Source organism: Cyprinodon tularosa, unplaced genomic scaffold, assembly GCF_016077235.1.
Source record: "Cyprinodon tularosa strain WSP-4 unplaced genomic scaffold, ASM1607723v1 ctg25, whole genome shotgun sequence".
Classification (NCBI taxonomy): domain Eukaryota; kingdom Metazoa; phylum Chordata; class Actinopteri; order Cyprinodontiformes; family Cyprinodontidae; genus Cyprinodon; species Cyprinodon tularosa.
In genome coordinates, this window is record NW_024038928.1 from 2112731 (window position 1) to 2216119 (window position 103389).

A 103389-nucleotide genomic window follows, 5' to 3' on the forward strand; every position below is an offset into this window, starting at 1 on the left:
CAAAACAGCAAGCAACCTAGTGAGAGACTTGAAGAAGTAATTATTGCACTGTTTTTCCCAGTGTTACGTCCGTCCGCGGATCTACTTTTTTCGTCTGTCTGGCTGCGCATGCGCACTGATCTATTTTTTCAAAGAAAAACGTCAAAAACGTACGAAATACTGTGCATAACTTTTCGTACGATTTCATACGAACTGATAATGAGAATATGTTGCCCTGTAATTTATTAATGTTTTAAATCAGGTTGAGTCCGAATTAGCCAGCAGGTGGGTCCGCAGTCCTAAACGTGACCTCTGAACCAGATCATAGAGTATCATACATAAGGCAAACCAGCTGATTACATCAACTCATTGACTCAAATGCAATCCCTCACACTAAGCACGCTTGTAGCAACAGTGGAGAAGAAAACTCTTTTTTAACATGAAGAAACTTCCAGTAGAACCAGGCTCAGTGTGAGCGGCCATCTGCCAAGGCCGACTGGGGTTCAAGGAGACAGAAGCAGAGGTACAAAAGGTAACTGTCAACCACCTCCACAGGCAGCTCCATCCAGAAAACACACAGCCAGGCAGACAAGCTCCCAGTCAATTCTTTGAGGGTAAAAGAAAGAGCACTACACTGGAAACAGGCCAATAATTAACATTTATAAACAGAGATGTTAATGGCACCATCACAGCTGATTTTTCAATCCAGGACTCTCACATCGGTACAGAAACAGACCAAATGAAGCTACTATGATTAGGAGAGGGTAAATCTTTATCTGCCAATTGCATCAATTTCAATGTCTGGCAATTTCAGCTGTCATATATTTGTGGAACACTGTATTTACTGTATATACACCCATGCACGTTTTCTTCCCTTGGCACCATCTTCTATAGCAGCACCTCCTAAACATATAGCAGCACAAATGCAGAAAATAGTTCAGGATAACAAACTATTTTGGATGAAGTATAGAAAATGTAGAGCCACAATAGGGCCAAAATTGTAACTATTGTTGCTGCTACTCCTCACCCAGAATTTCTGGGTATGTGAAAATTTAAATAACTAGTGGGAGTTGCCTCATTATGCTCACATATTCCTCTTTCTGCAGCCACGTTTCTGTAAGACAACATAAATGAATTTGATTATCACATCAAATAATTAACACACTTTTTGAAAAATATATCTTATGTTAAATAAACCACATTTAATAGTATAACTTGTGCCTTGATTTGGTGTAATTTGTTTAATTAAATATTGTGATTTACTCAGGATACTTCTCTAATTTATTTGACTTTGGTTGTGGGCAAGACACCGTCTGGATGGAGAAAAGACGTGGCTGAGCAAACATTGCTACTACAGTCTGTCAATTTTACAGACAGAACTGCATTTTACAAAAAGGAAAGTCATGCCAAATGAGTCTAATAAAGGGTAATAATAAAGGGAAATGTAAAAAAGAGGTGGGTACACTTCTCCATGCACTATGCCATAGTGCATGGAGAAGTGTACCCACCTCTTATCCTCTTATCCTCCATAGTGACTATGGGATTGATAATGCCCTTTTGGAAGGCAGTTTTGAAAAATATTTAGGACTGGCTCGGTCAACCTTTACCAGAGTCTGCACAATTCCGCCTCTTAGGAGATAAGTCATTGATGCCAGAGTGCATTCCAAAAGCTGAAGGTAGACTAAATGCATGTGACAGGGCGTCAACACATCCGCAGCGACATCTGCTGGACTGGAAGTTGTATTCCAATTGATTTAGCTGATGTGCGCCAACCATTAATGTATTTTATTTGTTCCTTTTTTTTTTTTTATAATCGATTCTTGCCTTCAAGAATCGATGCAGTAGATCACAAAAATTAGAATCACGATGCATCGTCATGACGATTATTTTGCACACCCTTAATGCAGGGTGAGCAGATCTCGAATTATGTCGTTTTTTTTTTATTCTCTCTGTGCCACACAAATTTGAACACTGCTATATACATAGCCGCACTATGACCAAAATGCTGCACAGCATCAAGAAAAATACAGCAATAAAGGCTGGGGGACATTTTATAGTTACTGGAATAGGAAGTACACAGAGAGATCTGTGAAGTTAGTTCAAGTTTTTTTTTTTTTTTTTTTCATAATAAGGGAAGTGAAACAGGCAGCGCTTACCTGCACTGTCTGCCCCTCATTCTTTTTTTTTGTGAGGCTCAAAAAGGATTGCTATTTTATATCTATTTTCCGTCCTCCTGAAGTGTTTTTTTTTCGTGGAGAGTGATAAGCTGTGCTTTCTACTGTTCCTGTGATTTTTGCAAGAATTTTCTTTAAAAACGACTTTTCACTGTTACTTGAGTAAAAATATGATGAAGTAGTGCTACTCTTACTTAAGTGCAACTCTACCCACCTCTGATCAGAAACAAATAGACTTAAGAAAAGATTCCTTCCCAGAGCTGCAAAGCCGATCATCTCTCTGCTGGCAGTAGCTAAACATCCTTCCTAAAAATCCACTACACTTCCAGACCATTTCAGCACAAGCTGCACTTTTTTTAAATACTAAATGCTATAATCCATGAATATCTGTCCTTGTGTTACATTTTAAGGCTACTCTAAGGATTGTAGTCGTTTTTTTTTACTATATGTGTAAATAACTTTTGATTATGTATTACATGTGTATTTAGACCTGCTGTCTCAGGAAACTGTCCTTCTGTGGACAGCCACCAAATTTGAACACAGCATATGTCCTCCAGCAGTCTAAGCCTATCGCAAAATAACCATGGAGATAGATCAGGATAACCTGAGCCACTCTATTAGCTTTATAATAAGGAATGTATTGAGCCTAGTCTTAAAAGTAGACAGGATGTCTGTCTCTCAGACTAAAACTGCTAGTTTGTTCCACGGGAGAGGAGCCTGAAAAATAAAAGTTCTGCCTCCCATTCTACATTTAGAAATTCTAGGAACCACTGCAGATTGAGAGAGAAGTGAGTGTTTGTGACAACAAAAACAATCAGATCTCTAATATCAGATGGAGCTTGGTTGTTTAGGGCTTTATAGGTGAGAAGGAGGATTTTGAATTCTATTCTTGTCATGATTCCTGTCATGAGTGCTGGTTTGATTCAGGATTCAACACACCTGTCAGCTCTGCCCTGTTTCCACTCAGCCTGCATCAGATTTCCCCTCTTACCTAACTGTATAACCAGCTGTCAGACCAGTGACTAGTTTCAGATTATTACGAGTATTTCTGTAAACCTGCCTGCCTGACCCCTATCGGACCTGTCTTAGTGTCTTTTGGATCTCTGACCTGTATTCAAGTCTAGTTGCTGATTGTGGTGAATCTCTCCCAACCAGCGCCAGTTTCATTCCAATAAACTGTTTAAACGTCTCTTGCTCCGGTTGAATCTGGGTCTTCCATTATCTACTCATTATAATTCTGGATTTAACAGGAAACCATTAAAAGGAAGCTAAAAATAAAGGAATATGTACTAATTTTTAAGTTTTTATCAGAACTAAGGCTGCAAAGGGAAGAAATATAAAAATCTTTGAATGCAAGTGAATTTTATTACAGACGTGAAGCTTTGGTCTCAGATAAGGAGAAGCAGGAGAACCAAACAGTCAATTTCCAGATGATGTGGCACAGATTTCAATGGTCTGAAGCTTTTTCCACACCTCCTGCACATGTAGGGACTCTGGTGTGGATATGTAGATGGGTTTTCAGAGAAGATTTACGACCAAAGCTTTTCCCACACTGATGGCAAACGAAAGGCTTTTCGCCGGTGTGGATGGACATATGCTGATTCAAATCTCCTTTCAGAAGAAATTTCCTCCCGCATATATGGCAAACGAAAGGCTTTTCGCCGGTGTGGATGGACAGATGGCGATTCAAATCACCTTTCAGGCGGAATTGCTTCCCACACTGATGGCAGACGAAAGGCTTTTCGCCACTGTGGATGGACAGATGCGTATCCAAATGTCCACTCTGCCTGAATCGCTTTCCACACTCATAGCAGAGGAAAGGCTTCTCGCCGGTGTGGCTGAGCAGGTGTATTTTCAGACCGCAAGAGCTCGTAAAACGCTTTCCACAGTGGTCACAGCGATGTGATTTCTCAGAGATATTCCGCTGATCCAGGTCTATATTTTCCACATGCTGCTGACCTTCACAAAGTTGTTCATCCACATTACTGATCTCCATCTGTATGAGAACAAAAACGAAAAATCCATCAATTATTTGGCACCACTGAATATAGTGTAAACCCCTTTTGATGGCTAATGTGGACCAAAATTATGGTTCCTCATAAGAAAAGCTTCAACTCAGAATGACTTACTGGAGCTTGAGACATTGCTTGGATGTGTATGTCAATGTTGTCTCTTTCTTTTTTGACTATCCTGCTTAAAGAAGAACAGTTTAGTTATTGATTACCTTTTACATGATAAAGTCAACACATTATCCTCAAATTATAACTGTACCAATACACAAAAAACAGTCAAATAAGTTATTACACAAATAAACATATCATGAAAACCAACAGTTAGTTGCTCTTCATAATAAATGTTTTTAATTAGTTTCATTTCCTCTACCTTGTGGTTCCCTAATTAAATCTTTATAGCATCAGCCTCAAAAGAGAGAGTTTTCTTACCTTTAACGCTGTAAAGTTGACTGCTTGCCTGCTATCTGTCTTTCTGCAAATCAATGATCTACACTTTTAAAAAATGCTTCTTTTTTTTTACTGTAACCAAGGGTTAAAAACATTCTGAAAAGTCCAGTATTTATTCAAAAGAAAATAAAATAGATAGCATTACGTCACCTTATACATTCTGGATATCCCACCTCATGACAGCGCGCTGACATTACAGAAGAGATAAACAACTGCATAGTAACGACCAGTGGTGGGCTGTGATGGCCTTCAAAGCCTTCTCTGCTGGCCTAAAATCAATCAGAAACACTAACATACATTCTCAACCTAAACTTTAATTTTCAACAATATGCAAGAGAAAAATCTTTGCTGCAATCAACTTTCCTAACCAATTTAACAGTATTGTCTCTGTAAAGTGCCTTAGGATGAATTATGTCATTAAAATTTGCACTATATAAATAAACTGAATTGAATTGCAATTCAGTAATTAACAGTCTCAATGTCACATTATACATATATGTATTTTTTATACAGTTAGATATGTCAATATTCATTAGTTTTATTTTGGGCATTGTCCCTTTCATATAGGAAACCACTAAGGTGTGTTTGCCCCCACAACTACAGATATATACGGTTTATTTTTGATTTCACGCAGCCATGGTTGCCAGGCGACAGTTTTTTTTGTTTTGTTGTGGTAAAGGAAATAAAGGATAGTAAAGTGCACACAACTGCGACCCTCCAGGGATTGAACCTCGGTGGAGTCCAGTCAGCCCCTGAGGACACCGAGATGAAAAAGTCTGGGTTCAAACGTTTCCTACAGAGCAACCAGGCCATGAATGCAGCAAAGACAAGGCTACAGAGTTTGGTACGGACAGCTTCCAGAGATTATGTTGATGGTTTTAGTTCCTTGTCCTGTTTATCTGGCCAAAATTTTCAGTTTCTCTACCGTTCGGCTAGTTTACGTTTCTCCTAAAACCCGAAACATTAAATGGAACATATTCCTCAATCTCTGACTGCGTGTTCAACGCCCCCTGGGGGGCAACGAAGATTTTTAAAGCTATTTTAAAAAGGTATTAAACAAATTTGTAGTAGATCATTACTAAAAAAATAAGTTTATTGAAAAAAAACCCGAAATAAAATAAGCTACGTTTAAAGGCAAAACATGTAACTACATCAACCAAGATTCGCAGTCATTTTTATGACTTTTTTGTAGTTCTTGAATGCATCGCCGAAAGGAACTATGGGAAAGAGAAAACATGGCGGGCTGTTCAAACTCTGCGGAATATTTTAAACTAAAATTTATTTGAGTGACTGAACGTAGTTTTATCCGCAGTTTACGTTTGGTTCGGTGATGAACGGAGGCCGAAGGAGGTTCCAGCCTCCGGCAGGCGAGGAGTCTCCGGCGGCCACACCTCTGAGAAGAAGCCGCCTTAGCCGGAGCTTCAGGCAGAGCCAGGCGGATCCTGCCCGGAGCCCAGGAGAACCAGGTCCGGCCCAGACCTACAAACGGAACCAGACTGCTCCGTTGGAGGTCCCAGAGTCTACCGGGAACCAGAAAGAACCAGGTCTGAGTCACATGTTTGGTTCGGGTCCCAGTTCAGCGGGTCTGTTTCAGGCTCCACTCAGAAATGTTTTGGTTTGGAGTTTAGTCCAAATTTCTCCAGTCATGAACTGGTTCTGATACAGAAAGCGGTGTTTTTACAACCAGGGATGCTTCGACTGCCATTCGGCATCAGACTGATTCCGATGGAGCGGAAATTAATAATATAATATAATTTAAGACCTCAGATTGGTCCAGTTAATGCCAGCTCATGAAGGTGAGATGATGATGTGTTTAATGAAAGCAGGACATCATCTGCAGATGACAGCAGTGATGAGACGGTTCTGGGTTCTGCTGAGCAGCCGGACTTCGGGTTCAGGTTGATGTTTTGGATCAAACTTTGTGCATCTCCTCTCTTCCAGAGTTTAAGACCCCCACCAGAATCTCCAGATCCAAAACGGCCCCTGTTCCCAGCGCAGAGTCTCCCCACAATGACTCGGACTTCCAGCAGGACATCATCTGGGACGCCACTTCTCCATCGCCCCACAAACCCGGTAAACCTCTAACAGACCCCTCATGCTGCTTTCTTCAGATCTGTATCATGTAATATTCTCCTTGTGGTGTGTTCAGGTAAAAGAGGAAAAAAGACAGCTGCTGGAGCAGTTACCATCTCTGAGATTGTCAGGAGGATCGCTCCGAAGGTCAGAGGCTCTCTGCTCGGGTCGGGTGGAACCAGCTGCTGAACTCCAGCTGATGTTCTGTTTGTCTTTATGCAGCACGGCAGGCCGCAGGTCACAGAGCCCACCTTACAGCAGTGGATCGGAGACAGCGCCGCCATTCCCTGCACTCCAGATGTTCAGGGTCCGAAACCCAAAAAGAAATCCCCGAGGTGGGTACAGTTTGGACCAGAAGGTCGGGTTCTGATTGCTTTATTTTTTAAGCTTTTTTATTGTCATTACACTGTCACAACGAACACAGAGCAAGGAACAAAATTAACACTGCATTTAACCCATTCCCTTGGGAAGCAGTTGGGCTGCCATTGTGTGGCGCCCGGGGAGCAGTGTGGGGTTAAGGGTCTTGCTCAGGGACCCAGAGTGCAGCTTGTGGAGATCAGAGTATTTGCAACCTTCTCATAACACAAGCCCACTGCTATAATCAGCATTGGGCTGCAACTTTCAGCAATCCCTGATTGCTGAAAGTTGTTTTATCTGTTCCAAATAAATGACTTTTTCCAAAACAGGACTCTGAAAACCGCCTCAACAAAAATAAAGGTTTTGAGAGTGATTGATTAATATGTGTGCAAGATCCAAGCTATTTTTAGTTTGCTTTTTTTTTTTTTTTTTTTGTGGATTTTACCTTTATTTTTATTTTTCTTTGAATGAGTTTCATTTCAAATGTATGTTGACATCAATTTTTTATTTCTCTTTTTCCTGAATACATTTTTCAGATTTTATTTTTCAAAGTTCTTTTCAGATTTTTTTTTTGGGGGGGCGAGGGTGTTTACGAATTACATTCTTTTCGAATTTCAATTTTCAGATTTCACCCTGTCCGGGTGGTCTGTGTTTGGACCAATAGAAATGCTGTTGCTAGCATCCGAGCAGAGCAGCTTTTTTCTGTTGGTCCACTTACAGACCGCCGTGAAGTATAGAGGGCGAAATATTTACCCATACCAAAAAAAATGGAGACTCCAAAAACAGAAAAGATTAAGTCGAAGAAAAAAAATCTGGAGGAAAACAAAATGAATAAAATTAAAATATACCAAAAACAAAACATGAAAAAGCTGAAAAATCATAAAAAAAGAAAAAAAATTGTCAAAAGAAAAAAACATAGAATCTAAAAAATAAAAACTGAAAAAAATAATATCAATAAATTAAAAAGGCAGGCTGTAAAAATGTTTATACAATTTATTCACTCAAAACGTTTCTTTTTTCTTCTTCTTTTTTTTTTGGAGAATTTTTCAAGTTTGATTTTTGAAATGCATTTTCTTCAAATGTAGTTTTTTTTAAATGTGTCTTTGCTTCACTAATATTGGAACAAATTTCTCTCCATAGATTGTTAGGTGTTGCTTTGTATGGAAATTGACCCGCAGGAGAAAAAGTTTGACGTTTCACAGAATCTTTTATCCGATTGTAACATGAGTCTTTTTTTCTGCAGAACCAACGGGGTGGAGGACCTGCTGCGACTCGCCAGGCAGTTTGATCTAAATATGTTCCACCAGGATGAAGAGGAGGAGGATGAAGATGAGGGCATCCTAGAGAGCAGCAGGCAAGATGAAAGTTGTTTCCCTGGGAACCTTCAGCCGGCCACGAACATGGCGGCTGGATCAGAACCCCAGCCTCCACCGGATCGGCTGCTGGTAGACGACTTGGACTTCCTGTTTGACGGTCCGACCCAGAGGCTGAGCGGAGACCTGAGTCAGGCTCCGTCTCAGACCCGATCTGCTTCGGCTTCCGTGGAGGTCAACAGGAAACCATCCGTGTCTGGTTCTGGTTCTGCTCCTGGCAAAAACAAACAGGACTCTGTCCCGATCGAGTTTGAGGACGACTGGGATAACGACGACTTGCTAAATGACTCACTGGTTCTGGAGATGACCCAGAATCCTTTGAGCTTCATGGTTCCGGAGCTCTGTTCTACCCAGAAACCGGCAGGTTCTGCCAGAGCTCCAGAAAGAGTCGCCCCGGGTCAGAGTTCATTGGGCCGGGTCACTCCCAGGCTGGTCTCCCTGGATAAGAGCTCAGCGGGTCGGGTCGGCCCACCAGCTGGATCCCGAGTTGAGAAGGAAAATCTGAGACCAGCCGCGTCTTTTAAACCTAACCGGACCTTCGGTTCTCCAAGGAAGAGCATAGAAACGAACACGTCATCAGCCCAGCAGGTGGGTTCTGGTTCTAAAAACCAGAACTGGTTCCGGTCTCTCTCTGGACCTCAGCTCACGGGTCCAACAAGCAGCTTTAAACAAGAACCACAAAGAACCCAGAACAATCTGAGGACCCCTGCAGGAACCGCAGAAACTCTGGGGTCCAACCAGGTGGACTTCCTGGACGACGACCTGGACTCTCTGTTCTCATCCGAGCCGGTCTGGGACGACCCGGCTGACGACGACCTGCTGTGTGAAATGTGTGACGACCTGGAGAACCAGATCCTGATCCAGGTCCAGCTTAAAACCGAGCCCAGCACCAGACAGGCTCCAGTACCGGCGCTGCAGCCGACCCACAGAACCTGGGAGAACCGGGACCGTTTGGACACGGCTGGCAGAGCAGCTGGCGGCTCCTTGGCTGCTGGAGTGAAGCAGCCAATCAGATTCTCCCAACCTAAACCTGCTGCCGACACTGCGTTCAGGAGCGTCCGATCAGAACCACCTGGGGCGGGGCCACCCCCCAACACCCAGCACTACACCTTCAAGAAGCCCAGCAACCTGGTTTCCATAGCAACAGTAAAAGGTGAGATCACTCTTTTCCACCTGGAAGTCTGTGCTTGATGCAAACGCATGGCAGTGTGCAACCACTGGTGAACTGGGACAGAACCGGGTCAGTACGTACAGGTTCTGCAATGTCACTGTTTCTGGTTCCATCCAGAGTTTCTCTGGCAGGTCGCTACATCCTATAATGGGTTGTTTCTTTGGTTCACTTTAGTTTTGCTCAGGTTGTTGGAAATTTAAATTCTTCTGTGACTTTGCTTTTGTTTTTTGTTTTTACGACAAAAACGCATCATGACCGGCACACCTGTTGAACGAAGCAAAGGTATTTTGTTGGGATTTTCCAGATATTTGGACCAAACTAGCCGCTACTTAAAGTGGTTAGGGAAGCGGCTGTTCCAACCGTTGCATTTCTGAATTCTCCCGAGTGGTGCACGACTTTACACGAGTGAGTAAAGTGGATGTGATTCGTCGTTTATCAAGGGGGCGAGATTATTGTGGCGGAAGGGTCGCAAGCAAGTTTGGTTGTGGCCGGTTTGTTGGAAGCATCTTGCTAACCAGTTAGCAACTTAGTGCTAGTAGATTCCCAATGGGAAATTCCATTGGGACCAAGTAGCACTAAATTGGTGACTTAGAAACGACACTGTCAAGGAACGCTATGGACAGAGGAAACATGCAAGAGGAGGAGAGTTTAGTGTCGGAGGTCGTGGATGAGTCTCCTCCGTCATTCATTTTTTATTTAGAGGAAGAAAGCGGGGACGAAGATGTTGTGGAAGAGGACGCCAGGGTGGCAGAAGCTTGGTTTGGTGTAGAAGGCTTCCAGCCGTACATGTTTGAGCCCTTGCCTCGCAACGCTGCCAGTTCTGTTAGCTCTATGCCTGCTGAAGACACAGACATCCATCCCCGTGAACACTGGGACGGAACTCAATGGGAAAGTACAAAATTCTTATTTCAACTGTTGCGTATTTTAGCTGCGACATATGAATCAAGATGCCGATGAAACAAATTTGATTGACAGATGACCGTTGATATATGATTGACCGAATTTAGGTGTACAATCTGATGTATAACTAACTGGCCTGCATAAGATAATGAAAATGTTTTTTAAATAGAAAATTTCTAAAATTTTGAGAGAATATGGTCTGATAAATCATCCTCGGATCACAATCATCGGGATGTGATCTCCAGTTATATGGAAGGCAAAATATATCATGAATAAACTAAAGAAATAAATGTAATATTTCTGTATTTTTCTGATACAAGATGAATCTATTAAATATACCATTAAATTGTAAAGTACACAATTAAATGACCCATTAAAGAATTTAGAAATTGTCATTTTGAAAAACAATTAATTTAAAATTGCTTCTCTAATAAGTATGAGCAAATCTAGAGCAGAATAACTTTACTTTTAGGGGTCTCCTCCAGTTTGATGATTTATGTTTGGGCTCACAAGCGGAAATGTTTGGGTTTCAGAGTCCAGGTTAGAACCGGGTTTGTTTCATTTGGTTCATCCTGGTTTAACAGAGAAGGAACAAAAACTTTATCACAGTCGCATTAAAGTTCAATAAGGCATTATTTCATTACAAAACACAGAGTTAATGATGTCACTTTCTGTTCTCTTCAAAGGCAAATGCTCTGCAGCTGAAATCGAGATGAAGAAGCAGCAGGCGCTGGAGAGGAGACGACAGAGGCTGCAGGCTGTAGGGAACCGACCCGGAAACAGCTGAGCGGTGAAACGGGCGCCGATCCGAATGGACTTCAGTTACGGGGAACAGAGACGGAACCGGCCGCCGCATTTCTGCCTTGGCTCGGTTCGAAAATCAACATAAGGATGCGTTTAGGTACCGCAGAAACCGCTGCTATGGTCCTACGGTAGCCCAGAGAGGACAAACTAAACTATGGAATATCTGTGTCATTGTTAATCTGTTGTGACTTTGGGGTAAAAAGTGCTCATGGATCTGAATGAAAAACTTTGCATTTTAAAAGTTTTTTTTTGTTTAGGAAACCTTAACAAACACCCTGAGTCGGGATATATGCTTAATTTACAGAATCAGTGTGACGATATCTGAATGGTTCCTGGCATCACTGTTGGAGGAAACGTTTTTTTTTAGGTCTCTGCAGTGTATAACTAGCATTGGAGATGTATGGGAAGAAATTCGATCCAATATAATTGGAACAAAAACACATTTTGCATAAAATCAATTTGCGGAACATTTGTTTCAAAGATGGGATTTGTACTTCAAGTTTATGATACGTTTGCAGAAGTAAAACCCATATTTTTAGTTTGCTTTTTCTTCAGATTTTTACTTTATTCATTTTATTTTCCAAATATTTCTTCAAATTTTATGTTTTTTTCAAAGTTCTTTTTAGATTTTTTTAGGGGAGGGATGAGTTTTACAAATTGGATTCTTTTTAAATCCCGATTTGCAGATGGATGGATCTGAATTTTTGTCTTTACACTGAACCATGGAAGTTAGAAATAGCTCTTCTATTGGTCACTGACCGCCCAAAAGTGCAGTGGGTGGGATGTTTAAATCAGGATTTAGTAGAGCGCAATTTGCAAAACTTAGACTCCCCTTAAAAAAAAATCTTAAAATGAAAAAGAAAAAAAAATCTGAGAAATTATACTTTGGGGTAAAAAAAACTCTGGAATAGTTTTTCTTTTATATTTAAGCAATTTAAAATTGGGAAAAAAAATTGAAAAAATATTACAAACTAAAAATAATGAACTTTTACTTAAATCACTCTAAAAAAAACTTTTTTTGATTGAGAGGTTTTTAAAGGTTCCATTTTTGAAACACTTCTTTTTAATAAACTGTTTTGAAACCAGTTGGTTTAATTAATCTGTTAATCAAAACCATGTTGGTCCAGCTGAGAGCATCTGTCCCCCTCCTTCATTTCCAGCGCTCCTTTACTCACATTTTTGGACTCTAAGACTGTTTATCCTCACTGAGCATGCCCAGTTAATGTTGATGATTTGCACCTTCATGAATCTGCTTTTGAATAAAAGGAATTTAACCAACCTATGTTGATGAATCATTGTTTAAAAAAAAACTGTTGCTAGGGGAATCTGAAAAGTTGCAAAATATAGCAGCAAAGTCACAAAATTGAAAACGGTGTTTAAAAGAACAACAATTAGCCTAAGGATGCATTGTTAGTGGAAGAAACGGTACAGTTTCAAGAGGTGTGATTTCCTGGAAAGTAGCCAATAAAAGGCAGGTTATTTTCTCCAGTGGTTACTGACCTCAAAGTGACAAAAGGTTGAATTTATTGTCCGTCGGTTCTCATTTGTGTAGAATCGATTTTCATTCATCTGCTTTGTTCATTTAATTCTCTGTGGCTCTCACTTTTATTTCTCTATTTACATTCAGGGTCAGAAAAAACTTGACTAAGAAATTGCTAATGGGAAGACTGATTGTTTTGAGAATTTTACTTTCAACCCAGAAGATAAATAAGAATTAATTAGGGTTAATTTATATTAACCCTAATTTCTCCCTTAAAGGAGAAAAGGAAAAAAAAATAAAAGTGAATAAGTTGGTTCACAATTTAACCTGCCCTACCATCATACTTCCTACTTCCTGTCTTCTTTGTCTTTTTATGCCACTAGTAATGTACAGTTGACTCTTGTGATGCAACAAAAAGTGTTCCTTGTCGTCATGTGAAATAGACCAACTTCATTACAAATACAACAACAAATGATCCAATGGTATGGATCTGGTAGTGACAGAATGTCCTACTGGATTTTTAGACATATTCAACTGATAGAATAACATTAATTATGACAGGGAGATATGAAGTGAATAAATTTCCAATAATGTTTTAAGCAAACATGTCTTTTCTAGGAATCTTGCAAAATTAATTAGTCCTCCAAACCCCTGACACCCCAGGGTGCAGACCAGGAAGCAGTAGTAGTTTAACACACGTCTCTGCACCTTCTCTACTGTTGCCCACTCATTACTCCATCCAGTGTCTTGCCCATGACCAAAATCTAATAAATTAGAAAAGAATCCTAAAGAAATAAGTAATGATAATCTAAAAATAGAATACCTGAAACTCTAAACTATTAAAACAATTAAATGTGGTTTATTTAAAATAAGATCTCTTTCTTCAAAAAGTCTGTTGGTTAATGAGGATTATGTGAGCATAAATGAGGCAACTCCTTTTAGTTATTTAAATTTTCACATACCCAGAAATTCTGGGTAAGGAGGGAGGAGTAGCAGCAATCTTTCAGTCTGACTTATTGATTACTCCAAAGGCAGTTAATAATTACAACTCTTTTGAACATTTAACCCTTAGTTTCCCTCATCCTAATTGCAAAGCCAGAAAACCTCTTGTTTTTGTAACTTTGTATCGTCCATCAGGTCTAAATTTTTTCTCAGAATTTTTGGAAATTTTCATATTTCCTATCTGATTTGAATACTGTCAGGGTCATCATAGTGGGGGATTTTAACATCCATGCTGACATTGAAGGTGATAGCTTAAGAGCAGCCTTTAATGCTATCTTAGACGCTATTGGCTTTGTTCAAAATGTGAATAGTCCCACACATTATCATCTTCATACTTTTGACCTTGTGCTGACATATGGCAATAAATGAGCAGAAATAACAGTATTTCCTCACAACCCTGTCCTCTCTGACCACTTTTTAATAACCTTCAGGATTACTTTAACAGATCCCCCCCCAAAAGAAGGTTTCACTTTAGCCGATTATCAGATAGTGCAGTTATAAATTTTAAAAAATACGTTCGAATTTCTATCTCCTGCATCACTGAGCAGTACTGTAGAGGGCAACCATTTAATGTATTTCTTTTCACAAATTGATGGTTTTGTTGATGGGGTTGCTAGTTCTTTGCGTACCGCCTTAGACAGCACAGCCCCTCCAAAAAAGAAATACTTCAAAAATAGAAAGCTGGCTCCTTGGTTTAATGCAGAGCTACGCACTTAAAAGTAAAATGCTTGGAGAATATAAGATTGCTGTATAACCCTTTGTAAAGCAAGAGCAGCATATTTCTCCAAACTAATAGAGGAGAATAAGAATAATAATCCTTATTGGTTCTTGAGCCCTCTTTATGGTCTGACCAAACCGCTTGCAGACACAATAAGGACAATAAGAAAATCCACATAACACTGATCAGATCCACCCTAAAAAAACTGAAACTCACCGGATACATTTATCTAAGTAATGATATTAAAGAATCATAATATTCAGCAATGTTTTTTTTTTTTTTATTAATGTCCAGACGTGAGTGGTTGAATCGTTCGTCATGTATGTGATAACATTTCTGTCTTAGGTCAATGATCTCCTGAGCACCGTTTCATCTGTTGTCCGCTCATCTCCAGCCATCCGCCTTCAGAAATTAGGCTTCTTCTATTCTACAAAACATAATCAGTAGATCAGGTCCAGATACCAACACTTCCCTCTGAAGCACCTGTCCGCCGCTGGATCTGAGCTCAGCTCATGGAAAGCAGGAACACCAGGTTCCCTCAGAGTTCTGGTGCTTGAAGTGATTGTTTGTGGTTCCCGTCCAATCGGAGAGCTCAGAGAGAAGTGATGAAGACACAAGCAGCTGCTGTCAGACATCCACCACCATCTTCCTGTGGAAGTCCAACCCACCAACCATCTACAGAAGAAACAGGAAGTGAGGTCAGAGGACAGAATTCAGGTACATTACAGGTATTCTGTTAGTTTCTGCCACACTTCAACCTGAGTGAGAGAACCTGGATGGGAACCTCTGAACACTCACTGCGCAGAACTCCTCAAAGGACACCCTGCCGTCTCCGTCTTTGTCAGCGCGGATGATAGTCTTGTCAACAACCTGCTGCAGCTCCGTGTCCTGCAGGTTTTTGCCCACCATCATCTTCAGCACCTGGAAGAGCTCTCCATTGGAAATGAATCCGTCTTTGTCCATGTCATAAACCCTGAAGGCGACTGAGCTCAGGGACAGAAACACAGCAGGTTCAGAGAGACGAAGTCTGGTCGGTACGACTCAAAGACAGATGAAGGAACATCTGGACTCACAGTGGAGCTTCTGCAGTTTGTCTCCTCTGATGCTGAACTGAGAAACTCCTTTAATGAACTCTGAGAAACAAAAACAGGCTCGTTCATAAGGGGTACTACCTCTGCCGTATTTAAAAATACATAATGAAATAAATAAAATACAATCAACGAATAAATGTAAGTAGAAATTTAATTATACAGTGAGACATAAATGTATATAACTCTTTTAATTAGCTTCTTTATTTTTATTATTATTATTACAGTGGTGTAATGACAATAAAGTTGAATTCTATTCTTATCTTCTGGCATCATTCTGTTTTACTGGATGTGTATAAAATCCTTCGAAATGACAAATGGTGGGCATGTAGGTGGCGCAGTGGTTAGTGTGCATGACCCATGTACGGAGGCCTTGGTCCATGATGCGGCTGACCCAGGTTTGAACCCGACCTGTGGCCCTTTGCCGTATATCCCTCCCCTTCTTTTATACTCCCTTTCCTGTCGGCCTAGTGTCAGAAAAACTCAAAAAAAAAAAAATACAATAACAAATAGTGAACAGAGTAATTCAAAAAGACAAGAAATATAACAGTTTACAATTTGAAAAAGGACATATACTGAAGGATTTTTATTGCTTTTCCTAGCATCCCTCCATCCCTATCCGATCAAAACAACAAAAACATGCTATGGGGCTCTCTACATCTACATAAATATGGAGAATTTAGATTCAACTTTCTATCTGAGTTAAGAGTGGCTCTCATACACTTTTAAACCTCTATGATTGTCCATTTGTTCATATCACGTTAAGGTAAATCCACCTGTATATAAGCCACCCGGATTGTACATATGTCACCTCAAACCTCTGTGCTACTACCTTGTATTTTTTTATTTTCTTATTTTCATTTTGTTTTTCATTGTGTGCAATACATGTACACTTGCACCTTAATTCTTATTTATATTGATATACTATATATATATATATGTATTGTTTATTCTTCTTAATGCACCTTTTTCCTCCTTGTTTGCACCTTCGTCTTTAATTACTATGCCAATATGTGACGAGTGAATTTCTCCGCTGTGAGATCAATAAAGCTCATCTAATCTAATTTAATCTAATATCAGATGGATTATTATACCATTCCCTGTAGGTAGGGTTGTTGTATTGTGCTTTCTACTGTCTAAGTATGACTATCTTTGAAATTATTTAAATTTTAAGCCACTCTGTTTTTTTATTCCTATTTTGGAATTATTCTCTAAGGATAAAATGGAATTTAAAATGCCGTTGATCATTCCCATCACATTATGCCAGTACTAAGTCAGACGGGCAGAGATGAAACATAAGGAAAACATCTCAAGGCCTATGTTTGCATCCCCAGCATTTATTAGTGTTTTTTACGTTCCTGCTCTTAAATTTTAACTGGCACCCAATATAATTTGCTGGACATTTTAAACTTCCTTTTTTTCCAGGAGAACAGCAATTCTTCCTTCAGCATCAATGTTTTTTTCTGCACTAAGACCTCCATATCTCCTTCTGTTGTTTCCGTTGTGAAGATGCAGCCCTCAGGTTCTGTTAAGACTGAACCCAGGACCGGTCTGGTACCAGAGTCTCCTGTACATCTGGGTCTCCATAGGGATCACAGGTCGTTAAAACTGGTCCTGAGGTCTAAACCCCGAAAGTTCTAAAGGATTATTCCTGCCTGAGTGTAACCAGCTCCCACTGTCCTACTGGAACCCAGAACTGTTCATATTTACCAAGGAAGTCAACTTCCCCATTTCCATCGGTGTCGAAGATGTCAATGACTCTCCTGACCAGTGGGTTCTGCTGGAGTTCTGGCAGAGACGTGAACTCGTCCACGCTCAGGGAACCGGATTTATCCAGGTCCAGTTTCCTGAACCTTTTCCCCAGCCTCCTGATCTCCTCCCCCTCGTCTGCAATGAAACACACGGACAAACGGGTCTCCTGCTGCTCTCTGATCAGGTCAACCTGCTGCTCGCCTCTCCTTCCAGCAGACTCACCTGCTTTCTTCTTGGTGTTTGCCATGTTGGTCCACTGCTGCCGTGCCTGGGTCTGAGCACTAACACCGGGTCATGTGACCATTTGACCCGCCTCTCAGAGCTAATCACCCCCCTGATCAGCATAACTCAGCTGTAAGCCGCCCGCTCATGGCTCATAAGTCCATAAAGGTCTGGATCCAGCTCTCAGTTCTGTCTCAGAACTATCAGCTGGTCTGGATCAGAACGTTTTCAGGATGTTGAACCCAGTTTGAGTCCAGTACCAGACCGACATCAGAGGGATTTTTTTAAAACGCCTTAGTTTTGATCTTTCCAACAAATTCAGCTTTGTCCTCCAATCATGGAGTATTCAGCCCCCCGCCCCCGTGTTTCCTGCCCCACAGAACTTTTAAAAATCTGTTTAGAGCTGCCTCTGGCTTATTCAAACTTCTTTTTCCTCATGTTTTCACCGTGTGAGACACTTTGAATCCTTACTTTCAGGGCCCTTCATGGACAGGCGCCTGGCTACATGACAGGTCTGATCCAGCCGTATACGTCGGTCCGTAGCCTACGGTCTTCAGGTCAAAACCTGCTTATGGTTCCTCGGACCCGTTTTAAAACCCGAGGAGACCGGTCTTTTAAAGCGGTAGCACCCCGTCTCTGGAATGAACTCCCCCTGTCCCTGCGCTCTCTGGACTCGGTGGATATCTTTAAAAAGCAGCTAAAAACACACCTGTTTTCACTAGCTTTCCAAAGCACATAGCGTGTTGTTTTATTCCCTTATTTATTATAGCTTTTATTGCATTTTATCTGTTTTTACTTGTGTTGTTTTTATGTTATCATATGAAGCACTTTGTGACTTTGTCTGTGAAAAGTGCTATACAAATAAAGTTTACTTACTTACTTACTTACTTACTTACTTACTTACTTACTTACTATACAAATAAAGTTTACTTACTTACTTACTTACTTACTTACTTACTTACTATACAAATAAAGTTTACTTACTTACTTACTTACTTACTTACTATACAAATAAAGTTTACTTACTTACTTACTTACTTACTTACTTACTTACTATACAAATAAAGTTTACTTACTTACTTACTTACTTACTTACTTACTTACTTACTATACAAATAAAGTTTACTTACTTACTTACTTACTTACTTACTTACTTACTTACTTACTATACAAATAAAGTTTACTTACTTACTTACTTACTTACTTACTTACTATACAAATAAAGTTTACTTACTTACTTACTTACTTACTTACTTTCTTACTTTCTTAGTTACTTACTTACTTACTTACTATACAAATAAAGTTTACTTACTTTACTTACTTACTTACTTACTTTACTTACTTACTTACTTACTATACAAATAAAGTTTACTTACTTTACTTACTTACTTACTTACTATACAAATAAAGTTTACTTACTTTACTTACTTACTTACTTTACTTACTTACTATACAAATAAAGTTTACTTACTTTACTTGCTTACTTTACTTACTTACTTATTTACTATACAAATAAAGTTTACTTACTTACTTACTTTACTTACTTACCATACAAATAAAGTTTACTTACTTACTTACTATACAAATAAAGTTTACTTACTTTACTTACTTACTTACTTACTTACTTTACTTACTAGCTTACTTACTTACTTACTTACTTACTATACAAATAAAGTTTACTTACTTACTTACTTACTTACTTACTTACTTACTTACTATACAAATAAAGTTTACTTACTTACTTACTTACTTACTTACTTACTTACTTACTTACTTACTTACTTACTTACTTACTTACTTACTTACTTACTTACTTACTTACTTACTTACTTACTTACTTACTTACTATACAAATAAAGTTTACTTACTTACTTACTTACTTACTATACAAATAAAGTTTACTTACTTACTTACTTACTTACTTACTTACTTACTTACTTTCTTACTTTCTTAGTTACTTACTTACTTACTATACAAATAAAGTTTACTTACTTTACTTACTTACTTACTTACTTTACTTACTTACTTACTTACTATACAAATAAAGTTTACTTACTTTACTTACTTACTTACTTACTATACAAATAAAGTTTACTTACTTTACTTACTTACTTACTTACTTACTTTACTTACTTACTTACTTACTATACAAATAAAGTTTACTTACTTTACTTACTTACTTTACTTACTTACTTATTTACTATACAAATAAAGTTTACTTACTTACTTACTTTACTTACTTACTTACTATACAAATAAAGTTTACTTACTTACTTACTATACAAATAAAGTTTACTTACTTTACTTACTTACTTACTTTACTTACTTACTTACTTACTTACTTACTTACTTACTTACTATACAAATAAAGTTTATTTACTTTACTTACTTACTTACTTACTTACTTACTTTACTTACTTACTATACAAATAAAGTTTATTTACTTTACTTACTTACTTACTTACTTTACTTACTTACTTACTTACTTACTATACAAATAAAGTTTACTTACTTTACTTACTTACTTACTTTACTTACTTACTTACTTACTTACTATACAAATAAAGTTTACTTACTTACTTACTCACAAATAAACAAGATTTGCCTCAAAAGCAAACTACAAAAATATAGAGGGAAATTCTTTCAGATATTATTGAAAGCAAAAAAGACATTTTAAAACATTAAATTTAAAGAAAATGTGTTGCAAAAATGAAACTTTGAGAACTTTCTCAATAAAAAAGTGGGTTAGAGATTAATTTATGTGAATGCAAAGCTTCAACTAATATTTTTGCAGTTTGCTATTTTTTTTAAGACTTTATTTTCTAACTTGTATTTTTTCTAATATTTGTTTTAGATTTCATTTTTTAAAGATTTTATTGTTTCACGTTGTGTTTTTTATTTTTATGAGGGCAAGTTTTAAGTATTGCTTTATTTTCTAATCTCATCTTGCAGGTTTCACCCTTTTCTGTGATTTGTGGGCTGACCAGTAGAAATGAGTCTGCTCTACATGGACGTTACCTACAGCGTTTCTCTTAATTTATTTCTATTTGAATAAAATATAATCAACAACTAGCTTATTTGAAGAAATATCAGCAAGCTGTACCAAAGTGCTGTAAAATTCTCCACCTGGTAACCGCTCCAACCAATGGAATGACTCTGTGCCTGTGATGGTTAGAAGGCTTGTGTGAAAAAAGGAGGATCTTTTCATTTACTGTCAGATTAGATTAGATTAGATTAGATTCAACTTTATTGTTATTACACAGGTACAGGTACAAGGCAACGAAATACAGTTTAGGTCTAACCAGGGTTTCTACTGAATGTATAGAGATGAATACTATTACAAATAATGAACATAATATATAGATCACTAGAGTTATGAACTAAATTAACAGCTGGATATGTACCGAATATAATATACAGATGGATATTACAATAAAAAGGGTTTTTACAGTTATGTACAATAGCATATATACAGATGGGTTTTACAATAGTTTACTCCATTACTTATTTTTGTTCATATTTCTGACTTCTACTCATTACATTTTCACACAAGTATCTGTACTTTCTATTCCTTACATTTTTAAAACAAACGTTACTCGTTACTCTTGGCTTCGGTTTAATGTTTATAAATATTTAGTTCACGTCATGTGCTCCATCCAATGCAGATCATTTGCTCCATCCACATCTAGTGAAAACTAGTGGAATTGGATGAGTCATATAACGCAAATACTCATTGGTTAGCTAAAGGAAATCATCAGAAGCAAGCAGGTGTTCTTAAAAATGCAAACGTGAATTGTCTATGCCATGCTACAATGATGGATTCAGAAAAAGATGTTGAAATGTCTGAAAGGTGGAACACAGGCGAGAGCGTATCGGGAGACGGAGACCAACAAGACCTCCCTCATCCTTGGCCCTATCTCTAAGAAATTTTCAAATAGTTGTAAAGTTGAGCTTTCAATTCATATGGTGGCATCTGGCTGTTTTTATTTTTTTTAAGGTTACTTTATACTTTTATACTTTAAGTAGTTTTGGATTACATACTTTTTCACTTTTACTTGAGTAAAGAGGTCAAGCTGATACGTCAACTTTTACCAGGGTGTTTTTCAACTGCAGTATTTATGCTTCTACTTAAGTGACACATGTTTATACTTTTGACACCACTGTGAAACAGTCGGTCAACAGACCAAGTATAGACAAATTATTTTGTTTAACTTCAGCACTGAACTTAAATATTATTTTTATTTCTTTTCTGACAACCTTCCTTCTCACAACTCTTTCTTCATCTGAACCATAGGTGTTTTTAGACCATTTTTCGGCCTTAAATTTAACCATAGCATCCCTAAAATTTAGGTTGGGATTTTTAAAAAATATTTTATGCCCTTTTTAAAATGAAAAAGTAAAACAAAAGTAAAATAAATATATAACAGTCTAAAAACTACATAGTGCTTGAAAAAAAAAAAATTATATAAAAAGTATACATACTTTCCCATTAAAGATGGAGAACAATCAGCTGCCAGTGAAATAGCAAATATTCAGTGAAAATAGTGCCATTAATTTTTAATTGTGGTTCAATAGAAATATTAATAATAAACAAACAAAAATTCAGGTAAACCAGCAAGATGGAGATCTTAAACTAAAATGTTTCTTAAATGTTCAGTCAGATTTCTACTCCTGTTGATGGTTTGTTGGGACTGTTTTTGTAAATCATTATTATTCTTAAAATCACAATTTAAAATCAATATTTCAAATTATAAAATCATAATTTTGTATGTTTTTATTTATTTATCTTTTTCAGTTTCTTGTTATTAGAATTATTGTTGTGAATTTATCCTTTTCTTCAGAGGCGTGCACAGACATTTTGCGGGGCAGGTGCTCAAGGGGGGGGGGGGGGGGGCACTTTTTAGTGCACGTGGAACACTTAATAATAAAAAAAAATACACGCATGTTGAATGAATTTTGACTTTTATTTTTAACATTCTCTAAACGTGAGTTTTCAATGGAAAAAAGTCACATCGCCAACAGAACAGACTAAAGCGTACTTCTTTCATCTGGCTCATCTCCCTTTTTTCCCTCACCCATCTGTTCTCCCTCATCCTGGTCTTTTTCTGTCTCTGTGTCTTCCCTGAACTCTTCCTCATCTCCTGTCCTGTTATATGTTGATGGTATAGAGCTTCCCTGCTGTGACTGGCTACAATATATTAATAATAACCATCATGACAATAATAATAATAATAATAATAATTATATTAATAGCTTTAACAAATATGCCACATTAGTTTAAATAATGGGCTATTAGGGCAACATGACTGGAAGTCTTGTCACGTGGATCTGACTTATGGTAGCCTACAAAATAAAAGCTATTTTAATACCTGCTGATTTTGTACAAACCACTTAAAAATAAAATGTGAACAGCTTTTAAGAGTTTTCAATACGATTAACCCTCCTTTCTTGGTATTGTGCTGCAATTACTAAATCAATATACAATTAAGACAATAAAGAGACCAAAATGTGTTAATTTATGTTGCCTAACAAAACCTATACAACAGAAAATGTTTGTCTTAACACATAGATTTGTACCGAAGAGGATTAGGGCCACTGAAAAAAAAAAAGTTAACTGATTTTTAAATTTTATTTCAGTTTAACATGGGAAAAAAGTCAGAATTCTAACTTTTTTCTCAGAATTCTGACTTTAATCATTTTTATTGTCAGAATTTAGTCAGAATACTGAGCAAAAAGTCCGAATTCTCAGCAAAAAGTCAGAATTATGAGATTAAAGTCAGAATTCTGAGATTAAATTTAGAATTCTGACTTTTTTCCCATACTAAACTGAAATAAAATGTAAAAATCAGTTAACCTATTTTTATTTTTTTTTTCAGTGGCCCTAATCCTCTTCCGTAGATTTACAATTGCAAACTCTACCAACATTATTTGTAGCCTATGTGGTATGTGGTGTGGTATGTGGTTATCTGTCACTGACTTGGGCTACAGTGTAAAACTTTCAGAATCAGAATCAGGTTTATTGCCATTGTTAGTGAAGGAGTTCACAAACTAGAAATTTTTTGTGGTACAATCGTGCAACATGAAACATATAATATGGAATAGGTAAATAAAATTATAAAATATCTAAAAACTGTGGGTATACGTCATGCAATAAAATAGACTAATATATACACACTTAAGATAAAAATATGGATATAAAATATAAAAAGTAAAATAGAATCTTACAAGGAGACAACTAGTTTATCTGGTGACCAGTCGGCAAAAATGCTTGTTTGGTGCTGCTGAATGAGACATTTTAATGCACAACAAAATGATTCTGCTTGATCTGTATATTACCTGGCTAATGGGGCACGGGAGAAGCAGCCTGTCAGCGACCGTTCCTGCTATCTGAAGACGCTACTGAACTGCTATGATGCTGCGCATCTGGCATGCCCTGCGGGTGACCGCGCGAGTTCACGTGACAAAGGAAGAGAGATAGGCTGGTCGGGTGTGCGCAAGGAAGTGGCTCATTTCGGGGCATTGTTTCAGTCGTTTTTAATGGCTCAGGTTTTCAAAAGATCATTTCAAAACCGACCTCAGTAAAATCTTTATAATATTAATAATAAAAAAATAAATAAAAAACGAGTTTCAAAAGGGCATTTTCTTTGATAAAGGGCAAACTTCCTAGTGCTTTAGCACCACCTAGTGTCTATGTATGCACGCCCCTGCTTTTCTTTATAGTGTGGAGTGTGCCTAAACTTTCAAGCACAACTGTATATATTTACCGTGTTAAATACAATCCATTTTAGGAATGTAAGTCCAAAGAGGGAGAGGTTCAAAAGGGGAAGGAAAGGAGCAAGGTGAGAGGTCAGGAAAAGCCAGGTAAGTTTCAGTACAGTAGAAGACAAAAACACTGGAAGACAAAACACAAAAGTCTCAGATATGATGTGTTGAAAATGTTTGTAGAAAACATTGAAATGTAGCCTATCTTGCCTGTTCAGGCAGCTCCCAGGGTGCTCAGCACCCTTAAACCTCTGACCCTAGAATCACCCTGATGCTACCTGGACATTTAAAAAGCCCCTGACATTTGAGAGTGTGTAAAAAAAGGGTGGGGAAGAAACATCTGCAATATTATTTCCTCAAAAATGTAAATTTAATTTACTGCAAACATAATAAACAGAGATGAATCACTGTGAGTTCAACATATTTGACTTTGAGCTTCACTTTTTTAACTGATATACTGAAATACTTTTTTGATTATATTCTAATTTAGTGAGATGCAGGTATCTCTTGGTGAATCGACCCTGAATGATGGAAGGATGGAGCAGGAGATGATCAGCTGGATCAGAGCTTCCTCTGCCATTCTGGGACTGTAGCTCCAGGCTGTTATGGAAAAGAAAGACTTGAGCTTTAGATTTTTTATAAATCAAAGTGCTTTCTATTCTCTTTTTAAACTGCAGAAAACTGCTCATCTGAAACACTTCACTGCTAAGGCCGATCATTTCAGTATGTAAGCAGTTTAAAAGTTTGAAAATGACGGAAAAACTGAAGCTTACTGCTACACAACGGGACAAATGGCACCACAGCGACATCAAGTGGCCGTTTTAGGAAACTGCTTTATAGAGAATCACTTGTTTCAGTTTACAGGGACGGGAAAATAACATTATTATGAACATTATTATGAAAATTAATATCCAGAGCAGTAAAGCTTTAAGATCCATTATGTAGACATCTTTTGCCTCTTGGGAATCTGCTAAAGTGTCACACTCTCCTGATTTTAATTTGTATCCTATTTAATCTGATCATAACAATATAAACATGAAATCAGGTCTGGGACCCTCAGGCTGATTGTCTGGAGCAGCAAAGCCTCTGTTCCAGATGCCTAGTCAAGCTCTTGGTGTGTTGGAGAAAGGAAACATCTAAAAGCTGCAGGATATCGGCCCTCAGTTTCAGGAACTGGCCCCCTGTTTTAGAGAGCCACTGACTGCAACAGACTAAAGACATTTCTTTTTTATTGAGTCATTAAAACTGATCACAGATCTGCTCTACAGCAGAATATGGGTGTAAAGAAAAAGAGGATTAAGACAAAAAAAGAAAGAATAAAATAATGAATTCTTCCTTGCTTGATAAATGTGTCTTTACTAGACTGTCTTCTTTATTTACATCAATACCTTAATAGAAAACAAATATATTTTTTTAGAATTTTATTCCAGATTTTTGTGAATTTGCTAAGTATTACCAAACTAATGAGATGTTAAACGTCTGTTGTTGTTTTTTTACACAGTCTCATCATATAGAATGACTGAAAGATAATATAGAATATGTAACTAATCTATCTAATCACACTGTAATGGGGACCAGGAGTCCCATTACTCCATGAAATATGATTATTGATTTTGTGTTAAGTAATATTAAGTTGGAGCAAATAGTTGGGTTGTTTGAGTTCTTTATTGCAGTTATTTTTTGCATGCTTTTTTGTGATGCAGAAGGATTGGCCATCCTGCCTGTGGAAAGAAGGTGTAAACATTAATGTCAATTATTCTTCCTTATTTTCTCTTTATGTTAAATGAAAGTACCTTCCTTTTCCTGGTTTGGCTCCACAGAAGGGCATGGCTGAAAAGGTAAATCAAAATTATCAGAAGGGTAGTTTGGGATGAGTTTTATTAAGTTTGATGGGTTTTTGTGATTGACTTTAGATTTGTTTATTTGTATTGATTTCCATGTGTATAAATATTACTTCTGGTGTATAGTTTATTGTTTTGGTGTAGGTTTTGTATTTATATTAATTTTGCATCTTTTTCTTAAAGGAATAGTACACCCAAAACATGATTAGCCTTCATTTTCTACTCATCCCCATGCTGAACAACACTCTGGAGTACTTTTTTGATATCTCAAATGCATCTGGAGATCTGGGAGGCTTCTTGCTGTCTGCTGACATTCAAATAATGGAGGTCTACGGTGCCCGAGGCAGAAAGGTCCATAAAAGTCCACAAAAAACGTGTCAATATTCCTCCATACTGCTCGTCCAATGTATTCCAAGTGTCCTGAGTGGGTAGCATCCAGAATTTACTCGAAACGAAGTCATTTAGAATGTTTTTAGAGCATAAACAGTAGTGTATAGGATTTCCTAAAAGCGCGTTCACGAGTCTACGGAAACCGCGGCAGACCAAACCAGATGAAAGTGCGCATTAAGCTCGGCAAAGAACTCATGCTCTTCCTCAACACTTAAGTCCTCAGACATTTTTCTTTCGTTGTTTCTTTCTTTGCACAGGTAAACAGCACATTTCTTCTTCTGCGCTTGCATTATCGGCAGAGCAGACGCTGAATGCGCACTTTCATCTGGTTTGGTCTGCCGGCTTCCGTAGCGTCGTGAACGCGCTTTTAGGAAATCCTATACACTACTGTTTATGCTCTAAAAACATTCTAAATGACTTTGTTTCGAGTAAATTATGGACGCTACCCACTCAGGACACTTGGAATACATTGGACGAGCAGTATGGAGGAATATTGACACGTTTTTTGTGGACTTTTATGGACCTTTCTGCCGCGGGCGCCATAGACCTCCATTATTTGAATGTCAGTAGACAGCAAGAAGCCTCCCAGATCTCCAGATGCATTTGAGATATCAAAAAAGTACTCCAGAGTGTTGTTCAGCATGGGGGTGAGTAGAAAATGAAGGCTAATCATGTTTTGGGTGTACTATTCCTTTAATAATCCCTTTTCATGGTTCCTTCCTTCATGTCACCTGAGTTGAATTTGGTATAACAAGCTGTTTGTTCTTTTTAATGTAAGAAGGTGTTGGTGTGCACAAGCTGGAGATCAATAAAGCACCATCGCAGGTTCAGGTGTTTTTACTACTTTACTGTATTATCAGTCAGGTAGTGATGGAGAAAGCATGATTGAAACTAACCCCTAGAACCCTACGGACCCACCGGTGGGTCCAGCTGCTACGTGACCTCGTAATTTTAACAAACCCCCAGTATTGATGTAAAAAACACATTTGGCACAGTTTGGTGACATTTATGGATAAATGTGCCAAAATGGCCTCTCCGCCTAAGAAATTTCTCACTAATACCATTCTAAAATAAATATGATTCATCTGATTGAGTCCAAATTTGGTATATTTTTACACAACATTTAGATTTAAAAGTCTGTACTACTTTTTTGTGCTATAAATAATATTTTGGTAGTGTTTTGCAATGTTTATTTCAAAAAATCTTTTGGCGAGGTTCAAAAAATGCAAAATATTTTGTATTTTGTCCCTAATATTTCAGGCAGGGTCAAAGCTACAATGGTGCTGACACCAGAAAACCATTCTATGACATCTTACCTTTACAGAGGTACCAAAAGTTTCTTCTTAAATCTAATAGCTGTGAGGCTATAAGTTATTTGCTGTTGTGTGTTTTTGTCAGGCAGAAATTTATTTATACCCCCTGAGGGTGTAAGAGGCTAAGGAGATGTTCCCTCGTGGAGGTAAATACCTGGAACCAGCTGCAGAGGGAGGTGGAGCTGCACAGGTATCAGGAAGGGCTTCACATGCTGCTTTCACTTTCACTTTTCTACTCTGCAGCTACTGTTGCTCAGACATCTTTGTTTAGTCCTGTAAAATCAGACTCATCAGCACCATCAGGAGGATCTAACAAACACTCTCTGCTGAACGAAGGTGAGCAAAGATCTAACATCTCTGTCACCCAGATCAAAACTTTCCTTCAGATTTCTATCTGTTGTTTTCAGATATCCACAAAGGTTGTTTCTGCCTGGACATGTCTAAGTGGTTCTGGATGTTATCATCAGTGTTATACAAAGAAGACGATAAATTACATGTAGAAGATCTTTTTGTACAAGTTTTTAAGAGATGAACGTCGTTGAAGCTCCCCGTCTTCTGATTGGCTGATTCCTACACAGTCTTCCTTTGTTCCTAAATGTTCTGCCTTTATAACCATTTAATATAGAACAACTAAGATATGATGTTAAACTTCTCAGTAAAATCAGTAGCCAGATTACTGCATTTTCAGCAGGTTTGTTCTGTAAAAATATAAGAAGAACAGAGTACTAAAGCAGCTTCACACTTCCTGTCTTTGGATCTGTTTCAACATGTGGACCTTTCTGCCTCAAAGATGACTTTACCAGTTAACAAACGTGTGGATCCTGTTTTCTTTCACAATAAAAGGTAGCTTGACTTTGTCTTTTGTTTTCCCTGCTTATAGACAAGACGCCGCTAAACTGTTGTTTTTGGGTGGTTTTGAAGAACTGCATTCAGTTGTTATTGGCTAAACAAAGAGCTAACATGTGCTCACATGTATTGATGAAGGGCGTTTATCTGTTTCTGCAAAGAAAATACCACTCTGACTGTCTCTGGTTTGGAGATGAGTTAGCAGAGTATGAATGAGCTCAGTGATTATTTTTCTGCTCAATGATCAGGCTCATTAGTTTAGTCATAGATGCTGATACCAAAAGACTAATAAAATGATGCTGAACGATGTGAAACTTATAGGTTCAGGTCCAGCAGCTCTCGCCATGTTTTAATAGTGAAGACAGACATGTGGGAACCAAAACTTTCTTAATCAGAGTTCTGACTTTAGGGGATGCAAATCGGAACTTGGTTAAAATGAACTTTTTTCTGGATGCTTCTAGAAAGCCTTGCTTTGGTTTTGGGTTCAGTAAAACATCTGAAACAAGCCCAAAGGGTTTGACTGTACTATCAAGGCTGCAGCTGTTAATATTGTTGCCTTGCACCAACTGTAACTGTTTTTCTGGTCTCCCTGTGAATGCCCAGGTTGTCCTCCTGTTTTCTTCTAAAAACATGGCTACTAGGTCCTCAGGACGCTGAAAATAGCCCTCAGGTGTCGCCATGCATGGCTTGTCCTGTGTGTCTCTGCACTCATGTGACATTAGCTGTTAAACATTTTGCCTTCTTGCCTCAGGTCTCAGCTTGCAGACATGACCACAGCCAGCTGTCTCCTATCTGAAGACCAGTTCCGGTGCTTTGTATGTCAGAATGTCTTCACGGATCCGGTCAGCACACCATGTGGGCACAACTTCTGTAAGAACTGCGTCACAGAAACCTCCCATGCTGATGTCCCCTTTCAGTGTCCAATCTGTCAAAGGATGTTCTTCCCAAAACCAGAGCTGCAGGTCAACACTCTGATCGCTGAGCTGCTGGACATGTTCAGACGGTCAGCTCAGCGCCAGAATCGAGAGCCAGTTAGAGGAGATTTCTTCTGTAGAACTAGAAGTAATGCCTTTAAAATATTTTTATTTTGTCTTTTCTTGATTGTATCCTCCCAAGTAAAATATGGCCCTCATCTGAAAGAGGAAGCAAAGGGAAAGAAACCAGAATCACCAGAAGAAAACAAGCTTTCTGCCGTTCACCTGGAGCAGCTTTTCACTGAGGTGATGAAGAAAGAAATCCCCAGACTGTTGATCCGAGCCGAGCTGATGAAGGCTCAACGCTACGCGGTGGATGTGACTCTGGATCCGGACACTCTGCATCCCAAACTTGTCCTGTCGGCTGACAGGAAACAAGTGAGATGTTGTGATCCACAGAAGAATCTCCCACACGACCTAAAGAGGTTTTTATATTATAAATACGTTTTAGGGGAGCAGAGTTTCTCCTCAGGTAGGTTCTACTTCGAGGTCCAGGTGAAAGGAAAGACTAACTGGACTTTAGGGGTGGCCAAAGAGTCGGTCAAAAGGGTAGGACTCATCAGACTCAGGCCCCAGTTTGGTTACTGGTCCTTAACTGTGAGGAATGGAAAGGAGTACAGTGGTCTGTCTGAGCCTCCAGTCCATTTCTCTCTTCAGTCTCGTCCTGAAAAGGTGGGGGTGTTTGTGGATTACGGGGAGGGTCTGGTCTTCTTTTATGATGTAGATGCTGCTGCTCTCATCTACTCCTTCACTGGCTGCTTCTTCACAGAGAGACTCCATCCGTTCTTCGGTACGGGTCACAATAACAATGGTACAAACGGAGAGCCTCTGATCATCACAGCTGTCCGCCTCCCAGAGTAACTCCTTATTAACAGGATGTTCCTTTAAAAGTGCCTTCCTTACAGTTTTCTAAATGCTCTTTGACTTTGATGAACTGTTGTAAGTCTTCATTCAGAGTCTGATTAATTAAATGTATCTTACTGATCTTTAAATGCTGAAGATAGATTGAAAGACAAGGTAAAAAGCAAAAAAGTTATGAAAATCATTGACACATTTTGATGAAATAGATAAATAAGTGTACTTTACTGGTAGCACAATCTGTACCATCAGCTCATTTGCGCACTGGCAACCAGATATACAACCAGCAGATTTATAGTGACCCAGGTCCATCCACCCATGTGCAGAAACACCCTCAAAGCATGATGCTACCACCCCCATGCTTCACAGTAGGGAAGGTGTTCTTGGGATGGTACTCATCGTTCTTCTTCCTCCAAACACTGTTAGTGGAATTATGACCAAAAAGTTTTTTTTTGGTCTCTGACCACATGAATTTCTCCCATGACTCCTCTGGATCATCCAAATGATCAATGGCAAACTTAAGATGGGCCTTGACATGTGCTGGTTTCAGCTAGTGAAGGCAAGTCTGAAGCCTCTGAATCAATGAACCAATTTGACACAATTGGCCAAAACTCCCCATGCTTGATATATTTGGAACAGTTTAAAAATGCGACTTCTGCTGGATGCTTTCAGAACTACAATTAAACAAGTCCTCTAATGTCTGCATTTCATGCTTGACATGGTTTGTTCCATCATGATAGTATTGATAATAATAATAATCAAATAAATAATAAAAATAATTGCTCTCTGACCTTGGAAATTGCAATATGATAAACAGCCCCTCTGATGCACAGCAGTTATATCATGCAGGGCTCCTGTAACAATGGTTCTGAGGTTTCCAAGGTACATCTATATATCTGTAGACCTAAATATAAAATTTCTTTCTCTCTCTTTGAATAAAACTGTAAATGGGGAAAATCCGCTATTTGAGACGTGATTCTGATGTATTTAAATACCCAGATTACTTCAATTTACTGTGAAGCTCCACACAAAGATGACGTAACGAGTAGGGCTGTAAATAATAATCGTTTTGTATCGATACATTGATCCAACAGCCGACGATGCGATGCATTGACACGTCCGCAGGAGAAGCGACTAATTTTTTTTTTCTTCCGGTCTATTTTTATCCATATGCTCCTGTGTGTAATTCTGACTCCTGCGCTGCGGTCGCGCTAAACCTATTTTGCTATACGCTGTGGGTCTAGATGCGTCCGAGGCAATGAGGAAATTGGGGCGAGTTTGTCCGACAACGGAGGGACATAATGGCGAAAAATAGCGGGGATCCAGGTGGAAAAAGGGTCCCAGCGTTCTCGCACACCTCGCTATTCTTGCTGGTCAAACTTCACAAGTTGTTTTCCGCAATTGCGGTCATAAAAACAAAACAAGCCGACCTCATGTCTGCGGCACTGTCTGCGGTCAGTTACAATTTGGGAGAGGTGCAGCAGAGAGTCTGCGGAGGGGGCGTGGACGTCGACACTCTGGAGCCGAGGTATTGCATTGCACTCATTGCACTGATTTTGTGCACTATTTCTTGTTCCAAGGCCTTTCAGAATCTATTACGCAGGGGTATTATTATTTTTCAGTGAATGAGGTTTTAATAGGCCTAGGTGGAGTACAACTTTTCTTTATATTGTTTTTTTTTTCAAATAAAATGATTAAGGATGTTACAGCTTTCATTGATATATTTCAAATTTTAAACATTGTGTAGCCTGTGAGGTAAAAAAAAAAACACACAAAAAAACAACAAATTAATCGAATCAAATCGAATCGAATTGTGGTGTATTCTTGAGTATCGAAAATAATCGAACAGTTGGGTCAGGAAATTGATACTAAATGGAATCGTCATGATGGGTGTGATTTACACCCGTAGTAACGAGGCATCGCTGCCAGCGGTCACTTGACTGGAGGTGCGCTCTACACACTTCTCAATAAAACTTTGACTTCAATAAGGTTGAAGCAGAAGAAGTCAGAATTCAGACTTTAATCTCAGAATTCTGACTTTTTTCTCAGAATTCTGACTGATTTCTGACAGCTAACAAACATGTTAGCATCAAGCCGTAGCCATGTCTGCTTTAAAGACCAGTGATGGGAGTAACGGCGTTGAAAGTAACGGCGTTACTAACGCCGCTACCTTTTTTAGTAACGAGTAATCAAAATTATTACTCTTACTGTAACTATAAAGCATACAGAAAAAAAAGTATTGGTCTAATAGATTTACAGTTTATTTTGGATTTTATTTTATGCGCTGCATAGATTTTATTGTGCGCCGAGAACGCCCCAGCAGTGCGCAATTGCACAAGTGTGCAGCTTTGAGTGAGCATTGGTGCTCATAGTCAACCAATGTTACCATACCAGTTATAACTGCAACTGCTTGGTTTTCTTGCCTTTGTGCAACAGGCCTGAATAGGGCTGAAATGGACAGGCAAAATTATTTTACCTCCGTTGCACTCAAATTTCCTTACGGTACGAAAATAAGATGGGCTATTACAGGTAATGCGTTAGTCCAACTAAAGATAATACCATCATCGGTTGTTAAGTTTCAACCTTTTAATCTCTAAAGCACTGGAAACCATGTGACCACTAGTGACGCTCCCTCAGATAGATGGAAGGTTTTCGGAAATGATGGTTGTCAAGCAATGTCAGGGAGGACACTTTTTGGAAATGGAATTTCTTGATTGGCTGTGAATATCAGCTCTAAGGAGAAAGATGGACGTACTATTCAATTCAGTTTATTTATATAGCACCAATTCAAAACACAAGTCATCTCAAGGCACTTTACAGTTTAATCAGATCATACAGTCAAATTGATTTAAAGTTTTCTATCTAAAGAAAACCAGTTGATTGCATCGACTCATTGACTCAAATACAATCCCTCACACTAAGCATGCTTGTAGCGACAGTGGAGAGGAAAAACTACCTTTTAACAGGAAGAAACCTCCAGCAGAACCAGGCTCAGTGTGAGCGGCCATCTGCCGAAGCCGACTGGGGTTCAAGGGGACAGAAGCAGAGATATAAAAAGCAGCTGTAAAAGGCGGCCCCATCCATGAAACACACAGCCAGGCAGACGAGCTCCAGCCAGCTCCCATGTCAGAGGATGAAGAGAGCACATCTAGCCAGTCACGGTCAGAGAAACAGGACTACACTAGAAAACAGGCCGATCTCCAGCATCTATAAACAAAGGTGTTGATGGCAGCAGCACAGCTGATATTTCTCTCCAGGATGGAGTCACAGGCAAACAAGATCAGTTAAGGCAAAGCTACGCTGAGAAAAAGTAGAGAGAGCAGAACGTTAGGGATTGAACAGATTCTGCAGAGTAGGAGAATAGAGAGAGAATGATGCAGAATGATGAAACGGGGGTCCCTATGTCCTCCAGCAGTCTAAGCCTATAGCAGCATAACTACAGAGATAGCTCAGGATAACCTGAGCCACCCTAACTATAAGTTTTTTTAAAAAGGAAAGTTTTAAGCCTAGCCTTAAAAGTAGACAGGGTGTCTGCCTCACGGACTTAAACTGGTAGTTGGCTCCACAGGAGAGGAGCCTGATAACTAAAAGATCTGCCTCCCATTCTACTTTTAGAAATTCTAGGAACCACTAGTAAACCTGCAGATTGAGAGCAAAGTGCTCTGTTAGGAACATAAGGAACAATCAGATCTCTGATATCAGATGGAGTTTGGCCATTTAAGGCTTTATATGTGAGAAGGAGGATTTTAAATTCTATTCTGGATTTAACAGGAAGCCAATGAAGAGAAGCCAGGATAGGAGAGATGTGATCTCTCTTTTTAATTTTCATCAGAACTCTGGCTGCAGCATTTTGGATCAGCTGAAGGCTTTTAACTGCAGTTTGTGGACTTCCTGATAGTAAAGAATTACAATAGTCCAGCCTTGAAGTAACAAATGCATGGACTAATTTCTCAGCATCACCCCTGGACAGGATATTTCAAATTTTTGCAACATTCTACAGATGAAAGAAGGAAATTCTAGAAACCTCTTTGATATGGGATTTAAATGACAGGTCCTGATCAAAAACAACACCAAGATTTTTTACTTTATTATCTGAAATCAGTTTAATCCCATCCAAATAAAGTGACTGGCTAATTGTTACACGTCTCAACTGGGTTGAAACAATTGCAACAAATGATATTTCGTTGACGTCTTCACTTCTCTTCCTCTCAGAGTGCAAAGCCTGTGAACATAGAGCTTCAGTGAATGAAGGGACGACCGCTGTGTTCTTCCCCAAGCTCTGTATGAGGGGGGAAGGGGCAGTGCTCCTCACTCTAGAGCCCCTGGTGAAATGCTGTCTACATTTTGGTTCTCTTTTTCCTTTTTTCTTCTTTGACAGTGTTTCGGTCAAATTTCAGTTTAACACGGAAACCCTTGTGTATATATTACATTGACATTCACGTAGTTTAAATGGTGGCTTATACTCTAAAACAGATTTCCTCAACTCTTTATATATAAAAAAAAAAGTGAATTTCCCACTTTATGGTGTATCACATCATTAGGTTATTTTTCAAAGACTATGGTCCAGAGATTATAACTTCTGTTTTGTCTGCATTTAGAAGGAGAAAGTTAAGAGTCATCCAGGTTTTATGTCTTCAAGCAATGCCTGTAATTTATGTAATAGGTTAGCTTCATCTGGATTTATAGACAGATATAGCTGGGTATCATCAGAATAAGAGTGAAAATTAATCCACGTTGCATTGTGGGACGTCGCGGTCATATTGACGGCTACGCAAACGTAAACATAGCTCTGATACAACGTTGTTGTTGAAAGAAGAGACGCAGAAGTAGAGAGAAAAAAGATGTCAAAATCCCGAAAAAGATCTGGAATTTACCAGGACACATTAAATAGAGATTGGGAAGCATATATAAAACGAAGAGAAGTGATCCCACTAGAACGTTTTCGGGAAAATAAACATCCGTTGGCGAACGTCCTCAAGCTCCCTGGTGGTCTAGTGGTTAGGATTCGGCGCTCTCACCGCCGCGGCCCGGGTTCGATTCCCGGTCAGGGAACACTTTTTTTCCCCCTATGCAAGCGATGGAACGCTGGTCGTTTCTGACCATTTTATCGGAGTTTATCGTGAAACGCATTAGTGGTTGACGAATCTCTTATTTTTCCGTCGCCATTATCGCACAATGATAATCACATATCGCAGGTCATTCTTATGGACGCTATCATCATATCATGTAGCGATATATATATGTGCGTGTAAAGAAAACTTTATTCTTGGACACGAGTCTTAACTTGGCAAAGCAAAAAAAGTTCACCTCCTTCGAGCCGGATTCGAACCAGCGACCTAAGGATCTCTGAGTTCACACACTACAGTCCTCCGCTCTACCAACTGAGCTATCGAAGGGGCCACGAAAATCAGAGCGGGCTGTGATGTTTTTAATAGGGGACAGCGATTGGTTCTACGCGTTTGTTTCATCTTTACAATACAATACAAATAAAAAACAGAGAACAGAGGTTAAAATTCCAATCGTTCTTTATTTTTTCTCTCGTATTAATCATTCATACTCCAGCATTATTTTTTTTGTTGCTATATTTACACTTTTTATGTAATCATGTTTTCATGCTTTCGAACCAGCAACAGTGGTCACGTCTCTCGTCCCACCTTCCCACGCCTCAATAGGCCAATAACCCACACACTTACTGCTGAGCAGAGCAACCTCAGTGGGGATGAGACAACAAGGTGGTTTAAAAGAAAAAGAAATCCCATAAAGAATCACACCGATCCTTAGATGCTGCATACAGAGCCGTCACATCTGGCAAGAAACCCAGTGATTAAAACTAACCATTAACAGCAAGAAAACCTGCTGAAATCACAACGTCATCCTTTCCAAGTCTGTGTGCAGCACCTAAATCAAAGAGTCGAACAAAATGGAGCATTAAAAGCAGATGTCTGTTCACATGTGCTTCCAGCATCAGGACAGGTGATATGTAGACACTATGAGCATCCTTAAACTCACAGAGGAGCATTAACACACAGCTCCGATTTTTACTTAGAAAAAAAAACGTATTACAAGTCACGCAGATAAAAGTCTACCATGAAATTCCTTTTCCAAAGAAAAGATTCAAATAGGTTTCATTTCTGTACACAGAGAACAAAAGACGCCGTATTCAGCAATACTGTCTTCGTAAACAAAAAGTAACATAAATCCAGGTTTAATTAATACATAAGATAAATGTACAAAATAAGAAAAAAGGCATTTCTATAATGTCAATAAAATGCTATTCAAAATAAATGTGTAGCTACTGTTGATAAAAAACTAAAGACATTAGAGTGGAGGGAGTACCATCATTAGGACAATCAGCATCAGGTATAAGACCCAGATAAAAACCCCAATAAACCCCGATCTCAGACGCTGCGGTGGCAGAGATCCGAGTCACCAACAGAACCTCAGACCCAAACAGATCAGATGAGAGGAATCTTTATATGAGGAAAAAAAGTGCTTCTACTTCTTCATCTGCAGGCATTCTCATTGGATGAGCTCCAAATATGGCAGCCAATCAGAGGCAGTAGAGTGGAAAATAAAGACTGTAGCTAAGATAATGCTGCATTCAATGTATCTCAGAGAAATTGTATAATTTTCTACCTTTTTAAAATTAAGCTGAGATGAAAATAATAATAGAATAATTCACATTCCCCGAGAAATATTAGTCAAACTTCCAGAAAACTTTTTTTTTCTGACATCTTTACAGGAAAACAGATCGACTTTACCGTGTCAGAAGTTTCTTATCTCCTGGATGTTTTTAATGCTGTGTCAGGGAGAAAAACAGGTTGCATTTGAGAAACTCTTAATTCATTAAGCTTGGTTCAAAAAACAGAAAAGCCACTATTAAGGGGTCAAAATTCTGACACACTGTGTTCATTGAATGCAGGACTGACAGGATAATTGTTGCTTATAGAACCATTTGGCTCAGCAGAAACCTCTGCAGTTTGTCTCCGGCTAACCCAACACTGTTCACCCTGAGGGGTTTTATTGGCTGTGAATGCACCGTCAGGTGTGGTTAAATCCAAGCACTCAATAAAAAAACAAAAACAGGAGCATCTAGACGCCTGTCTGATTTGACTAAAGAATGATAAGAACATAAATGTGCCTGCGTATCTAAGGTTATCTTCTACAGACGGCCCAATAGCTCCCAGAAGTTGCAGTCTGGTCTTCAGGTTTTTTTCACAATCTTCAGCTCCAGAAGGAGCCTCCAAATCAAAGAGGTAAAGAACGAAATGACGCAAAATGAGGATGAGAGTGAAAACTGGTTTGTTGCAGCAGCTCACTGGCTGAGCTGCAGGACATGTGAGAGCCCACCAGGGGGCGCCCCTCACCACAGGGTGGAATGAACAAAGCCAGTCTTGTCTGTTGGTCCCTCAAGTACCTGAAAGTACCACAAGTTAATTCTACTGCTATCCTAAACTACATTCATACACCATCTTCACTCCTCCTGCTGACCTTTTCCAACTCCTCCTCCCTTTTCTCCTCCTCCTCCATCCTCTTCCCATCCTTTCCTTTCGATTTTTGCTGCTTTTTACCTTCTTTTTATTTCCTTTCATTCAGTAAAGTTAACTTGTTTTCTCCTTGATGTTAGTACCCATTCATTCTCACTCTTATTATTTAGTACCTAAACCTTTTATTTCAACGGCCTCCTCTTCCTTCTGCCCCCCCATCCTCCTCTCTCTCTGTGCTGGTTTAAAAAACGAACATTGGAGAAAGTTGCATTGAAAGGCTAAGCCAGCACTGACAGCTCTCCTCTCTCTGGAGAATGAGGTCGCCTTCCTCCTCCTTAGTCCTGGGAAAGAGTCTTCCTCAGTCCTCCTGATATTTTTCCATCAGGCCATGTGTCCATCATCACTGCCTCCTCCTCTTCTTCGACTCCTTTAGCTCTTTCACTTTTCTACCAGTGCATCTTCCTCTGTGATGCCCTGAGCACGGAGCTCCTCTAAGACGTTATCCAGGTGACCCGGGTCGGGGAAGCCGTGACCCGTCAGGTTGGAGCCAAACTCAGTCTTATGGTGGACCTTAGAGAGAAGAAGCACGTCCTGCGTTTAGGTTTCTAGGATCAGCAGTTGGACATTTCAGAGGAATCAGAGGGAGACGTTACCTCGTTCCAGATGACGGTGTCTGATTCTCCTGTGGTGCTTGAAGTACCGACAGAGAAGATGAGCCGGCGGTCCCACGCCACCAGGAGCAGCCTTAGAACCTGCAGACAGGTTGTAGCAAAGCTTTAGCAGAACGAACCAGTTCCAACCAGTTTATCGGTCAATAACCAACACTGAACCAAAACTGGTGGTGCACCGCAGCGGAGGAACCTCATTGTTTTTTGTTTTTGTTTTTTTAGTTCATCCAAATAATTCAATTTATTCCATTCTGGCTAAATGGAAATAAAATAAAAAATCACCAGTGAAACAGTAAAAAATTTAAGCTGTTTTCTCAATCTTTTTTTTTTTATAACATTATCTTCTTAGATTTTTTTTTTTTGACAGATTTCATATTTTCATAATTTGCCCCTAAATTTCTGTTTTTCGGGTTTAAGTTTTCACAACCTCTCAGCGGACCAATAGAAATGCTTCTTTGCTCCTCATTCCAGAGGAAAGGCCCCCCAAGAATAAACAGAATGAAAGCTAAAACACAATTTAAAAAGAATAGAATTCATTAAACTAAAATTTAAAAAGAGTAATAAAAAAAAAAGGTTTGAAAAACTTAAATCTAAGAAAATATCAAAAGTTCTCTCATGAAATTTTTTTCATAATTAAATTTCTATTTATTGCACTTGTTCTTTTCACCAATAAAGGATTAATTTTCCTCCACAGATGATCTGCTGGTTGTTTCTTTCTCCCTCATTGCTCTGTTGCAGCTGAGGTCCAGATGGACTCATTTGGACTCTAGCTTCTTTAAGTCGCCGTCACACCTCAACAATTTAGACCAACGGATGCCTGCCATACGGAAAAATCAAGCAAAAACGCAGGCATATGTTGGATAAGTTATGGCTACCTTTTGTTTAAGTTATGGGCACGATGAAGCCCACTGGCACACGTCGACATACGGCGAGTACGTTAGGAAGTTTTGAGCATGCTCAAAATATCCTGAGGTATGCCAGCGTATGCTCATACATGGGGCATAAGTTACAGCTAAGTTATCTGATGTTTACATACGTTCAGTATCAGTTCCTCATCAGTCGTAGCGTCTAGCTTATCCTAAACCTCTGAGTAACTTCTGCGTAACTTCTGCGTAACTTATCAAGAACTTTTCTCCAACTCTATCAACGTATCTGACGTGTTCCAGATGACAGCTGAACGTGTTTCTAACTTCCAGCCACTGTATAATTAGCCTCGTGAGACCATCCTAATCTTGCGAGCTTTCAAGCTTTCACTCGCAGATCAGTCTGGAGACTCTCTGTTAAAGAAAATTTGGAGCCGTTCACCAAATGAACGTCCAATCAGCGTTGGCTTTGAGGCGGGTTGAGGTGTGACGCAACGAGAAGCGCGACAGTTCAGTCTAAAGAACATGGCGGCTTCAGCCGATGATACTAGCGTTAGCGTGGCTATCGAGCAAGTTTTATGGGAATTACAGAGTATTTCTTCACTGAAAGAATAGCAAAACACTGCTCTGGAGGCTTTTCTCAAAAGGAAAAGATGTTTTTGCTCTTCTCCCGACTGGTTTCGGCAAGAGTAGCAAGAGTAGCCTGGCTTGTGTTTGTGTATTCGCCGTCGCTCTGTTAGTACGTCATATGCTTCGTTGATCTGATTGGTTTATTTGGCCCGTCTATCACCAACATAGGCCAATCAACTAACCAGTATTTTCGCCCCTTCCCAAAATTACTTCAACGGAAGGTTTCCAGTTGGATATGCGGAGCAAATCCATCTGGCGGAGTCAGGTTACTGTATAATGGCGTATTGGCAGCGTTTTGGTATAAAGGGGATTTTTGGATTTAGCTTCATCCACACAGCGTGATGCTGCCACCACCACTGGATCTACTCTATGACCGAAGGACCCCATGTCCTCTGAGGAGACTTTTCCTCACCTTGCGTCCTCTCTCGCTGTCTGGGAGGTAGCAGTGTCGGGGGAAGCCTCTGGCAGTGAAGGGCTTCCCTGGGTTGGGATGCTCTGGTCCCTGGAGGAGAAGAAGCAGCAGTTAGCCGTTAGCTCCTCCTGAGAGCAGACGTCTCAGAGCAGGCTGTAGCACGGCCTACCTGAATCCCTGGCGGGATGTTGTAGATGATGCGGATGGTTTTGCAGTCAGGATGACCCGGGAGGGAGTGAGGGATGACGTGGTACTCCATCTTCCCCGCCGGCTGGTTGCCCGTCTTTACGCCGTAGATGGTTTTGCAGGTGGGACACTGCAGGCTGAGACGGAAGCTTTGATTACTGCTCTGTTCGAGCAGGAAGGGAGGAGGAGCTTCAATCCGGGTGTAAACCCACCTGCCGTCCTTGTTGCCGTTGTTGTACATCGCCACCAGACACTGGAAGTGGTACTGGTGTCCGCACTGGGCCAGCCGCCCCACCGACTCCGCCTTGGAGACGGGGCCCACGCCCGGACCTTTGTATCCAGACGGGCCTCCCAGCGGCTCCATGCAGATGGTGCAGTCCTGGAGGAGAACACCAGTTATCTCTGTATCCTTTCCACATATTTGGACCAATAATGAACGGCTCTCACCTCCTCTGGAGGACTCTTTACTTTCTGCAGGTACTTCTTCACAACCTCGTCTGGAGTTTTTCCTGCAGGCAGAGAAAAAAAAATGGAGGCAGAAGCTGAAGGTCACTGAACAAAGTCATTGTTGAAGTTCCTGAAAGGGCAGTAAAGCTGAAGGGTTTGGCCAAAAATCTAAAGTGTGATTATTTTTGACTAATATTGCGACGTTATTTAGATTTTCCTTTGCACTAACCACAAGTTTGTATGTTGTATGTTTCGGATGGTTTTAACTTCAACGTGAGGGCAGCTACACTGGCTTCACCCAGAAATACTAAAACATGTCACTACGTCACACAACAGATGATAAATCTATTTATTTCACTTATTAAAGTAATAATTATATAACAAAACACTAATATATAAAAACATTTGGATGCTTTTTACACATGCTAATATAGGTTACATGGTTACAACTATTGAAGGCCGGACCAAATGTTTTCCTTCCACTCAACTTTCCAATGATTGGGTCGACTCCCCCATGATTACAGCACATATAGTGCTTTAATAGACAACACATGAAATGTGAAATAATAGTTATATATATAATATATAATATAATAATATAATTATATAATATAATAATGCAAAACAACTAATAATAACAATAATAAGTATTATTAATAGAAATAATTACAGTTACAGGGTCCTAGAGACGGATGGCGTTGTTACCTTTGCGGACCTGCTTCTTGGTGGTCTTCCTGCAGCAGTGGTTGAAGCCCGGTACGGGTTTGATGTCGCTCTTGCTGACAGGTGGGGGGTGCAGCACTAGTTTGGGCGGCCGGGTCAGGCAGACGGGTAGCGCCGCAGCGCTCATCAGGATCCCTGTGATCCCTGGAACACAGAGAACAGGCGTTTGATTCCGTCATCTAATCGCCGCCGCCTCTCTGCGATCGATGCCTTGGCTCTTACCTGCCAGCGCTGGGTGGATCGGACTGGACCCGTTCAGGTTTTTCACCGGGACGGTGGGAACGCTGAGGAGAAAAAAAACACACCGGTTAGTCTGCAGCTTTCCCTCCATCCTCTCAGGCAGCGGCTGAGGGATACTCACTGGCAGAGGCGGATGACGGTCATTCCCAACATAAACAACTGACTGAACACAGAGGCAGAACCGAGTCCTCACAGAACCAACAGAACCAAACGTCTGTTCCTCCTCCTCTGACGGGGAGGACTTCCTGAGCTGTTTATTAGAGCTAATCCCGCAGGTTTCCATCTGCTCACAGACGGACGTCACTCAGGGGATTACCCGCTTCGTCACAGAGCCGTCATCATCCTCAGACAGCTCACCCAGCTCATGGGAACTCTCTGATCACTACTTTACAGCTCCTACCTGTCACCATTTCCACCATCTGATCACTTTCTAGATCACTCCCTGACGACCTTGTGATGTCAGCCCCTTTAAGATAACTGAGACAACATCTGATCACTAACACGACTCTTTCAATCTCGCTCAGACGATCACTCTCTATCTACTCTCATGTTTCTTTGAACTATCGCTGAAACAATCAGATCAATTAATTATGTAAATAATCGTCAACTAATTTAGTAATCAGGACTCAAAAATATGCCTTTAAAAGACAAAGAGATTCACTGAGAGCAGGAATTACACAAAGATTGAGAAAAGAAAAGAAAAAACTTATTATGTACACTGGAAAAACTATCTAAAAATGAGCAAAAATGTCTTAAATTAATGGATTTGCCAATGGAATGAGTATTTTTACTCTTAAAATTAGATACCGTATTTGGATAAAATGCACTTGAAATAAGACAATGCAATAGTGTTTTCTTATTTTAAATGTAAATTGTCTTATTCCGTTGGCAACGTATCTCACTTACCTCCTCAATTCAAGAACAAATGCACTTTTTTAAAGAAAAAATGACTAGATTTTGATTTTTTCCAGTGTATCTAAAGTCGTAGGGAAGCGGCTGTTCCAAACGTTGCATTTCCGAATTCTCCCGAGTGGTGCCCGACTTTACATGAAGAATAAAGTGAATGTGATTGGTCGTTTATCAAGGGGGCGGGTTTTTTGTGGCAGAAGGTTCGTAAGCAAGTTGTTGGTTTTGGCGGGTTCCTTGGAAGCATCTTGCTAACCAGTTAGCAACTTAGTGCTAGTAGGTTCCCAATGGGAAATTCCATTGGGACCAAGTAGCACTAAATTGCTGACTTAGAAACGACGCTATGGACAGAGGAAACATGCAAGAGGAGGAGAGTTTAGTGTTGAAGTTCATGGATGAGTCTCTTCCGTCATACGTTTTTTATTTAGAGGAGGAAAGCGGGGACGAAGATGTTGTGGAAGAGGACGCCAGGGCGGCAGAAGCTTGGTTTGGTGTAGAAGGCTTCCAGCCGTACATGTTTGAGCCCTTGCCTCGCAACGCTGCCAGTTCTGTTAGCTCTACGCCTGCTGAAGACACAGACGTCCATCCCTGTGAACACTGGGACGGAACTCAATTGGAAAGTAAACGATTCTCTTTTCTTATTCCACCCTTTGCGTATATTTGCTGCGACATATAAATCAAGATGCTATGACCGAAAACATTTGACTGACAGATGACCGTTGATATATGGTTGGCTGAATTTAGGTGTACAGGCTGACGTATAACTAACTGGCCTGCATAAGATAACGGAAAAAAACACAGATTTTAAGACAGGATTTTTTTTTAAATAGAAAGTTTTTAAATTTTTGGACAATATGGTCTGATTTATATACGGTACATGTTTAAGCCAGGATGATTTGACATTTAAATATGACTTCCCTACAACTTTAAGAGTCCATTAATATGCTCCACCCAGAACTCCTGAAGTGGAAAATATTTAGTTTCACCTTTTTCACCTAATTCTGTATAAAATCTTCTTTAAGGAACCTTTTGCAATCCGATTAATCAATGAAATAAAAAAAAAAAAATTTGACAGATTGGTTGATTAGCCAAATAATCATTAGTTGCAGCTCTACTTTGAACTGGTTCTCCGTTCACTCTTACGGGTCACTCTCTGATGTTATATTTCAGGGATGTTTCCTAAATGCAGCAGCTAAGATTCAAGGTGAACATCTTTGACCTCCGAACTGTCAGGATATCAACACAGAAACCAAAACAGTTTGAGACGTATTTGAACCAACAGATACGAAAACCTCCGAGGTAAAATACAAAAAAAATAAATCAAGCTGAATAGATAAAAAATAAATGTTCAAATAAAAATCAATGTCTGATCAGAAGGATTGTAGAAGCTGAGCTCAGAAGTGGTCGGATGTTGGATGTAGATCTGACTGAGTTTCCTTCTGTTGGTCCAGATGTTTTAACATTTTGATACAAAGCTTATGACTTTATTAGTTTATTATGATCTTATTATTATTGTCTTGCTCTTTGAAGATCCGATAATAAGAAATAAAAGTCTGTGAATGAAGCTTTGAAGAAGCTGCTCTAGTCCAGATTAGGAGCTCAAACCCAAACCTAACTGGACCCAATAATATATCTTGATTTGATAAAGAAAAATAATCTTTTTCCTGTTAAACTCTTTAGGTTTGGCAGGAAGTGGCAGCATGGGGAGGAATCAGAGGAAATGCTCACAGCTTTGCTTTCCTTCTGGGCAGTGAGGATGAAAATAATCCAGGAGCAGGTTCTTAATTCAGGTCAGAGCGGCAATGATGAATCGTTTCCTGATTTAGCGCTAAGCTGCTTTCAAGCATGACAGCAGTGGATGGGATGAGTCACAGAGTGGATCGTAAACAAGGTGTTTCACAGGTAAACACTGAACACACCATGAGGGAGGAATGGACACCACAGTGTCTTTTTGAAGGTCAAGATTTTAATAGCATAGCTGACCGCCCCACAGGTACCAGGAGGTTCTGTAACACAACCCATATGCCCCCCCCCCGATGACGATGGGGAAATCCTAGATCAGATCTGTTCTAGATCAGCCAGTGACATCAGAGCTGATCTCACTCACTGCTGAGCGGCCGCCTGTCCACGGCTGGGTTCTGTTTAACCCTCTGCTGCGTTAGCATGGAAAGCTTTACAGCGCGAGCGCCGAGTCACGTCTCATCCTGCGTAATCCCGCTGCGGCTCCTTTTAACCCCGCCGCTGCTGGAGGTTCTGTCTGCAAGAGGAAGCGTCCAGAACCGCCCCAAATATGGAAGAAGTACAGAACCCAGTTCATTCTGGTCAATGCCCAGGAGCTGGGAACTACTTTTTCTTTTAACTGATGGGCTGAGGGGGGACTGGGGGAAGGGGAACTATGTCCCCCTGATTTAAAATTTCCATTACTTTGAAACTAATGGATGCATTTTTATCCATTGCCTCAGTCCTCACTGCATGCATGTAGTTTTAGGTGAGAGGCAGAAATGAGAGGCAGCATTGGGTAATCAGCCGTGTGGTAATCAGGTGAAACTATTTCAGAGAAAGAATAAATACTTTATTATATTTATGTAACCGGGTGGTTTGTTGGGTGTAAATTCCCACCCGTTTCAGGCCCTTGAACGCATCAATGCCCCGTTTCTCCACCTTCACGTCCGTTTTACAGCATTGATGGGCCCCATTAGTGTATATCGGCAGCAGGTGTTCACAGCAAGTTATGAGAGTCGGCTCTGTTTGGCGTGCAGTAGGGATGCACGATATTGGGATTTTGGCTGATATCCGATATGCCGGTATTTCAATGTAGCCGATAACCGCTATCGATACTGACGTTAAAGCTGGACAAAAATAAGTAGTCATTGAAAATAGCAGTTTTGTTCTCCATTTCTGACACTTTGAAAAATAATATACTCAAATATATTTTCATATGCTGATATCAAATTGATTTTTAAATACGCGGTATCGATCTATTTCACATTCAAAATCTCGTGAAATTTCATCGTTCTGTTACAAACTCTCGTGATATTTTGCAAATTCTTGTGAGATTTTGTTAGTAAAATAGATCGATACCACGTCAATATATCAACATATAAAAATATGGCAAAATTTCATGAATTTTCGGGGGATTTTGTAGCATAACGATGACATACAGCAATATTTCATTAATCATCCGCGCAAAACTGGGTCCGTAAGGTGCTGGAAAAAGTTAAAATGGATCTTGAAAGTGCTTGAAAAGTGCTTGATTTTGACTTTGGAAAAGGTGTACGAGCCCTGAAAAGCCGACTCTGTCAAGTAAATTTACCAAAGGCTGCCTTCTTCGCCTGACTCTGCGCAAACTTCCTGAATGTTACTGGCGCCGCCATGTTGATGTGCTTGTTTCCCTCTAGAGGGCAGCAGTACCGTAGATCGTCACCAGGAGGTGAGGCGCTAGCTCTGTGTGTTAACGGTCGTAAGGAACCAAGCTCAGCGCGGTTAACTGATCCAAGCTCGGCATGGATCTGTTTTCAGAGGATAGTGGAAACGGTGCCAAGGTCTTCATTGACAAAAACATCTTATTTGATGCAAGGATAAACTAAAGTGATTCAACCAATGTTCTCTTTCTCCGTTTCCTGGTTGAAAAAAAAAAAGATTTTCTTTAGCCTTCAACATAAACCAAATTCAGTCTAAAAACTTCCTAATGAAAAACAAATGCTGCATTCAATGTTCTGAAAGAAAAAACAAAACATGTACTGGACGATAAATCTGCCATCGTTCTACAACGTCTGCTGTTATAGAACAGTAGGACGGGATTTAATCAAACCCTGGAAAGTGTTTCTCTCTCTGTTTCTTCTGTGATAAAGTCAAATCAGGTGGTAAAGTAACAGCAGTTCACTGAGCATGGCTTTAACTCTGCAGGAAGAGGAGCCCGACCAGGGGCCCTGTGCCTGGGGGGACGGGGACATGAATGGGACTCCTGACCTCCCCCAGCAGTTCACACACCTCCTCCTAGTCCAGATGGACGTCTGCACACACCCTCTCTCACGATTCAGCCTCACATTCTTTCACAGAGCCAGGATTCCTCTGAAGGGGAAGCAGAGTTTGGACCCACGTCTGATTAAATAAACAGTCCGGGTTCTCTCAGAGGTGCAGAAGCAGCCAGGTGACCTCGGAGCTTCTGAGAGATCCATCCAGAACCATCCTGGAAGGTTTTGAATAGATCAAACCATCCTGATGCCGTCAGACACTCGCTCCCACCGTCTGGGTTCTGCCGGCGTTTTGTCAGACCAGTACAGTCAATACTAGGGATGCACGATATAATCGGCCCCCTATCGGTATCGGCCTGTATCGGCCTTAAAACTGAATATCGGACATCGGCCACCCCACCCATATTTAACCCGATATTTGATCAGCTTCTGAGTTTCTAAAGTCTAAAAAATAAAATAAAATACTACTTATTCTTCTTCCTCAAAAACTTCTTTACGGACTTAAAAACTTCTAAAGACGAGGGAAAAAATATTGATACATTAAAATATCACAATATCTTCATATGCTGATATATTGCCATTTAAAAACACCATATCAATCTCTTTTACTAATGAAATATAGCTATATGTCATCGTTATGCTACGAAATCCCCCGAAAATTCATGAAATTTTGCCATATTTTTATATGTTGATATATTGACGCGGTATCGATCTATTTTACTAACAAAATCTCACAAGAATTTGCAAAATATCACGAGAGTTTGTAACAGAACGATGAAATTTCACGAGATTTTGAAAGTAAAATAGATCGATACCGCGTTTTTAAAAATCTATCTGATATCAGCATATGAAAATATTTTTGAGTATATTATTTTTCAAAGTGTCAGAAATGGATAACAAAACTGCTATTTTCAATGACTACTTATTTTTGTCCAGCTTTAACATCGGTATCGATTATCGGCTACATGAGTTTTAAAATATCGGCATATCGGATATCGGCCAAAATCCCAATATTGTGCATCCCTAGTCAATACTCATGCTGAAGACGTCAGATTTGCGTTTATCCCTTTAGTTTTGTACGAAAAATAGACTTTAAACTACCTCAACAGGCATGTATCCCTTTGTTCATGTCCCAAAACAAAACAATTTAAGGTCAGCTCGCCATACGCTTAAAAAAACACCAAAAAGTAAGTAATTAAATTGTTTTTTTTTTGTACATAACTAAAGGGATATAGGCCTGTGAGGTATTTTAAAGTTTATTTTTCATAAAAACTAAAGGGATAAATGGATATTGACTATGGGTATGTTCATCTGACAGAACTCCAGCAACAGCTCCCCCTACAGGCCTCACACAGAAATCTGTTGCTGAACTAACAGGTGTTGCTGCGTTCTCACGGCACATTGCCGCTGCTCGCAGACTCAAGGACCCCCTCCCCCCACCACTCCCCCCCTACTCCTGCACCCCTCCCTCCACCTCCTCATCTCTTTGTCTCGTTCTCAGCATCCCCCTCAAATCTCACATCCTTCACTTCACGTCCCCTCTGCCAATATTTACTTCTAGCGTGTGTGAGGGGAGGACAATGTGTGCTACATGCCTTCACAGTCATGTGTGTGTTGGGGTGTGTGGGGGGGTGTCTCCGTCTGTGTGCAGTTGGCCTGATTTCTTGCACCAAGTCGTGATCAATGTATGACAGTCTGCTGACTCGTTTCTTTGTCCTCTGCCCCCCCTGCCCCACTCTAAGGCTCTGAGTCGGAGGTCGTCTCCTACGTTTATTTATATCCATGTATTTGACCCCCCGCCCCACTGCCAGGAGGAATTGCTGCACAGCAGAGCAGGAACACTGTCTGCTCTCTAACTCTGGAATGATTCACCTCCATGCTGAAGGCTGCGGGACGCCTGGGTTAATCTGGGTCAGCAGCAGAGCCTAAACAAAGTGGACCTTTAAATCTGATGGTTCTGGACCAAACTATGACATAAGAGACCCAGTCGCTATGAAGCCAACAACCAGAGAACCGCTCATTGGCGTAGATACAGACGCCGGTCTGGACATGTTTTATCTGGACCCCGGAGCAGTTGGCTTACGGCGTGAATGCGTGTCCGGGCCTGACAGCAGCACGCACTGAATAGTAGAAGAAGAGGAGTTGGAACATGTCGACATGGAGGAGTCAGACAACAGCTGCAACAGAAACGGCAGCAGAGGTCTGCATGGGTTCACTGGAGGTTTGCTGTGAACAGGAAGCAGACGGGAGCAGATGATCCCATTTTGGTTGCAAGATTATCCAAAACGTATTTCAATTTTAACAAACGTTGAAGGTTATAAAACCGAAAAAAGACTAATTTTCCTTTAGATTATATAAAAACTATTTTATTTTGAAGGGTCGTGTTTTTTGCGGCTCTGAATAAATACGTTTTAGAGCTCAGCGATACCCGGCTCTGACCCCCACCCAAAGAAAAACTGGACTAAAGGAACTCCACCAATTCTGCCAAGTTCTGTGCAGCAAAGTGATAACGAGCTCCACCACGACCTTTAACTCCGAATAGTGAGGTGTGTGATTCTATCTGATCAGGAGAAATCCTCCATTAATTCGAACTGTCCACCTGGTTCACAGAGGAGGCGAAACCAGTGAATGAGGATCAATAAACACATGTTTGAACAACGGCAGATGGGAAAAGGAGGAATACGGAGAGAAAATGAAGCAGGCTGAGAGGAGGAGGAGGGGGAGGGGGAGCAGAGGAACGCGGAAAGACGTGAAGAGCAGCCGAGCCTCAGCATTGTGCTGCTAATGTGTCCCAGGCTTGGCCGACCCAACAAAGGTTACTGTGGAGACCAACAATGGGGCTCTGAGGGGCTCTGAGGGGCCCTGGCAGGAGGAGGAGGCCCCCTGATAGAAAATAAAATCTACACCCAGCGACAATCTGAGAGAACTTTCAGTTGGTTCTGACCCGACCACAGTGGCATTTCTCTAGAAAGGGGAAAACCACCCACTCACTGAGTGGGTGGGGGGCAAAGGAAGTAGAGCCGATGATAAGATCTGAGGTGAACCTGCAGAACCAGAGATAAACTGATCCAGATTATTTTCCTCTCTGATCCAATTAATTTAGAAAGCTTCTCCAAACTGTTTTAAATTCATTTTATTGTAATATCCATCGGTATATTATATTCTGTACATATCCAGCTGTAAATTTAGTTGATAACACTAGTGATCTATATATTATATTCATTATTTATAAAGTATTCATTCAGTAGAAACCCATGTCCTGTATTTATGGAACCAGTATTTATCCTGCACTTGCTGCTATTGCACTTCTGGTTTGACCTAAACTGCATTTCATTACCTTGTACCTGTACATGTGTAATAACAAAGTTGAATCTAATGTAATAGTTGAATCTCTGCTGATTTTGATATGTTTCTGCTAGCAAAGCTCAGTTTGCTTTAATGTTCTCATCATTATCTCCACCAGCAGTTATATCTGTGAACATTTACACAGTGGAAGATCAGAACATAGTCATAAACTAGGGGTAGGTATTGCCAAAGTCACGATTCGATTCGAATCATGATTCATAGTAGGGGTGTGCAAAATAATCGTCATATCGATGCATCGCGATTCTAATTGTTGTGATCTACTGCATCGATTCTTGAAGGCAAGAATCGATTATTAAAAAAAAAAAAAAAAAAATTTTTTTTTTTTTTTTTTTATCATTTCAGTTTTCAAGTTGAAACATTTTAATGTTTTCGTTTCATTGGTTTGAAGGACCACTGAGGCCATGTAAACGGCACTGATTATCCTTATTTTGTTATTTTAAGTTTGATGAATCCTAAGATCTTTTTGTCAGTGTGTCCACGCCGGTAATAGTAATATTTCTGTCCAGTAATGGCAACACCTCCAAAAGTCATTTCAATAAATACAGCTATGTATGAATTCGGTTGCTTTCAGTTATGTATCAATTGAAGACACTATCCAGATCATACCCAGCCAGTCAGCCACTGGTAAGGGCTGTATCCTTTTACTACAGTGTTCAGTGAAAATATTGCAATGCATCGCAATATTTCAAGTATCGTGATGCATCGTGATAGAATCGCATCGTGGCATGTGAATCGTGATTCGAATCGAATCGTGACTTCTTTGCCAATACCCACCCCTAATTCATAGGCCACGATGCGATTCTATCACGGTGCATCACGATACTTGAAATAATGCGATGCATTGCAATATTTTCTCCTCTATGTTTTGTTTTTGAATGACTCGGCGCAGTATCCCGCGGCCGGAAATGCTTGTGACACAAGGCAGCGTGCGTCAACACATCCGCAGCGACATCTACTGGACTGGAAGTTGTATTACACATGTTTTTGGCTGATGTTCGCCAACCATTCATGCAATTTTATTTATTAATTTTTTTAAATTAATAATCGATACTTGGCATCAAGAATCGATGCAGTAGATCACGAAAATTAGAATCACGATGCATCATCATGACGATTATTTTGCACACCCCTATCATAAACACAGGAAAAAACAGGACAGATTCAACCTCCAGCTGTCAGGATTCTGATATCACAGTCAGATAAAAAGGAAGCTCAGTTGATCTTCATTTACCGTTCCAAAAAAGTTAACAACAATTTACTGGACTTTGTTTCCAAGTTTGAAGATGTTTCTCTTCCCACAAAGGAAGCTTTGACAACTTAAAATGTCAGGAATGGCGTTGAGTTCAAGGCTTTATACAGTAGCCCAACAAAGCCTTAATTTAACATAGAATCAGACTGAATAGATCTTCCCTTTGCATCAGGACCGATCAATGATGTTCTTTCATATCAGGACATACACAGATTTACTATTAGATCTGTTTCTAAACTACACTGCAAACAGAACCTAAAGTCGATTCAGAAGCCAAATCATCACAGTACCCTGTGGGGCCCTCAGTGGAGCAGGAAACCTAACTGGTCTTTAAGTCCTCCGAGACCAGCGGTTCTGTAGAACCAACCTCTCAGCCTGCGGTGAGATCTAACAACTGCTGTTACTCTGAACATATCTAGACCCACAGCTAGCTCCTGATTGTCCCTCTTGGTTTGTGGCGTGGAATAACATAGCACAGACCACGCTTCAATATCTGCAACAAGCTGCTGCAGGAGGAAAACCAGCCCTTAGTGGTTAAGGCATTGCTCCTCTGAGTTCTGAGTTCAAGCCCGTCATGAAACTCCACCCACTGACGCAGAGAGCGATCCGGTAAATCAGTGACGTATATTCAGCAACCAACCTGCAGCTGTTTACAGACTAAACTGGAGCTTTTCCAGGACGCTAACTGACAGCTTTAACCAGCCTGTCTGGACCCGCCCTGTTCTGCAGAGCGGATCTACATGTTAGAACCTGCAGCGTTGTGGGTTCTGCACTCACCCTGATGCTATGAGCGATCTGGACTGGGCCATGGCGATCCTCTGCAGCGCCGGCCTGCTCAACCCGGCCAGACTGGACCGCTGCGGTAAGGGGGCGTGGCACACTGTTGTGGATGCGGAACGCTGCGGCTTCATCACCACGGGCGACGGAGACGGCACCGGGGAGGGGGGCGTGGTCACGCTGCTGGCAGGGGTGATCAATGTGGCGGTCGGCACTGAGTCGTTGGCGTTGGATGAAGAGGTGGAGGCGGAGAGCTTGGGCGGGATGGACGGTGGGTTCTGGTTGCAGGGAGGCTGCGGCGGCGGCAGAGACGGAGGGGGGGGTCTGCTGGAAGACACGGAGAGGCCCATGGAGGAGGTACCGGCAGTGAGAGCGGCCAGCGACTGGGCGAAGAGCTGGGCGTTCCTCCGAGGCGAGGCGGTGTTTTTGGTGATGGCGAGGCCGTGCGGCAGCGTCTGGTAGTAGGCGGGGTTCTGCTGGAGGCCCCGCCCCAGCGTGGCAGATTTGGACGGGCTCAGGGATCTGACCGCGGGAGCCGCAGAGTTCTTGGGCCGCTGCATGGTTAAAGCTCGCCGGCTCAGAGTCTGAATGGCTGCGGCGCCGCCCCCCGCCCCGCCCGCATTGCTCTTCACGCTCAGGACCAGCATGCACTGCTGGCAGGAACAGGGCTGGCCCAGGCCCAGGACCTGCAGGCCTCCGTTGGAGGTGACGGAGCTGCCCACCCCCATGCTGGCTCCGGACACCCCGACCCCCAGCAACGCTCCGGTTAGGCCCCCCCCTCCACCGACGCCTCCTCCTTTGGGGACAGGAAGTGGACCGGACACCAGCGGGTACGCTATGTCTGCACGCCGCTGGATCCTACGGCACCTCTGGCTCTGCCTGTTCACCTGCGGGTCGAACCAAACGGGATCAGTCAGAATGTGGATCAAAACAGAATTTTCATCATGAAACAAGGTCAAATTATTTATAGAATAATTTAGTTAAATAATTACAGCTGATTAAAACAGTGAGGCTCTAAAAGAACCAGAAACTTTGGAGGTTCTGGTCCAACAGTAAGTATCACTGGTTGAGCCGCTAATGGAACGGATGTCCAGAACACAGGTCAGTAGTAAGAGGCTGAGTGTCCACCCAGCTTTCTATCCTATAATACATCTATGGAAAATTTGGTGGAAGGAAAAGTGACGGTAATAATTCTGGTCTATTAGCGACCTCTAGAACTTGGGTCCAAACAGAGATCTGGGCCTGTTTCCCACACCGCTTTTAGAACCTTTTAGACCCCAGAACTCCTCTGTTAAACAGACCTGCGTCATGTTCTTGAAGTCGATGAGGTAGCAGAACCCGAGCGGCGTCAGGTCCAGCCAGGTCTGCTGGCGGCTGTGTGCGCTCTCGATGGCGATGGCCACCTCCACGTCGTACGGCGTCCACGTTCCCGCGTCGTTCTCCCACTCCCACTGCCAGCCCTGACCCGGGGCGGAGGCCGGGTCATAAAAAGTCCTCCGGACGGGACGGATGGTTCCTGAAACGCAGGGAGTGTTAAGTGGTTAGGAACAACATGACATTTATTAACTTCACGGGAAACTTTTCATCAGATCCATTTTTCTGCTACTAAAGGATGTTTTCAGCATTTCTGTCCGGAGACAGAAAAACTGAGGAGAATGAAAAAGCTGATATTAGTCACAGTATGTCCTCTGAGGCTGCATGCATGATTCCCATTACCAGTCTGGGACTGGGTGGATAACACAGTTATACTGGAATCCTATTCTGACTGCCGCCTCTCATCTGTTTTCACCCATTCAGTTTTATTCTCTCTCACATTCAGGCCCAATAAAAAACTGACAAACTGATCAATAATGCAAACACAGATATCCAAAATCCTAGTAAACACAGAACAATGGCCCTCTGTGCTGCACTGAGGCAGAGGAGGCGGCTCAACCAGCCAACCAGGAGCCAACACCATCTCCAAGGGAACCGGTCCGTTCTGTCGGCTGTGACATAAGTCTGTACCAGAACCACAGATCCAGCTGAACCAGCAGAACATCGGGTCTGATGAGGAGGCAGGAGAGCAAAGGTTTGGTGACCCGATGACCAGCATGAGAGAGGATGTTTATTCAAGTGCCGCACAGAGGTGTTCATGGCATTTAATACTGAAACCGTTACTCCCATAAGTACCGGGCTGGAGTCAGAGATGGGAAGTAACGAAGTACAAATACTTCGTTACTGTACTCAAGTAGATTTTTCTGATATTTTTACTTTACTACTTATTTTTATGGCGACTTTTTACTTCTACTCCTTACATTTTTACACAAATATCTGTACTTTCTACTCCTTACATTTTAAAAAATTGGCTCGTTACTTTAGTTTTGAATCATTTCAATGGAGTTACCGTTATTATTTTTCACGTCATCAATACCAAATTCAATCTAATGGGATGGGAATCTACGTTGCATTAGACGCACCACTACAAGATGAATCGACAGATTCGGCGGTATTCATTCGCGGCAAATCATTGCAGCTTGGTGGCAGTGGCGTTAGCATAGTAGTATGGACGACGAGATGATTGAAAATGAACACAACGGAGATCTAGTCCTATTGGCAGACATTAGGGATGCACGATATTGTAGAGATACAGTGGCGTTGGATGTGGGAGTTTGCCCTGTAATCGAAGGGTTGACGGTTCAAGCCCCGACTCCGACTTTCATTGTCGTTGTGTCCTTGGGCAAGACACTTCACCTGCATTGTCTACTGATGGTGGTCAGAGGGCCCGGTGGCGCCAGTGTACGGCAGCCTCGCTTCTGTCAGTGAGCCCCAGGGCAGCTGTGGCTACAATGTAGCTTGCCACCATCAGTGTGTGAGTGTGTGTGTGAATGGGTGAATGAATGTAGTGTAAAGCGCTTTGGTCAGGTCTCCTAACTTGAATAAAGGCGCTATATAAGTACATACCATTTACCATTTACCATGCACGATATTGGGATTTTGGCCGATATCCGATATTTTAAAATTCATGTAGCCGATAACCAATATCGATGTGATGCAAGGAAACACTTAAAACATGCAGGAAAGGGGTCCCTGTGGACCAGGGCCTTTAAACGACCATCACCAGGTGGACAGTAAAGAACAAGCGGCGTTCAGGGTAAACGCAGCTCCACAGGTTTTCCTCCAGGACTGTCCTGGATTCACCTTCATCAACCTTCCCAGCCCCTAAATCCTTGCTGAAGAATAGTATCCCCCGTATGATGGCATACGTTGGATACGTTTTATGTAAGTTATGATTGCACACATCGACATAGGGCGAGTACATCAAGAATTTTGTAGCTAATTTCTTGGCGTATGCCGGCGTATGCTCATACGTGGGCCATAAGTTACAGGCAAGTTATCTGAGTCAGAAGTTGAGTGTGACGGATCCTCCCTGCGTTCACGCCCACAGCCAACAAACTTCCTAGCAGACATGATGCTGAATCTGCTGCAACTGCAAACCTTCTTTCTTTTTTTTTGGGCTGGAGGTAGACAGCAGTTAGGTTAATGCCACGATTAAAGACATCTTTTTATGCAGGCTGGGCGCCTCCAGGCGCATCGCTGCTCCCCTCAGGACACTGGCTTGTGCATCATTTCATGGGCATTATGCTGCTGTGTATTATGCATGAGTTAGGCATCAGTTGGACATAAGTTCTGGACTCGTTATGAATACTCTATGTTAGGGATGGGAATCAAAAACTGGTTGCTGTTCTGAACCGGTTCCGTGTGTTTCAATTCCATGGCACCGTCTGGCAGCTTGCTTAACGATTCCATGCAGCACCAGAGCCTAGCGCTGGGCGGCATGACTTACGAAACGTTTTTTTTTTTACGCAAGTTACGCACATGGCATTCAGTAAGCAAGTACGACGTGACAATCATTGCAAAGTGGCGATTACATCCGCGAGAAGAAATACATCCAACATGCAGAAACACCTGCGCACACAACATGGCATACATTTTAATGAATGCTGTGTTTTTGATGCTTCCAGACAGAAGCTAAAGTTACGACCAGCATGGAAGGCAACTCTGGTGGTAAGTAGCTAGTTTTATCAGTGGCTGTGCTTAATGTGGTTACTTGTTAATCTCAGAATTCTGACTTTAATCTCTGAGAAAAAAGTCAGAATTCTGAGAAAAAAGTCAGAATTCTGAGATTAAAGTCAGAATTCTGACTTTTTTCCCTATGTTAAACTGAAATAAAATTTAAAAATCATTTTTTATTTTTTTTTTCCAGTGGCCCTAATCCTCTTCCGTAAGAGAGCCTGAGGGGAGGGGCTTAAACTATTTAATGAGGGCTGTTGGAAGAGGAGCGGCCATTTTTGTTTTCTATTTCTTTGTTACATTGCTGGTAACTGGAGGGAGGCTGAGGCCCAGAGTATCTTTCATATGTTTAGTTTCTTTTGCACCCTGTTTTGAGTTTTTGAGCACAATAAATCACCTACACCAGTAACCCGACTGAGCCTGGGTTCTTGGAGGCCAAAGAACCCCGTCACAGTGACCCAAATCATCACTGTTACTGTTATTATATAGTAAATTAAATCATTACTGTTAAATTGTATTTATTGTCCAATTGTTTATTTGAATTCTTATTCTGGATTAGTTGGAGACATATACTAGGCTATATCAGCCCCACCAAAAATATTTTTCACCAGCCGCCACTGTTCCTACCTCTCTTTGAAGTTATTAAGGGATTTTTCCTTTCTCGTTAATCCAGCCCTTCATTGCTAGTATGTTTAATTAGAACTACTGGTAGCTGGAATCGTTTCACAGAATCGATAAGAGAATCGGAATCGTGTAAATCTTATCGATTCCCAATCCTACTCTAAGTATACGGCTAAAATTGAAAAAGTACATAGAACTTTCAGCGTCTGCCAGCGTTTTAGAAGATTCTGGGGCGTCAGGCATATGCCGGATAGATCAGCAATGTGTGACAGGGGCTTTTGTACTTGTGAGAGTGTAATGACTGAGCTTCTGACATGGTTTCTCACTTCATTACTAAACATATGAAAGTAGATTTTTATTCTTCAATAAATGCGTAGAATTAAAACATCCTGCAGAAAATTGGAGACTTAACCAGGATGTAGTTCTATGATGAGAATCTTTAATGTTTGTGGTTAGAGGGGTAAAGAGAAGGTTGAGTGAGGCGCTCAGGCCGCTCTGCCGTCTCCTCCACAAAAAGCCATTTAATGTGAGGAAAGCAGCAGGAAACCGCCGTCCACTCCAAGGGAACCAAACCACACAGGTTCTCTTTCATATTCTCTCCATTATGCCAACAATAAAGAGGAATGATGTGCCGCTTTATTGATCCCTGTGGGGGTTTTCTCTTTGTGCTCGCATGAATACCAGAGAGGCCTTTATGGGAACGGGAGTATCTGTGTGTTTAGTGTGCAGTTAAAGCTCTATCTGTGGGACTCCTGCTAACCAGGCCAAGGTCTTCTCAGCAGAGAAGCTCTCTTTGTCTCTGGAGACAACATCAGTCCCTGACTGCCGGTGTTTTCAAATACTGTCAGTGTGCTGCGCTAAGGCAGGCTCACTTCCACGGATAGAAAACAGGAATTCAAAGCATCTATGTTTGGGAAGCAAAGGCTGTAACCGTCCCCAACCCTGAATTTACGTCTGTGACGGTTACAACGACCTTGTTGAGAAAGAATGTGAGAAGAATTAAAAGCTGGTTAGGTTCAGGATGAGCAGTGAGTTTAAAATCAAGTCGGAAGATAAAACCAGACAAACTTAATGAAAAGAAGCGAGATTTCCATCAGACGGTGCTGCTAAGGCTGCGTTCGTCTGTCCGGTCCTTCGGTTACACTCAATGACGGATCTGGAAATGTTCTGTGAGCTGATCCACAATTCAAAAAAAGCCTCAAAGATCCCCCACTAATAATGCTAACTACGTTAGCTCACTATAAACAGATGAAGGAGGTCAAACAAGTATTTTTGGCCTAATATAATTGTTTTTTCTTGCCTTGTATCGGCCGATTTGTGCATCTGTTTACCAATTCTGTAGCCTTGTGAGACCATCCTGATCTCGCGAGCTTTCAAGGTTTCACTCGCAGATCAGTCTGGAGACTCTCTGGAGAAAATTTGGAGCCGTTCACCAAACGAACGTCCAATCAGCGTTGGCTTTGAGGCGGGTTGTGTGTGACGCAACGAGAAGCGCGACAGTTCAGTCTAAAGAACATGGCGGCTTCAGCCGATGAAACTAGCGTTAGCGTGGCTATCGAGCAAGTTTTATCGGAATTACAGAGTATTTCTTCACTGAAAGAAGAGCAAAACACTGCTCTGGAGGCTTTTCTCAGAGGAAAAGATGTTTTTGCTCTTCTCCCGACTGGCTTCGGCAAGAGTAGCCTGGCTTGTGGTTGTGTTTTCGTCGTAGCTCTGTTAGTACGTCATATGCTTCGTTGATCTGATTGGTTTATTTGGCCCGTCTATCACCAACATAGGCCAATCAGCTAACCAGTATTTTCGCCCCTTCCCAAAATTACTTCAAGGGTTTCCAGATGGATATGCGGCGCAAATCCATCTGGCGGAGTCAGGTTACAGATTCTGTAGTGAATTTTGTTCCATTATTTTCTCAAACTAAGGACGCGTATTGTAAATAGAACGACGAGGGACCAAACCCAGCCATGAAAGGGACCAAAAAAAAGAGACCAACCCACAGTCAACAGGAACCACAGCCCCCAGCGTCGCATTCAACTTCTGGGACAACAACGGACCCAACAAAGGTGGAAACAGAACCAGGGAGGACAGATCACCACAGACCAACCGAGACCACTTCAAGCGTCCTGGGCAGGCCACTCTAGTGCTGTTAATGGACAGACTGTTCTTGAAAAAATGAAATCCAGAATTCAACCTTGAAAATTTTTTTATTCAAAGTTTGTAACTTGGCTATTTTCTCCTTTTATATATATATATATATATATATATATATATATATATATATATATATATATATATATATATATATATATATATATATATATATATATATATATTTTTTTTTTTTTTTGTGCTTTATGCTGAATATAAGCAGATTAAATTGCATTAAAATCAGAAGAGATGTTTTTAACAACTAAACATCACTGAAGGAAATCAACATAATATTGAATAGATATAAAAAAAAAAGAAAGTATTATGGTCAGACTAGGGCTGCAACCAACAATTATTTTCCATTATTTCCCATAATCTGTTGATTATATTCGATTAATAATTGGGTAGCCTAAGGTTCGTTAAAGAAAACGTTTCACGAAACTAAACCAGGTGAAAATACAACTTTTCCTCTTGAGGAACTCTGGATATATATGCGTTTTTTTTTTTTTCAGTGGCCCTAATCCTCCTCTGTACTTCTCTAAGTGGGTCGTTTTATCATTTTAAGTCATGTTTTACAGTCCAAGTAATGATTAACTAAATTAGTTGATGATTATTTAAATAATCAATTAATCACAATTAATTGCTTCAGCTGTAGGTAGGACTGATAATTAAATGAAATTTTATGCTGAACATTGGAAGGTTTGCTTGTATAGATTTTAACTCGGCTAAAGAAAACCAAAGTAATTCAGCATAATCACCTGAAAATGTTTCCTTAAAAATAAAATTTAAACAATAGTATCAATATATCATAACTATTAGTTTCATAAAAGCAGAAATAATGTTAATATTTACTTAAAAACATGCTCATTAAATGTTAAGCAGTGCCTAAAGTAACTGATTGTATTGATGAAAAAATGCTAATTTTTTAAAGCCTTTTAAAGAGCAGTGTTTGTGTTTGTAGGGCTGTGATGGCACTGATATCTGATTATCGTATCAATCCCACCAAACAGCCGGAAAATACTCCTCCTCCACTCAGCCAGGTGATCCTGACTGCATTTAAACAACTGGCCTCATTTCCACAAAGCTGGAGCTGACAGGTCCATCTGCCTCGAAGGGGACAGCCTGATGTTAGAGAGAGGAGTGTGAGGAGCGATGAAGAGCAGAGGGAGGCCTGAAGGAGGCGACCATCTGCTCCTCTTTGTTCTCTGCTTCACACGCACATCTGCAGAGTGACCAGCGGGCAAACACATGGCAGGGTCAAGCATGGAGGCGGTTCCTCTGGACGTCAGTGATGCTGTGGGACGGTCATCTCCAAGGGAGGAGCTGCTTCTTCTGCCCCGCCCACTTTCTCTGCCTTCCATCACACTGATCACTAGTTTCACCAACATCTCAGCGCTGCGGCGTTTCACCTACAGGCTCTGACTCCTGGAGCCGCACGCCGCTGAGGGATCCAGGAGAGAAATGCCAACACCCATCAGCTAACCCAACCATGAGGAAGGCTCAGAGGCTAAAATTAGAGCAACCCAGGAGGTCAAAGGTCAATCTGTGGCACATTTTTACTGAACAGCAGCAGAACGAGAAGTGATACAGAGTTAGAGGCAGAGAAGCAAAGAGAGAAACCCTTTGAGACACAGACGCTTAAACTGACCAGACATCTCAGCCTTCCTCATCTTCATCTTCCTCTGCTGACTGATTTCAAGTTTTCCTCTTTCCTTTAATCTTTGTTCCTCCTCTATGAGACAACTTTACATAAAATCGCATGCTTCAGTGTGTGAATAAATAAATGTTAAATGTGTATAACTTTAAATTCGAATTTGTTCTTGTTGTTAAGTAATAAAGAAACGTGACAAAAGATCTTATATTTGTGGAAATACAAGTTTGGAAGCTAAAGCTTTGAAAAAAACAAAAGTGCAAACCATGATATACACATAAGGATCACCAGTCCCTTAGTTCTATGTGTATTTTTGCAAAGTTGGAACTTTTAAACTTGAAATTATTTACTGAAATTAAATATTTTAAAGATCTACAAGTGATTCAGACACCTGTGCATAGGTTTTATTGACAGTTATCTGACCCCATACTCCTCCTCATTCTTTCACAACATGAGCAGAAACTCTCAGAAGCAAAGAAGGAAATGAATCAGAGTTTTGTTTTGATGGTCTGGTGAGGAAATAAATACCTGAATGGTTAAAATCTGAAGATGAACCACAGAATGTTTAATTAGAGTTTAATGCAGAGGAAAGTGAGAGGAGGACAGGCTGGACATGAGGCTTCAGGGACCACAGGTGGCTGAAGACGATCCAAGATTTCCACCAGAAACGTTTACATGAAAATAAAACCAACAGGAAGGTTTCCTGGATGTAAATCTGAGCATTTTATCAAACTCTGAAGTCTAGTCTAAACCGGTTGCATCTTTGATTTTATCTGAAAGCAATCTCAACAAATTTACCAATTAATTCCCTTCTTAAGTAAATGTGTGTTTTATTCAGCAATTAATCCAGAAATGATGAACACGAAGGCTCATATCATCGAGTATGGACCAGAACCCTGAGTCTAGTCCAGGTGTTTATAACTCCTGTCTAAAACTGTTTATGAATACAGATAAGAAACAGACAGATTGCCAGCAGTGTACCAACAAAACGATTCATCTAAAAAATCTGATTCCATTCCCTAAAATTCAGAACTGATCTAAAATGGCTGACAATCGGTTATGGCTGAGAACGCCGCCAATACGCTCTTAGAAACGGAATCAAAACCAGTAATGAATGATGAGACAGTGAAAGATTTCAGCGCTACACATCCAGCCCTGCTCAGATTTCATCTCCCTCGCCTGGTTCTGAGGTTCCAGCCATACTGGATCAGAACCATGAGGAGATTATGGCTGGAACATTTATTTTGTCTGCAATATAATCGAAGATTAACAAAAAGCTATTTTCAAATCGCAGAAACCCAATTTTAATCATCCAATAATTGACTAGAGTAAGCGCTACATTTCTCCCTCCAGTCCTTTAGGTGGCAGTCAAACGCTTCAAGTGGGTTTGTCACCAAACAGAAAGTAGCAGACAGCAGCAAATCCATGCATGGAAGTAGAAGTAAAGATTTTTTCTCACTAAGGTTACAGTAAGTCCTGCAGCAAGCAAGCTTTTAAAAACTGAAAGCCTGGAGGTGAAACATCTACTAGGGATGCACGATACTGGGATACCGATGTTAAAGCTGGACAAAAATAAGTAGTCATTGAAAACAGCAGTTTTGTTATCCATTTCTGACACTTTGAAAAATAATATACTCAAATATATTATGGTATGCTTCTGCACCGTCCACCTGGAATTTCTAGTGATGCAAAGCAGTTTCCTGCCAAAGCACAAGGACTCGCAAGAACTTCGGCGGATTTTCACGAGAACTTCGGCGGATTGTCACGAGAACTTCGGCGGATTGTCACGAGAACTTCGTTTTGGCGGAGACCTTGGCATCTTTATATAATTTGTCTGAGGCATCGTGGTTGTACTTCAGAACCTCCTCGATTAACCTTTCGTCATAGTTGTCCATTGGAGTTATTCCTCGGTTTTTAAAAAATGGCGCGCCCCGGCACCGAACAGAGAAGGACGACCACAGAGAGCCGGAAAGGCATACCAAGGACCAATCACAGCTGCTTTTTCTCTGCGCACTTCTGCTTGAGTTCTGCGTGGGTTTGTGGCCGTCCGACGCGTAGTCAGGATTTTTTTTGAGGTGCGCGACGACGGTTGCAGAATCTCTGCGTTGGAGCCGTGGTCGAGCACAGAGACAGATTAGACGGGTGCAGAGGCTATACGTCAGAAGAATAAATTGGTCTTTATTCCTTTCTAGAATCAACATACCCAATAATCTGACCCAACCCCCTGAGATAAACGAGCAGGAAAGACCAGATGTGGACTCTGAGGGAGTCCTCAGGCAGGAGGCAGTAGCCTCAGCAAAGCAGTGTTAGTGAGACCATCATGTTGTTGAAGCTCAGAGCAGGGGGCCGGCTCCGGTTCTGCTTCTCCTGCTGCGTTCATCGACTTTACTGATGGGAACTGAAAGCGGTGAGGACCATTTGGAGGGAAAATAATCATTATGTTTCTAAATGTTAGAGTCTGAGCACCCAGAGATCCAGAGGGATCAACGACCTGCAGGGTTTCTGTCTGTTGTGAGAAAAAGTCCAGAAGGTTCCCATCATGAACAGTTAAGTTTTACTGAAAATCAGAGAAATGATGCAATGACTGAAGTATTTTCTGACAGCTGGTTGTGTTCATGTGGCCCCCCCACCCACCTAGTAACCCGATACTGAGTCTCAGAACAGAACCAGTGTGACCTCTCCCACTTCCACACTCAGAGAAAGGAACAACCTTTCTGCTGTTTTGATGCTCGGCTTTAATCTGATAAGCTTTTATCTCTTCCCACCATCTCTCTACAGTAGCCTGACATCCTGTTACCCTTTCGCTCACATCTTCACCCTCCTCTGCTCTCCGCTTTGCTTCCACTCCCTCCGTCTTTGTCCCGCCTCGAAAACTTTCGGTCCCTTGAGTTTCAGGTTGAGACTCAATTTTCAGCTTCAGAGAGTGAGAATGAAAAACAGAGCAAACCACCCTGTAGTGGGAGAGAGATCGGGTGAACCAAAGGAGGCGCAGCATGAAAGAGAACCCAGATCCATTCGAGTTAAACGGAATCACTTCATTTAGAGGAAAAGCTGCTTTATAGAAGCCGATCAGGTCGTTATTTAACCACATCAGCATCACAGATGCTTTTCTTTCTTACTGACTGGCTTTCAGCTAAACTAAACCCGTTTCAGATCAGTTTCAACTAAAAATAAATAGAAACTTTTAATTCAAACGCAGATTATAATAATCTTTTAGCAGCCTGGGAAAGTACAAAAGTGTCATGGCTTTCCAAGCTTCTGATAGGTTCATTCATATAAGCTAAGATGACTATCAATGAAAATCTGCTTCTGCTGGAGGTTTTTTCCTGTTAATACGGAGTTTTTCCTCTCCACTGTCGCTGCTAGCATGCTTAGTGTGAGTGATTGCTGAAGAGTCAATGAGTCGATGCAATCGACTTAGATAGAATCAATTTGACTGTATGATCTGGTGAAGTGGTGCCATAGAAATAAACTGAGTTGAATTGAAAACGTATGAGGTGTTAATTTGGAAATCTATTAAAAGGTTTCAATTGTTAGAATAAAATATTTGGAAGTAATGAAATCAAATTTAAAATGAGTATGAATCACTTATGAATGACTTTGTTTTTCTGATCTGTACTTGTTGTTTTATTCTTACAGATGAAACATCTGGTTTCATGTTTATCTAAACGTTAAAAAGGAACAAATATGAAGATAAGTTTATATATTAACTGAATTAATGTGTTCATTCAAGAGCTTAAACATAAGCTGCTATGAAAATATTCTTCCTCCATCCATTTACACCTGGATTTAAAGCAGGCTTGACTCTGGGTCTATTTACTAACCTCAAAATAGAAGATATAACCAAAGATATGAGGAGGAATTCAGCATCTTCAGATGTTTTAAGAGCTACGATTGTCTGTTCAAACCAAAATAATAATAAAGTGTTAACAGCATGAGAACGTCCAGCCGTTAAAACCTTCAGGAAGAAGACGGGTTCTGGAGCTCTGAAGAAGGACTGAAGAACTAAACAACTCCTGTACTTACACGGACTTAAAGGCTAAAAGCAGAAGGAAAGCTTTTCTCTACAAACAATATAAATAGTTAGGCTTCAGGGACAGAGAATCTTATTATATGGCACATGTTCCATTAGGAGAACAAAGAGCATCGTCTCTGTGAATTATGGGGATTACAGCATCATGCTGTTGATGCTCCTGCAGGAGGGACTGGTGCGCTTCACAAATCAACGTTATGAGGAAAGAAGATCTGAAAACATCAGTCAGGTTGAAGCTCAGATAAAGGCAAACGTGTCTTCCTGAGAGACAACCGTCCTCCACTTACTATCAGATTAGATAAAGGATTAAAGACGATGTCACTGTTTGAAAGTCATCATCACAGCGGCGGGCTACAACCCTGACGCAGCTAGACCGCTGCTGTCTGGAGAGCTGAGCTAAATTAGAAGCTGATGGAAGAAATCCCAAAAACATTTCATCCCATCTTAACCCTTTATAGTAGGGATGCACGATATTGGGATTTTGGCCGATATCCGATATGCTGATATTTTAAAACTCATGTAGCCGATAACCGATATCGATACTGATGTTAAAGCTGGAATAAAATACGTAGTCATTGAAAATAGCAGTTTTGTTATCCATTTCTGACACTTTGAAAAATAATATACTCAAATATATTTTCATATGCTGATATAAAATTGATTTTTTAAAAAGTGGTATCGATCTATTTTACTTTCAAAATCTCGTGAAATTTCATCGTTCTGTTACTAACTCTCGTGATATTTTGCAAATTCTTGTGAGATTTTGTTAGTAAAATAGATCGATACCGCGTCAATATTTCAACATATAAAAATATGGCAACATTTCGTGAATTTTCGGGGGATTTCGTAGCATAACGATGACATATAGCTATATTTCATTAGTAAAAGAGATTGATATGGTGTTTTAAATGGCAATATATCAGCATATGAAGATATTGTGATATTTTAATGTATCAATATTTTTCCCTCGTCTTTAGAAGTTTTTAAGTCTGTAAAAAAGAGGTTTTTGAGGAAAAAGAAGAAGTAGTATTTATTTTTTTTTTTTTTTAGACTTTAGAAACTCAGAAGCTGATCAAATATCGGGTTAAATATCGGTGGGGTGGCCGATGTCCGATATTCAGTTTTAAGGCCGATACAGGCCGATACCGATAGGGGGCCGATTATATCGTGCATCCCTACTTTATAGCGCATTCAGTAAAATACTGAGGGCCAATAATGTTATTGGAATCCAGGATGAGACCTTATTACCTTTGTAACATTCAATAAATCTGGATATTTTGGTGGCAAAAATGAATGTCAGTGTAATAACAGGAAACACCAACTTGTCCGAATATATTAAGAAAAATAACTTCTAGAAGAAATTCATGAAAAACACTGAAAGGGAGAACATATCCTGAGAGACATTAATGCTGACACTGGCACTTACATTTTTTATTTTATAAACCTAAATATAATTGTTAACCTGGCTTATTAACTTTTAAACTTTACTTTTTAACTTTTCAATTAACTTTTTTACCTTCTTGTCTTTAAGCTGGGGAGAAACTTAGTTTCCAGTAGGTAATATATCATTCAAGGGCTCATCTAATTGGTCAAATGTCAAAACAAGATGCACAGCCATGTAGCAGCATCTTTGCTGAATGGTTGGATATAGATCTAGTGTTTCTAGACCTCAATGGGGGGGGGGGGTGGACTTTAAACCCCCTATAAAGGGTTTAAAGTCCAAATAACGAAGAAGAAATGAAGGCAAACTTCTGACACAGAGGGAAATAGTTTAAGCATTTTTATCGCAGCTCTCAGAGTCTTAGATGGTGCGAAGAATCAATGTTTTTTTTTTAAAAAACACTGTTTCAAATGTATCTGGTTGTAGTATTCTACTATCAAAGTTTACCAAACCTCATTGATAAATATGAGGTCAAGAAATAGTGGTTAGAAAAGGAAAAGAAATAGTTAGGGTTATTTCAACTTATTTACCAGAAAATATGAGTAATCTAAACTACAGCCTGAAAATCTCATAGTTTCTATTAGTCCCCATTTTGTTCATGCTAACAGCAACACGACCAACACGTCAGGCAGGCTAACAATCAACATATACCGAACCGAACCTTAAAAACCGTGAACCGAACCATGGATTTTGTGAACCTTTCCACCCCTAGTCCCCATGGTAACCAGTGAAGCCAAGAAGGGAGCAATTTGGAGGCGTGTGCGCTTCATCCTATATGACATAACTGAGGATACACTGAGGGCACATGTATCCATAAATGTGCTCAAATACTACCATGATCTAACAGCCATTGTTAGTTTATGATCCAGTTTAACAGCATTGCACCAGAAAATTAAGTCAAGGCCCCAGAACTAGAAGAAGCATCGTTAGCTAAGCTGAACGACAGCGTGACTTTAAACAGCCGGACTGCTGAGCAGCTACAATATGTCAGCAGTGAGTATTTAGAAGTGAACCAAGGCGATAGAAGGAGCAGGGGATTGCAGCTTCATGTCAGACCGGTCTGTAAGTGGATCTGGTTCTAATGAAGTCTTAGCTTATCTGAGGACACAATCAAAACAGTTTTTTAAGTTAGAGTTTGGATCACATCGCCATCATTGAGTACTTAGATGTAAGAATTGTTTCCTCATACTTGATGAGAAAGATCTGGTTTGTTTGGATGCCTAATCCTTATAAAAACAGAAACCTGAGCGACTCACTTGTTCCTCTTTAACAGTGATGCTAATAGAAGCATTTATTGTCTGGAATAAAAGGTTAATTATAGAGAACCTACAGGTAATAAATGAGCTGCCAGCTTATCTCCGCAGAGCCGCTCACTGCTGTCTTTAACATGCTGCTGACGGGCGTGCTGCTCGGCCATCGCAGCATCGCAGGAAGCCAGCTGATCGTTCTTAGCGTTTCTATTCCTTCCTACGTTTGTTTGCAGACAGGAATGGAAATCCAAATAAACACGGACCCATTTCCTCTGGGTGTTTCAGACAGGAAGTGTAGGAGCTTTAATAACTTCCTGTGGTCACACCAGCAGAACCCACTCAGAATCCTCACTGCCTGCAAGTTTCTGATGGAAATCCATCGTCAAAAATCGACATAGAACAATAAAGCATATAGAGCTGCAGCTGTTGGTGTAGTGGCCGTCCTCCGTAGCAGTTAGTGAGACTGTCTGATGGCGCTCCGTCCTCCTTTGTTTGTCACCACAATCAACCCAAACCCCCTGGTCTCTGGTGAGCGTCCCCCGTCCGCCCCGCCCCGCCCCGCATGGTGACCCCGGCCCTTACAGCTTTGTGTGGCTCTGGGAATGTCTCCTTCAGCAGACCCAGCTGGAACTGGAGCTCCAGGAATGAAAAGCACCCCCCCCCCTTCAGTCTGAGAGCGACCTGTAGGAATAATGCTGTGCTGCAAATGAGTTCTGGAAGACATGGCGACCTGCAGCGTTCTGAGGTCTAAAGGCTGATTTATACTCAGAAATCAGGTCGTCTGCGTGTGTGTCGCAGTTAACGCAGATATGCCCCGCCCCTTCAGCAGACACTCTGCTGCACCTCTCCCAAATGGTAGGTGACTGCAGACAGGAGGCCTCTGATTGGTCAGATTGATTTCCTGTTTGGTACCTTACAGGCTTGTTTTGTTTGTGGAAAACGACTCGGGAAGATGGAGCAGCTAGAAGAGCGAGATGCTCGAGGAAGCTGGGACCCTTTTTACACCTGGATCCCCTTTTTTTCGCCCTCATGTCCCTCTGTTGTCGCACAAACTCGCCCCCACTTCCTCGCCGCCTCGGCCGTATCTAGACCCATAGCTAGTTCCTGTTGTCCCTCTTGCGTTGTGGCGTGGAATAACAGCGCAAAAATATCTGCGAAAAGCTCACTGCGACACGCTGCAGGAGGATAAACAAGCCTTAAGGTGGCCGGAGACGCCTCAGTCTGATTGCTGACGGCGCCACGCAACAGGAACTCAACAACTGTTACTTTGATCAAAGACAAAACGTCTCAAACCGAATCCCAGATTTAGAGCCAAAGGTTTAGAGTCACTGTTTGATTTTCCTTCACCTTCTAAACCCCTGAACACACCGAACCTGATTTTCCGTCCGATCCAACAGAAAATCCTGTGAGACGTGGTTGTAGCTTTTAGCGCTCATTGCAGGTCAACAGGGCTGATCACACAGACATGATTTTTTTGCAGGGTGCAGCGCAGCTCTGACTAGGGGTGTAAATCACATCCATCATGGCGATTCGATTCAGTATCGATTTCCTGACCCTAAGATTCGATTATTTTCGATACTCAAGAATACACCACGATGCGATTCGATTAATTATTTTTTTTTTAACCCTACAGGCTAAACAAAGTTTCAAGTTTGAAATAAATCAATGAAAGCTGTAATAGCGTTATGCATTGTTTTTAGAAACAACAGCAAATAACAGAAGTAGAAAAGTTGCATCAAAAAAATACTGCACAAAATCAGTGCAATGAGTGCAATGAAATACCTCGGCTCCAGACGTCCCGCCCCCTCCACAGACGCTCCACTGCACCTCTCCCAAATTGTAGCTGACCGCAGACAGGAGGCCGGCTTGTTTTGTTTTTCCACCTGGATCTCCGCTCTTTTTGGCCCTCATGTCCCTCTGTCGCTGGACTAAACTCGCCCCCACTTCCTCGCCGCCTCGGCCGTATGTAGACCCACAGCGTGTAACAAAGACCATGCTTCAATATTGAGCATAATTTAAAAATGTCTGTGTCAAGCTTAATGCAACACACTGCTGTAAGAGTATAACCGGGAAGCGAAGTAGGAGGGCAAAATAGGTTTAGCGCCACCGCAGCACGGGAGGGAGAATTACGCCCAGGAGAAAATGGATAAAAATAGACCGGAGGAAAAAAACAAAACATGAATTGATTATCTTGCGGATCGTCGGCTGTTGGATCGATGCATCGATACAAAACGATTATTATTTACACTCCTAGATATGACTGAGATAAAACCCAGGTCTGTTTTGTTTGGACTATGCAGAAATTCAAAGGTAATATTATGGGTCTGACTGGAAGAAAGACGCGGTTACAAAGTAATACACATTCGCTTTGGAGGGAATAGGAAATAAAATCTGTTAATCGTGTGGAGAAACAGTCAGTTTGGAGTCGCATAAACAATCAATTAAACTTTTTTAAAACAGAAAATGATTTCAAGAGGACAGAAAATGGATAAAATAGTGGATCCTCTCTGAGCCCTAAAAAACAAAACGTCTTTCTTAATCCCCTCTCACTGCCTCATCCAGCATTTAAACCTTCCTCGGCCTTTATTGGAGCGTTTTTCTTTTCTTTAAACATTGTTCACCTTATTTTTCTAATACAGACCTATGAAAATTATCTGTTCTGGTTTAAGAGATGCTCACAGACACAAGCTTGGCCTTGCTTTAAAGCTGTGCTGGCTGTTTTTATTTATTTATTTTGATTAAATTTCATCATATGTTCCAGTCAGATGTTGGAAAAAGTTTGAATTTGTGTGGCACAGAGAGAAGTGTAATAGATCTGCTCACTCTGCGCAGTCAGAGCCTCTCTATTCAGTCACTGTGAAAAAATAAATAAATAAAATCGTATCAAAGAATATAAAAGTTGTAGACAACAGTTGTGAGCCAGCGTTTCCATCTACATACAGACATTTTCTCCCTTCTTCCACCAGCTGAGTCAGACTAAGATTAAATCAGATTTCTTGACTTTGACTAGGCCGTTCTAACTCCTGATCTGCTCTGATCTAATCCACCAGAGGCTCTGGGTGGTTCAGCTGCAGGGAGGCGAACCTCCACCCAGCAAACAGAGAAACTGATGATTACAATGTGAGATTGTACTCATTCATTAACAGTCAGAGATGTTACAGGTTTATATCCTTAACAATGAGATCAAAGGTGGTTTCCTCTTCGTCGTTTTACATAAATGTTGCCTAAAACAGAATTAAGTTGATGAGAAATCCTGTTTTGGATGTGGAGCGCAGCTGGTTTTCTTCCAAGAAGGGTGTGAATACTTTCGCAAAGCATCGCGGAGACCAAATAAAGTAAAATAAGGCTTTATAGAGGTGATAAACACACAGATCTGCTGTTTAATAACAGACTGAGACCCCGCGACGCCCTCGATGACGGATTCATCACGACTTCACTCAGAGTTTCTCTGGAAGGTTTTTGTCCAAAACGAAACAAACTAACCGCAAGTCCAACTTTAAAGGGTAAAGAACCGAAACTGAAAAACAAACCAGCAAAGTGTGAAAGGATGGAGAGAATTTAAAGAAGGAGAGTTGGTCCATGTCAACAGAAAACCCAGAGGCCCTCAGGAAGTCTGCCTGTTGAAAGAAGGACTGGTGGGGGGGGGGGGGGGGGGGGGGGGGGGGGGGTTCTCTGTGCTCATCAGACCATGAAATGCTTCATTCTTCCCACAGAATCAAGGTCTCTGTCTTTTCCTATGCAGGAGCAGCTGTTGGCCTGCTTGTGATGCTGCGTAAGAGCTGAGAAATGCAGCCAACTGAGCAGAGGGACTCATTTCCAGCTGCTCCAGACCGTCTCCAGACCGCCAGGCTGCTGCATCTCCATCCACAGACCAGCGGTTAAAAACAGCTGCATGTTTCCCTTTTAGAAACCCAGAGGGCAAACTAGCAGAACGACTCTGAGGCTTATGAACCCAAAGAGGACTGACTGACTTATCATTTAAATCGAAAATAACAACAATAACTTCCAAACAGCTCTGAGAAACTTATGTTTTGACTCATGCTAACATCTGGATCAGTTTGCATGAGTTTGAATGCAAACATCTGGATCAGATTGCTTAAGTTGCAATGCAAACACCTGGATCAGATTTCATAAAGGCTGATTTATACTTCGAAACTAGGTCGTCTGCGTAGGTGTCACAGTGAACAAAAAGACGCCCCCGCCCCCTCCTCAGACACTCTGCTGCACCTGTCCCAAACTGTAGTTGACCGCAGACAGGAGGCCATCTTGTTTTGTTTGTATGACCGCAATTGTGGAAAACAACTTGAGAAGTTGGACCAGCTAGAAGAGTGAGGTGCGCGAGACCGCTTAACCCTTTTCCCACCTGGATCCCCGCTATTTTTCGCCGTCATGTCTCTCAGTTATCAGACAGACTCGCCCCCACTTCCTCACCGCCTCGGCCGTGTCTAGACCCACAGTGTATAGCTCAGACCCGGCTTCAATACTGAGCATAAATCAAAAATATCTGCATCAAGCTCCCTGCAACGCACTGCTGCTGGGGTATAACCAGACCTTAAGTTGCTATGCAAACCTCTGGATCAAATTGCTTAAGTTGCAATGCAAACCTCTGAATCAGATTGCTTAAGTTGCAATGCAAACCTCTGAATCAGATTGCTTAAGTTGCAATGCAAACCTCTGAATCAGATTGCTTAAGTTGCAATGCAAACCTCTGAATCAGATTGCTTAAGTTGCAATGCAAACCTCTGGATCAAATTGCTTAAGTTGCAATGCAAACCTCTGAATCAGATTGCTTAAGTTGCAATGCAAACCTCTGAATCAGATTGCTTAAGTTGCAATGCAAACCTCTGAATCAGATTGCTTAAGTTGCAATGCAAACATCTGGATCACATTGCATAAGTTGCAATGTAAACATCTGGATGTGTGTGCTGATGCTCAGCCTCCTGATTTAACATCCAGAAATTCAAAGTTTGATGCCATGAAAAACAAACATGTTGTCATTTTTAGGTTCCACCTCAAACATCTGGCTGACTGCTGCTGGGAAACAGCTGGATCAGAACCACCGGCCTGATGCTCCATCAACCAGCATCAGCAACACTCCCCCCCTCTCACCTGTGTCCTGTCTGAACTGGTGCATGGACTGGAGGTCGATGATGTAGGGCGACAGCCTGCTGTCCACCTGGCCGAGAACCACGCTCCCTCCGCGGGGGTCGCTGCTCCGGATGGCGGCCTCGATCTGGTGGGAGACAGCGGGGCTGTAGGGCCTCCAGCGGCCGTGCTCGTTCAGCCATTCCCACACCACCACCGCGGAGGCCAGGAGCATGTTGTTACCGGTGGCCCTGTGGAGGAATGAGGCGGTCAGTCTGATAGCTGGAGCTACAGGCTAGCCACGGAGACACACAGCGCTGATTTCTGTCTCTTTTATTTCCTCCTTTCTGCGTTTATAAACACATTTCTACCTCATGGTGGATTAACCAGAGCAGATGGGGCCCGGAAGCTGCGGCTTTCTGGGAGGGAGGCTTACATGGAGCCGCGGAACAGCTAACACCAGGAGGCCCCGCATTCTCCCACTAAGCTCCGGGCTTTTCTCATGGCCGCCGGCTGGTCCGGTTCTCCCTCCGTCTCACCGCGGAATCAGCAGCCGGATAACCGGGCCTAGGTTCGGTCTTCGGTGCTGCTTCGGTCCTCAGCCCGTTCCGGAGGCCTTCCGAGGGGAGCACAGTGATGCACCGCCTCCGTGCCGTGGGTCCCCCACGCAGCGGGATTATTCAGATCCAGCAGGACAGAGATCCCCGTGGCTCCCAGCTTTTCATTCCCTTAGTTTTTAATTTTAACATCGACTCATTTCGGAGTTGATGAAAGACTCCGCGGCGGAGCTGGAGAGGAGGAACCGGCTGAGCCTGTTGGATCAACCCAAAGCAGAGCCTTTGTTCTCCGGCCGCTCGATCAGTGAGTCCAGCAGCTCCACCTCACAGAGAAACAATAAAAACTCACCTGCTGCTCTGCTGCGTCCCTCCGATTCCAAGACTCCTGGAACAAAGTTGAACCAACTCCTTCATGAATTAAATCTACCCTTTAGGCTCCAGCATGGTTCCGTCTTTCTCTCCCCTTCACTTCACACAAAGAATAAATCCTTCTAACCTTTACCTTTCAAAATAAAATAAACATCAAGTCAAGCAGAGAGAAAAATAAAACATATCTGCAGTTAGGAAGAACAATGTAGGCTCTCCATATTGTGTCCTTCCATCTTCACCTCACTGTGAGAAAACCTCCCTGATGAGGCAGCAGCAGCTCCCAATCACTCAGCTCCTCCACTCACCACGCCTAGAAAATCCAACCCGTGGGGAAAACAAGGAGAGCGGAATCACTAAAAACAAACTAACCGCAATTTGTGTCGCAGTATCATATTCATCGGGGTTTCATGCCAATTAAAAAATATATAAACAAATATATATTTGGAATAAACCTTATGTTTTCATATTTTCCATGGTGCAGTTTATCGTAACCTTTAGAAGGGGCAACATGGCGCCACCTGGTGGAGAAGGAATATAATAATAAATGCATATCTGAATGGTTTGGTCCGAGGTCTGTGGTAAAGAATAATTGTTGCCGCAGCTGGATTCCCATGAACGGAACACATTGTGTGAGCAGAATAGTAACTAACAAAAAACAACCACAACCAAGGCGACAACCTGCATGATTAATGTATTTATTCAAACTGTCATTTGGTGTATAGCATCTCCGGCTCCATAGCTCAGGGGTTAGAGCACTGGTCTTGTAAACCAGGGGTCGCGAGTTCAAATCTCGCTGGGGCCTGTGATACTTTTTTTTTTTTTTCTTAGTATTTCTAGTACCTAGAAATACTAATACTAGAAGTTATACTAGAAGTTAAAATGAGTAACTGACGGGACAATCAGAGCATACACAATCTGTCTACAATAGAAATGAAGAAGCAATGTATACAGAATAAAATAAAACCAATATGTTAAATGAATGATTGAGAAATATCACAGTCTATTAAGCCATAGGCTGAAGCCTGTATCGTTCAGGTTCGCTCCACCTATTTAGGGACTACTAAATGACAACTACAATAAAATCCTAAGTGCATTTTGAGCCCATAACCAAAAGTTCTCCAATCGCTTTGCGCCAGTATTTTTACAGTAATTACTTAAAAGTGTAACTATATCGGTAGCCTGGTCACACCGTTAATCTATGCTCGAATCAATCCGCCTAGCCGTTAGCCAATCAGAGGCGGAAAGAGAAGTACAACAACAAACATGGCGGCCCCCATGGAGCAGAGCGTTCCCGTTGGATCAGACAGAAAACGCAAGAAAAATGTGGATTATATATGCATCACACACATATCATCGATGGACAAAGAACGGACACAGCCACTGACAGTTGTTCGTTGGAAGAAGCTGGTTGTATGTGCCCGTAAGCGGCTAGAAATTGACGGAATCGACCGCACCTTGGCGGAGGCTGTATGTGTACACGATGAGTCCGCCAGAAATAACAATGACGATTCCACGTCAACTCTGGCTTGTTCAGAAGACTCTTTCTGGCTTCTTGGGGGGAAAAAAACTTGGTTTTCATCCAACTTGTTATAGGCGTTTCATCGATAAGAAACGAATTGCCAGTGCTGAAAAACTAGCAGAAAAACGGGGAGCATATGGTGGTGACAACAGTGATTCTGATTCTGATCACGAGTCTTCCACAACCACGTCCACGACTAGCCGGCCACCATCTCCAAAGCAGTTGAGATCCACGACTAAATCATTGAGGTCTGGCAATGTACTTCCTACTGTCTGTATAATTTGCAAGAGGGCTGACCGCTTTGTGAAAGAAGGACACAAGACAAAGAAAGAAAAAATGGTCCAAGCAGAAACTATAAATGCTGGTGAGTAGATAATTTGCAGATTGCATCTTTGTTTGTGGCTTATAACCAAAAGCAAAAGTAATACATATGTTGATTTAAAAAAATGCATGCGTAATTGGTGGCAGCCCAAGCCTGCTCTTTTCATTGTGAAGTAAGCATATGAAGGCTATGTGTAGGGCCTCAAAAATAATAAAAGGCATTATTATGAACTGGAAGTGATGATAGGCAATTAATTCATTTGTCAAATAATGGTTAGATTTTAAATTTGTCACCCAACTACCAGTTCAGTCTCGTAAAACAGAGAAAACGTATTTGATATTACGGTATTTGTTGGCAGCTGGTTTATGATTGAACTTTTTTAACTCTCTCTTTGCTAGGGAGTTTGGTTAAAGCAACTGAACTGCAAATGGACGAATCCATCCTCAAGGATGTAAGTGGAAAAGATGCTACAAAGAATATACAAGATTTCTGGGGGCTACAACAAGTGATGAAAGGTAAATTTCAGATAATTCAAGTAGAATATTTGTGAAATACAAATACTTGAGAGTGAACCATATATTGATGGTAGGGTTACATTCTGGGGTTAAACATTTTTGAAAGTTGATTATTCTTACAAATGAAGCCCAGTTTATAGAGAAATTATATTGTTGTAAAAAATGTAGAATAAAAATTTGGATGCAGTTTTAAATAAAACATTTTAACCATAAATTTGTATGAAATGAGATATTCTATCATTGTTAATTTTAAGATTGAGTAAGCATTTTAACTCATCTGTATTTTGCATTGTTTCACACAGGATGCCAGAAGCCTGGGAGTATGCCACTGTGTACACAGAATTAATTTTGTGACAAAATAATTTGGGCACAGTCGATTAAAAAACAAGAAATCTTCAGGATGAAAAAGCTCTCTTCCCTGTTCCAGAAAATGATACGAGAACACCATGGTCAAGGAAGTGACAGGTAATTATGATTCATTAATAGATTTTGATATTATTCACATCAGGGCTGCACAATGGTGCAGTGGGTAGCAGTGTTGCCTTGCAGCAAGAAGGTCCTGTGTTCAAATCCAACCCTGTGTCCTTCTGCATGGAGTTTGCATGTTCTCCCTGAGCATGTGTGGGTTCTCTCCGGGTACTCCAGTTTCCTCCCACAGTCCAAAAACATGTCTGTTAGGATAATTGGCTTCTCTAAGGCTGCGTCTCAATTCGCAGGCTGCGTACTTCCGAGGACCCAGACTCGGTAGGCTGCTCCGGAGGATCCTCAGCCGTTGGTAAATGGGACGGTCTAGCCTTTGGAGCACTTCCTGGTTGCGACACAACGTCATCACGTTTACCCCAAACACAGCGCGAAACAAATTCCGACAGCTCGAGAAATACGGAAAGAACCAACAAAAAAATAGATATGGACATTTTTATTTTTTTTATTTACTTGTTATTGGAGGAGGAGAGTCGGCTTTGACGGCTTCGGCAGCAGCAAAACCTGCGACGGATTTTTCTCAGGCTGGCAGAGCGCAGTGGAGAGGTAAGATCTACCTGCTATTATTCTAACCCACAGGGGCCTGCTAATGATCAGAATATACCAGCTATTAAATAAACGCTTGTCAGCAGATTGATGAATAGGTTTAAATATCAAATTTTATATTTATTTGTAAGTTTGTGATTTATTTGTTTGTAACTTTAGTAATTTGAATTGAATAGTTAAATGTGTACAAACCCTGTAAATAACTGACTTAAATCACTGCTTTCACTATCACTAATGTTGTGTTGAGAATAGGGCTGCAACTAACGATTATTTTAAAAATCGATGAATCGGCCGATTATTTTTTCGATTAATCGATGAATCGGACAAAAAATTTTTTTTATATTAACCTCTTTATTCCAAAATAAACATTTTAGACAGAACAAACAAGCCCACAAGTACAGGTTGCTCATTAACTGTACTGGTGCAATATGAAAAATAAATGTTTGTGTAAAAACTACGCAAACTTACATGAGAAATGTAGCTGTACATCCACAAAATATAGGCTACTTTGTTTCATAAAGCGCAAAAAGAGACAGGCATTTTTGTTTTTTAAAGCCCCTAAGGGGTTCAAACAGTAGGTCCCCCCATTTCAACAAATGAGTTTTTTTAGACTAGAAGAGTTCTGCCTTTTAAGACAGGAAAGTATAGCAGTTAAAGTTGCTGCTTGAGAAAATACTGAACCATAGAGATAAAAATAGCCCTGTGATTCAAATTATAAATTGTATTTGGAATAAAAATGACACATCCTCCAAAGACAGATATTTACATGGGAATGTGGCAGATAATTAATTGACATATTACTGATCTTGCTGGATTTTGTTCTGCTTTACTTCCATAAATTGCAGGATCTTCTTTTCTTTATCTTTGCCAGAAGATTTAAACTTTAAAAGCCTTGCCCTCATAATTTGCAAGTTAATTTATTTATAAAGAAAATATAAACGCTGCTTAAACAAATTTAAATGAAATTAAAAGTAAAATAAGTAGCCAACCTTATCACTGTCTGTAACCTACTAACAAGGTAAGGAAAGCATCAGATGAGCTACCTGAGAAACTAACGTTACGTTTCCCCACTTTAAAATGAAACAAACATGGTTACTCATCCTGCTGATCAGCTCTCTTCACTGCCATTGAAGGCTCCAACGTGTTTTCTTTTCAGGTGCTGCGTCATAACAGTGGTGCTTCCGTGCCATGTTCATTTGTTTTTACAAAAGTTGCATGTTACGACTTTTTTCACTTTACAAAGCGCCGGCTATTTTAATTATTGTGATCAATTTGCGCCGTCAATCCCGGCGCATGCGCGCTTCATTTGCAGTCTGGACGCTGAGGGTTAACTCCTCACTAAAATCCTGCGGCTCTGACTGAGAGGGATTCCTGTGGGAGAGGGAAAAAGGCGTTGGGATGGGGGAGGCGCCCCAAGGCAGGCAAAAGCCGCCAGTGACACCGTAAAAAGTCGCCAGATTTTTCGCTAGTCGCTTTTTTGAAAAATAGTCGCTGGAGGGGTCTGAAAAGTCGCTGAGTTGGCAACACTGCAACTGCGGCGCTGACTCGCTCCGCCATATTTTTTTTTCTTCCCCCGGTTGACGGCGGCGGCGGATGACGCATTAATCGCGCGACACAACTAATCGATGATTAAATTCGTTGCCAACGCTTTTAAAAGTCGATTTTTATCGATTTTATCGATTCGTTGTTGCAGCCCTAGTTGAGAAGCCAAACTGTTGAGAAATAAATCCTTTTTGTCTAAATTATTATCCCCTTACTGCCTGATTTTATTTGCAATTTTATATATATATATATATATATATATATATATATATATATGTATATATATATATATATATATATATATATATATATATATATATATATAAACATAATACAGGAAAAAAAAATCAAAATATAAAAACATAAAAAATAAGTTAAATAGTGGATCTAGATGAAGTAAAATTTAATTTCTAATAAATCATGTAATAAAGATAAGGAAAAAAGATAGATGACTGAATAAAAATAAATATTTTTGTCTTTTTTTTTCTACAGGTCATAACAGCGGATGAAGAGCAGGATGACATGCCAGAGGATGAGGAGGGGGAGAACGTGTAGGAGGCAGTCAGTGGTGCTCACTGGAGGGACCAGCTGTCTGCCGAGGTTTCTGCCCTGGAGGAGGGTCTACCCGACCACCGTTACATTTAGATGGCAAGTAGAATCACTTCTTAGCTGTTCTTATTTCAGGGTTATAAAAACAGTTTTAGTAAAGTCATTATTTTCTGCGTCTTCTTGAACATTTTTAGTAACATGGCAGCCATCGATTGGATCAGCAGTGGAGAGAGGCAACCCCCACCCACCAGATGATGTCCCACTCGCAGTCAGAAGACTCCAAACTCATCTGTGTGGCATCCCATCCAGTCCAGCAGCCCCACCAGGGACTCCTGCTCAGTCACAATTATATATATATATGTTCTCTAGTAATATTTACTGTATATCTTTTGTAAATAGTTGTAGTAGTTAATTTTAAAATCTAATGTCAATAGTTAAAAATGTTTAATAGTTTATTGTAAATACTTGCTTCTCTAAAAATAAACTGATGTCACTGAGAAGTTGTTCTAAGTTTACTTAAATTACAAAGAAGTGATGAAACAGATCATGTAAAAAGGTTAAAAGACTTTAAGAACACACCGACAGCAATAACTTTTATAAACAATTTAATAATTTAATTTAACCATAACAGCAACACAGAACTTCAACTTGTTAAAAAAAAACACCAAAAAAATAATAACATCTGTCCACCATCCTCTCCAATAAATGAAATAATCTGTCCATCCTTTCCGGCCTCCCTCTGCCATCTCATCTCCTCCCTGATTAAATCCACCAACTCGTCACTCCTTCTTCTCTTCCTCCTTTCCCTCCTCTCTCATCCTCATTCTCTTCCTCATCTTCACCCTGATGCCGCTCAGCCTCTGCAGCATCTAGCCCTGGTGTTTCCTCAGGGATGGAGGCAATTAGGACAGGTGGGGCAACAGAGGGCCTCTGTCCTAATACCTCATCCAAGAGGAAAAACCAGGGCCAGGTGGCAGCAGTAGGATTCCCACTGACCCCCTGCCCTGTCCAAGAATCTTTGCATTCCTATAGTAGAGGAAAACAATGTGTGTCAACAGATGCTATTTTCTGTAGTGTTTCATTTAAAGCTAGAAAAAAGGAAGGTTTCATGATTTGGATGGATTAATGAAATTCTACAGAAAAAAACTTAAACGTCTTTTTTTCCCCTCAAAATGTGCAGTGCGCCCTATGGTGCGGTGCGCCTTATGTGTGTTGTAACTGCGACTTTTGAGACCACCTCATTGAGGAGATGATGAAAGAGTGGCTGAATGTAAGGAGACCAGGTGTTTTTTTCCACTCATCACCATCGCTGTTAATATGTAACTCCATGCGTGCCCATCTCACAGCTGATGTGAAAAACATGGGGAAACAAATTAACCCTGTGCTCGCTGTTCAACCGCTCGACATCGGTGTGAACCGGACCCAGCAGGTGCAGCAGAAGCAGCGAGTTTACATGCAAAGTCAATGGTTGACGCGCGTATAGGTGCAGCAAAAGGTCCTGCAGCGCGTTTTGAGCTGCAGGTGCAGCGCGTCAGGAGCGCGCCGCAGTTTTGCTGCTGGACGCGCCGCATCAACCAATCAGAGAAGCTGATCTGGGAGCTGACAGCGAGACAGACACAGCGCTCTGATGACATATGATATTAACGCAAATGAAACGGCTGGGGAGATGATGAAAGGCAGGTGTATGTGAGGAGACCAGGTGCTTTTTTTCACGCATCACCATCGCTGCGTGCCCATCTCACAGCCGATGTGAAAAAAAAAGATGAATCAAATGAACGCTGTGCTCGCCGTTATCCCGGGGGTCTGACAAAGGAACTTCAACCGCTCGACATCGGTGTGAAAGCGGCCGTTCAAAGTAAGGCTGCGAGCGGCGGATGACAGACGGAGAGCACAGTTTCAGGATAAGTGGAAGGCAGCGCCGGGCAAGTTACGCCACCGTTTGCGGATGGATTGTAGATGCTTGGACTAACGTGTCTGCTGGCTCTGTTGTTCAAGCTTTCGCAAAAGCCGGCATTATTTCTGAGGAGCCGCGCTGCACGGAAAGTGACTCTGACAGCGAAGAAGGGGAAATTGGCATATCTGATTTAGCGCAGCTGTTTAATTCAGAAACAGAGGATGATGACTTTGATGGGTTTGATTAATACTTTGTAATAAATACATGAATAAAGCACAAACATACTCAGTTTTGCTCCCGCTCTATTTTTCTACCTGAAAACTTAATTCAACAGCAGCCTCTGGGCCGGGTCTCCTCCGGTTTCACCGCGGCGGCTGGCAGGTGTTTTTTCATCTAAATAATCTAAATCTTGCAGCTATATTTGCTGTGATCAGTGGGAATAAAGTAGTTTTAATATGTTTTTAAGTGAGAAAGGCCACCTGAAAACTTAATTGCAGTCAGTTCATCCAGATTATCTATTTCTGTCGGAGGCGCTCAGACCCCCACATACCAGCGCAGGGCCGTGCAGAGACCACTAAAGGGGCAGGTGCTCAAAAAAAAAAGGGCACATCTTATCGCATTTTAGGACAGAATATTAACAAAGTCACATAGCTTTCAGAGTTTAATGAACAATGATAAATTACAAAATTGTGAGACATACAATCAAAGCTAAGGGAAATCTCTACATAGAACATAGAACTATGCATATGTAAAATATTTTATTAGTAATTTCTTTCTGCAGGTCTATTTTGTTATAGGAAAGTATTACAATATTCAAACCTGCAATTTAGCCAAAGATGTAAATCAGAGCTGGACCACCAGACATATTTTGTCTTTACAGAATTAAACTGTTAAAAATGCATACAAGGGCACAATGCAACCTTTTAGTGTACTGTAATCTATAAAAAAGAATGTCTGCCTGGTTTGCTGTACTGATAGTGGAGATGGAGACAGTCCATTCAGAAAAGCAGAGCTGCTGCATCAAACTTTAACTAGAACTGCAGAAAAAAAAGAACAAAACAAACATTTTATTAATGCATGTCACCATGAGAAAAGCCTACTCTGTTTGTGTCTTAGTGTATTTTGTAAGTACCTATATACGTTTTCTTCAATCTTTCCTCTTCGTTTTTTCTTGTCAGTTGCTCTTTTCTTTTTTTCCTCATTGTCTCATCTTTTCTGTGTTGAGTGAAGGTCAATGTCTTATTTATTTCAGTCTCTTGCCTTTCTTTTTCCCCCAAACTAAATCCAAGATTATGATCCAAAAACTTATTTTCCGTCATGGTGATTTAACTGTTTAAAAACAAATTCCCATCTTTTAAGCATTTTTGCTATTTTTGTTCTCTTTTGTTCACAGCAGCAGTTTTCTGTTAGCCATGTCTTTAAAAATGTTAATAACCTCACTGTGAATGATTGGCACATCCTTCTCGATTGCCAACAAAAAGGTCTGACAACCGATCCTCCTTGCATAAGCTGCGCAGTTTTGTTTTCACCAGCTTCATACATTATATCTATCATATATCTATCATAGTAGTTCTGGATGAGTTCTCCTTTAAGATACATTTACCTAACGCTAGAATAAATGAAATGTACATCATGCAGCAAAGGAAATTAGAAAATCAGACATATATCCATTATGGAGATGATAGGTTTTTGACGGGCGATGTGCCCCTATTGCATAAGTAATACTGCAGAATGTCCTACTATCATTAACGACACAGGGAAGCTTTTTAGTTATCTTGCTTTGCTAGCAAAGTCATTAGCTAGCAGCTAGCTCATAGCACAAGAACAACAGCCTAATGTCTGTATGATACAAATACTGAATCGATAGATAAGAACAGCTTTTCCTCACCTGGCTGTCTCCTCCCGCTCAGTAGTTCTTCAGAGAAAGAACTACTTTCCTCCGTTTAAACCGCTACTCTTTGCTAAAGTAGAGAAATTATACAACGTTCAAAGTTTTCCGTTGTCTGACAAGTAGGAAGCCTACTCCAGTATTTTCACCAAAAATTATGTTTTTTAATTCACAAAAAAAACTGTTCTGTAATCATTACAAAACAGTTTTTTGTGAATTAAAAAACATAATTTTCAATGTAAAAGACTAAAAGCACAGAGTAAACAGTGTTTTAGATCAAACAATACTGCATCATCCATGGGGCTCATTTGGTTTCACTTACATCTCTATTCAGGTTGACATTGGAGAGGCGGTGCAGACTGAAGACATAGCCATCCGTCCGATCATGGTTGATCTTGCTTAGGGCCAAATGAGCAGCGGCCACAGTGTAATGTGGAATATCCGCTACCTTTAGCTCCGCAGTTAGCCGCCTTATCTGACTGTGCGAGAGGCAAGTGCGTCGTCACCGGCAAAAGGTCAAAGGTAACAATGTGATCGGAGGGCTTATTGTATTGTTTATCTTTCCAAAAAAGAAAAGATAATAATAATAATTTAAGTACATGTGTCAAATAAATAATAAATTATAATAAAAAAAAAAAAAAAAAAAAAGGGACCAAAAGGGCACATTGGGATCATGGAGCAAAAGGGGCAGGTGCTCAAGCCCCCTTAGCCCCCCCCTCTGCACGTGCCTGTACCAGCGGTACACCGACAGTAAATCCCTTCAACAGCAGCCTCACACGGCGGCTGGCAGGTATTTTTCATCTAAATAATTTACAGTGCAGGCATCAGGATACCGGCAATAAAAGCGAACATATTCCGTCGGCAGGTTTCAGGATTTTAAGTTAATTTAGGAGTAATCACAGCGCTGTGTCATCTGCGATGTGTCTGTCTCACGGCCAGCACGCAGGTTTGATTAATTTGTAATAAATACATGAATAAAGCACAGTCATACTCAGTTTTGGGCCCGCTGTATTTTTAAAATACGCAGTAGAGCTATTTAAAGGTAGTAGAGGACATGTACTTGTATATAAAAAATGCGCCCTATAGTCCGGTGCGCCTTATGTGTGTGTTAAATACAGAAATGGGACACATAACTGAGACTGCGCCTTTTAGTACGGTGCGCCTTATGGTCGTGAAAATACGGTAAGTTGTCCCACACAAGGATCACTTCTATCACAAATATGAGATTTACAAAAAGTGTCATCTGAGCATCATTTGATGTGATCAAAAGATTATATTTGTACGTTGGTGTTTGAACAGGACTTCTTTTAACTTGTGTGACTTTTACATAGAAATGCAACATGTAGATGGAATTCTGCCTCTTCCCTCCATCCGCCTGCAGCAGTATTTTTGGCCCCGATGATAAGGTGGTCATTTTATCCACTTCTCTGTCTGCTCCCTGGAACAAAATGACATGTAAAGCATATTTCTGTTAAGTCAACAGGCAAAATGACTGTTCTGTATAATTAGGCCTGTATTGTTCTTCAAGCGAATTATACTTTAAACCTTATTATACTGTACTGTAAATAAACTATACATTATTGAGTATTAAAACAAAACGTTTGCAGTATTGACAGCCCAGTACAGCTGGACTAATGTTATTTCTTCAGCTGCATTAAGCTTTAACAGCTCTAATACTTTGTAATAAACTGTATGAGAATAAATAGATCTGATTTGTGAGGGCTACGGCTATCAGTACAGTAAGATGTAGGTTAAAATAAAAAATAGTGACATTTGTATGAAGGCTTTTAATTGTTGATGAGCATCACGTATCAACAGGTTAGCTCTAAGCTTTAGCTTTAGCTGCTCCTACACATCCCGGTGGCTCCGTTACCGTCATGTATTTTAATAGATGTTCATAAAAAAAAATAAATAAAAAAAAACTACTTACATTTAAAGGTGTTCTCCGCACTACTGTCGGCGCTGCTGCTGCTTTCGGTTGTCCGTAATTTGAAGAAAATCCGACTTTCTTCTTCTTCTTTTTCTTCAACTAAAAAAAAAAAAATAGCGCGCAAAGCACCTCGGGAAATCTAGCGGGAGGCGAGGCCACTAAGGACGGTAGCGATGCATCCTCAGAATTCGGGGAAAAGGAGGACGCATTTTGAGGCTGCATTTTAAGCGTCCTCAGAATTTTTGCCAAATGGGACGGCCTCCGCGCAGCGTTGTGACGTCACCGGCCTCAAAATGCGTACTACCAAGTACGCAGCCTGCGAATTGAGACGCACCCTAAATTGTCCTTAGGTGTGAATGATTGTTTGTCCTGTATGCCTCTGTGTTGCACTGTGACAGACTGGCGACCTGTCAGGGTGTACCCCGCCTCTCGCCCAGTGAACGCTGGAGATAGGCACCAGAAACCCCCGCGACCCCATGAAGGATAAAGTGGGTTGGATAATGGATGGATGGATTATTCACATCAGCATATATTTATTATTCCTTGTCAATTTTTCACAGATCAGATCTTCTGAAGAAAAGACTGAGGCAAGACTTTTCCCAAATAAATTTCTACAAGCCTCCGAGGAAAAACCTGAGTGAAATGGTATTTACAGAAGCTACAGAACTTCTCAACAAGGGTTCATCAACTGAACCTGAGTCATCAGGATCGCAAGAGACTTTGTCGAGTGGTGGAGAGACAGTTCAGGAAAGTGGTACATATGCAGCACAATGAGACTGTACCAGAACCATTTATAGTGCAGGTATAATTCTTAAACAAGCAGTTAAGAGTGCCCCTAACATGAGTGCCAATTGGCCTCCTACATCTGAGGATCTAAATATTTCCTCAGCTAGAAAGATTGTGCCAATTGAACTGTATAATTCACTTGCTTGGTGCATATGTGTAAGTGATGAGTTGACATTATCTAACATGGTTAATGTTAATTTTAATAAAAGTCATTGTTTAAAAACAGAAATGTCTTTGTGCCTAGTTTTCATTGTTCAAATTTTAGCTGTGTTTCAGTAATTTCCTGAAATTTTCCGCCCAATATTGTAACTGGTCTGCTAGGTGATAAAATTCACACCACTTTTCATAATAATTAGTTAACCAGACACAAAAGGGTATCTTGCTATTAGAGTTTTTCAATTGAAAATTCAAAGAATTGCAGTTTTCATGTGCAATAAAGATATATTTTGGGAGATTGTGAAATTGTTAAAAAGTGTATTTTTTCATTTAGAATAACTCCTTACTTAAAGCACGCAGAACATTGCCGCTATATAAGCTCTGAGTAAGTATGAATCTCTGTGGGAATCTAAATTCTGAGTCTGATAGCCTTAATAATAAAAAAGTTACAAGGGTTTGAAAATGGTAGAAGACCCAAATTTGTCACTTTTTTGGGTAAACTGCCACCTTTGGCACCCATTTTCTCAAATACTGGCAGGTATCCCATGGAGAACTTTTTTCCCCAGCTCGAGTACATATTTAAGATTGGAAAACTGCTATCGAAAAGTAGTCCCCAGGTTAGTGGAGCGAAATCCTATTTCTAGCCTCATTTTGAGCTTCAGCATATGGCCTATATGAGGAAAACGGTTATTTGTCAGTTCTCGCAAAATACAACATATTCCAACTGCACTTAAACGCCCCATTGCATATAATGGGAAAATACGGGAAAATTTGAGCTTTGCAATGGTCTATAAATGCGTCATTAGCAAAGCTGACGTGACACAAAGCGGACAAATTAGAAGCAATTAAGCCACATTAACACATTTTAATGATAAATATGATGAAAATATTAACTATTATGTCAAAAACAAACAAATTAAACAGTTCAATTCAGTAAAATACCAAATTATTTAGAACAGGGAACTCAATAACTCGCTATATTTCCTCAATTAACCAGACAATAAAAGAGGAAACCTTACAGTCACATCTGGACGCATAAAGTCCACACTTTGAGAGAGAAAAGGGTGGCTGTCGTCTGCTGACCGTTACCTGGCTGTGAACTAACGAGGACTGATAATTGAACCTTAGAGAAAAGTCAGCTCTGATTGATTGTCGCCTGATAACCAGGTTTCATAAACTATTATAGGATGCTGATGCGTTCAAAGTGTTTAGAAACAAAAAAACACCAGAACCTGGGCACGAGGTTGGTGGATGGAGAGAGAAAGACGCGTGTCTCTAAGCCTTAATCAGGGAGACTCTGCAGATTGGAATTCAATTCAGTTATTGAAAACCGTAAACCAACTAGTAGGAGAAGTCTGAATTGCCTCCATTTAATAACAGTGTAATCTGTTAACCAACTGCAGAGACAGCACAGTTAAGTGCAGCTTGGTGGAGAACAAAATGATTAGCAGGGTAGTGATTGGAGGAGAACCTCTTCAAGTAACTGACAAAGAAATTCTAGAAAATATCAGTGGTGCAAAAGTAAAAGGTGAAATGGTTCAAAACGACAAGAAATGCAGAAAGGTGTGACAGCCTATCAGTGCAAAGTAAGCTTTTCAAGAGCTGATTATCGCGGCATTTAAAATGCATTATTTTCGTCAGATATTTCAGATATAAATGGTTCTGCATATTTGCGCAGAACTGATTCTGGTTGATCGTAAAGCCGTATGCTCGGAAAAGAAGCTTGAGGTGGAGAAAAAGCTAGAGAATGCGAAAATGCACATTTTTTCAAAGTTTTATAACAGGCTGCTAACATATTTAGTTAGCTTGAAAAATGCTTTACGTAATGTTAGAAATACCGGAAACATTTATACGCTTTTGAGCATATTTTCGACATGGGTCTGTGTGCACATTCAGAGCCCGGATAGCTCAGTCGGTAGAGCATCAGACTTTTAATCTGAGGGTCCAGGGTTCAAGTCCCTGTTCGGGCGAACATTCTTTTCTGAAAGTGACTACATAAAGGTAGAAAACGCACTGAAGTGGAAAATAGTCTTTTCTCCCTTCCCTCAATCGAAGTCAACAGAGCTGACGATGCGCTCTTAGCTATGAGAAGAAAGGACCCTTTTAACAGTTTCCATTCAGATAATCACTGGGGATCGCCAACTTGTGTTTTTCCTTTTTTTTTTTTTTTTTTTTTTTTTTTTTTTACAAGTTATGCAGTACCTTGATTGACCGACTTCCATTGTGAGCTCAGACATTGATTGGCTCGTAAGGCGATAAGCCGAGTTCCAATGTGAGCTTGTCCATGAGTTATGAGTTAAAATGAAAAACAAATGAGTGTGCCTCATCTGCAGAGACTAGTAGAACAATTTCATGCTGATTTTGGGTCAACAGGTCACATGACCTGGGAGCTATTGACGAAAAAAAAAATCAATTTTACAAAAACAAATTGATAAAAAAAAAAAAGTTAGAATGAAAATCAAATGCGTGTGCCTCGTCTACAGAGACTAGTAGAACAATTTCAAAGTGATTTTGGGTCAATAGGTCACATGACTTTTGAGCTATTGACGAAAAATACTAAATTTTACACAAAAAATTGCTAAAAAAATGAGTTAGAATGAAAATCAAATGAGTGTGCCTCATCTACACAGACTAGTAGAACAATTTCATACTGATTTTGGGTCAAACAGGTCACATGACCTGGGAGCTATTGACGATAAATACTCAATTTTACAAAGAAAATTGCTAAAAAATAAAAAATTTGTTAAAATGAAAATCAAATGAGTGAGCCTCATCTGCAGAGACTAGTAGAACAATTTCATGCTGATTTTGGGTCAACAGGTCACATGACCTGGGAGCTATTGACAAAAAAAAATCAATTTTACAAAAACAAATTGATAAAAAAAAAAAAAAAAGTTAGAATGAAAATCAAATGAGTGTGCCTCATCTACAGAGACTAGTAGAACAATTTCAAAGTGATTTTGGGTCAATAGAATCAGAATCAGAATTCTTTATTGTCATTGCTCCACAGGGGTGCAACGAAATTACTTGAAAAAGAAAAAAAACACAGTACAAGCAATCAGTGCAAATTTAAAAATATAAAATAAAAAAATTTAATTAAATAAATACGAAAAAAGTTTAAAAAGGGATAGGCTACTGCGGGCTCTCCTGAGGTAGCGGGTACAGGTTATTGCACGTGAGGTAGCATTAGTGATAGTTACCGTTGTTAAATTGTACGTGAGGCGTTCAGGGCAACAACAGCTCTAGGAAAGATAGGTCACATGTACTGGGAGCTATCGAAGAAAAGCTTATATTATTTAATATTTAAATTGTTTAAATATTAATTATAGCTTCAAAATTCAATAAAATGTAATTTATCTAATGTAAAAGCATGAATTAGCACTTTATCTGTCAGTTGGTCACAAGGAAAGACATTTATTAATATTTTTATGTCAGCGCTGTTTGGTTCGCAAATTTGTTGACGGTCCCTAAGTGAAGCACAGTGCGCTTGGGAAAGGAGCGGTGGTGAACTGCTGGCCGACATTAGCGTACATAAATCGAATCAGCCGCGAGCTAAACACCGCTTGGCCCGGTGAGGGCGAATATCCAATTCCAACTTGAAACTAACTTCACTGCGGTACATTTGCTCCAGTTAAGCCTCTTGTTTATTCTTCTGGTACACTGGGAACGGAGAAAAACGCTCCATTATTTCTAGTGCTCCCGTATTAGTGACTTTACAGTAAAAACACGGAGAGAGAAAACGGCTACTTCATATACCAACTTCCTGTTTTGAAAATACAAGTGTAGGCTTAGATACTTATTTTTATTGATATTTAATTATCCTACATACAAAAAAGGATGTTTAGAAACTTCATATACAAAACTAAAAGGCGTATCACATGAAACCAGAGCAGGACCTTGATCCATTATAGATGTTGTATCACTTCTTTACTAAACCTGGAAACTCACTCTATAAAGGCTATTAATAGACTTGAAATGCAAAAATATAAAAGGTGTTACTGAAGCCAATGGAGAACTATGATCCAACACTGATTTGTTTGTTTATTCATATACAAATGCATAAAATTAGATATTAAAGATTTGAAATGCAAAAATTAAAGATGTAAATTTTGAAGCGAATAGAGTGCTATGATCCAACTTTGATTTTGAGGTAATTGATCTCATGTCCTTGAAGCTATTAATCAAAATGCTAATATTTCCATATAATTAAATTATTTAAAATAATTTAAGATTTAAATGGAGAAATAAAAGGCGTAACTTTTTAAGAAGATTGAGTAAAAATATCCAACACTGATTTTCGAAGTCTCCTCCAACCTGAAGGGGATGTTTTCTGGGATGTTTTGTATTTTTGAGATCTTAAACAGTCCAGGATTCAAGATCTTGTAGAAAAACGTGGGTCTGCAAAAGATGACAGGCGATGAGGGAATATGCTACTGTAAGTTTGTTTTGTTTATTGGGTCTAGAAGGGTTGTAATATCAGATGTGTTGATTTAATCCCATTTTTGAATTGGTGTCATGTGCGTGCTTTGGGCATTAGACTTGCAGCCAAGATGTCTGGAAAAACAGAGAAATAAGAGACCTCTTTAAAAGTCAAAGTGTGATTCAGAGAAGTGTGTAACACCCCTCCTAAAACACCTTCACTGGATCCATAAAGCAGCAGATCCACCTCAAGATCCTCCACCTCATTTTAAAGCTTTCAATAACCTTGTAAAGTATATTTGTTTTATTGAAGGTGCTGATAAATCAACTTTATTATTGCTATATGTTATTATTATTATTATTATTATCAAAAAAGAAAAAAAAAATACAATCTATGAATGTGATTATATATATCCCAGTTCATTATAACTTTATAACTATGTTTCTAATCTATATTGATTGTTTCACCCTAAATTGTCAAATTGTTCATGTCATGCATCCTTATGTTGTGTCAGGAGAGTGATAGCAGAGATGCTAGAGAAGGTGGAGAAAACAAACAGAGAAAAACTACTAGAAAACACGCTGTCACAGCTGTCCGCTCTATGGCGTCCTCGTGCCATGTGCACTTATAGACGTCCTTGTGCTTGAAAATGGTGTTCATGACAAACAATCAGTGCTTTTTTAACTACTCTTTTTCTAACCGGTCATCCGGGGGAATTTAAGCCCCCTGAAAACATAGCCTCTGTTATCATTCAATTCAGTTTATTTATACAGCACCAATTCACAACTTATGTCATCTTAACCACTTTATAGAGACAATTCAGTCAGATTGGTTTAAAGTGTTCTATCTAAAGAAATCCAGATGATTACATCGACTCATTGACTCAAAGCCAATCCCTCACACCTAGCATGCTAGTAGTGACAGTAGAGAGGAAAACTCCCTTTTAACAGGAGGAAACCTCCAGCAGAACTGGGCTCATTGTTAGCGGCCATTTAGCATCAGACATACAGAAAGAAGCAGAGATACAAAAGTTGGCCCATTCCCGGAAATACAGGCAGACAAGCTCTAAACCAGTTCCCACGCCAGAGGATGAAATGTAGCACATAGTTAGTCACAGTACGAGAAACAGGACAGCAATGAAAAACAGGCCCATCTGTAACATCTATAAACAAAGGTGATGATGGCAGCAGCACAGCTGATATTTCTCTCTAGGATGGAGTCACAGCCAAACAGGAACAGACCACATGAAGCTAGTATGATGAGAAAAATCAGCATTTTTTGTCAAGCGCTATTTAGGTCCTAATACTGAAAGTTAGGATGTTTTTCTTTTGGTTTTTTTAGCCTACATTTAAATCCATTAAGTAGGTTTTATGCTTCATTCTCTTTAAACATACTTATTTTAAATGTGCCAAAAATTATTATTATTATTATTTCACTCTCTCAGGAAAATGTATCACTTTGAGTCAAATCCTCAGGAACCAATTTTTTTGCAAATCTGCCGTTATAGTTAGCTGCAAATGATCAGAGTTTTGCTAATTCAGTGTCTTGTTGGCTTTCATTAGCAATGCATCAATCAGCCCTGCTACGTGGGTTGTTGAAACCAGGCCCACCAAAACTCCAACTGTTTTTGGCACAGTGTTAGAGCTATGGTCAATGGATATTAGAATGAAGTAGATCATCTATAGAGGAGTCTCAGATGAAGATTTGGGACATATATAAGTGTGTGTCAGTCTCAGAGTTAGTCAGCTACAAGCTAATTAATGTTGTAAAGCAGCTCCAGCCACCTTGAAAGGCGGTGCTGGGATTATGGGGTTAAACTACGAGACATCAAAGAACTCAGTTTAGAGGCTGGAGTCTGTAGTTCAGGTAAATTGAAGTCCTAAAATGATGAAACATGTTTGTTTAAAAAGATAAACAGGATTGATGATGTTGCTGTTATTTTTACTGATCAGTTTGAACCTGCTTTAACTTGGTAAAAAGCCTTTGTCCTAATAATGTATTAAAGAAATCTGACTCTCCTCTAGAAGTGTGAAGTTTCTGCTTTTTTTGGATTTTTTGAAAGTATAATTTTCCTTTGAACTAATTCTAATAGTTTTGTTCTTGATTCTGTAGATGTTCTATTTACCTGCTATGATTGAAAGTAACTATCACCTATTTTATACAATTGATTTTATGTATTATATTCTGCTGTGGATGTTTTTAATTATTGTAATCGCTTCTAAATTGATGAATGAGCAGCAATAAAAACCTCTTGGATTGTAAAAATTTGCTTCTTTATATGGTTTCATATAAATTACAGTCTTTTTCCATGTTTTCTCTGATATTTTCAGCCAAACTAAAGCTGTAAAATAAATAGTTTAATGTCATCCACCTTCTGTCTTCTCCAGTCTTTCCTGTTGCTCCTCCGTCAGCATTAATCTTTTTTGCTTTTTAGAGCTTGAGTGTGTTCAAATCTGGCCATTGGATAAATCCTCCTTTGCTTGTTGGAGAACTTAGATTAGGAAATAATGTAGGTTTGGCACCTGATAAAACAAGTGTTTCAGTTGCTATAACTGTGTGTGTCCAGAGCCGCTACAACCAAGCAACTAGAGGAATGAAGGATTTAACTATGGCTATGTTCACAATGCAGCCTGAAGGGACCCTAATCTGATTTAATTTTGTTTTATTTGTTTTTTTATTACCAATATGTCATCTACGGTGGCCGGGAAGTGCAAACCAACGATACAATACCAACGATACTTTTACAACTGACAAAATCTGACGGAAAGGGAGGGACTGTCTTCGAAGCTTACCCGGAAGTGATAACCGGAGCGTTCATGATGACGCAAGATGGAAGCTAATCGAGTTGCGTTTTGCCCGTTCTGCGGCACTCAGTTTAAAGCTACAGTGTGTAATAATTACAGGGATATACAGTCAGAAATGTAATATATTATACATAACTATGTTATTTATCATCACCTATGAGCTCAGCCTCTTAACCTTAATATTTGCGTTGCCTTAGAATTCGTTATTTATAATTACATAGGAGCGGGTCTCGCAGCCACGGAGGCAGACATCTTTGCGCTACGGCAGCGCAGAGCCAACAAACTAGCAATTGCGAGATCGCCCATTACGCTCGAAAGTAACTACGGCAAGTTGAGAGAGATGAACTGAGACGGTACTGAACAATAGATGGCAGTATTATGCCTGAGAATACTATCTGTAAAATGATCTATGTAAACAAACCTCATCACTTGAGAAGGTAGGTGATGTGGACGTCGTGGAAGACATTTTGTCCCGTAACGCTCGCTGTACTGTTGGGGGGGAGATGTTCATGTTGCTGCGGTCTGCAGTCTGGATGTTAGATATCGCTAAAAATTACACACTGTAGCTTTAACGCGGTTTTGTTTTTCCGCTGTAGACATGATGTCATGTTTACATGGTGTACACATCAGCTTGAGGTCTCTGAAAAGCAAACTGAATGATGCCGGTCTTGTGCGAAATTCTGTTTCCCTGTGAAATTCTGTTCCCCCTGTGTCGGGAGCGCGCATTGCAGCCAGAGAGGCGGATCTGACCATTTTCAAGGCGCTCCTCATCATTTTTCGGTGAAACAGCTCTTTGTAACTTACTGTTTAATCGGTTGCTCTTTTTACAAATTTGTAAAATAAATACATTAACGAGGTCTCCTTAAGCTGTTTTGTGTTGTTTTTTTAAACGCCAAGAGAATCGGTATTTCTCCAACTTTTGTCCCTTCAGCCTGACAGAAATAAACGTCAGTCACCAAACAGATTTCCAACACGTAGTGTATTTTAAATTTTTTATTGCTGATATAAGAGGATGGAAACTGGGTGATAGCAGGGCACACAAATTACAATTTCTGGTTAAGCCCCTTCTAATGTAAAATATAAAATATTACTGGATTAAGGACATTTCTAATATAACATATCACACATATCAATCTTAGAGAAATTGGAAACAGTTGCTCTTTATTTCCCAAAGATATGGGAGGAGGAGAGGCGAGAATGGATGTTTCAGTTGACTGAAATAATCTGTTCCCCTCCAAAGAGAGAACAAAAGTAACAGCAATGATCAGTTAAAGTGGATGGTGATATTTTACCACACAATATTATAAATCATATAAGGAATCAACCAATAGTCTACTTGAGGAATTAAAACTGGAGAATAAAAATATCCTCAATGAGAGGATGCTGCCATTCAGTGGGAAAACGATCAGTAAATCAATCTGGAGACACAATAATCTCCCCTCCAATGATAACCTGTTCAGTGAAGTATTTAAACTTCCACTGCTCTATTTCCTTTAGGTTGAATTTGTTATTTGTTAAAAACAGTCCTTAGAAATATGAATAGGCTACAATACAATGATTATTTTTGAACTCTTACTCTTTATATTATAAAATCCTTGTACATTTAAAATACAACCATAAAACAACATTAAAAACATAATTACTTTAAAAAAAGTTCCCTGCTATATAGATCCTTTCTATAACAACCGTTATGCTTTATTAAGACTTAGACAAACATCAATGTCATTTTCTATGCAGAGTTTATACAAAATTAAATTTGGGAAGTCCAGGCTCTGTATCACAGGTGGTTTGTGCGGGTTAAATGTGCTTGAACTGAAGCGGAGTGAATTCTTTACAGCGCTCATTCCGGGCTATCATGGAAAAGTTTCACGCGTCTTAATCAGATCTATGAGAAAAACAGAAAACATAACTGTTATGTTGTTATCGTTGTGATCGGGGTAAAAAAGGTTTTTAAAAAAATTGGATTTCTAACCGTGAATCAGAAGCATAGAATTGGCTGCAGCACCCTGAGGCAATAACTTCACTATAAAACCCCCTTAACTCTCCTCGCCTTCCGTGTCCCCAGAAACCTCCACCGGATGAAAGTGTGGCGTATGTAATGTGTATATATATATAAATATATATATATATATATATATATATATATATATATATATATATATATATATATATATATATATATATATATATATATATATATATATATATATATATTATACTCATGCAAGGAGTGTTAAAGAGGCAGCTTCTATTTTGACCTCAGCCATGGAGCAAGTAAATGACTGGCTTTTTAAATCATGTTTGCTTCTCAATAAAAAAAAAAACGGTCTGTGTGATGTTCTCAAAGCAATCAAAAGAAATAAAAAGCTCCGGAGCATTCAGATATATATACAGAAGAGCTATATGTGTATATATTTTATCTCTTTTTATTCTTATTTTGTATCTTTATCATATTGTATAGTTGGATGTGTGTATATGTAAAACGGTAACTGGAGCGTGTAACAAAAGTAATTTCCCTCTGGGATTATTAAAGTATTTCTGATTCTGATTCTGAGGTCCCTCACAGAAGAACAACTTTTGGTCAGAACACTCTCTCTGTGAGAGCCACTAACATCTGGAACAGTCTTCCTCTGCACATACGGGAGAGCCCTACACTGATCAGCTTTAGAGCTCAACTCAAACTACAGATGAAAACAAACCAGTCATGTAACCACTAAACTCTTAACATTTCCTTGTGATGCTTATATTGTATATTATATGTTCTTTCTTATGTATTTGCCTGCCTAGGGACGACAGATGAAAACTAGCTTTGTAGCTATAATCCGGCATATTTACATTGGTTTTTATATTGATGTTCATAAATGTGCTTTGTCTCTATTCAAATAAATAAAATAAAAAAATAAAATAAAAAAATGTAAACTTCCTGCTTCTTCTGGAGAATATGCAAAGGTTTTTGGTTCTATTTCAGCTGGGATTTGCATGTTATACAGACAGAGGCTGAGACTCGATTGCTCTTCATCTCCTTCTCTGACTCCCATGGACTCTCCTGTTGGCAAAATATGTTTCACCTCGTCTCTTCGTAAGAACAATAAGTCAATCAGATCCCTCTTTCAGAGAGAGGTGGCGTCTGTTTCTGCTGTTGTTCCATATTGGAACCGATTTGTGACAGATTTTTCCTGGAAAAAAATAATTGTCAGCTTCATTGGAAAGATGTTTTATTTGGTTTTCAACTGCAAAGTAAAATGTTTCCTAAACCTCTCCTTATTAATATTTTAATTATCATGGCCAAATTACACATGCTTAAATTTAAATTTCTAAAAAAATAAATAAATAAATAAAAAATAAAAGCCAGACTTTAATTTTGATTTAATTGAAGTCAAGCAATATTTTCATGCTATTCAACTCTTTTCTCATCAGAAGGCACAAAAAAACATAGCAATCTGTTCCCATCTAAAAAATTCTGGACAATTTAATGTTGTTGAAGAAATATTTATTTGTATAATGTATATATGTATACATACATATGCACACATGACACTCCCCAGTGCATATGTTTGTCAATCTCTTTGTCTTTCCTCCTGATTGTATTTATTATTTGTAACATACCCTCTGGCATATTTGTTTACTTGTATGTTTTATATATTATTGTTGACTTTAAGTGGAAAAAAGTACAATTTCCAGTGAACAATCGCCAGGGGTTTGAGCAAAAAGTAAAAAATAAATTAATAAAACTGAATAAAAGTAAAAATAGCAATAGTAAACTGAAGCATGTGAATGGATTACATAAATACTTTACATTTTAAGCATAAAGATTAAGTTTTAACAGCATTTTTGTTATTGGAGGATAAAATAAGTTATTATTACTATGATTTTTATAAAACGGTCGGTACAGGAATTAGTCTCACTAGCGCCCCCTTCAGTTCCGGAATGAAATAGTCCCATATCCAAATAAGGTATGGGACTGACGGAAAGGTCCGTCCCCGGCCCTTTCTATTGAAGTACACTTCGCTGCAGCAAACAGAAAGGGGCGGGGACGGACCACGCGGGGACGGACCACTGTCAGTCTCATACCTTATATGGAAATGGGACCATTTCATTCCGGAACTGACGGGGGCGCTAGTGACACTATTTTCTGTACCGACCGTTTCATAATAATTATAATAATAATAACGTATTTTATTTGACAACGCCTTTCAAAACACCCAAGAACACTTTCAACATTAAAAATACTAATTAAACAGTAAAGAAAAGGCTACAAAACGTGATATGTCACGTGGCATGTCTGTCACGTGGTATGTCCCTTTTTTATTTTGAAATCTTTATTTAAAATTATCTTAGTAACAAACAATCTAAAATAAGCAACAATAAGGACTTAGACTTAGACTTAGACTTAGACTTCTTTATTTGTCATTTTGTATGCACAGGGTGCATACAGAACGAAATTGCGTTACATACAGCTTATGAACGTTGCATTGATATTTCACAATGGCACGAGTTATAGAAAAATACAAAAAGTGCAGCAGTGGTCAAAGTGTGAACAGTGCAGAGGATAAGAGACAGTGTGCAAGTTGCAGTGGTTCAGTGCAAAATGGCATTTGTGCAAAAAATGCGTTATTGAAAAATACAATGAGATGAACAATTTAAAGGGCTAAAAGTTAAAAGTTCAGCAGCATTTGATGCCCGATAATGTGCAATAGGTGCAGAGTTTGGATTGTGGATCAAAGGTTCAACAGTCTGATGGCAGTGGGGAAGAAGCTGTTGCACAACCTGGTGGATCTGCAGCGGATGCTGCGGAACCTCTTTCCAGAGGGCAGCAGGGAGAACAGTCCATGGTGGGGGTGTGAGGGGTCTTTGATGATATTACGGGCTCGGGACACACAGCGCTGTGATGAAATGTCCTTAATGGAGGGAAGAGGAGCCCCAATGATTCCTTCCGCTGTCCTCACCACCCTCCTCACATTCTTCCAGTCAGAAGCTCTGCAGCCTCCACACCACAGAGAGAGACAGCTGGTCAGAACGCTCTCTATGGTGCTTCTGTAGAAGGTTGTGAGGATGGGCGGGGGCAGGCGGGCTCTCCTCATCCTCCGCAGAAAGTACAAGCCTTCTGTGCCCTCTTCACTAGAGATGAAGTGTTTACAGTCCAGGTGAGGTTGTCCGTGATGTGCACCCCCAGGAACTTTGTGCTGCTGACCACCTCCACAGCTGAGCTGTTGATGAGCAGTGGAGCATGGTGGGGGCGGTTTTTCCTGAAGTCGACGATGATCTCCTTCGTCTTCTCCACGTTCAGGATCAGACTGTTTTCACTGCACCAGTCCACCAGCTGCTCCACCTCCTCTCTGTAGTCCCGGTCGTTGTCGTCCCTGATGAGGCCCACCACCGTGGTGTCGTCCGCAAACTTCACGATGTGATTGGTGGTGAACCTGGGGACGCAGTCATATGTCATCAGGGTGAACAGCAGGGGGCTCAGGACGCAGCCCTGAGGGGAGCCCGTGCTGAGGGTGATGACATCAGAGGTGTTCTGACCGACCCGGACTGACTGAGGTCTGTTGGTGAGGAAGTCCAGCAGCCAGTTTCGAAGGGGTGTGTTGAAGCCCAGATGTTCCAGCTTTCCCACCAGGTGCTGTGGGATGATGGTGTTAAACGCTGAACTGAAGTCCAGGAACAGCATCCGCACGTGGGTGTTCTTCTCCTCCAGGTGGGCCAGGCTCAGGTGAAGAGCAGAGGAGATGGCGTCCTCAGTGGAGCGGTTTCGCCGGTAGGCAAACTGGAACGGGTCGAGTGTTGGGGGGAGACTGGAGACGATGTGTTCCTTTACCAGCCTTTCAAAGCACTTCATCATGATGGGAGTCAGTGCGACGGGCCGGTAGTCGTTGTAGCAGGTGACTTGAGGTTTCTTTGGCACTGGGATGATGGAGGCAGACTTGAAGCATGCTGGCACTGTGGCTTGCTCCAGCGAGGTGTTAAAAATGTCCGTGAGGACACCAGCTAGCTGACCTGCACACTCCTTGAGCACCCGCCCAGGTATGTTGTCGGGACCTGGGGCCTTCCGCGGGTTGACCCTCCTCAGAGTCTTCCACAATCATCAGGAATCATTATGGAGATGTATTTATCTATCCTTACACCCTATATATCTCTAACAAAAGTCATAAAAAATAAAATAAAATCAAAATTTTGGAGACAAATGTACATTACATTAAGAGCACATTTATCCATCCATTAATTTTTATGAATTATCCTCAAGTGGGGTCATGAAGGCTGCTGACCCTGGACAGATCCCCAGTCCATCGCTGATTAAGAAAACAGATATAAACAAATACATGCTGGTGCTGAAGTTCAAATAATATATTTTGATGTTGTGAACGGTACTCTTAAAATAAATAAGTTAAAATCTAAAATATAATAGCCTTTGGCTTATTTGATAAGAACTAGATGGAAAAGAGGTTTGGTCTGTAAAACATTTAGTCGACAATTTTGGCCAACTTGGTACGTCCATTCACAGTGCACTTTTGTTGTTTATTTGCCAAATATTTTTTCTTATTATTCTCATTGTGAATATAATTTACAAACAAACCAAAGCACTTTTGAACTTTTAACAAGTGCCATTCGGTAACTAGAATATACTTGGTTGCAGGTGACCTGGCTCAATTATTATCTCCTATAAGGACTACAGCTCAACTAGTAAACTGACTGGTGTCCCACTATTCCATTTAGAAATACCATATTAATTTTATCAATTGCAATAAATTCATGAACTGCACTCCAAAAACATGAATATCCAATTGTAGCAAAACCCAAAGTGATTAATTAAAACCTTAAACGTAGCTTCAACCTGGAAAGACTCGCACAGAAAGTAGGTTTTAGAAAGTTCATTTGACAATAATCTTCAACTTTCTGATCCCGGCAGTAGACACTGTACTGGTAACCACCAGAGAGAATGATCTTTTTTCTACATGAAAACCTTTTTGAATAAAGTCTGTCTTCATCTCACCTGCTCAGCCAATCACCTGCTCAGGTGCCATCCTCCCAGCCTAACGGCGCCGGTCTCAAGTCCTTCACCCTTCATAAAGTCCAGCTTGATGTGTGCAATTGCTCCTCACCTGAGCTTCCATCACCTCCACCCTGATTACACCTTCGCTTTGTTCGTTTAATCTTATGTTTGTATCTGAACCATTTGTTTCTGCAACTTATTTTTTATTACATAAAACAAGTTGATTCTAACTGTTAAAACATAAACAACTTGTCTGTATGTCAGGTTTGTAAAGAAAATTTGTATTTATTCCAGTCATTGTTCAAAAATGTATAGGAAACATTGTATATTGCAAGGTATTAGCTTTGCTTGCATTTAAAATTTTCCAATTGTTAAACAACGCTGTTACAATATATTTACAACTACTTTATTGGTTCTACTGTCTCTCCAACAAATTACAGCCACAATGTAACTTTGTGGAAACGACACCATTTCTATGAAAACTAAATGATGTAAATCAACTGCGCTACAACAAAAGGAACTTTCAAAAATGTAAATAATATTGAAAGAACACATTATGAAAAAGGAGGACTGCACAAGTCAAAAGGTAAATATTCTTTATCAGAAACGATTTCAAATGGCATGTCACAAAAAAACTAACAATATGTGACAGATTGTGGAAAGCAACTTATATTTTCTTTGAATTCAATGTTGGCACTCAGGGCAAAGTCCAGGTATGCCATCACAGTAGTAACGAGGGTACTCTCCTCTCCTCCGCATCTGAAAATAAAAAAATAAAAAACAAACAAAATAAAAAACAGGTGCATTGCAAGACTGTAATACAGGAAGAATGGATGATACATACAGTATGACTATGAATGAATCTTACCTGTAAGATTGGCGGTATCCTTTCTACCTGCATGGTGAAGAGCATTATATCTCTCAGTATCTTATCCTTTCATCTCTAATGATATAAAAAAAAGTTGTCCAAATAATGAATTTTAATAAAAAAAAAAAAATCATTTAGGGTTTTAGTCTCATTTGCACATAAAGATACACAAATCAAAATTACTAGTTATGTGTAAATTTAAAAAATGAACCTCAATTTGTGCCTCGGCTCCTTTGGCATAGGTGTGGTCATCAGCACACAGAGTCTGTAAAAATACAGATATGTTCTAAGTGAAAGATGAATGCAAGTCCAAATAACATCAAAACTGCTTCAACCCTTTTAATTCTTCTATACTGATTTTCTTTCAGACTTAAAAAAATAAGCATAGAACAAAAGTACACTGTGAATGGACATAATACAAAATCTATGACTTAAAACAACAAAGTGATGAATTTTAGCTACAGCTTACCTCACATTTTGCCCTCTCATTAACTTTTTTCCGCTTTCTCTCCTTTTGTAGTTCTTCTCTGGACCTTTTAAAAAGGACAAATTGAAGGTTTTCTTAAAAAACTGAATCTAGAAAAGCGTATTAATTTACTATGTGAAAAAAATTTTAAGAAGGTAAAATTACCTTTTGTTGATTTTGTGGGTTTTGCATTATGGATCGTGTGCCGAACACCAGTGCAAAAACTTTTCAAACTTCTTTCTTTCTTCTTCCTTTCCTCTTAACCCCGCGTCTTTAAGGCATTTATACTAGTGATTATGAAAATAGCGCCCCCTTCATTTCCGGAATGCAATAGTCCCATTTCCAAATAAGGTATGGGACTGACGGAAAGGTCCGTCCCCGCCCCTTTCTGTTTGCTGCAGCGAGGTCCTTCTCTATTTGCTATAGTGAGGTGTACTTGGTAAATCTCTGTGGAAACTCCAGTCCAGCAGGTGGCGGTAATGCACCATAACAGATGGTCTGTCTTCCGCCATGATAGAAGAACAAAACACACCACGAGGCGAACAGACTGGACGGGACAGCAGCTAGCTGCTTTAGCTTAGCTTGTGTGTGGAGTCATTGTAGAGAGGCTGATAATCTGGGAGTGTTTGCAGTGAGAACGTCTTCAGTCCAGCTTCAAGGAGAGTTTATCACCGAGCAGTTAACTCCTGCTGAAGAAACATTCACGGAGTTTAAAGGGAGTTTGGTCAAATCGGAGGAAAAGATGGACGATCAACATCTACTGCTGGATTTCACCAGGATCCCCGAGATCATCTTACACCGGATAGGTAGGGTAATGTACCGACTTCCTGTTTTGAAAATACAAGTGTAGGCCTAGGCCATAGATATCCATAATAAAGGCTAGATGTCTCGTCCGCGCTGCTGGCCAATGGGGGTCGACGTCCGCACGTGGCGGCCATCTTGCCACAGGCAGCTCGCTCATTGTGTTTCAATGGCGCATGTACTTAAATAACCATAACTTCCTCAATTGTCTAACGAATCTCAAACTGTTTGGTTTGTTAAACAAAAGTCAGACATGTAGTTATGACACTGCACACTTATGAATAGTTATAACCATGGAATTTCATATGAAAAGAACATTGAATAGAACATACAGGTGCAATAAATATACACATGCACAAGGTATTTATGTTAAATCAATATATGCTATACTTACGTATCCGTTTGTATATATGTATATTTATGTGTATATCAGTGGCGGCTGGTGAAAAATATTTTTGGTGGGGCTGATATAGCCTAGTGTATGTCTCCAACTAATCCGGAATAAGAATTCAAATAAACAATTGGACAATACATACAATTTAACAGTAATGATTTAATTTGCTATATAATAACAGTAACAGTGATGATTTGGGTCACTGTGACGGGGTTCTTTGGCCTCCAAGAATCCAGGCTCAGTCGGGTTACCGGTGTTGGTGATTTATTGTGCTCAAAAACTCAAAACAGGGTGCAAAAGAAACTAAACATGTACAAGATCCTCTGGGCCTCAGCCTCCCTCCAGTTACCAGCAATGTAACAAAGAAACAGAAAACAAAAATTGCCGCTGTTCTTCCCACAGCCCTCATTAAATAGTTTAAGCCCCTACCCTCAGGCTCTCTTATTTCTGATTTCTTCTCATGAATCAGTTTTGTCCATATATTACCTCCACAAACAATTGATGTACAAAAACAAATAATTTTTACAACTTAATTCTTTTACACAGATTCATTGACTTATTCAATTACACCAAACTGGGTTTGAACCCAGCAAAGACGCAGCCAGACTGAAGATGACAAGTCCCCGTAGCATAAACACGTACACACCAACACACCACACACACACGGCTAACCCCACTGAAATATTAAGTGTGCACCCTCAATACGCCAGCAGGTAACCAGGAACAGCTTGTGTGTTTTAAGTTCATGGAGCTACTGGTCTCAGCGCGAGTGTATGGTCCTCACAAGCACAGTATAACAGGAATGTGTGTGTGGCGCGCAAAGTAGAGAGGGTTGTTTTAACGACGGGTGGATTC

At 40.4% G+C, this 103389-nt stretch overlaps 4 protein-coding genes, 2 long non-coding RNA genes and 4 other non-coding genes across 12 annotated transcripts; 6 read left to right on the forward strand and 4 right to left on the reverse strand.

Annotated features, from left to right (window-relative positions):
* Positions 1–5826: 5826 nt before the first annotated feature.
* Positions 5827–12206, forward strand: LOC119785455 (ewing's tumor-associated antigen 1 homolog). The gene is made up of 6 exons (XM_038288142.1): positions 5827–6156; positions 6554–6685; positions 6762–6832; positions 6908–7020; positions 8286–9568; positions 11173–12206. The coding sequence occupies exons 1-6, from the start codon at positions 5943–5945 to the stop codon at positions 11271–11273; spliced, it is 1914 nt and encodes a 637-aa protein (XP_038144070.1). The 5' UTR covers positions 5827–5942; the 3' UTR covers positions 11274–12206.
* Positions 12207–14768: 2562 nt separating this feature from the next.
* LOC119785530 (calcineurin subunit B type 1-like) lies at positions 14769–17621 on the reverse strand. Its single transcript, XM_038288252.1, has 4 exons — positions 17289–17621; positions 15564–15623; positions 15289–15473; positions 14769–15165 (listed from the first exon to the last, which is right to left on the reverse strand). The coding sequence occupies exons 1-4, from the start codon at positions 17575–17577 to the stop codon at positions 15118–15120; spliced, it is 582 nt and encodes a 193-aa protein (XP_038144180.1). The 5' UTR covers positions 17578–17621; the 3' UTR covers positions 14769–15117.
* Positions 17622–28101: 10480 nt separating this feature from the next.
* On the forward strand, positions 28102–30970 carry LOC119785552 (E3 ubiquitin-protein ligase TRIM21-like). Of its 2 annotated transcripts, XM_038288285.1 has the most exons (3): positions 28147–28194; positions 28649–28701; positions 29456–30970. In XM_038288285.1, exons 2-3 carry the CDS (start codon positions 28649–28651, stop codon positions 30537–30539), a joined length of 1137 nt encoding a protein of 378 aa, XP_038144213.1. In that variant the 5' UTR covers positions 28147–28194; the 3' UTR covers positions 30540–30970. The 2 variants fall into 2 exon arrangements, with proteins under 2 accessions (XP_038144214.1, XP_038144213.1); XM_038288286.1 differs by lacking the exon at positions 28649–28701 and having other exon boundaries at positions 28102–28194.
* Positions 30971–35516: 4546 nt separating this feature from the next.
* On the forward strand, positions 35517–35588 carry trnae-cuc. The gene has a single exon. It is a non-coding gene; the product is annotated as a tRNA-Glu (tRNA).
* Positions 35589–35844: 256 nt separating this feature from the next.
* On the reverse strand, positions 35845–35932 carry trnay-gua. Its single transcript is given in 2 exon segments — positions 35845–35880; positions 35896–35932. It is a non-coding gene; the product is annotated as a tRNA-Tyr (tRNA).
* A 114-nt stretch (positions 35933–36046) lies between these two features.
* Positions 36047–73976, reverse strand: LOC119785531 (E3 ubiquitin-protein ligase DTX1-like). 2 transcript variants are annotated; one of them, XM_038288253.1, is made up of 12 exons: positions 73647–73976; positions 72765–72991; positions 53766–53980; positions 52465–53351; positions 42175–42236; positions 41935–42096; positions 41230–41291; positions 40995–41161; positions 40766–40919; positions 40597–40686; positions 38677–38775; positions 36047–38593 (listed from the first exon to the last, which is right to left on the reverse strand). In XM_038288253.1, exons 1-12 carry the CDS (start codon positions 73709–73711, stop codon positions 38462–38464), a joined length of 2322 nt encoding a protein of 773 aa, XP_038144181.1. In that variant the 5' UTR covers positions 73712–73976; the 3' UTR covers positions 36047–38461. The 2 variants fall into 2 exon arrangements, with proteins under 2 accessions (XP_038144181.1, XP_038144182.1); XM_038288254.1 differs by lacking the exon at positions 73647–73976 and adding an exon at positions 73112–73259.
* A 419-nt stretch (positions 73977–74395) lies between these two features.
* Positions 74396–74468, forward strand: trnat-ugu. The gene has a single exon. It is a non-coding gene; the product is annotated as a tRNA-Thr (tRNA).
* A 944-nt stretch (positions 74469–75412) lies between these two features.
* On the forward strand, positions 75413–76376 carry LOC119785532. The gene is made up of 3 exons (XR_005281047.1): positions 75413–75549; positions 75906–76022; positions 76325–76376. It is a non-coding gene; the product is annotated as an uncharacterized LOC119785532 (long non-coding RNA).
* An 11314-nt stretch (positions 76377–87690) lies between these two features.
* trnak-uuu lies at positions 87691–87763 on the forward strand. Its single transcript has one exon. It is a non-coding gene; the product is annotated as a tRNA-Lys (tRNA).
* A 12884-nt stretch (positions 87764–100647) lies between these two features.
* Positions 100648–101747, reverse strand: LOC119785536. Its single transcript, XR_005281048.1, has 5 exons — positions 101505–101747; positions 101343–101406; positions 101085–101138; positions 100874–100900; positions 100648–100764 (listed from the first exon to the last, which is right to left on the reverse strand). It is a non-coding gene; the product is annotated as an uncharacterized LOC119785536 (long non-coding RNA).
* Positions 101748–103389: the final 1642 nt, after the last annotated feature.

What these genes read in the sequence shown, in the direction of transcription:
- LOC119785530 (XM_038288252.1), bottom strand. Translation starts at nt 17,577, where the DNA reads ATGGCAAACACCAAGAAGAAAGCAGGTGAGTCTGCTGGAAGGAGAGGC. An exon ending in TGGGGAAGTTGACTTCCTTG is followed by an intron (nt 15,624 to 17,288) that starts GTAAATATGAAC and finishes TTTGTTTCTCAG; the next exon opens with AGTTCATTAAAGGAGTTTCT. An exon ending in CCTTTGAGGAGTTCTGCGCA is followed by an intron (nt 15,166 to 15,288) that starts GTGAGTGTTCAG and finishes TTTCTTCTGTAG; the next exon opens with ATGGTTGGTGGGTTGGACTT.
- LOC119785531 (XM_038288253.1), bottom strand. Translation starts at nt 73,711, where the DNA reads ATGAAGGAGTTGGTTCAACTTTGTTCCAGGAGTCTTGGAATCGGAGGG. An exon ending in CAAGAAGCAGGTCCGCAAAG is followed by an intron (nt 41,292 to 41,934) that starts GTAACAACGCCA and finishes CTCTGCCTGCAG; the next exon opens with GAAAAACTCCAGACGAGGTT. An exon ending in ACAGCGAGAGAGGACGCAAG is followed by an intron (nt 38,776 to 40,596) that starts GTGAGGAAAAGT and finishes ACCTGTCTGCAG; the next exon opens with GTTCTAAGGCTGCTCCTGGT.
- LOC119785552 (XM_038288285.1), top strand. Translation starts at nt 28,649, where the DNA reads ATGACTTTACCAGTTAACAAACGTGTGGATCCTGTTTTCTTTCACAAT. An exon ending in GTTTTCTTTCACAATAAAAG is followed by an intron (nt 28,702 to 29,455) that starts GTAGCTTGACTT and finishes TTCTTGCCTCAG; the next exon opens with GTCTCAGCTTGCAGACATGA.
- LOC119785455 (XM_038288142.1), top strand. Translation starts at nt 5,943, where the DNA reads ATGAACGGAGGCCGAAGGAGGTTCCAGCCTCCGGCAGGCGAGGAGTCT. An exon ending in CGGGAACCAGAAAGAACCAG is followed by an intron (nt 6,157 to 6,553) that starts GTCTGAGTCACA and finishes CCTCTCTTCCAG; the next exon opens with AGTTTAAGACCCCCACCAGA. An exon ending in TCAGGAGGATCGCTCCGAAG is followed by an intron (nt 6,833 to 6,907) that starts GTCAGAGGCTCT and finishes GTCTTTATGCAG; the next exon opens with CACGGCAGGCCGCAGGTCAC.